At 56.6% G+C, this 114071-nt stretch overlaps 5 protein-coding genes across 13 annotated transcripts; 2 read left to right on the top strand and 3 right to left on the bottom strand.

Moving 5' to 3' along the window:
* Positions 1 to 5548: 5548 nt before the first annotated feature.
* JSRP1 (junctional sarcoplasmic reticulum protein 1) lies at positions 5549 to 8210 on the top strand (the record flags this gene model as incomplete). Its single annotated transcript, XM_081232295.1, has 6 exons — positions 5549 to 5666; positions 6053 to 6090; positions 6236 to 6365; positions 6747 to 6917; positions 7604 to 7695; positions 7803 to 8210. 6 exons carry the CDS (start codon positions 5549 to 5551, stop codon positions 8208 to 8210), a joined length of 957 nt encoding a protein of 318 aa, XP_081088421.1.
* Positions 8211 to 8510: 300 nt separating this feature from the next.
* Positions 8511 to 11999, bottom strand: AMH (anti-Mullerian hormone). The gene is made up of 5 exons (XM_081230754.1): positions 10820 to 11999; positions 10114 to 10256; positions 9793 to 9901; positions 9522 to 9681; positions 8511 to 9436 (listed from the first exon to the last, which is right to left on the bottom strand). The coding sequence occupies exons 1-5, from the start codon at positions 11274 to 11276 to the stop codon at positions 8575 to 8577; spliced, it is 1731 nt and encodes a 576-aa protein (XP_081086880.1). The 5' UTR covers positions 11277 to 11999; the 3' UTR covers positions 8511 to 8574.
* SF3A2 (splicing factor 3a subunit 2) lies at positions 11996 to 22193 on the bottom strand. Of its 2 annotated transcripts, none has more exons than XM_081230755.1 (9): positions 22109 to 22193; positions 17478 to 17642; positions 15853 to 15924; positions 15089 to 15135; positions 14779 to 14888; positions 13732 to 13781; positions 13511 to 13651; positions 12964 to 13032; positions 11996 to 12877 (listed from the first exon to the last, which is right to left on the bottom strand). In XM_081230755.1, the coding sequence occupies exons 2-9, from the start codon at positions 17601 to 17603 to the stop codon at positions 12119 to 12121; spliced, it is 1374 nt and encodes a 457-aa protein (XP_081086881.1). In that variant the 5' UTR covers positions 17604 to 17642; positions 22109 to 22193; the 3' UTR covers positions 11996 to 12118. The 2 variants fall into 2 exon arrangements, with proteins under 2 accessions (XP_081086881.1, XP_081086882.1); XM_081230756.1 differs by lacking the exon at positions 22109 to 22193 and adding an exon at positions 21674 to 22076.
* Positions 22194 to 22302: 109 nt separating this feature from the next.
* Positions 22303 to 25070, top strand: PLEKHJ1 (pleckstrin homology domain containing J1). Its single transcript, XM_081230757.1, has 6 exons — positions 22303 to 22862; positions 22958 to 23025; positions 23200 to 23266; positions 24168 to 24258; positions 24335 to 24398; positions 24489 to 25070. Exons 1-6 carry the CDS (start codon positions 22769 to 22771, stop codon positions 24552 to 24554), a joined length of 450 nt encoding a protein of 149 aa, XP_081086883.1. The 5' UTR covers positions 22303 to 22768; the 3' UTR covers positions 24555 to 25070.
* A 91-nt stretch (positions 25071 to 25161) lies between these two features.
* DOT1L (DOT1 like histone lysine methyltransferase) lies at positions 25162 to 82761 on the bottom strand. 8 transcript variants are annotated; one of them, XM_081230752.1, is made up of 29 exons: positions 82432 to 82761; positions 70156 to 70199; positions 61346 to 61420; positions 58507 to 58570; positions 57695 to 57923; positions 55987 to 56081; positions 55526 to 55588; positions 50168 to 50223; positions 48097 to 48176; positions 44096 to 44164; positions 43478 to 43584; positions 43242 to 43283; positions 42467 to 42577; positions 42122 to 42356; positions 41729 to 41821; positions 40842 to 40933; positions 40347 to 40448; positions 39974 to 40111; positions 39681 to 39806; positions 38334 to 38818; positions 38047 to 38182; positions 37546 to 37692; positions 36276 to 36405; positions 34996 to 35573; positions 34707 to 34912; positions 32136 to 32200; positions 30823 to 31752; positions 29493 to 30108; positions 25162 to 28016 (listed from the first exon to the last, which is right to left on the bottom strand). In XM_081230752.1, the coding sequence occupies exons 1-28, from the start codon at positions 82510 to 82512 to the stop codon at positions 29528 to 29530; spliced, it is 5160 nt and encodes a 1719-aa protein (XP_081086878.1). In that variant the 5' UTR covers positions 82513 to 82761; the 3' UTR covers positions 25162 to 28016; positions 29493 to 29527. The 8 variants fall into 8 exon arrangements, with proteins under 8 accessions (XP_081086878.1, XP_081086876.1, XP_081086873.1 ...); XM_081230747.1 differs by lacking the exon at positions 25162 to 28016 and adding an exon at positions 30583 to 30713 and having other exon boundaries at positions 29940 to 30108; XM_081230746.1 differs by lacking the exon at positions 25162 to 28016 and adding an exon at positions 30583 to 30713 and having other exon boundaries at positions 29940 to 30108; positions 37546 to 37725.
* Positions 82762 to 114071: the final 31310 nt, after the last annotated feature.

Below are 114071 nucleotides of genomic sequence, written 5' to 3' on the forward strand. Positions count from 1 at the left end.
GAATGAGGCTTCCCTGGTGGTGCAGTGCTTAAGAATCCACCTGCCAATGCAGGGGACACGGGTTTGAGCCCTGGTCCAGGCAGATCCCACATGCCATGGAGCAACTAAGCCTGTGCGTCACAACTACTGAGCCTGCACTCTAGAGCCCGCAAGCCACAACTACAGAGCCCATGTGCCACAACTACTGAAGCCCGTGCTCCTAGAGCCTGTGCTCCACAACAGGAGAAGCCACCGCAATGAGAAGTCCATGCACTGAAACAAAGAGTAGCCCCCACTCACCACAACTAGAGAAAGCCCACGCGCAGCAACAAAGACCCAACGCAGACAAAAATAAATAAATAAATAAATAATTTTTTAAAAAAATCAAAGAATGAATGGCCACAAAGTTTCCAAATATAGTAACTATAAAACCAATCTAAGAAGCTCAATGAACTCCAGGGGAGATAAACACAGAGAAAAGCACAACCAAGCACATTATAAATTAAAGTGTTGGAAATCAGAGATAAAGTGGGACTTCCCTGGTGGTGGTTAGGACTCTGAGCTTCCACTGCAGGGGGCCTGGGTTTAATCCCTGGTCGGGGAACTAAGACCCCACAAGCCATGCGCAGTGTGCAGGATCTTAGTTCCCCGACCAGGGATTGAACCCAGGCCCCCTTCAGTGGAAGCGCCGAGTCTTAACCACTGGACCACCAGGGAAGTCCCAGGCAATACCTATTTTCAGATAAATAAAAGCTGAGTGAATGTGTGGCCAGTAGACATACAATAAAAGAAATGTTTTCATTCCTAGGTTTTGGCACCAAAAAAAAAAGAAAGAAAGAAAGAAAAAGAAAATAAAAAAGAAAGGAATGTTAAAGGAAGTTCTTTGGACAGAAGGAAATGTTACCAGAGATTTGGACCTATGCAATGGAATGAAGAACACAAGAAATTTTTTTAATGTGGCTAATGCAATTTTTTAATTTGCATTTTAATTTAATTTGTTTTTTAATTTGGCTATGTCAGGTCTTAGTTACAGCATGCAGGGTCTTCGGTGCAGCATGCGGGATCTATTTCCCCGACCAGGGATCGAACCCAGGCCCCCTGCATTGGGAGTGCAGAGCCTTATCCACTGGACCATCAGGGAAGTCCCAATATAATTATTTCTTTTTCTTTTCTTTTTAAAATAGTCTCTTCCTTGGGCCTCCCTGGTGGCGCAGTGGTTGAGAGTCCGCCTGCCGATGCAGGGGATACGGGTTCGTGCCCCGGTCCGGGAGGATCCCATATGCCACGAAGCGGCTGGGCCCGTGAGCCACGGCCGCTGAGCCTGCACGTCCGGAGCCTGTGCTCCGCAACGGGAGAGGCCACAACAGTGAGAGGCCCGCATACCGCAAAAAATAAATAAATAAATAAAATAAAAATAAAATAAAATAGTCTCTTCCTTACTGCATTCAGGGTTTTTTAAAAATTAATTAATTTTATTTATTTATTTATTTTTGGCTGCGTTGGGTCTTCATTGCTTTGCGCCGCCTTTCTCTAGTTGCGGTGAGCGGGGGCTACTCTTTGTTACCGTGCACTGGCTTCTCATTGCAGTGGCTTCTATTTTGGAACATGGGCTCTAGGCGTGCGGGCTTCAATAGTTGTGGCTCGTGGGCTCTAGAGCTCAGGTTCAGTAGTTGTGGCACACAGGCTCAGTAGTTATGGCTCATGGGCTCAGTAGTTGTGGCTTGTGGGCTCTAGAGCACAGGCTCAGTAGTTGTGGTGCATGGGCTTAGTTGCCCCGCGGCATGTGGGATCTTCCTGGACCAGGGATTGAACCTGTGTCCCCTACAATGGTAGGCAGATTCTTAACCACTGTGCCACCAGAGAAGCCTAAAATTATTTCTTAATGTCTTCAGATGATAATTCCCTTTTATTTTGTTTTTTGTTTGTTTGTTTTCTTTTTGTGGCACGCAGGCCTCCCACTGCCGTGGCCCCTCCCGCCGCGGAGCATAGGCCCCGGACGCACAGGCCCAGCGGCCATGGCCCACGGGCCCAGCCACTCCGCAGCATGCGGGATCCTCCCGGACCGGGGCACGAACCCGTATCCCCTGCATCAGCAGGCGGACTATCAACCACTGAGCCACCAGGGAAACCCGATAATTCCGTTTTAAAGAAAAACTAACAGCAATGTACTATGAGATTTATTTTACAACATATTTGAAGTAAAACAATAGTATATACAGAATGGGAGGTGGAAATGGAAATGTAAGCTTGTAAGGGTCTTACATGATGTGTGAAACAGTATGTTTTAACCCTAGTCATATTCAGAGACAGAAAGTAGAATGGTGGGGGCCAGGGGCTGGGGGAGGGGTGGAGAGTCAGTGTTTCATGGGGACAGAGTTTCAGTTTGGGAAGATGAGAAAGTTTTGGAGATGGATGGTGGGGATGGTTGCCCAAAAATGTGAAGGTACTTAATGCCACTGAGCTGTGCACTTAAAAATGGTTAAGATAGGGCTTCCCTGGTGGCGCAGTGTTTAAGAGTCCGCCTGCCGATGCAGGGGACACGGGTTCGTGCCCTGGTCCAGGAAGGTCCCACATGCCGCGGAGCGGCTGGGCCCGTGAGCCACGGCTGCTGAGCCTGCGCATCCGGAGCCTGTGCTCCGCAATGGGAGAGGCCACAACAGAGAGAGGCCCACGTACTGCAAAAAAAAAAAAAAAAAAAAAAAAATTAATGCATAAAAATCCACTATGAACAGTATATCAACATTTACAGGAAGACAGGATCTGAACCTGCACTTGACCAAATCTCCTCCTCTCCTCCTCCTAATCCCAGCCCTGTCAGGTGCAACTGAAGGGATACACACAATGTGGTCCCTCCACACACGGGAGCATCACTAAGCCACGAAAAGGGGTGAAGCCCCGACACTCGCTACAACGTGGATGGACCCTGAGAACATGATGCTCAGTGAGAGAAGCCAGACGCAGAAGGACACACAGTGTGTGATTCCACTGATAGAAAACGTCCAGAACAGGCAGATCCACAGACACAGAGAGTGGATACCTGGTTGCCAGGGACTGGGGATAGGGGGTGACTCTGATGGGGACAGGCTTCTTTTGGGGTGATGGAATGTTCTGGAGCTGGATAGAGATGATTGTGGCACAACTGTGGGAATGTACTAAATACCACTGGATTGTACACTTTACAGAGTGAATTGAACATGAACTGTATCTCAATAAGGCTGTTATTTAAGAAAATGACAAAGTAATTTCCAGTACAGCTCGGCTGGGCTGAGTGGTGTGTGTTTGATGACTGACTAAACAAAGGTGTGGATGGGTGACTAGGTGGCATGATACAAAAGCAGCCCACAATTGAACGTAAATTGGTGCAGACACTATGGAAAACGGTATGGAGGTTCCTCAAAAAACTAAAAATAGAGTTACCGTATGTTCCAGCAATCCCGCTCCTGGGTGTATATCCAGACAAAACTCTAATCCAAAGAGATACGTGAACCCCTATATTCCTAGCATCACTATTCACAATAGCCAAGACATGGAAACAACCTAAATGTTCATCGACAGAGGAATGGATAAAGAACATGTGGTACATATATACAATAGAATACTACTCAGCCATAAAAAATAATGAAATAATGCCATTTGCAGCAACACAGATACAACTAGAGATTATCATACTAAGTGAAGTAAGTCAGAGAAAGACAAATATATGATATCACTTAAACATGGAATCTAAAATATGACACAAATGAACTTATTTACAAAACAAAAACAGGTTCACAGACATAGAGGACAGACTTGTGGTTGCCAAGGGGAACAGCGGGGTGGGAGAGGGTTGGATTGGGAGTTTGGGGTTAGCAGATGCAAACTATTAAATATAGGATGGATAAACAACAAGGTCCTACTATAAAGCACAGGGAACTATATTCAATATTCTGTAATAAACCACAATGGAAAAGAACATGAAAAAGAATATATATACGTATAACTGAGTCACTTTGCTGTACTGCAAACTAACACAACATCGTAAATCAACTATACTTCAATTAAAAGAAAAAAAACCAAACAGCCCACAGTTGAGCCTCACTGCCCCGCTGGGAGTAAACGACCCCACTTTCCAGATGAGGAAACCAAGGCCTCTGAACTGTGCCTGACCCGGGTCAGCCAGCAGAGCCTGGGTTCTTTTCGATGGCGTCATCCTCCTCCCTGAAGCCCTCCCTGATGGACCCCGGCTCCACAGGGATGTGGTTGTTTAGCTGCTCCTGAGCCCCGCACACAACAGGTGCTCATAAAGGCGAGGTGACCACGCTTTGTGGGTGCTCCCGCCCCCCGGGACCCTCTTTTCTGAGGCTGAGAGAGGAAGCAATGCTCCCAGAGTCACCGCGGCCAGCCTGGCGGTGGCTTTGCGCTCATGGGGGTGGGGCCAGTGCCTGGCCCTGCTCCGAAGTGGGGATGTGCCCCAGCAGGGACCCCAGGCCGGCCCTCCTTCCACCCCCGCAGCGGCTGAGGAGCTGATTGGTCCACCTCGCGGCCTCCAGCCACCTGCTGCTGTCTGTCTTGGGGCCACCCTCCCCATGCTCCATCCCGTCCACCAGGCCCAGCGTGGCAACAGTGGGGTAAGAGGGGCAGAGGGAGGCCTGGGCAGAGGTGGGGGTCCCTGGGATCTGGGAGGGCATCCCTGAGGTCCACAGGGGTCCCCGACTCCTGTGGTTGCCCACACACACCCTTAGGGGCACCCCCTGGCCCACTGGGCCCCTTCCCCACGGCCTGCTCTGGCCCCAGGGATGGGTCACACTAACGCTGGCACCAGAGACCCTGGGACCCCTAAGAGCAGCGCTGTGGAAGCCAACAGACGGGTTTGGCGCCAGCTCTGCACAACCTCTGGCCCACGCTCCACCTCCAGCCTCAGTTTCTTCATCTGCCCTATGGGAGCAGAGATGGCCAGAGGAGGCGGCAACCCCAGCGTTGGGGTTTGGAGGCCTGGGACCCCTGCCCCTGCCTGCCATGGCCAGAACCAGGCTGGTCCGGCTGCTGGGGCTTGAGCTCCTACACCCAGGGTGTCCGGGGGGAGGCTGGGTGCCAGGAATAGGGGGTGAGGATGGTCCAAAGGGAGACCCCAGGGGGGCAAGGGCCTAGGAGGGGCTGGGCCCCACGTTGGCCTGTCCTGCTGGCCTCAGGCACTGGATAAAAATAGTTGCTGGTCTCTGAGAACATGAGCCGACCCTGGAGCCAAGGGTTCCAGTTTGAGCTCTTTGCTCACCTCTGTGTGACCATGGCCAGAACCCAGCCCACTCTGGGCCCCAGCAGCCCAGCAGCCTGTCAGGAGGGGTCCTGAGGCAGGCCTGAGGGGTGCAGGGAGAGTGCCTGCCGGAGGGCTGTGGCCATGCCCTGCGTGTGAAACTACCAAGGAAAGGTGGCTCCAGGCAGAGGGACAAGCAAGGCGGTGTGGGGAGGTAGGGAGCCCCCTTCTCCCCAGGTCAGGCCCAGGCCCTGAGCCCAGGGGCTCAGCAAATGCAGGCTGCCTCTTCCCCCTTCCCCCCAAGCCGGACTCTGGACCTGCGGCTTCTCAGACGTCTCCATGACAACCAGGGCCTTGGAAGAGTTGGATGGAGGCCTGGGCAGTTGCCAAGTGGACGAGGACCTCTCTGCACTGGCTGACCCCTGCCCAGGCCAGCCCCGGGAGGACAGGGCTCAAGGTAGCCAAGAGGGTACCACAGGATGAAGCCCACGCCCCCATCCTCCTGTTGAGCCAGGTGGCTCACCTTCAGGGACCAGGCCTTGGCCTCCCACACTGGACTGACTTAAACCATGCCCCCCATTTCCAACCTGTGTCCATTAGTGTGTCGGGGGTTTGTAAAGAGACCAGAGAACACAGGTGCTGGGCCACACAGGTCAGGGTTTGAATCCCAGCTTGGCAGTGACGTGCTGTGTGCCTTTATGCAAGGCTGCCTCTGAGTCTGTCTGCTTTCTAATTTGCAAAATGGGAGCAGTCATCTGCCCCTTACCCAGCAGAACTGAGCGGAGGGTGGGATCAGCCTGGGGGTTTCCATGACCGTGACTGTCCCTCTTTTCCTGCCAACAGCGACATCCAGGCTGGCCGACTCCAGCAGCTGGCCCCGGGTGAGTAGCCGGGGCCCCGGGGTTTCAGCCCAGGGTGCCCCTAGAGTAGGGGACATGTTGGCCAAGAGGGTACGTTTCTGCAGCCCATGGGAAGGGTTTGGTCTCCCTTAGGGAAACACCCAGGATGACATGTTACTCCCCACAGGATTCTCAGGAGCCGGCCGCTGAGGGCAGTCCCGCAGGCGGTGTGGATGCTTGGCCCAAGAAAACAGAAAAGGAGCCTGTGGCCAAAGTGGCCTGCGGACCTGGTAAGGAGAGGCTGAAAGCAGGAACAAGTGGGTTTCCGGGAGGCAGGGGTGAGGTGGGGGATGGGTGTGGACCAGCATGGGGGTGGGGGATCAGTCCTGGGCTGGGTCCTTGGATCTGGGGGGCAGGGTGATAGCATGCATGGGGCTCCTGACTGGGGGCTGTCTGGGTGTCACAGGCCGTAACTCAGTGGGCTGTGGGAGCCTCTGCTAATTCATGATAACACCAGCTTAGGTGCCACTAAGCTTCAGCTAATTATCTTCTAGAATATTCTGGGCATCCCAGTGAAGCGGCCAATCCAGCAGGGCTTAGTTCCTCGCCCAGGGCCGCACAGCCGGGCAGGGCAGAGCTGAGTTTAGCCGCGGGTCGGCCCCACACGGCCTGCGCCCAGCCCGCACTTGCTCCTGCAGGCCCCCTGAGCCCCGCGCAGAAGAAGGCGCAGGCCGCGCCGCCCTCGCAGCCGCCCCCCACGCCCCCGGTCCTGAGCGAGGAGCTGCTCTGGGGACACCTGACGCTCAACAAGTGCCTGGTGCTCGCCTCGCTCGTGGCGCTGCTGGGCTCCGCCTTCCAGCTGTGCCGTGGTGAGCCTGCGCCGCCGCACGTGGTTACTCCCTCCCGGAAGCGCGGACAGCCCAGGGGACGGGTCTGTGCGCTCCCACTCTAGGCCGTACGCGCCCCCTTCCCCCCAGTATGGACCTTGTGAGTGAGGGGGGTTCCCCCGCCCCGTGCACTTCCTGCTCAGGGACAGACTGACCTTGTGCACCCCGACAGTCACGCCCGAGTCCCTCTATCCAGGACCAGCTTTGACCCCCGCCTCCCACAGACCTTAAGAGGAGCCCTGCCCCCGCCACCCCCAAGGAAGGACCTCGGTGCACCTCCCTTCCCCGGTGACCGACCCTCACCGCCCCCCGACTCCCACCCCAGGCCTTGCAGGCCCAGGATGGGCATGTGCGCCCTCATTCGGTAGCGTGCCGCTTTCTCTGTGCGCCAGGGCGGACGCTCCTGTGGCCCTCAGAGAAACGGGAGCATCCTTTTGTAGCCTGAATGAGGGAGGTTTGAAGGGAAGGTCATCGCAGCAGCGGAGACTGGGAACCCCTTCCCAGGGCTCGGAGGGACCCAGCCCAGCCTCAGCATACCCGGTGGGGTCCGGCTGGGCCCCCTTGCATGTCCCCAGGGAGAGGGGGCTCTGGGGGCAAGGGTGGTGATGGACGGTGTGCAGTGGTTGGTCCCCTGGGCCAGGCTGGCATCCCCTCCCGTCCCCTCCCAGAGGCTGTGGCGGGGGAGGCGGAAGCCCCTGCGCCTGTCCCTGAGCCGTGGGTCCAGCCAAGCTCGTCCCTGAAGGAGCCAGCGTCACCCCTGGTAAGCACTTCCTCAAGTGACCTGTCAGTGGGGCCTTCACTGGGGGAAGGGGCCTGGGCCGTGGAACTCTGCGCCAACCCCACCACCCCACACTGTCCGCGTTGCAGCCAAAGTCCGTGGCCTGGGCCCCCCCACTGGGACCGCCCGAGCCCCCGGCGAAAGTAGAGGAAAGGGCTGCGGTTCCCAGGAGCAGCGGGGCTGCAGAGCGCGTGCCGCTTAACGACCGAGGGCCCAAGGAGAGGCGGAGGAAGGCGGAGAGGCTGAGAAAGGAGAGGCCCCAGAAGGAGGAGAGGCCGAGGAGGGAGAGACCCCGGAAAGAGGAGAGGCCGCGGGCTGCCGGGGAGGCCCTACCGCGACGCTGGGAGGCGCGCGAAGGGGGCCATCGGGCATGGGCGGGAGAGTCTGGACACCCCGAGCATAGGAAGAGGCAGGCCTGGGCCTCCCCGCGGCGCCCCGACGAAGAGGACCAGCCTCCCGGCCGCCAGAAGCACCACGCGGGCAAGGGGCGGGACTGAGCCAGACCTGGGTCCTGCGTGGGGGTCCCTGAACCTCTGCTCGACTGCCCCGCAGTTTCAGCAAATAAAGTGAGTGCTGTGGTCCCCCTCATCGCCTGCTCCTTTGTGCCCGGATCCCAGAACCTGCCCGAGGCCTGAGTGACAGGGATGGGGAGCTTTAGGCGGCTGGTGGGGGGGCGGGGGCAGGGAGGCAGTGGGTGCCAACGGGGAGGACGCGGCCCTGCCCGCCAGAGGAGAAATGGGGGAATGAGGCCTCCTCCTGTCCCCAGACATGCACGGACACCCCAACCGCGTGCTTTTGGTCTTTATTGGGAGCGATGAAGGGGTCCGAATAAATACAGGCCGGCCGGGGCACGGCGCGGGGTCACCGGCAGCCGCACTCGGTGGCCACCATGTTGGGCACGTGGTGCGCGCTGATGCGCTCCTCGGACAGGCTGATGAGGAGCTTGCCGGCGTAGGCCGTGGGCACGCAGCAGGGCGGGCGCTCCAGGGCAGCGCCGCGGGCCTGCATCTTCAGCAGGAGCACCACGTGGTTGCCGTACCGCGGGTTGCGGTCCGATTGCGGCCAGCCGCACGCGCCCTGGCAGTTGTTGGCCTGGTACGTCTCGGGGATAAGCACCGAGCGCTCGGCGCGGAGGTCCACGCTCAGCTCGCGCAGCCCGCACGGCCCGTCAGTGGCCGCGGCGCCGGCGCTGCGCTGCGCCCGTGCCGACCCCATCCGCTCCCGCCCGCGCCACTCGGCGCGCAGGCCCTGTAGCGCTTTCAGCAGCAGCAGCGCGCGCAGCGGGCCACCGGGGCCACCCGGGTCCCCCGGGCACAGCGCCAGTAGGCGTGCCAGCAGCGGGGTGGCGGCGGGCGGCAGCCCCGGGAGGCCGCGCAGTTCCGCGGCCGCCGCCTGAAGCTCGGCGGCCACCCGGCGCGCTAGGCCCGCGGCCCACAGCGCGGACGCCGGAGCCTGCAGTGGCGCGCGGACCCCGGGGGTGGCTGCCGTGGGCGGCAGCAGCAGCAGCAGCAGCGGCTCCTCGCCGTCGAGCAGGCGCTCCAGCGCCGCGGGGTCCGACAGGTTGACCTGGCCCTGCGGGAAACCGGCCAGCGCGCCCGGGTCCAGGGCCAGACGCGGCGGCGAGGCTCGGGACGCGGGTCCCCGCAGCGCGCGCACCAGGCGCGTGAGCGTCTCCAGGAAGGGATCGGCGCTGGGCGGCGCCTCCTCGGGCTCTGGGGACGGCCTGGACGGCAGAGTGGGGGGTCGTGAGGGCGCAAGGCTGCGTCGCTCCCCACTCCCCGCGCCCCCAGGCCCGGGACCGCGCGCACCTGGGCTGCGGGAAGGGCACCGAGTCCAGCCGGCCGTGCGCGGGCATCGGCGCGGGACTCCGCGGCGGCAGCAGGAGCAGCGCCGGGGTCATCCGGGTGAAGCAGCGGGAGTCGGCGCCGAACAGCAGCGCCTGCAGCTGGGCGGTGCTCAGCGGCGCACCTGCGAGGGGAGGCGCGTGCGCGGCGCTGCTTCAGCGCCGGGGGTCTGGGGGTCGAACGCAGCCGTCCCCACGCTCCGCGGCATCTCTGTCCCTGCCTGGGCGAGACCTACCGTTTCCGCGGCGCCGCAGGGTCAGGGCGAGCCCAGGCCCGCGCCAGGCCGCCTCGGGACGTCCCACAACCAAGGGCAGGTAGCTGGAGTCCTGGCTCAGGCAGAGGCTCTGCGGAAATGAGGGCTCAGCCAGGCAGTGGGTGCGCGGGACGCCAGCCCTGCTCTGCCTGCTGCCCTTAACATCCCTTCAAGATTCCAACCTGGGCACTTGCAGCCTTTTTGTTAAACCCAGTTAAAAAAATCAACAAAACCGTAACCCCTTCCTCGCCCTGAGCGAGGGCTCCTGGTGGCCCAGGGGCAGTCCCCTTCACTCCCTGGTACCTGGGCGCCGGGCAGCCCGGCCCCGGTGACGGTGACCTCCGGGCCAGGCCCTGGGTACAGCACCATCAGTGCCAGCTCTTCGGGGTTGGCTCCTCCAGGTGGAGGCTCCTGGAACCTCAGCGAGGGTGTCGGCTCCCACGTCACTGCGGCCAGGACAGTGGGGAAGGCAACGCCTGAGCCCCTCTCCCAAGCCTGTCCCAGTCCTGCACGAGGCAGAGCCCCCCACCCCACCCAGAGCCCCAGGGAACCTAGTGGGAGAGGCTTGACGCCCCTGGACCCCAGGTGTAGGGCTTCCTTGGGACACGGGTAGCCTGGGGAGGAGTGACAGACACTGTGGGCAGTAGGGTGGAGCCCTTGGGGTCTCTTGGTCTGGGGATGCCCTGGGGGGAAGCCCTTCCTCGCAGTGGGTCTGTCTGAGGCCAGCGGTCCCTGGGGACAGGCCCCTTGGGCAGCCTGGTCAGGGAGTGGGGGGAAGGGCCCTCCTCCGCTGGACCTTCAGGCTGTGCTGGCCCTGCCTCCTGTGGCTCCCAGGTCGGCGGAGAGGGGACCCTCCCCAGGCACTGCAGGAGGACTTGCGGCCCCAGACAAGGCAAAGATAGGTCACCCCCCTCTGTGGCCATCAGCCTCCACTTCCCGAGGGTTCTCCCACCCCGGGGCACCAGAGCCGGCCCCCCGCCCAGGCCCCCGGGGTTAGGGCCCCACGTACCTTCCTCCAAGTGTAGGACCACCAGCCGCTGCCCCCCGGGTCCCCCAAGCCATGCCTGCAGCTGCTGCAGATGGGGCAGGGCGGGCTGCCCGTCTCTGGGGGGGCAGACCGCAAAGGTGGCCAGGTCCCGGGGCCCCCAGTGGGCGCGCCGCACGGCCTCCAGGAAGGCCCGCTCGTAGCCGCTCAGGGCCCCCACCACCCGCAGGGGAGCACTGCTCCTGTTGCCACCCCCATTCAGGGTCACCAGGCACAGGGGGTCCCGAGGGCTGCCTGGTGGCCAGACCCCAGGGGGTGGCCAGTCCCAGTCTTGGTGGAAGATGAGCCCTCCGCTGCCTGGGGTTGTCTCCCTGGGCAGGGCCGGGGTGCTGGGGACCTCTCCCCTGAGGGTCCTGGCCCCCAGCAGGGCCCCCATTGCCGACAGCACCAGGGCCAGCTGAGAGAGAGGTGGACCCTGCATCGTGGGAGCTTGGAGGGGCCGGGCTGCCCCAGCTTATATGGGGGAGCAAGAATGTTTGTGCCAGAGGGCGGCCCCTATCTCCTTCAGGGATGTGACCTTGGGGGCCAGTGCCCGCCGTGAGCCCGGGCAGGCCGGCAGCCTTCTCAAAGCCCCTTCTGTTCCGGCCCGGCTGCCTATCTATTTTCTTCTCACCAGTGCTACAAAGTGTGGCCTGTGACCCATTTGTCAGACTGTCCTTGACGAGTTTTCCCCTTTGGAACCAGGAGCAGGAATGTGAGCAGGGAGTGTGTGGCCCAAACAATCAACAATTTGGGGGGGGGGGTGGAGGGTGCTGGAGGAGGGCAGAGGTCTAGGGCCCCTGCCCCACAGGACCACTGGGTAGGTGGGGGGCGCCCCCCCCGCACCCACTGCACACTCGCTCACCGTGCCTTCGGGGCCCACAGAGACCCCCAAGGAGAGCGAGCAGCCTTTGCTCTGCTCTCCTCCCAGAGGACGACCCCAGACCCACTGCTGGCCAGCAGGGTCTGTCCTCACCCAGCAGCCTCCAGGGCACAGCATTGCCAGCGGCCACCCCCTGGGGTCCTGGTGGGGCCCGAACCCTGAGCCACCCCCATAGGTGGCGGAGGGCAGCCATGCGTGTTCACCCACAGCAAGTGGGTGCTTCCCGCCCACCCACCCGCCGGCCGGCTGGCCAGCCCACACAGCAATGCACTCCATGGTTAGCAGAGACTCTTTAATGGGCTCTGGGAACACGGCCCAGCCCTGTACAAAAAACTCAACTTCACTCTGGGGGGCGGGACACAGGAAAACAAGGCCAAACTTGCTGGGACAGGGGTGGCTTTTCAGTTGGTGGGGGGAGGGGGAGGAATGTTCCCAGGGCCTTCGGAGGGCAGCGGGGGCCTCAGCATCGGGGGCATGGGAGTCGGGGGGTGCACCCCAGGATTTGAGGGGTGAACTCCAGGAGGCTGGGGATGGACCCCAGGAGCTGATGGGTGGACCCCAGGAGGTGGGGGGTGGACCCCAGGAGGCTGGGGGTGGATCCCTGGGGCTGGGGGGTGGACCCCGGGAGCTGGTGGATGGACCCCCGGGGCCTGGGGGTGAACTGCAGGAGCTGGTGGGTGCACCCCTGGGGCCTGGGGGTGAACCCCAGCAGATGGGGGAGGATGGACCCCGGGGGCTGGAGGGTGGACTCCTGGCGCTGGAGGGTGGACCCCCGGGGCTGGGGGATGGACCCCTGGAGCAGGGGGGTGGACCCCAGATGCTGGTGGGTGGACCACTGGTGCTGGCGGGTGGACCCCAGGAGCTGGGGGGTGTACCCCAGACGCTGGGGGGTGGACCACTGGTGCTGGGGGGTGGACACCGGGAGCCGGTGGGGGCAGCTGAGGAGGGCCCGGGGGCCCCGAGGATGCAGGCCCACTGGGCGGCATAGGGGGCAGGGGCAGGCCTCCTGGCGGGGGCGGGGGCAACGACTCGGGCAGTGGCGGCCGAGGGGGCAAACCATTCATCAGCGGGGGTGGGGGCCGCTTCACCCCAGGAGGCCCGGCAGGGAGGCTCGGCGGGGCCGGTGGCTTCTCCATCTTAAAGTGGAACTGGAGGAAAAACTGGACAGAAAGGAGAGGCTGAGCGCGGCCCCTGGGCCTTGGGCTGGGAGAAGGTTCGGGAACTGCCTGGACCTGCAGTGACTCACCTGCTTAGTTTCCCGGTTCCAGTGAGTCCAAAACTTGCCTTCAGCCTTGTCAATCTCCCTGCTCGGCACCTGCGTGGGGTGGAACAGGGGGCAGAGACGGGCCCTCAGGACCATGAGATGGCCCGGCTGAGGAGGCCCTTCTGTGAGGAGACAGGGTCTAGCTCAGGGGTGACAGAGTCGACTGATGTCCTTGCTGCACTGCTCAGCAAACCTGCAACCCGGAGAAAGTCGTGATCTACGCTATCCCATTAATGTCCGTCTGGGAACCAGATCCAGTCACGGAATCCACAAACAACCAGCAGCAGTGACACCTTACTGCTGAGGCTACGTCAGGGGTCTCTGCTTCTTGGCGGACACTCACCTCGGACGCCCAGCCCCTGGCCCTCACGCTGCCTTATCCTTTGCCACCCCCTCAAGAGGCAAGGGCCCAGAGGGATACCCCTGGCCCTGGCAGGAAGGGGCATCCTGGAGTGGGCCAGAGGCCAGCTGCCAGGATGGAGCAGACTCCTCAGCCGGCTCCCCACCTCTTGGGGGTCCAGCACGCTACCTTGAAGGCGATGGTCTCGTAGGGCTCGGCGGCCATGAGCAGGTACTGCCAGCGCCGGTCCGGAGGCTCAATCCTCTGCTCGTAGGCGGACATGAAGCGGTGGCGGGGCATGATGCCCTCGGCGATCTCGGGGTAGTCGATCTGTGGGGACACGGCCGGGTGGCAGCACTGCCTCTCAGGGAGCCCCTCCCCTCAGGACTGAGTCCCCAGCCTTTGCTCACCTGGAAGAGGAGGCTCTGCTGACCCATCTCCGTGTCCCTCTGCTTGGTCACTGCAACACAGGAGGTGTCAGGACCAGCTAAGGGGCCCTGGGGCTGGCCTAACACCACCCACAAATGGGAGAGCAGGCCTGGGGGTGGTCACCTGGCTGGGGAAGCACAAGAGCCATCCGCAGCTGGACGGGCACCACCCAGGGCTGGGAGGGCTGCACCCCGGGTGCCATCTGCCCCAGATCACACGGGTAGGGGTGGTGGTGGGAGGGAGGTCTCCCCACTGCCCGCCCCCCCCGACCTGGGGAGCACCGAGTGTGAGGGTCAAGACTGTGCCCCCACTTCTAGGAGAGGATGCCCACTGCCAGAGATCTGTGGCTTTGGGCTGCTTTCCACATGGGTGCTCAGTGTCTCCCCAGTACACCCAGGAAGACACCAGATGGCCTGGACTGGCCAAAAAGCCTGTGGTGGCCTCCCCAGGGGAATAGTACCATCCCTGTGCTGGCTCACCAAGCAGGCCCACCCCAGGGCCTTTGCAGGCCACTCCCCGAAACGCCAGCCACACGCAGGATGTCCCCACCTTACCAAGACACCTATCAGGTGGCCTGCCTTCCCCCCACCCGGCAACACGGTCCCACGTATCCCCTGTACTCCAGCTGGGCCGCTTGACTGGCTTTCCAAACCAGGTAACACAGGTGCTGCTGCACGCGCAGACCCTCACCCCCTCTTCCTTTCTCCTCAGGTGAAGAAGAGCCAGCACCCAGTTCCGAGGTCAGAGGAAAGAGCCACACCAGGGCCCGCGGTCGCGTCCCACAAGCTCACCCACCTTTGCTAGGAGCATAACGAATGGCGACAGGCACCGGACAGGACACCACGCTCCCCGCCCCTCCTCGGCATGTGTGTGAAAGTTCAAGGCAGGAAGGCGGGTCCCGGCCCCCAGGGAAAGCAGCCCTCTGACAGGAAGTGAGTGGAGACACTCCCCAGAGGTGGATAGTGTGGGTGTGGGTGTGGGTGTGGATGGGTGTGAGGCTGCCCGCCAAGGCCACAGAGCATCCTTACCTTTGTAGCCCGGGCGGCCGATCTTCACGAACTTCTTCACCTCCACCTTGACCTTCTCTGGCGCCGGCTGGGCTGGGGCCTCCTTGGCCTCCTTGGCTGCTCGCCGGGCCCTGCAGGTGGGACGGACATGGTGCTGAGGCCCCTCCACACAGGCCGCCAAGGCCACAGGCCCAGGTGCCAGGAGTGCCACACCCCCGCCCTGCCCCAGCCAACCTTGGCGCTTCAAGGTCGGGGGGGGGACGGGGGTCAGTGAGGTGACAGCTCTGGTGGGGGTGAGCGCCGGGCGTGGGAAGGGGCGCGAGGTACTCACAAGTTGGTCTGATGCTTCTTCCCTTGTGTGTGCGCGAGGTAACTCCCCTAGAACGGGAGAGGGACACACAGCTCAAGACAAAGCAAGCAGGGAGGTGCCGGTAGGCACCCGATCGCTGCTGAGTAGACGAGCGCTAGTGGGTCTGCACACAGGGGAACGAGACCCCCAAAAGCCGGAGGTGAGGCAGGCCTCCGGAGGGTGCGACGCGAGCAGTCTCACAGTGTGGGCTGTGGACACTGCGTGGAAGTGGTGGGGAAACCCGGGAGTGATCATGTCCCGTGATGCCATCTCCACGATGCCCCAGGGATGAGACACACGAATCAGTGGTTCTCAAGTGGGGGGCGGTGGGGGGGGGTTCTGACCCCCGAGGACAGCATGCCCAGGACGGCCCTTCCCGGAGGATGAGCAGCCCCAATGCTGCGGGGAGACCCTCCCGTATCAGGCTGTTCAATTCAGTGCTGCCGTCCAGGACAAACAAAGCACGTCCTCCACACGAGAAAAGGGACAAAGGGACCTACTCGTGCCAGGAGAGGGGCCCAGCGCGAGGGAGCATCAGACTCTCGCCTGCTTCAAAGGCGCAAACTAGAGCCACACTGGCTAGACTTCATGACCCCGATCCTGACGTGGAACGTCCCAGGGTGTCCCCACGTTCCCAGATACACATCTGTGGCAGCGGTGCCACCGCTACTGAAGGAAATGGACCGAAGGACTCCGAGTCCACAGCGGCGCAGGTGGGGCGGGGCAGGGGTGGGGCAGGCCCGCACCTCATTGTTGTGCAGCGTCAGGCACAGCTTGCACTCGTAGGAGCCCAGATGGTTCTTCATGAAGTACGGGTCCTGCGGAGGAAGCACGCTTGTTATGCAGTGGAAGGGGCCCTGGGGACCCCGCACGGGCGTGAGAGAAGCACGGCTGCCCCTGGCGGGCGCTGAGACAACACCACTCCCTTCCGGGCAAACGCTCGCGGCAGAAGAGGGCGGGCAGAGGACAAGCAGGAGCCCCCAAGGCAGCACCGCGGCCCCTGGGAACCCTCGACACCGCAGAGTCCACTGAGTGGGGCTGGGGCTGACCATGCGCCCCTGCAGCAAGCTCCGGGGAGGGGTCCTCGGCAGCCTGGGGTCCAGGAGGCAGAGCCGAAACAGCACCGCCGCTCATTCATCTCCACAGCGCCGACCAGGCCCGCACTCCTCGTGCCGCAGCACAGCTGGACGCGGGCAGAGGAGAAGCAAGCGGGCCAACCTGAGGCCCTAGGGGACCCCATCTCTGCACATCCCGTGAGTGGGGCAGGGGCTCCAGGGCCAACTGGTGACCACCCAAGAGGCGCAGAGCAGACGGCAGGGGTTCAGGTCTCAACTCCACCGCCAGGGACCGTGTTGTCATTGGCGATGACAATCCCACCCTCAACTCTGTTTCCTCATCTGGAAAATGGGGAGAGAAACAGAACTGACCTCCCAGGCCAGGCCTGCGAGGGGCTTTGGGGTTGCCCGGCACACGGTGAGGGCTCGACACACCTCAGGGCGTTTCAAAGTCTAAGAGGACCCATACACTGAACACCAAGGGGCACATCGAGGACAACTCTGCCTCCAGGGTCCACTGGGCAATGTCTGGGGACGTCAGTGGTTGTCACGAGTTGGGGGGCTCCTGGCATCAAGTGTGGAGGTGAGGGTGCTGCTCCACACCCCACAGCGCCCGTGATGGCCCCCACGCCCCAGGGAATGACCCGGCCGCACATCCAAGCTGAGAAACCCTTAGTCAGTTATTCGCGAAAATCTTGAGTCTGCTCCCTGCTCACACTGGACACCAGGATAAATCCCCGATAGTCAGCTGGTGTAAACCAGGGGGGCCCCCAGCATCTGTATCACCTCCTCTCCCTCCCACTCAGGTGTGGACTGAAATGTGTGCAGCATCCCAGGACCGCAGAGGTCACGTGGTCATGGAACCCAGTCTCCTGGGGTCAGTGGAATCCCTATCCCTGGTGTCTCACCGGAGGTGATTCCGCCCCCCAGGGGACACTGAGCGACATATGGGGACATCTGTGGCCACTGTGACTGGGGAGCTTCTGGCATCTGGCACGGGGGCAGGGCAGGGATGCTGCTGCACACCCCACAACGCCCAGGGAGACCCACATACGTGTCCCCAGGGCCGAGGCGGAGGTCTGTCTCCCTACAGCTCTGTACGGATAAGCTGCTGTCCTTCGCTGCCCGTGGTGCCATCAGGGCCCCCACCACTGGCGACTCCCCACACCTCTGGTTAAGTATAGCTTCCTGCGGTAACAGACCCTTCAAACGTGGGCTACGAACAGCAGCCGGCCTCTGGTGGACACTGAGAGCTGCCACTCCAGGTGAAGCTCCCTGGTGCAGGGTGGGCCCAGGCGGTGGGAGGGCACGGGTACCTTGTTGATGTCGATGGTCTCCAGGGCCAGCTGCCGGAGGCGCTCCCTACGGTCCCGGTTGCTCTCAGAGGAGGAGGCCACGCCCCCGCTCCCGGTCTTGCCTCCGGGGCGATGCTGGAAGTCCATGGTGAGGATCCTGGGGCTCTACCAGACCAGAGAGGAAACCTGTGGAGGCCAAGGGGCGGCTGTGAGGCTGAGCAGGAGGCCTCACCCTCCTGGTTCAGCCTCATCCCCCACCCCACTCTCGCCGCCCTCAGCCCCACGCCCAGGCTTCACCAAGTCTCTTTCAGTGGCCGAGGGTCCACGATGGGCCAGGCACATGGAAATGAGAAAGAAGAAGAAACAGGGCATCTCCAGGTGACCTTGTGGGTGGACTGAGGAAGTCCCCCCAGCCTGAGGAGTGCAAAGGCCCAAGGACCCGAAATGGCAAAGGGCAAAATGAGACCAAGCTCTCACTAATTAGTCTCACCTCCTCCAGGAAGCCTCCCCAGACCGCCCAAGCCCGTGCTGTTCACTCCCTCCTCTGAATTCCCTTTCTGATCGTCTTACACTTACTTCTCGCAGCCTAAATTCTGCTTCTCTGGCTCAGCTGTACATTTGCTGGAAACAAGGAACACATCTACCAACCTATCCCCCACCCCCCACTGCCTAACGCACAAGATGTTCATGGCTCGTTCGCGGCCGAGGAAGGCTCTCCCGAGCCCTTGATGTCTCTTCCAGCCCAGCCACTGTTTCCCACCCTCCTTCAGGCTCAGTTCAGACCCAACCTCCAGGAACCTCTCTCTCATCTTACACTCCCTTTCCCACTGGTCAATGTTGGCCCCAGGCTCCTGGTATCTTGTCTCTGTTGGGGTAAATTCACAGGGATGGGGCCCAGGAGTGAATATGACCCCTGCCAAAGATGGCCCTATTGCAGGGGTTCCTGGACGTGTCACCTCACAGGGCAGAGGAGATTTTGCAGGTGGGGTTAAGTTAAGGCCCCTGAGATGGGGAGGACCCTGGATTCCCCAAGGGGCCTAGTGTCATCACAGGGTCCTTATAAGAGGGAGGCGGGGGGGGGTCAGAGGCAGAGAGAGACGGGAGATGCTGCGCTGCCAGCTGTGAGGATGGAGGACGGGCCGCGAGCCAGGGATGCGGCGCCTCGAGAAGCTGGAAAAGGCGGGAACCGATGCTCCCCTGGAGCCTCCGGAAGGAATAAAGCTCAGTGAGACTCACGTTGAACTTCTGACCTCCAGAGCTGCATCATGAACTTAGGTCGTTTAAGCCACTAGGTTTGTGGTGGTTTGCTGCACCGACCACAGGAAACAAACAGTCCAGGCCAGCTGTGCCACTGACCCGCAGTGTGACTTGATGAGTTTACAAAAACCTCACATATGGTGACCAGCGGGGTGACCTAGTTGGCTGCAGAATCCCAGGACTAGACTTTTTATTTCACGCCAAGTCCACCCAGAGCCGCCAACTGGTAAAGGCAAAACACTAACAGAGCCAAGAGTTCCAGTCAGTTTGGGGGGAGCCCAGTTTCTTCTTAAGCAGCCAGAACAAGCTCTTGTTCTAGTCGGGAGTACGTGCCACAGGTATTGTGAAAGCACCTGTGGAGAGGATCTGACTGGCTCAGGAAACCCAAACGCAAACAAATACTTGATCACTCACCACATTACAGTGAATGCCAGTACCTATCAGAGACTGAGATGAGGCCAGGTTGAAAAGGGGGCAGGTCCATCAAAACCCACTCGCTGGGGCTTCCCTGGTGACGCAGTGGTTAAGAATCCGCCGGCCAGTGCAGGGGACATGGGTTCGAGCCCTGGTCTGGGAAGATCCCACATGCCGCAGAGCAACTAAGCCCATGCGCCACGACTACTGAGCCTGCGCTCTAGAACCTGTGAGCCACAACTACTGAAGCCCGCGCACCCAGAGCCCCTGCTCCACGAGAGGAGAAGCCACCGCAATGAGAAGCCCACGCGCCACAACAAAGAGTAGCCCCCGCTCGCTGCAACTAGAGAAAGCCCGCGCAGCAACGAAGACCTGATGCAGCCAAAAAAAAAAAAAAAAAAAAACAAACAGAAAAATAAACAAAAAACCCACCCGCTAAGCAGCAGGCAACACCCCTTCCCTTGGTCTGTGTCCAGCAGGCAGGAGACCCAGCTGGTGCTCCCAGCCCAGGGGAGATCAGGAGTCTTTTCTGGGAAGAGAGTACCAGAGACAGTATTCTCAGACACTGACGGTTGGGGCCCCCCGCACTCCCCAAACCCCAGCACCCTGCCAGGCCCACTGAGCTCACTAGTATGAGAAACACTGCTCTCCACAAAGACTGGTAACTTCACATAAACACATGCAAAGAAACGTGTGTATCAGAGAAAAAAGAAACCTGGTGGAAACGTCAATAAAAGATGCTAACGTCCTCCCGGATGACAGGAGACGTTACCACATCGTGAAACTAGAACAGGTGCCAAAGGTGAGCACGGTGAATTAAAACCAGACGAACCCTGGGACTTCCCTGGTGGTCCAGTGGGTAAGACTCCACGCTCCCAATGCAGGGGGCCTGGGTTTCATCCCTGGTCGGGGAACTAGATCCCACATGCTGCAACTAAGAGTCCGCATGCCACAACTAAGACCCGGTGCAGCCTAAATAAATAAACAAATAAAGTTAAAAAAAAAGACAAACCCTTTAAAAGCAAATACGTGATGAACCTGACAAAACAATGAATACGAGCGCTTGAAGGTAAGAGTCAAACAAGGCTTTCATAATGAAGAACAGGAAAATGAACAACAATAACAACAATAATAGCAAAATAATAAGAGGCAAAGCAAGAACCTAGAAATCCCGGACTGAAAACAGAACGAAACGGAGACACACTACTATATTTAAAATAGATAACCAGGGCTTCCCTGGTGGCGCAGTGGTTAAGAATCTGCCTGCCATGCAGGGGACACGGGTTCGAGCCCTGGACCAGGAAGATCCCACATGCCGCGGAGCAGCTAAGCCCATGCGCCACAACTACTAAGCCTGCGCTCCAGAGCCCGCAAGCCACAACTACTGAGTCCGTGAGCCACAACTACTGAAGCCTGTGCACCTAGAGCCCGTGCTCCGCAACAACAGAAGCCACCACGACGAGAAGCCCGCGCACTGCAACGAAGAGTAGCCCCTGCTCGCCACAACTTGAGAAAGCCCGCGCGCAGCAACAAAGACCCGACGCGGCCAAAAATAAATAAATAAAATAAATAACTTTATTCAAAAAAAAAAAAAAGATAATCAATACGGACCTCCTGCATACACAGGGAACTCTGCTCAATGCTCTGCAATGACCTATATGCGAAAAGAACCTGAAAAAGAGCGGACACATGTATGTGTATAAATCACTTTGCTGTACACCCGAAACTAACACGATGTTGTAAATCAACTATAGACCCACATGAAATAACAACTAAAAAGAACAAACGTGGAGAATATCATCAAAGGAATGACCTATGAAATAAAAGAAAATACCCCAGGACTGAAAGGACCTAATCTTCAGAAAAAACAGAAAAACACTCTCAAACGAAGAAACCATGAAATTTCACAACACTAACGAAAACCTAGAGTTTCTACTAGACAGAAAGAAAATCAGAAACAAGAGGTCGGAAACCAGAACGGGACGAGACCCTTCGGGACAGCACGGAACTCCTATGACGGGCAATGCTTTCACAATTCCCACCGGGGGCTTTTGATCTGGAACTTTACACCCACACTTCTGACTGTGAGGGTAAATAAAGCCGTTTTCAGCTAACCGAGAGCTCAATATAAAAAAACAGTCGACTTCTTCAAAAGCTACCTGCTACCTGATGAGCTCTGAGGGAAGAAAGGAAGGGGAGTAGATGGTCACACTGAAAACAAGCCAGACCAGGGGAGCCCGGACAGCAGGTTCTAGGACAGCTACTCAGCTGCAAGGTGGGGCTCCAGTCCCGACCGGAGCAGGAGGATGCCAGCTTTGAGAGGGAAGTTTCCACGGGGGAAAGGAAAAAAAGGCATCCATTTGTTTCAAACTGTGGGAAAGTACAACCGCTAGGCGTGTGGGGTGAAAACGCTTTGAGTACAAAGGTTTAACAACAAGCAAACAAAATCAGGCGAATAGGAAAAGTGAAGAAGTTAATAAGCTTTCGGGGACAGGAGGAAGAATGGTATAAGAAACCTAGACTGACAAGCGGGGAAGTCACTTAACCTCAGGGCTTCGCTTGCGAAACGGGCCCAGCTAACGGGCTCTGGTGGTCTCGGGCGCGGTGCCGGGCGCTCCGCCTCCGGACCTTTCTTTCTACTCGGTGGGCCTGGAACTGGGGCCGCCGTCACCCCTATCCAGGTGAGTCCCGGACCACAGAGCCAGCAAACCAACGGACGAGTTCCCGGGCGCAGAGAAGGCGCCCCGGACCACGGGAGCCGCCACCCGACCCGACCTGACCCAACCCGACCCAACGGGCCTTTGCAGCCGGAGCTCCTAGCGGGCGGGGGTGGGGGGGTCGGGCCTGCCCAGCGCCGGGCGGGGACTGGGAGCCAGCGCCCGCCCCCAGCCCACGCCCCTGCCGAGGCGCCCCTCGCCCACTCCCCTCCAGGGAGCCCCTCGCGGTCGCCGCCCTAGCCCCGCGCGGCTCTTAACTCTCACCCGCGGCCGAACTGCCGTCGGCTGTTAGGCCACCACCTCTGCGGCCGCGCCGACTTCGTTCTGCACATGCGCACCGCGGGCTAAGGAAGCACTTCCGAGGGCAGGTGGGGCGGGGTCTTCCGTGTGCGCATGCCCGCCCCGCCCAGCGGCGCGGGCTAGACGCTTCGGAGGCTGGAAGAAAGCGGGCAGCAGAGAGTGCAGGCCGGAAGCCGAAGCGCGCGTGCGCATCGGCTCTCAATGTCCTTTCGGTCGGCCAAACTCGCGCGGAGTCAGTTCTCGCGGGATAGCGAGTTGCTTCTTGTTTCCCACTCCCGTCCGCCTGTTCCCTTGAGTACTGGGCGCTATCGGTCGTGGGGGTGCTTTATTGTTTCCACCCCGGGTCCACCTTGTTGCCTGGTTACATGACAACCGTCCATCTTGCCTACTGCCCTGCCCTGTGCGCCCCACGAGGGTTCTACTCGGCCCCGGCGGCCCCCGGGACGCTTCTGCCACTCGCCGGTGTAGGACAGGCTGAGCGGTCCGGAAGCGCGCAGGCGTGGTAGCTTCGGCCGCGCTTCCGGGACGACGCCGTGGGACTCTTGACGCCGGCAGCGGCGCGAGCGGGGACGGCGGCCCGGAGGGCGCGGCCCAGCGCTCCGCTTTCTGGGTCCCAGCGGCGCCATGCGCTATAACGAGAAGGAGCTGCAGGCACTGTCCCGGCAGCCGGCCGAGATGGCAGCCGAGCTGGGCATGCGGGGCCCCAAGAAGGGCAGCGGTGAGCGGCCCGGGGCGCCGGAGCGGGCGGCCGGGCGGCAGGGGGGCGGGGGTGGGCAGCCGCGGAACCCGTGCGAGCCCGCGTTGTTCCCGCAGTGGTGAAACGGCGGCTGGTGAAGCTGGTGGTCAACTTCCTCTTCTACTTCCGGACGGACGAGGCGGAGGTAGGGCGGCGGGGAGGGCCGGGAAGGGGGCGGGGGTTGGGGTCGGGCTCCGGGTCCGGGTCCGGAGTTGGGGGGGGGGCGGCCGCAGTTGGAGGGCGGGGGTTTGGAGTCGGGGGCAGGGCGGGGGGCGGGCAGGTTCCCGGTGCCCGCCCCCATGCCCCTGTCTGCCCCTAGCCCGTCGGAGCCCTGCTGCTGGAGCATTGCAGAGTCGCTCAGGAAGAGCCCAGCGGCTTCTCCATCAGTGAGTGCGGCCTGGGGCGAGGCTACTTGACCCCGTCGCTCCCCGCTCCACCCCGGCGCGGCCCCGCCTGAGTCCCCAGAGGCTGAGTCGAGTGTCCCGGGCAGCCCCACTCGCGCTGGCTCCTCCGGGTGGGGGCCCAGGCCGAGCGCACTACCCGAGAGGCCGCCCTTGTCTTGTTGGGGAGCGCTGCCCTCTCGGGGTGCCTCGCTGTAACTGTTTCATTTCTCCTGGGATCAGGGCCCTGTGCTGGGGGACTGGGAGGATTCTCCTGGGTCGTCTTGAGAGGGTGGGGTCTGCAGGCGAAGACGGAGCTTGTAACTAGTCTCGTGGAGAGGCTGCAAGAAGAGTGCCACAGACTAGGGGGCTTAAACAGCAGAAACTTATTTCTCCTAGTTCTGGGGGGCAAGAAGTGTGACATCAAGAGTGTTGGCATGGCTGGTTCCTTCTGAAGGAGAATCTGTCCCTATGATCTCTCTCCTGGCTTCTGGGGGGGTCGCTGGCGACCGTTTTCACTCCATCTCTGCCTTCCTTTTCGTGGGATCTTCTCCCTTGTGTGGTCGTGTCCAGGTTTCACTTTTCTTAAGAACAGCAGTTCGGTTGGATTAGAGGCTCACTCTAGTGCAGCGTGACCTCAGCTTAACTGCTTGTAACTACTTAGACCTGCAGTGACTCCACATCCAGATAGATTCATAGTCTTGGGAAATGTCTCATGTTTTAAGACTCGAACATACATCTTTTGGGGGACACAGTTCAGCCGACACCCAGCTGGTGGGAAGCAGTGGGCCCAGGCGGGCCGGGGCTAGAAAGGGGCCAGTCATGGACAATGGCAAGAGGAAGTTGAGGGCTGGGTGGGGGGGAGGTGGGAGGGAGCGGGGACAGATGGGGGCTACTCCTTCCGCAGGCTTCCTAGAGGACCCAGAGAGGAAGTATCACTTTGAATGCTGCAGTGAGGAGCAGTGTCAGGAGTGGATGGCTGCTCTGCGTCGAGCCAGGTGGGGTGCGGCCACCTTGGGGGCCTGGGGCAGGGGCGGGGCAGGCCCTGTGGACTCACACCACCCTCCTCCCCAGTTATGAGTTCATGCGGAGGAGCCTCATCTTCTACCGGAACGAGATCCAGAAGATGACCGGCAAGGTGTGCGTGGGTGCAGGGGTGGGAGGTGGGGGTCTTCTGGGCCCAGGCTCATGCCGTCCCCCCCACCCCTGCCATCGTCCACCCACACAGGATCCCCTGGAGCAGTTCGGCATATCGGAGGAGGCCAGGTTTCAGCTGAGCGGCCTGAAGGCATGAGTCCGGGTGTGGGGCTCCTCAGCTTTCCTGCTGGGGGCTGGATGAACCCTCCCTGGGTCCCGGGTTTCTTGGCCAAGCCTGGATTTGCCGTGGGAGGTGTCTTGGTTTAAAGATTTTAAAAGCCGCAGGACCCACAGGGGCTGTCTTTTTGAAGAAACAACCCAGCAAGCCCCTTCTGGATGCACTGGGACCCACTGGACTGGTTTGGCACCTCACTGCCACATGCTGCTGCCAGGGGACAGGTGTCCCCTCCCAGGAGCTGTGTCCAGCCCCTTGGGTGCGTCCATCCAGCCCTGGCAGGTGCCTGAGGCTGGTGCAACTCTCCTGCCCCGTGCAGGCTGAATGTACAACATTAGGTGATGCTGTGAAGGGCGTGGGCCCGTGCTGGGGCTGCTGTGAATTCTCCTGCTGAAGGGGCAGGCCCCGGCCGGACGCCTCTGGGCAGAGCTGGAAGGTGCGCCTTTGGGGTGGCCGGTTTGTTCTGTTCAAATAAAGGTACCTCTTTTTCACACGGGACGGCGGTGCAGTGAATGCAGAGAGGGACCTCTGTCCTCCACAGGCTGCTGGTCCCGCAGAGTCACAGCGGGGTCCTGAGGGAAGTGAGGCCCTGCCCAGGTTCAAGGTTTAAGTGCCCAGTAGGAACAGAGGAGAGGAGGCTTAGAACCCAGAGCCAGGAAAGGTAGGGAGGCTGGGGCCCAGCCCACAGGGCCTCTGGGGCTCACAGGCCTCCCTCTGAGTGCAGGCGGGACTTCGGGAAGGGTTTTGTTGGTGGTGTGAAAAGTACCCAAGCAGTCGGTTTCAGTTAGTCAAGAAGGAGGCCCACCCTGGGTGGGCCTGACCTAGTCAGGTGTCGGCCCTGAAGGAGGGGCTGGGCCTCCCTGAGGTGGGGCTCACTGTCTGCTGTGGTCACAGGGCCTGCCGGCAGGTGGGGCTTCTGCTGGGAGTGACCGTCCTCCCCAACTGGGGATGGTGATCACAGCCCGGGACCCTCTTTGCGCTCCAGGACCTTGCCGTGTCACGGTCGGGAAGAAACACTGCCACCAGACCAGGTTCAAGTGAAAACAGGTATTTTATTACAGCGTCTAGAGGTGGAAACGCAGTGCAGTGGGGTTCCCTTGGGAAGAGGGGGTGGAGCCAGCGCCCCAGCTGAAACACAGGCTACCAGAACAAGAAAGCAAAGCCCGTCTGCGTTACAAACCAAGGCAGGGATGCGAGAGCCAGCGTGGATGGATGTGTAAATGAGAACAAACAGTCCTAACTTTAGACGGGCCGGCTGGCAGGATAAATAAGGGCGGCGGGGGGGTGGTGGTTCTTAAATAGGTCACAATTCATAGCTGAACAGAGAACGCATCCCCTGACCGAAGGCTGTCCTAGTTGTTAGGTTTTCCTGAGCAAAGCGACGGCAGCCGTCAGACCTGGAGCACCCGCGTCGGCAGCAGCAGTGGGGCTCCCGCAGGGCCGCTCCCCACGCACACCAGCCGGCGCCCTACTCCCGTGGCTGGCGTCAGCGGCGGCGCTCAAGCTGGGACCGGAGAGTGGGTGTGGAGAGGCCAAGCTGGGCCCCGCAGTGGGGCAGGCCCCACGCGGGTCGTCTGTCCCCTGGTGCCTGCGTGTGCGTGCAGAGGACGGACGCGGCGCGGTTGTCCTCCCGGAAGTGACGCAGTGTTTGTGTACAGTGTCCTTTGTTCAGATGGGGGCTCCGCTGGCAGCGCCGCAGCTTTCTCGGGAGCCCTGTGTTCCTGACACGGGGAGGGGAGCCTCTTGGAGAGGCCGGGGGCCGGGGGTCAGGACAGCACCGTTGTGCACTGGGAGCACCGACCTGGGGGGAAGGGGGCAGGGCGGGCGGTCACAGGAGGAAGGCTCCGTCTCTAGCCTGATTGCTGCCCCGCACGGTGTAGAGGTGGCTGCAGGCAGCGCACTGGCCCGCTCTGACCCTTGTGGCCTGCGTCCCGGGGGTCAGGAAGCGGGGCTGGGCCTCGGCCACCACACTGACCCCGCTTGCGGGCAGGCAGAGGGCCCGTGGCGTCCACCTCTGAAGGGTGTGTGGAGTTGACCAGGCCAGGGAAGGCTCACGTTAGGCCGCCACACAGAGGTCCCCCTCCCGCGCTCCTTGACGGGTGCTGCCTGGGGGGCAAGCACCTGAGGATGGGGCTCCGACTGCCCACGCTCAGCCCTCGCTGGGGCGCCCACCTTGGGTCCGGGCCCCCTGTCAGCACCTTTGGCCGATGTCGGCCCTTTCCGGGGACCAAGAGCTTCTCGGGAGGCACACAGACAACATTGCTCCACCCAGGGACCCAGGACTGGTCACAGGTGCTGTGCTCGAGGGACCAAGAGCCCTACCGGCCACCTCGGAGCCTCAGGGAGCAGCCCTCCTGCCCAGCCACCCCCAGCACATCCCTTCCCAAGCACCACCGTGGCCGCTCGGGTGGAGCAGGTGTCACCCCAGCAAGGCGGGCCCTGGACCAGCGCCGCTGTGCACTTGAACAGGCGTGAGGGTTTCCCCTCACTTTCCTTCCTTCTTTTTCTCTTTAGTTTACTGTGTATTCGTCATACAGTCTAAAAATAAATGAAGTCCGTCTATGAAATTTATAAATTTTCATCACCTCTCTATAAAATACTGTCACCTGTCAGTGTGACTCCCCTGTAGACACAGCAGGCACCCACGACTAACCCGCCTGCGTCCCCGGCCACCACAGGAGCCGACCCTGCAGCGGGGGGGCTGCGGCGTGAGCCCAGGGCGAGCGGAGACGTACAAAAGTAAATGCACCTGTCACACGAGCGAGCCAGCCAGGCAGGCAGCAGAGTCGGGTACCAGACCCTCCTCACAAGCACCACTGAGAACAGGTCCCCTCCTCGAGGCTCCGCCACCGCAGCCTTGCCGCGCAGGACCGCCGTTCCGATGCCAAAGGCGCCATCCCGAGGGCTGAGCCGAGGCCGTTCACAGTGATGGCGGGGCGGGCCTCCACTGGAGACGCCGCCTTTGGTATGGGAAGAGCGGCGGGAATGAACACGCCAGGCGCTAGGGCCTGGCGTCGGCGTGGTCAACCTGGAGAGTCAGCACCAAGAGCACGTGGAGGCGCGAGCCTGGCGACGAGATAGCACCGGGCCGGCTGGTGGCGTCTCCGCGGCGGGCCGGTCCTTCGGCGACGTCCTTACATATATTCTCTCATATATATAGTATCTACATCTCTCGATAGGTTGCCTTCACGACTTCGGTGGAATAAAATAAGTCAAAATTGTTTATACTTTTTAAAAAACGATAAATACTTTATCTAAAACTATCGACAGTACAGGCTGGAGCCAGGCCCCAGCGCGCCGTCTCCGCAGCTCTGCGCGGCGCTGATTCACAGTAGAGCCTGTCCTCTGGCCTCCGTCCATCCTCGCCGTCCTGCGGGGGGCCCCGCGCCGCCAGCCCGCCCCATCCTTGCATAGTCTCGCGGTTGAGGTAGAAATCCTAGTTACCTGCGGACACGGCGTGGGAGGAAAGGCAGCGTAGCGTTAGCCCCGCGCCCAGACGAGCCTGTCGCACCCCCAGGCCAGGGCGCCAGAGCCACCTACGGACGGACGGACGGACGACAGATGGCAGATGTGGTGGTGGCAGCACCCTGAGCCACGCCTCTGGGCCCCGTCAGAGGCAGGAGGTCCTGTCCCCAGGCCCTTCCAGTGCGTGTGGGGCGCTGGCTGGGTCCTGGCCTCCCCTCCTCCCCAGGAGACCCTCCCCGGTCCCCACGCCGGGCAGCGCTCCAGGACAAGCCTGCACGCCCCAGGAGTGAGGCCGGCGCGGCCAGGATGGCAGGCAGGCAGCGTCCACTGTGGGCCTGGCCCCCGACCTCCCAGTGCATGTCTGCCCTCTCCAAGCTCCTCTGACGGCGCGAGGCCACTGCAGGCTGAGCTGCCCTACCTTCTGGGCTTTTCCAACAACCGAGGCACAGCCCATCCCCAGGCCTCGGGTAGGGCTGTCCGATGACCTGCACCCTGACCAGGAGGCCGTCAGACTCCAGCGGCCTCCCATCTGTTTCCACTTAAAAACACGACAGACAGCCAAGGACAGCAGGCGGAACCCCTGCTCCAGTCCTGGCCCCAGGGGGATGTGGACGCGGCACCAGCAGTGGCCGGGCCAGCTGCACCGGGGCCCAGGACCCTCCCTGGAGGCCTCGCAGACACCTGCCCCGTCCAGCTCCCGAAAGCAGGCACTTCCTACGCTTGTCTCCGCTGACCCCACACGGACGGTCTGAAAGGCACAGGCCAGGCCGTGCGCATTGGAGGCCGGAGGAGCCAGGCCTCGGCCACAACTACAGAGCCCCCCACCGGCCCGGCATTCCTGCCTGTGGGGCTGGCACCACACTCACCCTGCTGCCCATCGGCCCCTGCAGGGAGGCCCTCTAGCTAAGGAGCCCAACAGACGTCGCACGACCCCCACGTCCTGAAGGCCTGCCGTGTACCTGGGGCCTTAAACGTGTTGAGCTCCCCCCAAACCCTACATAAGGCGCGTTTATGGAAACGGGCTGAGGGGCCCAAGAGCGCACACAAGGCAAAGCTGGGATCCTGAGCTGCCCCCATGACCCCAGGTCCTGGGCTGCCCAGGTCCTGGGCTGCTGCAGACGCCAAGCCTAGGGTGGCGGCAAGCTCGAGCTGGGCTCCACCCGGCCAGGACGCCAGCCCTGACTGACTCCTCCTGGCCCCCTCCCTGGGCGACCTGGGGGGAGGGTCCACCGGCAGCGGCCGGAGGGGGCGGGGCCAGCCACACCCTCCCTCTCTCTGCTCTCGCTGCCCGGGTTCCCTTGCCTCCCTGGCTCTTCGCCTTCGCACCTCCCGGCCGCAGGAGAGCAGCCTTGGCCCCCGGGCGCCTCCACGGAGCCCCGCGGGCCCGCCTGCTCTCTGCAAAGCAAGGTCAGTTCAGGTTCTCGTATGGGCCGCCTGGTCGAGCTCTAGCCTTACCTTACAGAATACGAACTGCTAGCTAAGCAAGGTCTTTATCGCGGCTTAACCCCCGCAAGGCGCGCGGCATATGGAGGTGGCATGCCAAGGGAAACCCACACGGCGGGCGGCCCCGTGGAGCTGGCCTGCGGGATCACGGGCGCGGCCTGGGCCAGGGCCAGCCCGGGCAGGGGCGGGTGGTGCACCGTGAAGGAGGGGCGGGACACCTTGTGCGGAAGTGAGGCGAGCTTGATGGACAGAGAGGCGTTAGCAGGCGGCACAGAGGCAGCAGAGGAGGCAGGTAAGAAAGCTTGGTTAGCTGGGAGGGACGCGAGGTTCTGCAGGAGCACGGGCTCAGAGTTAGCCGGGAGCAGCGCGGGGGGCGGAGGCAAGGCGGCGTTAGGAGGGGGGGGGGCGTGGAGGGCGGGCTGCCCCGGAGGGGGCCGGCCCAGGTGCGGAGGGGGCGGGGGCGGCCTCGGCTCCGCAGGGGACGGGGCCTGAAAGGAAGAGGCCGGGGTGCTGGCCACCGCCTGCAGCGGGGTTAGGCTCAGCGTGGCGCTGCGACATGCAGCCCCACTGCCGAAACTGGCTCCAAACGGATGAGCGGAGGCGGGAGGCACCGCGTGGTTAAAGGCACCTGCAAACAGGAGAGAAAAACCCAGCTTCAACAGGCGGGTATCGCCAGCCAAGCCAAGGAAGGCGCGCGGAGAAGGGGAAGCCGATGGCGGCTGCAGCTCCAGCTCCGCGTGCGAGCGGCACAGGTGAGGGCAAAGCGCAGGCAGCGGGAGCACAGGCGCTGGGATTACCTGCAGGACGGCTCCCCTCCCCTCCCCTCCCCAGCCCAGCCCTGGCGCCCGTGCCCAGTGAGGGGCCGGCTGTGGCTCCCTGCGCTCCTCTCCACCCCGCACGCACGCGCCACGGTGCATGTGGCGGGCGCCGCGGCCCTTGGCTCTTCCCCAGCGCCGGCCCCAAGGCTGCCCAGAGCCCGGGCTGCGTCAGGCCTGACAGGTGACCTCTGGAGGGAGGAAGGAGAGAGCTCCGTCTGGCGCCAGCTCCCCTGAGAGCGAGAGGGACGCCGTCAGACCAGAGAGCCTGGCACAGGCCGACTCACGCCTGAGCGCTCTGCCCACACGACAGTCACGTCCGCGTTTCGCGAAAAGGAACGAGGTGACGGGTGCAAAGTGGACCCAAGGGGATACGCGGGCACAGCCTCTCCCCCCTCAGGGGGCCCTGGAAGGGAACCTGCAAACAGCGGTGGTTAAACCCAGCGGTCCCGGAGGGCACCGGTGACAGCATGCGGCCCGCGGCCCGTCCCCCAGCGGGTCCCGCACGGCCAGAGGGCGCTGCCTACCTCCGACTGCACCGCCGGCCACCCCGGAGGAGAAGCTGCCCATGGCGTGCGAGTTGGTCAGTCTGGTGGCGGCGGTTGAGACGTGCACCAGGCCGGCGGTGGGCACGGAGCTGAACAGGGACTGCAGCACGGACGGGCCCAGGTTGGCCTGCAGGGACATGGGGCCCAGTGCGAACTGCGGGCCGGGGGCAAAGGTGCCCAGGAAGGGGCGGTGGGTCTGGGCGGATGGGGCTGTGCCCCCTGCCGAGGACGCTGCCGGGGCAAGGCCCGGGCCGCTGAGGAGGCCCCCGGGGGGTGCGGCGGCGGCGGCGGCAGCAGCAGCAGCGGCGGCCATGAAGAGGTTGTGGCCGTTCTTGACGTCGGGCTCGCGGTCACGGCCCTTGCCCGCCTTGCCGTGCGTTGCTGAGGCCTTGTCCGCGGGCCCGCACACAGGTGGGCCCCCCTCGCCCTTCGGGGCCAGTCCATCCAGCTGCCTCTTGTTCACGAAGGGGCCGGGCTCTGCAGCGCCACCCTCCTTGCCCCGCGGGCCGGGAAAGCTCAGGGGGGTGCCCAGGCCGGCCGCCTCGGGGGCCTTGTGGGAGAGAGAAGCACCATCGCTGAAGCTGTGTAAACTGAGGTCGGCTGCCAGGCCCCCGCCCAGGGTGAAGCCGCTGGCGGGATGGCTGCTGGGGCTCAGCCCGCCCGCCCCCGGCAGCGCGCCTGGGAAGCTCTTCCTGGGGTGGGCAGCCAGCTTGGCATCAGCCGCGCCAGGTTCCTCCAGGCCGGGCCGGAAAGCGAACAGGGAGTTGTGGCTCAGAGCGGAGGCGGCCTGCAGCGGGCTGTCGGCTGCCTTGGCCAGGCCGAGGTCGGAGATGGGCGAGAAGGTGGACTTCCACTTGCTGCTGTTGACCGGCTCGCTGGCCGGCACCTTCCTTCCCGCCAGGCCGCCCCCTGCCAGGAGAGGCAGCGGCTGTGAGGCCTGGGCTGGGTGGCGCAGAGCGTAAGCTGCGGGGACCAGACCCCCGCCAGCTCGGAATGACCCCCACCCCCAAGACAAGCCCCTTGGCGGAGGACGGGGCTGACCTGGCGAGGGTGGGGCCGTGGGAGAAACTCAGGGAGCAGGGCTGCTTGTGCAGGAGGGCCGGCGTGTCGGCACAGAGCACCACACGTGCCCGATCTACCCAGGCAGCACCCAGAGTGCCTGCCATGTCCACAGGGAAAGGGGCCAGGAGGCTGGGCGGCACCCACACCGCCCAGGGACCACTCTGGAAGCCCCATGTGGCTCCTCAGAGGCCGGGCACCAAGAACTCAGGCATCGGGAACACCAAACTCACCATTTTCCAAGGTTTTCGGAGGAGATTTGCTTTCTAAGGAGATTGTTGCAATTTTTCTCTCAATTCTATCAGGAAAAAAAAAGAGATAATGAATGTTTGCAGTCCACGGGCACACCGGAGCGCTATACGTTTACACCGAATTGCCCAGCAGGGTCGGTAAGCCGGCAATGCACGACACGCCGTCAGGGCCCCTGGGCGCCCCCATGCCCGTGCGGTGGCGCCTGTGCCAGCACGATGACGGCTGTGGTGGGGGACACAGCTGAGAGCCGGGCCCCGGCGGAGGAGCAGGGATGCCGTTTCCCAACACGCAGAGACAGCCGTGAGTCCCAGACAGAACCGTCTCCGTGCTTAACATGCTCTCAAGCTCTAGGAGACTGCGTCGTCCACAGAGGCAGATGTGCAGCACCTAGCACGTTAACTCCCCAGCAAGCTGTACCCATAGCTGCACCAAAGTACACAGCAGTGTGTGCTTCGCGTGTCAGGATTTTTGTGGACCATCCCGAAGAACTACGACCTCCAGAGACACAGAACTCGCCAAAGAATCCAGGACTTGTACAACGTACTTTTCGTACGTGGAAGAGTAACTCAACAAGACACTGAAAACACAGGCAACTAAAGAAAACACAGGGACGTCCCCAGCGGTCCAGCAGGTAAGACTCCGCGTCCCCAGTGCAGGGGGCCCGGGTTCGATCCCTGGTGGGGGAACTCGATCCCACATGCGTGTCGCAACTAAGAGTCTGCATGCCGCAACTAAAGATCCCACATGCCGCAGCTAACATGCCACAACTAAGACCCGGAGCGACCAAAATAAATAAATTAAGCATTAAACAAAATTAAAGAAAGGGACTTCCCTGGTGGCGCAGTGGATAAGAATCCGCCTGCCAATGCAGGGGACACGGGTTCGAGCCTGGTCCGGCAAGATCCCACAGGCCGCGGAGCAACTAAGCCCGTGCGCCACAACTACTGAGCCTGCATGTCACAACTACTGAAGCCCGCGCGCCTAGAGACCCTGCTCCGCAACAAGAGAAGCCACTGCAATGAGAAACCCACGCACCTCAACGAAGGGTAGCCTCCGCTCGCCGCAACTAGAGAAAGCCCTTACGCAGCAACAGAGACCCAACGCAGCCAAAAAAAAATAAATTTTAAAAAATAATAATAATAGTAAAGGATACACGACACACGGGGCCTCGTCAACACTGAACACTCCTATGCCTCAAAGGACACCAGCAATGGAGTGAACACACCACCCACAGGACGGGAGAACACAGCTGCAGATCCCGTACCTGACGAGGGATCCGGTACATAGACGTCTAAAGAACCCTCACGACATAACAACAGCAGCACAAGATAACCCGACTCAAGAGTGGGGCCGGGACCTGAACAGGCATCTGTCTGAGGAACAGATGATGCTGAATATCGTCAGCCACGAGGGAGATGAGGTCAAAACCACGACACCACCACACCCTCACAGAAATAGCTACCGTACTAAAAACAAACCCAGAAAATAACAAGTGCCGGTGAGGCTGTGGAGAAACTGGCACCCTAGTGCATGGTTGGCAGCAATGTGAGATGGGGCAGCTGCCGTGGAAAAGTCTGGTGGTTCCTCAAAACGTTAAACCCAGACTCGCCACAGGAGATCCAGCAATTCCACGCCTAAGTACTGGGTAAATTGAAAACACATTTGCAAGTAGAAACACATGTAGTATAGGAACGTTCATAGCACGATTCACGACAGCTGAAAACAAAGCAACCCAAGCATCCACGGACACACGGTGGATAAACAAAATGTGATATATACACACAGAAAAATACTAGTCTTAAAAAGGAAGGAGGTTCTGACACCTGCTACACCACGGATGAACCTGAGGACAGGACGCTCAGTGAAATAAACCAGACACAGAAGGACACACGCTGCCTGATCCCACTCACGGGGTCCCTAGAGGAGTCACATCCACAGAGACAGGAAGTAGATTGTGGGGGCCAGGGGCTTGGGGAGGGGCTGGGGAATCAGTGTTTAAGGGTACAGGGATTCTTTCTGTGGCGATGAAAATGTTCTAAAACCGACAGCGGTGATGCCTCACAACCCCACGAATACGTCAAAAACCACTGGGTCGCACCTTTCAAGCGGGCAGTGTGGTATGTGAATTATACCTAATAAAGCTCTTATCAAAAAAAAAAAACCCGAGGAAGAAAGCACTCTTCACCGTCAGCTGAGTGGACACCAGGCGCTGATGGGAGCCTGCACGCCTGCCTCTTGGCTCTCCGCCGTGGTGGCTGCCCTCCCCTTCTCTCTGCCACCAAGAAACACCCGCCTCGCGCCGCTGCCCCGGGAGCTGCAGACTCCGGGGTCAGCCCTGCCCCACATGCACGTGGCGAGAGGCTCTCAGATGCCCTGGGCCCTTCACGGGCTGTTTCTTACACAGTTAAAGTGAATAATCCGGGAAGGGGCCTGTCTGCTCCAGGACGTACCCCAAGCGAGGTCAGGACCCTGCGCCCACCACCCAGCGGCAGGTGGGAAGCTGCCTGCCCTGCGTCCTGGCCACAAGGACCTGCCCCATTGGCCCCACTCGCCTGGCACTGCCGGGCTCATCCTCAGAGCCCTGCTCCTCATCCGAGGTCAGTGGGGAATAGTGGGCCCCGTTGGTCTGGCTCAGGGGCTTCTCCTTCTTGAGCACGGGTGGCTGGTCGTTGTCCTGGTAAGGGACAGGCGAGCTCTTCAGGGAGCTCTCGGGGGACGAGATGGCCGTGATTTCCAAGGGCTGGTTGATGTTGCTGACCTGAGGGGTCAGACGCACAAGCCCGTCAGCAGGCCCCTGGAGCGCCCTGGACCTACCGCCCCCGACGCCACTCCCAGCCTCACCATGGAGTTGAGGTTCAGGGGGGACCCTGAAGACTGGGTGAAGAGGCCAGCGACGGACGGCAGGGCCCGGCGCTTGGGGGACACGCCCGAGCTGAGGCCGGGGGTCCCCGCCGCCGCCCGCTTCCTCCTGCCCCTCTTGCGGCTGTCCTGCCCGTGGCTCTGGCCGCTGTCACCACGGGCGCCCGAGGACAGAGGGCTGTGCTTGCTGGAAGGCGACTGCTTGGCGCTGCTAGAGCCGGCCGAGATGGTGAAGACGATCCTTCTCTTGGCTTCACTCTCGGGATCCGAGAAGCCGGCCTCAGAGGGCAGGTCTCCTTTGCTGGCATCGGGGAGCGGGCCCTGGGCGCCGAGCCGGGGACTGGCACAGAGCTGTGGAGCAGGGGAGGCCGAGCCGCAGTTGCGGGGCTGCGCCAGCAGGGGGGGGTGCTGAGGGGTGGAGCTACGGGACCCCACAGTGGCAAAGAGGCTTCCGGAGCTGGAGGACTCGTCCAGGGCCGGGGGCTCGGCTCCAGAGACGAGCGGTGCCGGGCTGCCTGCCAGGGCCCCGCTGATGGCCACCGAGCCGGCGTAGGCAAAGCCTGTGGGAAGGACACGCTTTCTCAGGGGAGCTCGTCCGGGAAAGGATGCCCACCTGGCCAAACCCGGCGGAGTGCAAGGAAGCTCAGCTCTCTGCACGCTCAGTGCCCAGCACCTTGAGACGGCACCACGGAACCAGGTTCAGGTGAGGACAAGTGGGGGCCCCTGGGCCATCACTTGTGTGCTCTTCCCACTTCTGGGCCTGGGACGGTTGGGCCCTGGAGCTCATGCACAAGCCAGTGGACCCCGGGCACCGCCAGCGGTGACGCCCTCCCCACGCGAGAGCAGCAGCGCCCGAGGCGGGACGCCCGTCCCAGCATCAGCCTCCTGGCTGCACTCTTTTCCCCCAGAACAGGCGTGGATCAGGCCGTGCGGACACAGGCAAGCAACCCGACCACACATGCCCGCCGCCCCCGATGGGCTCCATGGCTGGGCAGTGGCGACAGGCACCCTCTAGGTCGCAGGGCCCCGCCCGGAAGCCTCACTCGGAGCTCTCTGAGGAGGAGCAGAACTGGCTGGAACGCGGATGGACGAGGACGCCACCGCCCAGAGGACCGGCATGGGCCCAGGCCGAGCACAGCCCGCTGAGATGAGCAGAGCGGGACAGCCTAGCTCGGAGCCCCCGAGCCCCGGGCTGCGCTGTGCAGCTGACGTGCTGAGCCCACCCGGCATCTCTGGGTCCTCGCATGGGAGGGAGCCCTTACCTGCGGGGGCCAGGGCGAGGCTTCTGCTCCCAGCAGCGCTGCCCCCGGAGCCGTGGGCGCCAGCACCCATCTGCTTCTCCAGCATGGACGAGGACTCTCGGGCCTGCGGCACGGGGCTGGGGGTGCTTCTCTGCGGAGAAAAAGTGCAGGTTGTCAGCTGATCCGGCCACATGCCGCAGGATGTGCCAAGGGCCCAAGGCCGCGAGCACGGAAGGGCAAGTGGCCGCTCAGGGTGTGAGCCTGGTGAGCAGCCACGGGAAGGTTCTCACAAGGTGAGGCACAGGTGTCTGACCTCGGTTCTAAGGGATGGCCCTGGCTAATGGGCAAGCATTGGGCCAGGGATAAATGGGCAGGGAGAGCAGTGAGGGCAGCTGTTATGATCTGACCCAGCAACTCCACTCCTACATGGAGCCAGACAACAGCAAGTACCCACACAAAACCCGCACACGCACGTCCTCAGCAGCACGATTCACAACAGCCCCAAAGTGGAAACACCCCAGATGACTGCCAACAGGTGATGGATGAACACAATGTGGTCCGTCTATATGGTGGAGCATCACTCAGCCATGAAAAGGGGTGAAGCCCTGACACTCGCTACACCGTGGATGGACCCTGAGAACACGATGCTCAGTGAGAGAAGCCAGACACAGAAGGACCCACGGTGTGTGATTCCATTGATGGGAAACGTCCAGAACAGGCAGATCCACAGAGACAGAGAGTGGGTTTGTGGTTGTCAGGGGCTGGGGAGGGGATGTGGGTGACTGCTGGTGGGGATGGGCTTCCTTTTGGGGGGATGGAATGTTCTGGAACTAGAGATGGCTGCATGACTGGTGAATGTACTAAACCCCACTGCACCGAACACCTTAGGTGGGTGAGCTGTGTGTGAGTGACATCTCCATAGACAGGAACAGCCCACTCCACAGGAGAGTGTCATTTCCAAGTCCATGCGTGTGAGGCTGAATGCACATGTCAACTAGAAGGAAAGGGAGAAGTTTCTATAGAATCTGGAAGCTTTAGTCCCTCTCCGTTTGCACACGTCACCTTTTACGAAAAGGATCTAAGATAAAAGTGGCAAAATGTTACTGGAATTAAATGTGGACATGAGACATTCTGTTTTTCTTGGGCCTCACGATAAGCTCAAAACTCAACCACGTGCAATTGAACAAGAATGCTCTGGGCCTCGAGGGGAAAGAACAAGAGCAATGGCTCTCTTGGTGCCTACACACAGTGCCTGGGGACGTCAGGCTTCCAGGCCGAGGGCCTCACTCACCACCTTCTCGGCGCGGCTGGGCAGCACCACGCTGGCCAGAGGAATGCTGACTGGCAGCTTGCTAGGCTGCACGGTGCTGAGCGGGATGCTGACGGGCAGGCTGGTGATGGCCTCCCCACTGCTGGCGTAGGTGCGCTCCTTCAAACCCTGCAGACACACCACCGGGCCGGCCTGCTCCCGCTGACCAGGAAACTGGACCTTGAGCACCGCCCCGAGGGACACAGCAGTCCTCCAACCAGTGACAAGTCACCCCCACCCCAAAGCGATCCTCCCAACCTGCCAGGGCCCCCGCCCATCACCCCAGCATGCACCCCATCACAGGAGCGCAGCAGGCTTTTCCCCTCCCCTGCTGCTCAACCCGGCCTCTCCTTTCCCCAGAGTCAATCCCACTCTTCCAGCCTCACCCAAGGGCTAGGGCGCGGCCAGGCAGCCTCCCACCTGCCTTCTCAGCCCTACACCACCCCGCGCGCATGGGCACTTTCACAAGAGCGGTGGCCTCACCTTCTCACTGCCCTTCTCTCCCGTCATCTGCAAGGCCGCAGGGGACGAGGGCCGAGGGTCCTGTGGGCTCAGTTTGATGCTGTTGGCGATGCCGGGGCTCTGGTACGGGAGGCCGTTCTCCTTGGTGTGCTCAGCTCTGGAAACCAGACGTGTCCTCGGTCATTTTCTGGGGAGCCCTCAGAGCCGCGATTTTGCGTTCAGAGCTGGCCGCCTGGGCCTAACAACCCCCGAGATTCTCTTCCAAACTGACGATCCCCCGCTCAGAAGGACCCCCACCACGAGCTCACCGTGGGTGCAGATCGCTGGCGGTCGCCCTGCTGTTGGCTGTGTGGTCCTGGCTCAGGTGGCGCCGCAGCACCAGCTTGGCAGGGGAGAGCCTGGTGTAGTCGGGCAGGGCCAGGCCAGACAACTTCTCGAGCCTCGGCCGGCCACTGTGGTTCGGGGTGCAGGGCACGACCTCCTGGTCCAGGGGGGAGGCCAGGTACTGGGGGGTGTTCTGCTTGGGCGAGGGCCGGCTCAGCGCGCTGCAGAGCTCATAGCCGGCCGCGTGGCCGTTCATGGACAGCTCCGGGCTCATGTTGCTCAAGTGGTGCAGGGAGAACCTGGCACAGTCCAGCTCCAGGTGTGGCCGGCCAGGCTCGGCCTCCGGCTCTCGGCCCAGGCCACCCTTCCCGCGCAGGTGCAGGGACAGGGAGTCGTCGGGCGGCACGCAGGACTTGAGCTGAAGGAGCTCCTGCTGCCGCTGGCTCTTCTCCAGCTCCACGATGCTGATCTGGGGGACGAGAGGAGGCGTCAGGCCTGAGAGGCCCCACGCCCAGCACCTCACTGGCAGGGACGGTCCTGAGAGAGCGAGAGGGATGTGGGCCGGCTAGTGTGACGGGCAGATGCGCCGGCCTGAGGAAGCGAGGGGCCCAGGCTCCGTGGCTGTCACCACGACCGTGAGGGTAAGGTATCGGCCCCGCCCCGGGGGCGGGGGCCCCAGGGGCGGGGGCCCCGGGGGCGGGGGCCCGAGGCATCGTTGGGCTCTCCCCACAATGAATCAAGGGCCCACAGCTTCGGGCCGCCTCTCGGTGACACAGGAGTGTCAGGACCCAGCGCGCAGCCTCCCGAGACGACTCCTGCACACAGGCTGGCAGCAGGGCCGGGCCACCACAGGAGGCAGTGCGACACCGTATCCCGGGACCTATAGCCACTCCGACGGCTACTTGGGGGAAGCGTGTCTTTAAGGACGTAGCCTCCAGAGCAGCCTCCGGTGCAGAGGAATTCACTGCAGTGCCATTCTGCAGTAACCCATCCCTGAAAGAGCCCCCAGAGCCAGGCAACGGCAAAAGCTTCATGTAAATCACGAAACCTCGCTGGGGAGACGCAAACGTGGTGGGAGGCCTCGGCCTGCAGACGGGCTTCCGGGAAGCCCGCACCCGCGCGCTGATCTGTCCGTCCTTCCTTCCCGCACCATCCTCTGCTCAGCTTGTCAGCACGAGCTGTTCTCACGGTGCAAGCGAGGGCCACCAGCGGCAGCCTCAGAAACAAGGCGCTCGCAAGCCCAGGCGGTGTGGCGGGGACTGGGCCTAGGACGCTGGTTCTGGCGCCCCAGCTGAAGCCCGGAGCCCCCCCGCCTCCGACAGGCTTCCTACCTGCAGCTCCAGGCAGTGCCTCTGCTTCTCCGAGATCTGGCTCTTCAGGGCCTGCTTCTCCTTCAGCAGGCCCTCCAGGGACAGCGTGGACCAGTCCAGCTTCAGCTCCTCGCACCGTGCCTTGAGCTGTGGGGACGGGCAGGTGGCCGTGAGGGGTCGGAAGCCCCCGGACACCCCACGAGGATCCTGAGGGGGGACGGGGGGCTGCCAGGACCCACTGCCGCAGACTCGGGGCTGCCCTCGGGCATCTCTCCATCCCAGGACCCGGGGCCTGGGGGCCCCCGCCGGCGCACCAGCCGCAGGCTCTGGCTCCTAAGCTCCCGGTTGCCCTTCTCCAGCTGCTCCGTCTGCTCCCTCAGCTGCTGGTTGTGAGCCGAGATCTCCTTCTGCGCTTGGATCAGGTCGTTGTAGGTCAGCGCCTTCACTCCCAGCTGAGGACAAACGACGGCACAGGGGGGCTCTCACGGGGGGCCCGGGGGCATCACGAGGCAGGAAGCCTCCCTCTGACCACCTCCAGGGAGACTTTCAATGTGAAGAGCACCAGGAGGGCACCAGTCCTTCTGGATCTTAGTCAGACGTCCGGGCTGGGCCCTGGGCCCCGCCTGCCCCCCATCCCACGCCAGGGCCGTCTGCGTGGCCTCAGGGTGGCCAGGGCAGGGCGTCTACCTCATCCAGTTTCTGCTGGAAAAGCCTCTTGATCTCCTCCTTCTGAGCTTGGCAGTGGCCGAACAGCTGCTGCACGGCGCCCAGCAACCGGGCATTCTTCTCCTGCGGGGCAGGGCCGTGAGCATGAGGCCCCCGGGACGGGCGCCCCGTCTGACTCGCAGCCCGCCTGGCAGACACGTTGGTGGACACGCACCCGTGAGGAGATTGGCCAGACCCCCCATCAGGGCCTCACCCAGGAACGTGGCACCACGTGACCAGGAGCCACAGAGACTGACGCTTCCTGCCCCCAGGAAAGCCGGGGTGCCCGCACCGGGCCCGAGGGCGGCCGCACCTCACAGCCCCCCACCCCAGCTCCGCCACCGAGGCTGCAGGGCACACTGTCCCCAGACGAGGACGCCTCAAATGGGGCAGCAGGGCCCGGCCAGCCGCGGCCCGGGGGCCATCAGGCCCCGCAGGTGAGGGGAGCTGGGCCTGGCAGCACCAGGTGCGGCTCACCTTCTCCTGGTCCAGCAGCTGCTGCAGGTTGGCCTTGTACTGAGGGGTCTTTGTGTACGCCAGGAACTGTAGGTACTGAATCTTGAAGGATTCTACGAGCGGAGCCAAGACAAGGTTTTAACTCAGAAACCCTCCAGCTGAGGCTCAAGGCAGGGGCGGGTGGGGTTCGGGAACGACGCGCAGGCTCCCCAGGGCCCAAGTGGTGCTGGGGTTGCACGGTGCCGTTGTCGTGCCGCGGCCCGTGTCCCCACACTGCCTCAGCATGTCCCGCCACGTGGGGCTCGCACCCACGTGGGGACCCTCGCAGCTCCTGCCATCCCCAGCCCGTTTTCGTTCTCCCCAAGGACACATGGGTTGCGATCAGCCAGTCTGCCGGTCTTCTCGGTAAATATATGCTACTGATGTTGAATTGAGAAAACTGTACCAGAGTTTCCTTCATCCACTTTCTGAAGGGACGAGGCATCTCAAGGCAGCCCAGCCACGTGAGCACGAGCTCGACTTGGCAGGACAGGGCCCTGCTCCCTCGGGGCACCGGGCTTATCCCGGACACGTCTCCCTGACACTGCAGACACGGGGCTGGGTACTTCCCTGTGGGGCACCCTGGGCACCGTGGGTGGTGGAACAGCATCCCTGGCCTCCACCTTCTCGACACCAGGAGCCCCCCCTCCAGTTGTGACGATGCCCCAGACGTGGCCTCACTTCCCCTGGGGCAGGACCGCAGCCTCAGACCGCCGTAGGGGCCCCGCTGACCCCGAAGCCCAGGCGCGCCCTGGCAGGACTGAGCCTGAGCCCTGGGGGTGGTGCACTTGGCCATGCAGCGTGGGTTTCCCAGGGGGTCTGCGAACAAGCCGCCCCGCCCACCCCCCCCCGCCCCCCCGGCGGCTCACCTAGCAGCCTGTGCAGGGCGGGCGGGGCGGGCGCCAGCAGCAGCTGCTCTGGGGGGCGTCGCTGCGTGCTGGGAGGTAGCTGGTAGGGGGCGCCTGCAGGGAGACAGCGGGTCACGCTCCCTAGACACCAGGCCCTGCGTGACGCCCCAGCTGCCCAGCCAAGCTGCCACCAGACCCCAAACCACGGCACTTCGCCCTGCCTGAGCGGGGCTTCTGCACGGGACCCCCGGAGAGCCCTCGGGAGGCTTTGGAGCTGGAGCACCACGCCCCCCACCGAATACTCAGTGCAGACGCTGTCGCAGTGGCTTCTGCCCAGGCCGGTAGGAAAAGGGATAACAGTGAGGTTCCCCGGGATCCCAGAGCACAGCGGGGCGGGGGCGAGGAGGCACTCACCCTGCGGCGAGGGTGACGCCGCCCGCGACACAGTCTGGGCGTGCAGCAGGTCCAGTGCGCTCTGGGTCTTCTTGGGCTTGCGCTCGGGGTTGGTGGTGCTCATCTTCTTGGGACGTCCGCGCTTCCGGCCGGCCATCTTCCGGCCCTTCTTGTTCAGCTTCTTCTTCCGGGCCTTGGAGGGAGACGGCTTCTTGACAGCAGTCGCCCCGGCTTTCTCTTCCTCAGCACCAGAGTCCTAGTGGAAGACCACGTGAGGGACCAGCCGGCGACGTGGGCTCCCGGGGGCAGCCTGGCTCCCTCCCCCGAGACCGGGGCACCCCATCTGGCTGGGGGCAGGGTGCTCACCATGGGGGTGTCGGCGGGCATGGCTGCCTTGCTCTCGGGCACCTTGGTGGGGGTGGTCGTGTTGCTCTTGTTATCCCGCTGCTGCCGGCGCCGAGCTGCCTCTTGTTCCTCCTGGGGAGCAAGCGGGGGGCTCATCCTCTGAACCGCGGGCACCATGGAGACCCTCCTGCCTGCAGGGGCCCTGCAGCCCTGGCCCCGGGGGAAAGCGAGGTACACACACCCCACACCCAGTCTCTGCTGGGAACCCGGTGGCCCCCCGGACGGCCAGGCCTGGCCCCACCCGCGGCGGGCGGTCCCAAGGTCCCCACAACCATTTCCCCACCAAGGGGCGCGCTGTCCACAGGCGAGGGCTGAGGGACACCCACGGCAAGAGGAGGGAGGACAGGGCCACCCGCAAGGCCGCCCTCTGTCTCCAGGTGGGGGTGGCCGTCACCATGCCCTGACCCAGAGGCCCTAGTGCGGCAGGAAGGGCCCGGGCAGGGGGTTCCTCCAAGGCTCACGTGCTTGTCTGAGCCTCCAAAGAGGAAGACACTGGGACAGACGTCCCACGAGATTCAGAGACAAAGTGATGACCACAAGGCCGTGGGACATTTTGAAAGGTTGTAATTCCAACCTATCTTCCCCCAAAATCTCTCAAGAAATGTGGCCAGGGTGAAGCTGCTCAAGACGCGGCCGCCACAGCCAGGGGGCCCCAGCGCCCAGGCCCACGCCCGGCCACTCGGGATGCCTCGGGCCCTGGTCAGCTTAGAGATCAAGGGCAAATACACAAACTTACCCTGAGTTTTGGATTTTTCAGACTAGAAAAATAGTTTTCAAGCTAAAAACGGAAAAGGAAAAGAAAATGTCTCATTAGCGATGGAAAACCCTGTCAGGACAAGAGCCACACCCCAGACCCACCGACGTCAGGCAGTGACGGGCGCGGTGAGCGCTCGGGACCCCGGGTTGGGAGCAGGACCTCTGCCCACCCACGTTAGCTGAGAGGCGGGTCGGGGAGGAAGGGATGCCACTCACTATGGTGCGGTCGATGGTGTGCAGGTAGTAAGACACCGGCTTCCCCGTCCACGACACCGAGCCTTTTAGCGGCGACAGCTCCACGACGCGCATGATGGTGCCGATGTCTGTGCACAACGGGGCACAGGGGTCAGGGGTCGCCAGGGCACCAGGGGGAGGGGTATGGCGGGGCTCAGGTCCCAGGCGCGTCCCAACCGCCGGCTGGGGAGGTGCCCACGGCCCTCCCCACACCCAGGCGCCTGGCCAAGGTCAAGGGCGACAAGCCCACAGGGCGGGCTCCAAAGGCCTGCGGGGGCCGATGTGGCAACCAAGCAGCCACGAGGATGCCCAGCGCCTGAGGGTCCTGCCACCCCGTGGGCCCGCACACACTGCTGCTCATCCTTGTCACTGCTCCCTTGGGTCCCGGCACCACGGTCCTGCCCAGGGCCACGTCTGGGGACGTCTGGGGTTGTCACAACTGGGGGCCTCCTGCATGGAGTGAGTGCGGCCGCCGCTCCACATCCCACAGTGCCCAGGACGCCCCCCGCCGTCACCACTGCTGGCAGGCGACCCCGCTTTAACCCATGGCAGTGCTCATAATTGCACGTGTTAAGAACTCGGCAATAGGAGAGCTCTTACCACTCAAGTTTCTACTGTTTATTCTGAAGTTCAGAGGTGCAAAGGGCTTTGAGGACACAATTCTGCCACCTAAAACACAGAGAGGGATCAGTGCCGGCCGTGGGGACAGCAGCACGCGATGCGAGCAAGAGCCTGATGAAGGTTAGAGCACCAGGACGCAAAAGCACCCAGAGAAACCAGGCCCCTGAACACAGAAAAGCCGAGGGACTGGTAGGCCTGAGTTAATCTCACAGATGAAAGCAAACAAAGTGGCGCCTTAGAGCTCTGACCCGTCTCACGATTTGCTTTCCTTCAAGACGCGCTCAGGGCCTCACAGTCCCCTGGGTCTCACCGTGGGGCCCGCTGGGCACCCCCTCTACAACTTCTGCACTGTCTAGATGTGCCACACCCACACCAGATCCGGACCAGAACCAGCCCTGACCCCAGAGACAGACAGAACCTGAGGGAGAACCGGGTCCGGACACACAGATGGAACCTAAGGCTGGACCAGGCCCTAACACAGAACCAACAGAACCTGAGGGAGAACCGGGTCCTGATCCACACACACAGACAGAACCCGAGGCAGGACGAGGCCCGACTCCAGGGAAACAGGACCTCAGAGAGAACGGGGCCCAGACTCCACACAAACAGAACTTGAGGGAGAACCGGGTCCTGATCCACAGGAACAGACAGAACCTAAGGCAGAACTGGGCCCTGACCCCACACAGACAGAACTTGAAAGGGTCAGGTCAGCAACAGCTGCACAGAAAACAGTTTTTCCAATTAACTCCGGGCACGTGTGCAGTCATTGTAGGGAAAAGAAGAACCACAAGGACCCGCAGCCTCCTGCAGAGAGGTCACCATGATTGATGATGTCACCCTCAGGTTACAGACGTTTCCCCCATCCTGTATGAAACACTGTCAGGAAACGTAATACACCAGAACGTTCCAGCGTAGGAAATACAGAACCAAATATAAAAGTCAAAGAAGACGCGTTACGAGTAAACTGAAGCAGTCAGGATGAGCCCACTGCTCGCGCACGCGCTCACGGCTCCCTGAGCCCCAGCCTGGCCTCTGGGCGCTCCCCACCCCGAGGAGGCGGCGATGCCAGGTCCCGGGCTGGCTAGGGGAGAGTTTGGGCAGTCGGCTGGTTGTGCCAGCAGTCACAGCAGCCAGAGGCTGAGGGGGTCCCCTGGGCGCACCTGAAGAGTGTCGAAGGGAGGATGCTCGAATTAGGAATGTGTCCCCTGCAAGGCTTCTGGGACAACAGGTGCCCTGAGGGGACTTCTGTGGGCATGTCAGCAGGGGCCCCGAACCGGCTGCATGCAACACCCGGGCGCTCAGGTGGGACATGGGGTGTGGAGGGCAAGGTCAAGATGACCACGAGGGACGAGTGAAGAACGGGTGACATCCCACGAGACAACGAGGCCCGATGCCCAGCGGGCCACATCCAAAAAGATGGAGGGGCCACAACCCGAGGCCCTAAGGCTAGAGAGTCGGGACCGCACAGCCCAAGAGGCGCCTGTGACAGCTGGCAGAGCAGGAACCCACGCTCCTCTCCTGGGTGGGGTGCGGGGATGGGCGCCGAGTGCTCAGGAGAGGGGCCCGGGCAGGGCGCTTGTTCCCACAAAACCATCAGGAGCGACCCTGCCGCATGCTCAGGCTCACGCTCACCTGCACACGCAGACACGCAAACACACACGCAGCCGGTGGTGCTGAGGGCAGCTGGAAACTCTCTGCGTCTATGCTGGGTGACTCTTTCCCCTCTCCTGTTTGCTTGAAATGTTTCATAACAAAACGTGGGGGACACACCCCGTTTCTCTCTCCCGGCCACAGAGGACATGAGGACGGCATGGGGGCCTCCCCGCAGCTGTGGGGACAGGGAGCAGTGGGGGGTGGGCAGGACAGAGCGCAGCACGTCTGCCCTGCCGGGGCTCCTGCGGCACGTCAGGGAAGACCTGACATGGGAATCGGAGCAGCAGCAGCAGCCAGAGAAGCCGCCCTCATGAGCCCAATGATGAAGACGCTTTCTGGAGACCTCCCTGCAGGACAGGTGACTCCTGCCATCTCATGTCACGACTGGAGAAGCATGGGGACACACTGTCAGGGCCTCATCCCCGGCCAGGCCCCAGGAAGGGGAGCGGGCAGAGCCCAGCGAGGCCGTGGGCACGCGGGGCAACAGCATATCCGGCCTCACACTGAGGTCACAGCCCACGGCGGGCCCGGGAGACCGGTCCCGTCCTGCCAGGAGGACCCCGAGAAGGATGGGCACCTGAGGCTGGAGCTCTCACATGGATGGCGACAGCCCCTGGCCGAGGACCAGAGCCTGGCCGTGTGCGACTGGGCATCCAGGGAAAGAAGCCCGCGACTCCACGAGGGGTGGGATGACCCCCACGCTCCCGGAGCAGAGTGCGTCACAGGGCACAGACGGAGCCACCGTCATCCTGAGTGTTCACCACACATGGGAAGCTACCGGCTTCCCCACGGGGAAGAAACAAAGCAGCAGGTGAGGAGCAGGCGCAAGGGCACAGGACAAGGGGAAACGCGGGCCCTCCCTGGGTCCCCCAGCTGCTGCCCTGCTTGTCAGGACCATCGATGGGGCTGGGACAGAAAGCGCCCAGCTTTCTGAGGGAGGCAGACTGGGGAGGATGGCCTGAAGAAGCAGCCGCTCCTCCGTCCCCTCTTCCTGGAACACACCGGACCTGCTCTCCCACTCTGAGCCTAAGCCCAACTCACCATGGGACCCAGGGGCATGCACAAGAACACAAACTAGGTTCAAAGAAGCTGGTCAGCTCCCAGCTGTTTAGAAGGCTCCCGCCCAGGTGTCTGCATTGGTCTGATGCTCCATGTGCACAAGGACGCCCCAGGCACAGCTAAGGGACACCTCATGTGTGCTGCTGGGCCTGGGCGGGCGCGACCCACCCTGGCGGCTAAGCCAAGACCTCGAAGCAGCTCCCTCCCTGCACCTTCAGTGGCCTGGAGGGATCTCACTCGGGGACCACCCTGCTCAGGCTCACCATGCCAGAGGGAGGAGCTCGGGACACAGGAAAACTGAACAACCCCCGCCTGCGTTCCTGAGGAGGGGAGAGTCCGCTCAGACACCAGGAGCTCCCGTCGTCCCAAGCGCTGGGCCTTGGCACTTCCCTCCCGGTCTCTTCGTGGCCTGTCGAGACCTCCCCCATACAAAGTTCTGGCCAGATGCCAACAGCACTCGCTCCACAAAAGCACCAAGGTGACCCGTGAGTCTACACACTTTCATAAGTCCGGGGAGAACGCGCCCTCCTACATGCTGAACGGATCCTGACTTGAGAACAGACCCAGCCTTCAGCTCCGCCCCATGACCTCTCCCTCCAGAGCTGTGCCCAGCAGTTCTGGCAGCGCTTCCAAGACTTGGACACGAGAAAGGTGAGGTCCCCTCCAGCGTCCGGGTCTCGACTGGCCCGGGGACCAAGGGTGAGGGGGAAGGGGAAGCAGGGGGGGTGGCGCTGGCCAGGCAGCCCGGGTCCAAGTACGGGAAAGGCCCGGCCGGCAAAGGCCGTGGGGCCGGCCAGGGGAACCCCCGTGCCCTCAGCGCCCCCAGGTTAGGGTTTCAGATCACGTGGGGACACCCAATCAAGTTTCAGTTTCCCATACACAGTGAAGTATCCTTCAGGAGAAGGCAGGATGTCCTTGAACTAAGAAGTCACTCCCTGTCTCCGGGAAATCCAAATGAACCAGCCAGCCTGCAGCTCCCTTGCTAATCTGGCCCCCCGCCCCAGTCCTTCAGGCCGGCTGCAAGCTGGGGCCTGAGCGGGGGAGGCGTCGGGTCTATTCCACCACACGCGCTGAGCTGCGAGGCCCCCGCCCACAGCCTAGGTGACAGTAAGAGCCACGGTGGACGGGACCCCCTGCCTGAGGCCTTTGCACCAGGGCTGAACCCGATGCCAGTCAGGACTCCACCACCCGTGACCAGGGCCAGAGCTACACAGCCCCGAGCAGGTGCAGACGCGGGATGCACAGGGGCGGGAAGGGGAGTTCGTTACCTTCCTTCATGTTTGCGAACCGCTCCTTCAGCTGGTGATCCACCTCAGGACCAAAGGCAAAGTTATTCACAAATATAACACTGCAAAATAATATTCCAGTTGAGTGAAAGGAGGTTCTACTTGCACACACACGCAGAGCCGCAGCGCCTACAACGCCTACCGCCTCTGCCGCCAGCTCTGCCCGCACCACCTCCGCCCTGCCTGGGGACGGGTGCCAGGGCCCAGAGGCTGTGACTGCCACCCTGGGTGCTGTGAACACGGACACCGCGACAAGCAGACTGCTGGCTTCCTTGGGAAGGCGCGCACGGACACGGGCCCAGGGCAACGGGCTGCTCCCCCTGCCCCTCCGGTGCCCCGGGGTTGGAAAGCGGGCAGCTCAAGTGCCACCTGGGCAGAGTGGTGCGAGAACACCCAGGCAGGAAAGCAGCACAGACGCATCAAGCTGCACCACCACCCAAGGGCCCAGCGCCAAGTTCTTCCGAGGCAGGGCCTGGCCCATCCTCTCCAGTTTCTCAAACGTTCTCTGGCACCTGACGGCCCGAGGAAGCGCTGCCTGAAGACGCCCACCAGGTGGTGGGAGGCTGCTGCCCGCACAGGCCCCCAACCTGTCCCCTCCTCTGCCCGCCGGCTCCTGCCCCCATGGAGGACCCCCACCAGGAATCCCTTCCCCATCTGAACGTGACGGAGAGCAGCGAGCTGTCTGCCATTCCATGCCACTTGTCTGGAATCTCGGTACTAGGACAGTAACGGAGGATCTGACCGGGGCGAGGATGGACACGGGCAGTAGGAGAAGCACTGAAGGTGTAAGCCAAGCTCTCTCGCTGCCGACCGCTTGGAAAGAAACCCAGATGCGGTGCGGTTCAGGTTGGGGCCGACGGGCAGAGCCCTGATGAGAGCGGCGAGCTGGGGAGGCTCCGACAGGGAGTGGGGCCGGCCTGGAGGGGTCCCTGCTCTGGGACAGAGCCTGGGAAGGCTGCACGCCAGGGCCTCAAGGTGGCCAAGGTGGGGAGAGGGGGTAAGCCAGGACAGACCCTGGGCTGCCTGAACTAGAGTCACCCAAGAGAAAACAAGGAAGCTCCCTGAGGCCCGCGGAAGCCAGGATGAAGACCCCTGAGCGCAGAGGAGCTGGTCAGGGCGGGGACACTCCCAACAGGAAGCAGAGCGCCTAGGGCGCTTGCCGTCTGGGGGGCACCGTCTGGGGGCCCAGCAGAGCCCGGCCTCGGGGCCTCGCGGTGCTCTGGGCGAGCTCTTCCTTGCCGGGCCACAGCTGCTGGGTGCCTCCTACGGGAGAGGCCCCCATGGCAGCTGCTCCAGAGCCCCCCGACCCCGTCTGATGGGGACACCCACGGAGTCAGCACGGTCCCCTCAAGGAAAGGGGGACAGCGTGTCCAAATCAGGTGAGACATTCTCACGGGAGAGCGAGACAAGGACAGGCCTTTGTGAACGAGGGACGCCTGTTTCCTACCTGCCCGCACGGAACCCAGTGGTGGGGCCTCGGGGCGCCATGCAGCAAGCACATGCAGAGGGAATGAGGGAGGCCAGACCACGAGGTCGAAGGGAAATGGTGTGACCCGCCCCCCGCCAGAGAGCTGAGAGAGTGACACGCCCGCCCCGCAGTCACCGAGGCCCGGCCACCCCCACTGAGCCACACGAGTGCCTCGCGCTCCACAGGTGCTGCCACTGCTGCCTCCAGGTACGCAAGTGCGGGGTCCAGCCCGCTCCCCAGCCCCAGGCCTGGGCAGGACAAGGGAAGGAGCCACGGAGGCAGAGCTGCCGGCAAGCTCAGGACACGCGGCGGTGTCAGCCTGGAGACTGCTTGCCACGGTGCCACCATCCATCCCGGGGAGGCCCGACAGCAGGAACCTGCACTGAGCTCGGGCCCTCCCCGCACTCTCTGGCCCCCCGCCAGCTGGGGTGACCCCCGGGGAGGGGGAGAGACCCGGGGAGGGGGAGAGACCCAGGGAGAGGGAGCGACCCAGGGAGGGGGAGCTGCGCCACCCAGCACCATCCTGCCCTGCCCTGCCCGGCAGGCCCCCGTGGCCCTCGCAGCCTCACTTTGGCCCGGCCGTACCTCGTGTTGGCGATCCGCTCTCTCCACTCCTCCGAGAGGAAATCTCCTCTCTCCAGCTGAAAGGAGAAAAGAGGGACAGCCCATCACTCAGGGGTCTCGCTCGCCTCTGCACCCCACCCCTGCCTGCCCCCCAAAGAAGAGATGGAATGAGCAGAGGCCCTGAGTGGGGAGGCCGCGGCAGGGCAGTGGCGTTGGGGCCAGGCTCCCACAAGGGGACGGCAGGGAGAGGCCGAGACCACGCCATGCCCATGCAGGGCCAGCAGGGGGCGCCCCGAGGCGGCCGTGCTGGACAGAGCACACGCGGCGAGGGCTCAGCTCTCCTGCACCACCTCGCCTGTCTCCCGCGCAGCAGGGCTGTCCTTATGCCCTCCGCACTGCTCTGACCACTATCTTTGTTAGCCGACTAATCTTACTGTGCCTCAAGGCCAGAGTCTGCCTGAGACAACTCAGACCTTATTAACCTAACTGCCCAGAACTGTACCATTTAACAAACCAAGAAATCTGGCTTTATATTTCTTCAAAAACAGGCTATCATCCCACTCCTCGGTGTCCACCCCAGAGATGTGAAAACAGACCTCCACAGGAAAACCTACACACCCTTGTCCGCAGCAGCAAAGGTGGGAACCCACGTGTCCATCATGAACGTGAACAGATAAATACCCTGTGATTCCTCCACACACGGGAGCATCACCCAGCTATAAAAAGGGATGAAGCCCGACACTCGCTGCACCGTGGACGGACCCTGAGAACACGATGCTCAGTGAGGGAAGCCAGACACAGAAGGACGCACAGGGTGTGATTCCAGTGATGGAAAACATCCAGGACAGGCGGACCCACAGACAGAGCGTCTCTGGGAGGGGGTGGAGGTGGTTGCTGGCGGCCCCCGTCTGCACCCCACAAGCCACCAGGTGACTGGAGGCCCTCCAGGCAGCGATGGGGCAGCGCCGCCCAGCAGGGCTGGCCCCTGAGCCTGTCTCGGGACGGGCAGGAGGGAAGACCCCAAGCGGAGGAGCCTGTGAGTGCCACGGCGCCCAGGCAGAGCAGCTGCAAGTCCGGCGCCCTCCAGCACATAGGAGTCACCCAGGGACACGAGGGGCCGAGCCCCACAGGGCAGAAGGGAGATGGCCATCCTAAAACACCCAGGTGCTGTGGGAGGTCTATGTCCCGGACGTCCGCGTCTGCTTGCTGGGTCCTCTCCCCTCTCGAGGCTGCCACGGTTCCCTGCGCACAGCCCAGCAGGCTCGGGGCACTGACCCAAGTCCAAAGTCCTTACGATGCTGCACAGGAAAAAGCTCAAGCTGCAGGCCTGCGGCCGTGTCCTGGGAAGGGCGCTCGGTGTCTGGAACCGGACCTCGGGGGCTCTCTGTTCGCACACTCTCTGGAAAAACACGGGGTCCACACAGGCACCTGCTCTCCTCCCGGAGTCTGGGGTCTCGGCTGACCAGCCGCCAGTGAGAACCCTGGGCTGGGTCTCTGTGGCCAAGAGAGCAGACCACAGCCCCTGGGCACTGGGTCTTGTGAGCCTCCCTGGGGCCCACACCTCGCTCGTGCTGTCACGTCTCGTTTGGGGGAGTGAGGTGCGTCCTGTGGAGTCTGGAAGCTTGTGCCTGGTCCCCTGGACCCACCCTACACCTCTTCCCTCTGCTGGTTTTGCTCCATCCTGTCTTTGAATAAACCGCAATGTGAGGACGACGTCTGCCGCGTTCTGGGGTCCCGCAGGCTCGTCCTGATGTGGCTTCTCTCTCCATGGGGGCTCACCCATCCAAGCCACACCGTTTCAAGCCACAGCACCACTGCTCTGTTGTGGCCTCACATTCAAGGCAAGAAAACAGCCACTGTCCCGGCCCCGCTGCCATTCGCCTCTTGACACAGACTGGCCAAGTCGGCTCTGTGTTGCTGGGGCCAGTGTGCCCGCGTTAACCGTGGCAGGAAGATGTCACCCCCAGCAAGGACCCGTGACTGGCCCCAAGATAACCAAGACCTCCAGTGTGGAGAAATGCACACGGGCATAAGAGAGAAGAACGGACCCCAGCCTGCACAGGCACAGGGACTGCCACCGCCTGCCCGGGGACCTGGCCGGGGGCACCACCCCACACGGCACTTCTGTGAGGCCGCCACCGCCCCAGGCAAGGGAAACCTGTGTGCCAGGCCCACTGCCGGAGGCCGACAGCACGGGGTCACTCGGCTGTTGCCAGGCGGAGGGGGCGCCCTGAGGTGTGACAGACGCAGGCAGAAGCCAGGCGCAGGGAGGGCCCAGGGCCTCCGACGGGAGGAGAGCTGTGGGCTGCAGGGCCGGGCAGGGACCAAAGAGGCGGCTCAGACGCCAGGAAACACACTGGGCTCGGAGGCTCCTGCTGGCTTCGTTCCCCCCTCAGTCACTAAGTGACAGAGGCAGGACCCTGCCCGCCAACCAGGTCACCTGCTCCCAGCCCGCAGTGGGGGCACCTTTCCAGACCCAGCCGGCAAGCTCCTGCCAAATCCAGGCGTTGGGCAGGGACTGTCGCCACACCCTCCTGGAGCAGGGCCACATGGACGCCAGAGGCACAGCTGGCTGCCGCTCCAGACACGGCCGCCAAGCCCACGACCAAGAGTCCTCTGAGCCGAGCTCTGCTCGCAGTCACCTCGCGAGGCCACAGAGCAAGGGCAACTGACAAGCACCCTGGACCTCATGAGGCCAAAGAGCGAGAAGGTTTACACACAGGGAGCCCCGCCAATGAGCCAGCTGACGCCAAACACCCACCAGGCCAGGCACTGCCGCCCAAAGGTGACGAGGGGAGGAAGGAAGGAGAGGTGACCCGCCGGGGCGGGCAGCCCACCAGCCTCACCCCCACCTCTCCCTCCAGCCGCGGGGATTGTACCAACAGCTAGAACCACACTCTGAATAAAGCAGCAAAGGCTGCCTGCGGATCCATCGGGGCATCCCTGGGACCTGCGTCAATGCAGACTTCTACACTAGGGGATTGAACTGCTTGGCCCTCTCACCAGAAGCAGGAGGCACTTCTTAAATTTAAAAACCTATGTTTTATGAGGTCATGAGGTCTTAGGAAAATGGTAAACCATCCAGGAACTCTTAGCAGCATGCCGGTGGATCTAGGGACTGGGCAGAAAGAAGTTTCCTGGATGAAACCAACTGGACTGACTGCCCTCAGCCTGAGCAACGAACACCAGAGGACGTCAGATGCAGAAGGGACACAGGAGGCCAGAGGATACACCCCTCGCTTTTCACTGAGGGGAGAGAATCGTGCAAGAAATCCCACCAGGAAAAAGGGGAGGGGAGCTGGGCCCAGTCTGTAGATGTGCAAGTCCTGGTCCAGGAACAGCAGAGCAGAAGCAGAGAGGGTGCAGCCGAGCTCACGCCACGAGGCCACACCACCCTGATGCCAAAGCCAAGCGTCACGAGAAAGGAAAACTACAGACCAGCATCCCTCTTGGCTGCAAATACCCTCAACAAAATAGGAGCTATACCCCAGGGCCAGGTGGGATTTACGCCGGGCATGGAAGTACATCAACCTTTGTACTCTGTCCCCTCAACAGGCCAAAGAAGAAAATCACACAGTGCAAAAGCAGCTTTAACAAAACCCAATACCCATTCACAATAAAGATTTTCAGAACAAAAATAAGAACAGAGGTGAACTTCGTCAACTTTAAAAAGAACATCCACAAAAAAACCCTAAAGCTAACATCACACCCATGGTGAGAAGCTCGAGGCTTTCCTGCTAAGATCAGGGGCAAGAAAAGGATGTGCCCTCTCATCCCTGCTCTTCAACACCATACTAGAAGCCCCGGCTAACGCAATAAGACAAGAAAAGGAAAGGGTACAGATTGGGAAGGAAGATGTAAAACTGCCTTTGTTCAAAGGTGATGTTATCGTCCATGTAGAAAATCCAAAAGAATCAACGACAACGACGACAACCCTGGAACTAATACAGCAACTACAGGAAGGTTGCAGGATGAGGGTATGGCTGTACGTCAGCACAGCGCAGACAGAAGTCAAGTCCAAACCCCCCAGAGTGGCCAGCACATCACTGAAGGAGGAGAACGAGGCTGGAGGCCCGATGCCATGCGGTTCAGGACTGACTCTCATGAAGACACAGCTGTCAAGACACTGCGGTGCCACTGAGAGAGCACACGGGGAGAGCGTGGGATGGAGCAGAGCGGCCGCTGGCCTCGGACGAATCAACAAGGACGGCTCAACAGAGAGAGGCAGCCCTGCAGCAGACGGGGCGGGGCAGCTGCATGTCTGCACACGGAGAAGTGAATGTAGATGCAGACCTCACGCCCTCCACAAGAAGTAACCAGAAAGAAACCACGAACCTACAGGCAAAAGGCACAGCCACAGAACTCCTACACGATACCATGAGGGTAAACCTAGGTGAGCTGAGGCTTGGCTTTTAAACACGACACCGAAAGCATGACCCATGAAAGGAGAAATGGCTAGGCTGTTCTAAGAGCCTGGAGCCCCCTCTCCTGCGCCCCCATCCGCCTCCCACCTACAATTATGTGACCCACTCTGGGTCCCTGAGGCGACGGGGACGCCGACTCTGGCCCCACAACCCTGCCCGCAGGACGGCGCAGGGAGAGCAGCAAGCATGGCAAGGAACTCCAGGAGGGGGCGTCAGGACCACGTGACCTGGGGCGCGTGAGATGGGAAGTGGTGGGTGTGGTGAAGATCCGGTTGCGGACCCCGCCCCCTGCGATGCCCCAGCAGCGGCCCAGGGGATGGTGGCTGCATGGCGGCTGTGCGTCCACAGGCAACCGAAACCTGGCAGAAAGACTGATGAAGCCTTGAGCACAGAAACGCACTCGAGCCGAGGATGTGGACGCGGACACCCTGGGTAGGAGGAGCAGAGAGAGAGGCCAGAGCATCCAGGATCCAGGAGCGAGACCCGAGGAACCTCGGCGTCGAAAGGCCGGGCTGAGCGATGCTGAGTGAGGGGCAGAGGGGCAGGCGGCACCGGTACAGCCGGGGGACTCATCCGCTGGGCCCCACGCTGCTGCGGGGGGCAAGCAGGAGAAACATGCCCTCAGCCGGCCCGTGGACGGGGAAGAGGCCGCCTCGCCCACACCCTGCCGCCCCCACGTGCCGACCCGGGAGGGGCGCTGCCTCGGAAAGAGCCGGTGCTCTGAGCCCTTGCCAGTGCCTGGGGGGCTGAGGAAGAGAAACGCCACATGGGCCACCTCTGTTCTCTGAGCGCCCGCAAGGGCCCCCAGGAGGGAGGATGAGAGTGGCCGGCCAGCAGAGGGTGGAAAGCGGTGGGGAGGGGGCTCCAGGTGGGAGAGCTGTCCCCGCCCCCGGGGGCGGAGGCTCAGGGCAGGCACTGCACCAGCAGCCACAGGGCATGGAGCGGTGGCACTCACTGTGTATTCTGCATGCTTTTTTCCATACCATTTCATCCACTTCCTGAACTCTCGGTCCATGGTCTGCAAGGGAACCGAACCAGACAGCCCATCAGCAACCAGGCAGCCGGGATGGCACCCACGGCTCCCCAAGCCCCCTTCCTCCCCTTGCCCGCCCGCTCCGGGGTTCCTGGCAAAGGCTCCCGACCGCAGGGAACCCGAGTCAGCGGGCGTGCGAACCACAACTCTAAACACGTTCCCGTGGGGATGACACCGCTCAGACGTGTGCTCTCCCCAGACCCTGCCACCCCCCAGGCAGACGCTGGCACAAGGGTGATGCCAGCTGACCCCATGGTGCTGGGGGAACTCCCCTCCCCTTGACCCCTGGCACAGGCCACGCCCTCGCCCCATAGGCCACCACAAACCAAGGTTAGAAAGAAAAGCGACAGATGCAACCATGCCAGGAGCCCAGAAGCGCTTACCTCCGCGTACTTGGCCGGGATGTCAGCTTTCTCGACACCATAGTGATGTTTGCAGTTGGTAGCAGCGGCGACCTGCAGCACAACCTGGCCCACTCCTTCAGAGAGAGAGACAGAGAGAGAGAGAGAGACAGACAGACAGCAGGTGTCAGATGTGCATTGTGACAGAGGCCACACCCCAGCCACTGGGGCGATGGCCACGGGCTCTCGGCAAAGGTGCCCGAGTGCTCTCCGAGGTCACAGAATGTGTTCAAATGCCCCAGGCCGTGGGCTGAGCCGCCACCAGGGGACAGCCATCTGGGTTCCACTTCATCATCCAAGGACAACACTCCACAGCCCCCCAACCAGAATCCGTCCTTGGTCCACGGCCACACATGGCATTAACTGTCCAGGCACAGACCCAGCTATGCAAGACCCAGGAACCCCTTGGGAAGGCTCCCGCCCGCCCTGGACACACCACGGTTCCATTACATGGCCAGCTTGCATCCTCAGCTGAGTCTGAAGCGGGCTCAGAGAGGGGGCGGGAGAGCCCCGCACCGCACACGCCAGCAGGACGCAGGCAGAGTCTGCGGGCATTTAGCCTTCACGACAAAAGGAAGCTTTTTAAATGGTCTCTCCTGAACTTAGATCAGTTGCACTTTAAATAAAGTGTCAGGAGCCCCTTGACTTCCCATTTTGAATAGAATGTACTCCAATGATGAAAACAAACCTCTATTCAGAAACAGGGTAAACAGGGAAGAGGACGAGCGGTCCCTCCCAGGGGACAGGGGGATGGCGTGGAGGGGGATGGCGTGGAGAGCTCGGCCTGAGGAGGCTTGGCGCTTCTCAGAAATCGTAAGCCTTTTGACACTAGGGGAGTTTTACAGGCTTTTAGAGAAATGACCTTCGAAGTACGTGCATTCTTATCAAAATATGAATCGTACACCTAAAAAGGACTTAAACCGACGATGACACCACGAAAGAAGCCATCTTCATCCCCATCTGCACGGCCCCTGCCCGGCTGAGACGGGACTTTCGGGTCTGTGAGCAGGTCACATGGGATGGCAGAGATGCCCCAGCGGGCTGTGCTGGGGGTTCCTGATGGAGCCGCCCAACAACATGCCAGACAGCACCCACGTCAGCCTGTGACCTCATGGGTCCCACCAGGAACCAGTCAGCCCAATGCTTACTCAGGCAGCACGGTGTGCCACGTGTGTGCCTGCCAGGCCCTACCCCCAGAACTCTGTGCAGAAGGACACCCCGTGAGCAAGCAGGGGGGCCGCTTGGGCTGGTGAGTGCGGAAAGTGGGGAGGGACTGCCAGCAAGGTGGGGGCTGGTCCGCCTCAGTGGTCCCTGGGGCCACCTGTGGGCCAAGAGCCAGGAGCAGCCCCAGGCCTGGGAGGGAGCAGGAGGGAGTGCAGCCACAAGGCCTGGGGGCACAGGGAGCAGGGCTCTCCTCTCAGCAGGAGCAGGCTGGGGGCGGGGGCGGGGGCAGGAAGCAGAGCCACAGCTCAGCACTGGCGGCTGGGGGGAGCCCAAGGACCTTCTCAGGCTGGCTTAGCAGGAGTGAAGGGGCAGCTTTCTGGGCACAGGAAAGGCGGGCTTGGTTTGCGGCCTGCTGGGTGGGGAGAGGGGTGTGCTGACTCAGGACTGCAGGGTCAGGGCCCCCCCCACTGCCTAGCACTTGCCCCGGACCCCTCCCGGCGGGCACATGGGCGTGGCCCACACTCACCACTACCCAGGTCCACAAACAGGTCGTCCTCGGTCATCTTTATCTCGTCGATCATCTGGGCAACCAGGTCGAAGGAGGTCTCCCCGTACACCTCCGGGGAGAAGGGCTCGTAGTTGTTGAGTTTCTCGGGGTCGGTCACCGAGTGGTTGTAGACCTGCTGCAGGATGTGGCGCAGGAGCCCCGTGGACGGCCGCGTGTTCAGCTTCATGGGCTGCGTGGTGCCCTTCCACTGCGGCACAGGGGGCGCCAGTCGGTCCACCTGGGCCCCGCCCCGCCGGCTGTGCCACTGCCCCCAATGGTGACGCGTGTGCACGGGAGCATGTGTGTGAGCCTGTGTGTGGATGTGTGTAGTATGAACCTGCGTGCATGCATGTACCCGTGCAGGGGTACGTGTGCACACGTGTGCACCCCTGGACCCAAGCAGTGTGAGCTCCCCAGCATAGCTCCCCTCTCCTAGCTGGTCTGTCCCAGCGCCCAGAGCGCCCGAGGGGTGGGTGAAGGACGGAGAAGCCCCAAGAAGGCTCCCTGTCACCCGCCCACCTGCCATGGCCCCCGGGGGCACACCAGGGCCCGGGACCCCTTCGGAAGTAACGAGGCCGCTCAGTCCCGACCGTCTGTGTCACAGCGGCTGCGGTTCCCCACCCCTTTCCCACTACATGGTCCAACACCCTGGGGTGCTGCAGGCTCTGCACTCCCAGGGCCTCAGGGGCCGGGTTGAAGCACCCAAGCGACTCGACAGGCAACGGGGTCCTGAAGCACAGCGTGGGCCCGGAGGAGGAGGCGGGCCCGAGGGGTGGGTGAAGGCCACATACCAGCTGGTGGATGCTGTCGATGGCCCGGTTGTACTTGTCACAGAGCCTCTGCATGCTTTCGAAGCTGAAAGAGGCAGGGGATAGCCGCTGGCCACTGCCGAGTTCGGAACAAGCCACTGGGCCTCATGGGAGGGGGCAGAGGTCCCAGGGGCATCATGGGGGTCTCCGCGGAGGGGTCGGCTCACGTGTCAAAGCCTTGGGCAGCGGTGCCCTGCAGGCCTTGGGTGAGGAAAGGGCTACGCACAGCCATCCGCAGAGAGAGGTGGGCGGGACCAAGGCCGCCTCACCCCCAACCCATGGATGCAATGAAGTCCCACCGCCCCAGGGCTGGGCCGCCCCTTCCCTGTCCTAGCCGGGGGCGGGGGGGCCTCCATGTTCACCCCTCGGCCTAACTTGAGTGGGCGGGGGGACAGCCGGGGCGCCGAGGGCCACGCTCAGGCAGAAAGGGCTCCCACTCTGCTGGTCGGGTGGAAGGGGATGACGGCCGACACCCCGGCTCTGCAGAGAGTAGGGTCAGCACCTCCCCCCTCACGCCGACATCACTTCTGTTTACTACACCTGTTTAAGTTTCTGACACTTTCACAGATATAAGCAGCCTGTGTTAGACACCTAACAAGGGAGTGGTCGGGAGTTTTTAACAAGACTAGGTTCTCCCAAACACCAAGGGAATGAGTTTTCAACAGAATCCCCTAAACCAGAGGTACCCCCGGAGCGGTATCTGGGGCCATTCGTGGTTGTCACCACTGGCATTGAGAGATGGGGCGGGGGCTGCCTGGGATGGCCCCGTGGAGGATGACCTGCCCGACGCCTGCAGTGAGGGGCTGTGCCTGGTGCCTGCGCTGCACAGGGGAGGGGCTGTCACTCGGGGGCTCGTCCAACGCCCCCTACAGGCAGGGCAGCAAGACGGCTGCTCCCCGGTGAGACACCAGGACTCCGGGGAACCCAAGGATGCACGCGGGGGTGCAGGGAGCACCCCCCGCAGCCCTCCCCACCTGCGTGTTCGAGATCCCCCAGCCCTTGACCCTGGCCCTGGAAGGGCTCTGGGAATCTAAGTGCGCCTTCCTTCCTCCTTAACAGAAGTAAAAGAATTCAACTGGGACCTGTAACCATATGGCAAGTTCAGTTTCCTAGCATGGCAGCTGCAGCTGAAAAGCCAGAGATCTCAAGCGGGAAAGAGCAGGCGCGGCTGAAGCCTGTGAAACTCACACACAGACACACAGAGAGCGATACGCGGCTCCAACACGCCGGGAGCAGGCTGACACGCCGCAACAAGGCAGGAAACCCACATTCCAGGGGAGCTGACCACGTGCACAGGCGCGAGGGGTCCAGCCCAGCACTGGGCCGCGGGGTCCCAGAGAGCACGGCCCAGCAGCCACCCGAGTGCAGTGTCTGTGAGTGACACGCCCATCCCTGGCCCCAGGCACCCACTCTTCGAAATGGAAGGGTGGACGCGATGGCCAGTCCATCTCCAACTCCTGTCTTCCTACGCGGGCCTCAGGGAGAAAACAACGCACTAGTTCACAACCTCACTTCCTTGTGTTCTGACTTCTACACCTCTTTCAAAACCTCTGGCTACACCCTGGAAGAGACCTTTTCCTGGGAGGATGAGCAACACGGAAGCTCAGGGGACCCTGGGCACCCTGATCCCTGCCGGGATCCACCCGACAGAGGAGCTCGGCCCTCTGCGCCAGCCCTGCTGTCACAGACCGAGGTCGCACGGGTCCCTGGGGTGGGCGCCGTCAGACCGCCCCCCCTCTCCCAGCCCCACGTCCTTCCAGTCTTTCCTCAATCGGCTGAACACGGAGGGAAGAACACCAAACCCCCACCTGCAAGCACCTTGCACCAAAAGCGCCTTTAAGCACCCCAGCTGCTCTAGGCCAGGCCCACAGCACTCAACCATCATGAGACGTGAGCTGCACGGACCTCGAGACCATCATTCAAGGTCAGCGGCCACAGGCGCCCTCACCCCAGGGGCAGGAGGCGTCATCAGGGGTCAGGACCCACAGATGCGCTGGCTGCCCGAGACCGTGCGGCCACCTGTGCCAACGCTGCGGGGGTCTGGCTGCTCTGGATGAGGGGCCAGCACGGGTGGCCTCTTGTCACAACACAAGTGCTGATGACTGAACGCAGAGGAGGGGGAGGCAAGGGGGTGGGACCAGGGGCTGACTGAGGCTGGGAAGGCCGGCCAGGACCACAAGTCCTCCAAACGCGGAAGTGAGCCCACGTGAGCAGGCTTGGCAGCAGGGCCTATGTGGGGCTCGAGGGCGCCTTGGGGCCGCGTTCTCTGCCACGAGCAGCTACCTAAGCCCGAGCCTGCATGCCACCTCAAGCCTGCCAAGGACGGAGACAGGCAGGAGCATTTCTCAAAGAAAAACAAAAAAAATTCCAGGCAGGCATTCCAGACACGGCCTCGCCCTTCCCCACCCACAGGACTCTCCTTGGAGACCCAGGATGTGGCTGTAGGAAACTGCTAGACGTGGCCAAAGCCAAGTGAGACCTTGACCAGAGCTGGGCAGGGACCAAGGCTCCCCAGGCCAGGCCGCTGGCGCTGGCAGCTGCCCGCCGTGAAGAGTGACTCCTAACTTGGGGTAGTTTCACACACACACCAATCCCAGTTGCTGCAACGTGCAGTTTCCAATTATGTCCTCACTCTGACAGCCTCTGCCAATATTGGATAAACATTTCCTACCAAAATAACTCAATGCTGGCTCTGAAAGGAAACTCTAAAAGGAACTTTCCCATCAGCCTGCAGCATCGAGGAAGATCTAATTATAGGCTGTGTCCACACACGCTGAGCCCGTCCCAAGTGGAGACGCAGTCCAGGCAGAACCCGGCTTACCTTTTGGTGTCGTAGTCGATTAAAACATAATTCTCCATAGCGAGCTTGAGATCTGGGATTTCTTCACAGACCCACCTGAAACACAAAGAAAACTAGTATTAGTGCTCTATTTTTTACTCTCAACACTGTTCTTAAACACTGTTTACTCTACAAATACAAAAACAAAACTTCCTGGTTACCCAACTCAAAATGTGGAAGAGTGAAGGGAGGTGTTACTTCAAAACAAAGGCTGTGAAGTTGACAATGCCGTCATTACAATGATGCTGTCCTTATGAATTACACAAGTATTAGGTTGCTTCAAGTTCCAACAATGTTGTCCACTGGGAGCTAAATGGACTTCATGTGTTACAGGGTCTAGGAAATCAAATCAGCTCAAATCAGGGAGTCTGAAAAGCAATGTATGGACCAGAAATGAAAGGGAACTATTATTTGAAGAATTAACTAATCCCAAGACAAAAAACGGGGCTTCTTCAACAAACACACTGAGGGAATTCCCTGGTGGGCCAGGCCAGTGGTTAGCACTCAGAGCTTTCACTTCCAAGGGCCTGGGTTCAATGCCTGGTTGGGGAACTAAGATCCCAAAAAAACAAAAACAAAAAAACACTGCAAGGGAAAAAAAGAGAGAGAGGGGGAACCTGCGGACTGAAAGACAAAAATATATCCACCAATCCCAAGGTGTAACCCTGACTGGATCCTGATACAACCTTGAGAAAAATTGTGAAAGAGGAGTCATCACTACAGAACTTACAGAGAATGAAAGGAAAATAAGGGATATTATGAAAAATGGCATGTCAATAAACACAACAACTTGGGAAAGATGAACAAATTCCCTGAAAGACACAAATTACCAAAACTGACAGAAGAAGAAACAGAACATCTGAATAGCCCTATACCTATTACAGAATGTGATTTCCTAATCAAATACCTCCCACAAAGAAACTCCAAGCCCAGGTAGCTTTGCTGGTGAATTCTATGAATCACTGGAGAAGTAACACTAATCCTTTTCAGCTTTATGAGGCCAACCATTACCCTGACAGCAAAACCAGAGAAAGACAAAGCCTTGTAAAGATAAAGTCATCTCCAGGAAGGAAATCTACAGATTGGTATCCCTCACAAACACAGACACAAAAACCCTTTAGAAATATCAGTAAACTGAAGTCAGCAATACATCTTATTCAAGTAGAGTTTATCCCAGGAATGAAAAGTTGTTTAACATTCTAAAACTAATCACGGTAGGGACTTCCCGGGTGGTCCAGGGGTTAAGACTCTGCGGCTCCACTGCAGGGGGCACGGGTTCCATCCTGGGTTGAGAAACTAAGATCCCACGTGTGGTGTGGCACGGCCAAAACAAAAACAAAGACAAAAACAAACTAGTCACTGTAATTTACCTCATTAAGAGAATAAAAGAGAAAAAGGTCATATGATCGCCTCAACAGATGCAGAAAAGGCACACTACGAAATTCAATTCCTATTCACATAAAAACTTTCAGGAAAAGAGAAATGGAAAGAGCCACCCTCCACCTGATGAAGGGCATGGGGTCGTGGTGGAGCTGCTGTCTCTCAGCAACAAGCCCGCTGCTGCCTGGGGCTCTGCCAGGAAGGGCACAAGGAGACCACAGGTCTGGAGAGGAAGGAGAGCCGGCTCTCTTGTGCCCGCCTGGGTCCCTGTGTCATCCAGCGAGACTGCCTCACCCAGCAGCAGGTAGTTTTCTCCATCGTACAGACCCCAGGCCCCTCCAAACACACACACCGGCCCTAGCCACTGGTGGCCGGTGCTCCCACGTCAGGGGTCTGGCTCCCCTCCCTGCGAGACCCACCCAAGCTAGGTCACCACGGCAGCTGAGCAGTGCTGGCTTCCATGTGTCATCCCCCCCAGCCCCCGGCTCCCTCAGACCCAAGGGCCCCTGGAGTCACTGCCCCCATGGTCATCAGAGCCTCTCCACCTGGGCCTTCAGGGTGAGCGCCTTCACCGCTGGCGAGCTCTTGTCCAGCACACCTGCTTTCCCTTGGGAGGCCCCTAGCACAGAAGCCAAGGGCCCCCGCAGCCAGCACCAAGCTGGCAGTGCGAACCTGCGCTCCCCAAGGACGCGATGGGCGGGGACCTTCAGCCTTCTACCACAGGTCCTGGACAGCACCACAAGGCAGGAAAAAGGAATGCACAGCATAAAGGCCAGGAAGGAAGACGCAAAACTGTCCCTACTCACACACACGACTCAATACACAGACCATCCTAAGGAATTTACAGAGGACCTACCAGAACTCATGTGAATTCAGCAAGGTCACAGGACAAAGGTCAACTATATTTATAAATGCCAGCAACAAAGAATTTTAAAAAGGAACAATTTTTCTTTTTCTTAAACAAATTTATTTATTTTTGGCTGTGTTGGGTCTTCGTTGCTGCACGCAGGCTTTCTCCTAGTTGCAGTGAGCAGGGGCTACTCTTTGTTGTGGTGTGCAGGCTTCTCATTGCAGTGGCTTCTCTTGTTGTGGAGCAAGAGCTCTAGGCATGTGGGCTTCAGTAGTTGTGGCAGGTGGGCTCCGTAGTTGTGGCTCACAGGCTCTAGAGCGCAGGCTCGGTAGTTGCGGCGCACGGGCTTAGTTGCTCCGCGGCATGGGGGATCTTCCCGGACCAGGGCTCGAACCCGTGTCCCCTGCATTGGCAGGCGGATTCTAACCACTGTGCCACCAGGGAAGCCCAAGTGAACAATTTTATATGTTACTTAAAATAACATTAAAACGTGGACTTCCCTGGTGTCCCAGTGGTTAAGAATCCGCCTGCCAATGCAGGGGACACGGGTTCGAGCCCTGGTCCGGGAAGATCCCCCATGCCGCGGAGCAACTAAGCCCGTGCGCCGCAACTACTGAAGATCCCACATGCTACAGAGCAACTAAGCCTGTGCACCACAACTACTGAAGCTCACGTGCCCTAGAGCCTGCGTTCCGCAACTACTGAGCCTGCAAGCCACAACTACTGAAGCCCGTGCACCTAGAGCCCATGCTCCGCAACAAGAGAAGCCACCGCAAATGAGAAGCCCCCGCACCGCAGTGAAGAGTAGCCCCTGCTCACCACAACTAACGATAGCCTGCGTGCAGCAACGTAGACCCAACGAAGCCATAAATAAATAAATAAATAAATGTAAAAAAAAAACCAAATTTAAACGTAAATACTTAGGGATTATCTTAAGGAAAAATTTGCAAGACCTCTACATTGAAAACAACAAAACATCACTGAGAAAAATTAAAGACAACATAATAGTAAATATGTAAACAAACAAACAATGCTCATGGAATACAAGACTAAATCTTGTTAAATCTCCTCCTCAAACTGAACTGCAAAGTAATTCCTATAAAAATGTCCAGTAGGTTTTTTTCTGAGTAACAGACAAGCTGATTCTCAAACTGACATAAAAAGGCAGAGAATCCAGAATAGCCAAAATAGTCTTCAAAAATAACAGCACTGTTGCAAGACTCACACTGCCTTAATTTGAGACTTAATGTAAAGCTAAAGTAACCAAGAGTGTAGTATTGGCAGAGAGGTGAACAAACAGATCAATGGTACAGGACATGGAATCCACAGATAGACTAAATTTTAACAGCTGATTTTTGACAAAAGCACCAAGGCAATTTGATGGGGAAAGGAACATCTTTTCAACAAATGAGACCAGAACAATCGAATACTGAATGGAAAAAAAAAATCTTGACCCCCCCCATAAACACAAACCCTCATCAGACATAAACGAAGATTAATTCACAATCGATCTTAAACCTGGATGTAAAAGCTAAAACCACAAAGCTTCCTGAAGAAAACAAGGAGAATAACTGCATGACTTTGCAGGCAAAGATTTCCTGGATATGACCCAGACGACCCACCATCAAAGAATAAATTGATCAGTTAAAAACTTCCACTCATCAAGATGCCATTAAAGCTGCAATCAGCCACACTATGCATAATACGCTATCTTACTAGGCACTCAGTCAGAATATGTTAAGAATTCCTATAACTCAGTAAGAAGACAAACAACCCATTCTCAAAAAAACAGCACAGTGCTTCCCTGGTGGCGCAGCGGTTAAGAATCTGCCTGCCAATGTAGGGGACACAGGTTTGAGCCCTGGTCTGGGAAGATCCCACATGCCGCGGAGCAACTAAGCCTGTGAGCCACAACTACTCAGCCTGTGCTCTAGAGCCCGCGAGCCACAACTACTGAAGCCCGCACGCCTAGAACCCATGCTCCACAACGAGAGAAGCCACTGCAATGAGAAGTCCGCGCACCACAACGAAGAGTAGCCCCCACTAGCCGCAACTAGAGAAAGCCTGCGTGCAGCAACGAAGACCTAACACAGCCAAAAATAAAAATTAACTAATTAATTAATTAAAAACAAAAACAGAAAACAGCACAAACTCTTCTCCAGAGGAAAACCCAGAGCTCTCTGGAGCAGTGGCCGACTCTTGGGCTGGGACACAGCAAAGTCAAGATGACTCTGGAGCATCTGGCGGCTCCAGAAAGTGAGGATGTGCTCAGAGTGGGCAGGGCCAAGTCAAAGGAACTGGGTACAAACCCAAAGAGCCCCCCAGGCCAGCACAGGAACAGCCTGAGGAGCAAAACAAGTAATGCAGCAGCAGGGTATGACCCACAGAATGAAGTCAATGCCTGCGGAGGAACACCCCTTCCTCACAGAAGAGTTCCAATTAATAAATGGGGAGAGTGACGGAAACAGAAAAGCACCTTTTGGGACTTCCCTGGCGGTCCAGTGGTTAAGACTCTGCGCTTCCCCTGCAGGGGGCATGGGTTCAGACTACGATCCCGCATGCCGTGCAGCACGGCCAAAAAAAAAAAAAAAAGCATCTTTCAAATGCCCCAGTAACTAGTCCTTGCAGGTGAGACCCACCTCTGGATGCTAAAATCACAAGCAAAAGTCCAAGAAGAAACAGGATATCTGCACAGCCTCCAAGTATTGGGCTGGCCACAAGGTTTGTTCAGAAACCCGAATGAACCTTTTGGTCAACCCAATATTTCCCCCACAATTTTTATTAATTAAAAAGGGGAAAACAGTAACTTTACACTGGAGAAATCTGGAAGATACCACCTCAACCACATGATCCAAGTTAATGTCATCATGGCAAGACATGTGGATGCCACGTGCCTCTTGCTGTACTCAGAGCTCTAATGAGGAACACTTTTTTGTCAAATGCTTTTTCTGCACCCATTCCATACTATTTGGAAGCAAGACCACACGTGACGTTTTCATCCATAAATATTTCAGTATTTAACTGTAAAAGTTATGGCTTCTTTTTTTTTTTAAACACAAGTGGATGCCACTGTCACACCTAGCTAGGGAAAATAACACCAGGAATAGTAGAGAATTCCTCAAACTCATAGTGGGCATCTGTGAAGAACCTACAGTTAACATCACCTCAGTGGTGGAAGACTAAATCTTTCCCACCAGGATGAGGGAAAAGGCAAGAATACCAGATTTCACCACTTCATTGCAAAACAGTCTTGAAGGTCCCAGGCAATTCAATAAGGTCCAGAAAAAGAAATGAAATAATGAAGCCTGTAAAGGAAGAAGTAACGCTGTCCCCACTTACAGGTGATACAATTATTTCCAGAGCAAGTCCCAGGAAATCTATAAAACTACCACTAGGATTGATGAATTAAGCACAAGGTCATGGTTAATACACAAAAATCAACAGTATTTTTACCCACTACCAGAAGGCAAATAGAACATAAAATTTAACACACAATCCCACTTATGGTAGTGCCAAAAGCATGAATGAGCTAGGAATAAACCTAACAAAAGGTTGTCGAAGACCTCCACACTGCAATGCCAGAGCTGCCAAGAGAAATGTTGAAAGGCTTAAGTAAGTGCAAAGGTATACCATGTTCATGGATTGGAAGACTCAACAGTGATGGTAAATCTCTCCAAGATTACCTACAGATTCAATTCCTAACTAAACTGTGCAAAAATCAGCAAGCTGATTCTAATATTTACATGGAAATGCAAAGGAGATGGAATAACCAAAGCAACATTTCAAAAGAACAAAGATGGAGGACTGACTGTCTGATTCCAAAGCTTACCATAAAGCTGTGGTAACCAAGGTTTTGTACTGCCCAAAGGAGAGAGCCATGGATCAGCGGCACAGAACAGAGTCTAGAAATAAACCACCTGGTACACTTTCAACTGATCTTTCACAAGGGTGACAAGGAAATTCCACAGAGAAAGGACAGTTTCATCAACAAATGCTGCTGGAACTACTGGACGTCTGGCATGCAAAACAATACATTTGAGCCCATACTTTGCACCACATGTAAAAATTTATTCAAAATGGATGAAAAGATGTAAATGTAAAACCCAAACTACAAAACTTCCAGAAAACATAGGAGAAAATCTTTGTGACCTTGAGTTAGGCAAACACGTCTTAGCATGCAAAAAACCCACAAACTATAAAAAAAAAAAAGGTGATAAACTGGACTTCTATCAAAATTTAAGATATCTGCTCTTTAAAAGACAATGTCATGAGCATGAAGAGACAAGCCACAGACCAGAAGAAAACATACCTGATAAGGATAAATCACAATGATAAAGAATGCTCAAAATTCAATAATTAAAAAACAACCAGTTTTTAAAGCCAGGCAAATGACGAAGGTCATCAATTATTAGGAAAACTCTCATTAGAACCACAACGATACCACCACACGACTCAAACAGGACCAGCAGAAACAACCCAGTGAACATCACCCACCAACAACGGGAGCCGCGGGAGCGGTCCTGCACCGCCACCTGCAGCGCCAAGTGGGGTGGCCCCTTTGGAAAACACCTTGGCAGCCTGTCTTCAAGCACAACCCAGCAGTCCCACTCCTGGGTATTTACACAGGAGGAAGGGAGATGTGTCCACACAAAAACCTCTGCGGGATGTTTACAACAGCTTCATTTACAATTGCCGAAAATCGAGATCCACCCAAACATGTCTGTCATCTGGTAAACGAATGAGCAAACTGTGGTACATCCTGCAATGATGCACTCCTCACGAATAAAAAGGAAAAACTATTGTTACATTTTTTAAAAATGTAAAATTCTAGAAGATGCAAAGTAATCCACAGCGGCAGAAAGCAGGTTGGGCTGCCTGGGACAGAAGGGAGGGAGAGGTGGCCGAGAGAGGGCACAAGGAAACACAGGGGTGACTCCTCTGTACACTGGTACATGGGGACACCCACGCATCCACGTCGGCCACTGTACACTTTCCACACATGCAGTCTCCTGCACTTCAACCACACCTCAAATGTGTCATAATAAACCCTAACATGGAAAAGAGGATGGAGGTACAGGTGAAACAAAAGCAGCTGAGAGTCGGCGAGTGCTGGGCTGGGTGGCTCATCACACCCACTGCCTACCTCTGGGCATGTCGTAAATCCTCCAGGATAAAAAGTAAAATAAGAGGAAAAACAAAATAGGTAACTACTGTCTTTGCCAGTGAACAGAACCCGCCTTCGGGGACATGAGGGAAGGAGGTGAAGTCGCCTGTGAGATGAGGAGCAGGCCTGCGGCTGGGCAGGCACCGCCAACCCGGGAGAGGACCAGGCCTGGCTGGACAGCTGCAAACCCAGTCCTGACACCCCGCACGGCAGGGACACCCGCTCCCTGCAGAAAGGAAGCAGGTGGGGAGGCAGACCCGCCCCCAGAGCTCGCTCGGCTCCGGGGAGTGGGTGAGAACCCAGGCTGGCCAACTCAGCGCCCCCTGCCTAATCACACAGCCCCACTTCCTAACCAGCAGTCTTCTTCAAAAATAAACCATTATTTTTATGATATATTACACCATTAACAAAAAAAAAGTAGATCCCAAATTCTCAGCACCACCCCTGGACAGGCCCACCCTGCAGGACTCACACCCATGATTTCACTCAGTCTTCCAGACAATCCTGCAGGAGGCCCTGCTCAGCCCCGAGAGCAGAGAAAACAATCTCAGGGAGTCTGAGGCCACTCAGCCACCAGGGGCAGGACGGGGCCTCACATCACAGCCCAGACCCCAATCCTGACTCCTTCTTGGGACCCTGCCAGCCCGTCCGCCCCAGGTTCAAGTGGATATAATGGCGTGTGGCCCAGGCAGTGGCTACACAGCTAAGGATTTTAAGGAACAATGCAGCGAGATGCCAGGGCCATGGTCACACATGTGGAATATCTAAAGCCAAGAGCGGTCGCAGGATTCCGCGCATGCGCCCCCGAGGGCACTCTGGAGGGAGAGGTGGCCGAGAGAGGGCACAAGGAAACACAGGGGTGACTCCTCTGTACACTGGTACATGGGGACACCCACGCATCCACGTCGGCACACCCCCAGGTCCCACGTGAGGAGACAGCCCACTAGAAACACCGCAGGCGGCCCTCCTCCCAGATCTCGCCCGGGTCAGCCTCCCAGGCACCCGGCCTCCTCTGCACAGCACGGGGCAGGCTCACAGAGGGAAGAGCAGCCCAAACCCAAAGGTCACACCAAACTCCACGGGAGAAGAGTAAAGCAAGGTGATGAGGCGAGAGGGGAGGGGGTCCCTCGGGAAGCTGGCCACTCAGGATTTCCAGCCTCTTCCACAGGAAGCCAGCTCACGAAGCACCAAGACCTGTCCTGGGTCACACTCAGAGGATTTGACCCCCTGACCCCACAGTCCCACTTCCCAAGCCTCCTCGATGCTGACGATGCTGACGATGCTGACGCTGCTGACGCCGATCAGCATGGAGGAATGGGGGAGCGCACAGCTGGGGGGCTGCTGGGAACTCAGGACTGGCCCACCCCGAGGCCCCACCCCAGCAGGTGCCACACTCACCGGATGGTCTCGATGATTTCATGAGCAGCATCGTGGTGTTTGTCCTGAAAGACAATGGGACAGGGTTTAGAGCCGTCCCTCCACCCTCCGGTGATGGTGGCGACCAGAGGAGGCGGGTGCTGCAGCCCCCAGGACTCCCCGCCTCATTTCCCGACCCGCGGGACCTACCAGAGAGCCCTACCCACAGCGCTGGGGCCATGTCCTGCCACGTGGGACACGCTGGCTTCGGGAGCGCCTGTTCCTGCAGCGCCCTGCCGCCCAGTGGGCTGCGGGGAAGGGACCGGGACGGAGTCTAAGCCCCCGACCCTCCTTCCCCAGGATTTCCCCCGGATGCTCCTGCAGCCTGGAAGCCACAGGCCTGGCTCTGAGTCCCTGAACCGCTGCAGGCCTCGGTTTCCATCTGTAAAATGGGGAAACACCAGTCGTGCAACCACCAGGAGCGGGCGAGCAGCGGTCCTCCCTCCCGGCCACAGCGGCGCTCTCCTGGCCCCACTGCGCCCGGCGGGCTGGCCTCGCCACTTTCCCCAAGGAGCATGTCGGGGGTCGCTCTGGCCTTTCGCCGGGGTCTTGGCGGCCAGCTAACCCAAGACCCCGCAGAAACCAAGTGAGGATGACGCATCGTGTGGACGGTCTGTAACTCTAGACTGCACCTCTGCCCCGCCGGTGAAGGTTTCTATCGCGGTGAGGAGGGGCCTCGAAAAGGATGCACAGCGAGAAGAGGGGCTGCGAAGAGCACGGGCTGAAGCCGGAGGTGAGATGGTCAGGCCCAGAGCTGCCAGCCCTGCCCCGGGACAGCGACTGCCCCTCTCAGCCCAGGCCACCATTTCCACGCTTCACAGTGGAGGACGGCAACGCGGGCAGAGTCCCTACGGGCCAGGGCACCGATGCCCGGAAGGTCCCAGGACAGGGCCCCCCACAGTGCAGCGGTCCTAACAGGTCAAACAACTCTGGAAACACCCTTTGTGTCCTAAGCCTCATCTTTGCAACAGCAGCCCTACTGAGATATAATTCACACAAAATGGGCCTCCGCTTCAAGTATACAGTTCAGTGGGTTTTAATACATTCAGAGCTGTGCAACCATCCCCTCTATCTAGTTCCAGAACATCCCATCACCCCATTAGCAGACGTACCCCAATCCCCTCCCAAGCCCCTGACAACAGTAATCCACTCTGTTTCTGTGGATTTGCCAGTTCTGGGCATTTGTAAATAGAATTACGATATGTGACCTTTTGCCCAGAGTCTTATTTTTTAAGGCAAAGGAAAAAAACCAATCTTTTATCATTCTTAATAACATCCTCCAACCTACCAAGGACGGAGCAGTAAATATCCATTGAACTCATATTACTTAGACAAGGCCGGGGGCGGGAGATGGAGCATGTGCGGTCCAGCACAGGACAGCCCTGCAGACCAGTGTTTCCCGACACAGGGGAACCAACCTGCAGCATCAGCGCCACTGCTGACCCAGAAACCCTTGGGAAGAACGACTGATCGGCCCCAAGGCCTCCTGGCAAACATCAGAGAACAGTGAGGACAACTGGGTTTGGAAAACAGTCTGGCAGCTCCTCAAAGGTTAAACAGCTAGCAAATGACCCAGCAATTCCTCTCCCGGTGTCTGCCCAAGAGAAATGAGATTATTTGTCCACACAAAACCCTGAACATTGGGCTTCCCTGGTGGCTGGTGGCACAGTGGTTAAGAATCCACCTGCCAATGCAAGGGACACAGGTTCGAGCCCTGTCTGGGAAGATCCCACATGCCGCAGAGCAACGAAGCCCGTGCACCACAGCTACTGAGCCTGCGTGCTGCAACTACTGAAGCCCGCGTGCCTAGAGCCTGTGCTCCGCAACAAGAGAAGCCACTGCAATGAGAAGCCCGGGCACTGTAAGAAAGAGTAGACCCCACTCACCACAACTAGAGAAAGCCCGTGCATAGCAACGAAGACCCAACGCGGCCAAAAAAAATTTAAAAAAAAAGACCACACACAAAAAACCCTGAACATTAATGTTCACAGAGGCGTGATTCACAACCTCCAAAAGGTGGAAACCACCCAAATGTCCATCAACAGATGAACGAATGAACAAATGTGTCCCACGAAAAAGAGTGAAGCCCTGACACTCGCTACAACGTGGATGGACCCTGAGAACACTATGCTCAGTGAGAGAAGCCAGACACAGAAGGACACACAGGGTGTGATTCCATTGATGGGAAACGTCCAGAACAGGCCAGTGCACAGAGACAGAGAGTGGGTTCCTGGCTGTCAGGGGCTGGGGAAGGGGATGGGAGGGATGCTAATGGGGATGGGGTTTCCTCTCGGGGTGACGGAATGTTCTAAAATTGGTAGTACTGATGACTGCACTCAATGAATACACTACAAAGCAGGGAATGGCACGTTTTAGGTGGATGAGGTGAAGGGTGTGGGAATTACACCTCAGAACAACTATCAACAACAACGACAAGAACAACAGGGGCTTCCCCGGCGGCCCAGTGGTCAGGACTCTGCGCCTTCACTGCCGAGGGCCCGGGTTCAATCCCTGGTTGCGGAACTAAGATCCGCAACCCATTTCGCTGCGTGGCGTGGCGAAAACAAACAAACAAAAAAACACAACAAAATCTACAGGAGGAAACGCACGGTATCGTCAGAAGCACCCCCGCCTCAGTAGGAAGATACTGAGCATCTCAGACACTCACACGGCCAACAGACTCTGTTGCTGGTCCACAACATTCAGTGAGTCCACACACACAGTCCTGGCAGCCCGGAATTCCCTGGGCTCCTGGACCCACTGAAAGCAGAGAAGACGCCACACTGTCCCGCAGGGTCTGCTCAGAGACAAACACACACAGCACAGTGTACAAGGCACTGAGGTAGTCACAGGATGAGGAGGAGGGTCTAGAACTTTCCACCAACGCTCACCTGCGTCACACTCCTCCTGAGGGGAGCCGGCCCCCGTGCACTGAGGAGCCTCAGCAGCCCTGCAGGGCCCACGGGAGGGGCCTCCTGGAAGCCAGGCATCCCACCCGGTCCGGCCTTCGGTTGGGGCAGCCCCGGCTGAAGCCCCTACTGCAGCCTTCTGAGGGACCCTTGGCCGGAATCCCCTGGCCCGCCTGCTCTGAATCCCTGCCCTCAGAAACCACGGGAGGTCATCAGTGTGCGTCATCTCAAGCTGCTAAATTCATGTCTGCGTTTAGGCCGATACACTACCCTGCGAGCGCGGCCCGTAAGAACAAGTCTTAGAGCCATGGGAGGACGTGACGGTACCCAGGAGAGTCTGATTCCGGTCACCACTGTGGAGTTACAAAACAGCGTGGGCGCTCTGAAAGGACCCCGTGAGCACGCACGTGTGCCTGAGCGTGCGCCGCGTGGCAGCCCCGTGCCGGCTCGGACTACGCTCCCTCCCTCGGTGCCCCCCAGGAGGCTGGACGCACCCCAGAGACGCTCCTCCTGCAGGGGTGGCAGGGGCCCTCACGGCAAGCGGGCCGCAGCCCTGGCTGAGCCACCGCGTCTCAGAACGAATCACGCAGACCTGGGAAGACAGGGGCCTGGAATGTGGTCTCACGTTGATGAGATGATCTCAAGCTTTCCCAGGCTTTCAACTTTCAAACCAGAACGAAAGGAAGAAAACAGTTTATGACGTGCCTCCTATGATCTCAGGATGCTGCTTTAGGGACTGGCCAGCTTCCAGCGACCGTCCTGAGTCGTATGATTTAAGATGCTCTGATCACCATCGATGATTCAGAAGCTCTCACAGCTTCTCAGCTGTGGCCTCTTCTTCTGCTTCACAGGCCTTCAGAACAGAGCGACGCCAGAAGCCAACCCAGAAAGATCCGACTGAGAACAGTCCTGAGGAAGCCCACGCTTAGGAGCACCCACACCTCCTCCCCCGGGGGAACCCTGGAACTCCGGGGTTTGAAGCCAACCGTGGTCTCGCTGCACGGGACGCCCGGCCTCCCCGGCCCAGCCACAGCCCCGGCCCGCTGCTGGCTGCTTGCTGAGTCAGTGACTAACCCAAGCTCTTCTCACTGACGGTGTCAAAGCCTCCGCAGGAAGCCGCGCAGAGGCTTAGCACAATACTGCTCACCACAGAGCCGGCGGCCTCACTCCGGGGTCCTGGGAAAACAGCCGCAATAAGCACAACCGTTCCCACCTGAAAAAGCACCCTGTGCGGAAGCCGGAGGCTATCATCAGGCCTGAGCCGCCACCAAGCCCGTCCCGTCCACTCCCCTCCCCTGCCCAGCTCAGGTGAGGGCGGGGGCCGCCCACGGGGCTGGGGAGTCTGGCTGTCCCACTCGGCAGGCCCCCTGCCTCCTCCTTGACCATGAAGACAGGTGTGGGAACAGGAACTCCACCCAGACGCCCGCAGGTCTGGCTCTGGCCCCGCTCGTCCCCGAAGGCCCTGCGCCTGGCGTGAGGAGCCTGGACAGGAGGCCTCCTGGGTGCTCGCTGCCAGGGCACAGCCCACCCCTGAGCATGCAGGCTGGTTCACGGTGACAGGGGCACGACATCTGGAGACATCATCCCTGGAGGGCCCGGCGAGAGGCAGGGGGCAGAGACTAGGGAGGAGACAAGACGTGGACTCCGTCCTCCTCTTTCCACTTGCAGCAGGAAGACGCCGGGACCCAGGGGACCTCCGAGGCAGGGCCATCACACCGAGACGAGCATCAGAATCCCTAATCAGAGCAGAGTTCTGAGGCCCACCCGCAAAGTTTCAGAGTCAGCAGGTCTGGGCCCCAGGAACCCGCATTCTTAACCAGTTCCAGCTGGTGGGGAAGCTGCTGGCCCAGGGGCCCTGCTCAGAGAACAACCGGCCTGAAGCAAGCAGGGACACACTCTGTATCACCGTCTGCTGGGGGGCAGAAGTGCCCAGGAGGTGCCGAGGGGGAGCACCCTGGGCCTCTGCCCGCGGTCCCCACTCCCCAGCAGGCTGCAGGGGGCACTGCCTGCAGGCTGGGGGTTGCTGCCTTCTTCGCTGAGGCTCTGTACACCTCCGGAGACCTGGGGTGGAGGCCAAGGCAAGTGGGACAGAGCGGCCAGGATGTGATGCACGCACTGTTCCCCAAAGTGGAGAAGCACAGCGGGAAGAGTCAAAGGCAGGGGAGATGGAACACAGCGGGAGGTCTGCTGGCTGGCTGTCTGCCTCTCTCAGTGGCAGGGCTTTGAGAGCAGAGGTCTGGCTAGAGGAGTGGAAAATCCACAGAAGGCTCTCACTCTGGGAGGAAAGCCAGGCGGGTGAGCAGAGGGCCCCGAGGCCCAGCGAAGGCGCTTAGCCTCATCTCTCAGCCTGCAGCCCCGCTGGGGAGCACCCACTCGCCAGGGAGAGGGAGCAGGGGGTGAAGGGGGAGGCGGTGGGCCTGAGTATTCAAGAAGTGAGCAGGTTTTCACTTGAAAATGAGTGCATTTCACACAGGGGCGGGGGTGCCAGAGAGACTGGCTGTGGAGCATCACATGGGTTTCGTCCACAGTCAGCCCCGGATGTCCGCAGGCCCCCAGCAAGGGGGTGCTGCCTGGCCCCAGGACCGTACCTGAGGACAAGCCAGGCCAAGGATGGGAACCGCCTGGTAAAGCGATGCAAAGGAGAGAGCCAGGAAGGAGGATCTCCTCCCACCGCCCACCCGGCCCTCTCCCCGCAGGGCCAAGCGACAAACCAGGCTGGTCTTGGGACCGAGCCGCATCGCAAAACCCTGCCCGCGAGACTGGCACTGCAAGGAACAGTCAACGTGGGAAAACAGGAAGGGGCTGCCGGGACCCCATGAGGCCAAAGTCCAGCTGGAGGAGGAAGAGAGAAGAGGGAGCGGGCCCGTGGGGGCACAGTGGGCCCGTGGCCCTGACCCGGGCGGGTGGCACCCGCTGTGCACACAGGGGCCCCAATGACCAGGGTCCAAGGAAGGAGCCGCCACGAGGGAAAGGGGTCTGGCGCCTCACTGTGTCCACAGCGGCCGCAGGCCACCTGAACGAGGGGCAGTGGTGCGCGCTGGCCCACTCCAGTGATATGTGCTGTGAGCACAAGATGCACGCGGATTTCTAAGACATAGCGCGCGCGCACACACACAAAGTAAAATTGCCCTTTACTAATTTATTAAACGATACGTTGAAAATGTAGTATTTGGGCTATACTTGGTTATGTACAACACTATGAAAACGTACCTCGCCTCCTCCTTTTGACTCGTCATGTGGCTCCCAGGAGGGCACGTGCGTAGCTCCTGTGCCCCCTCACCTACCGCCACACCTGTGGGCGCGTTTCCAGACCTGACCCTGAGCCTGAGCTCCACGCCTGGGTCCGCAGCTCACAGAAGCCAGTCTGCGCAGAGCCAGGACCAGCCAGGACGCCCTGCTGTCCGGGCAGCTGTCCTTCTGCAGGACGGGCATGGGTGTGTCCATAGGAGGACGTGGCGCCACGGTGGCTCCAGGCGTGACAAGACCATTTCAGTTGTTTCAATCCAAACTAGCCCACCTGTAACAGCCCAGGCCGCCCAGCCGCCCAAGGAGCCCCTGCAAGTGCTGAGCGCCTGACGCCGGGGGTCCGTCCTGCAGTGACTCCGGTGGGACGGGGGAATGCAACGACCAAAAGTTCACCACCAGAACTTTTCTCGCCCTCACCAAAGAAAATGCTTTACTGCCACAGAGGCCGAGGCCGAGGCCGTGACAGGAAGGGAGGGAAAGCCCAGGGACAGAGGAGGCCCTTCCGAGGGGGTACAGCTGGAGAAGGACTCGCCCGGAGCTCCCCAAGCGACAAGCGGCAGCACGGCCTCCACCCCGCGGTCTCAAAGGCCAAGGCGAGCCGCACCCCCAGCCTTCAACTGTCTCCCACTCCAGCAAGGGGTCCTGTTAGCACCGTATCAGAGCAACTGACATCGCCCCACCCCAGGACCAAGCCAAACGAACGCCTCTCCAGGGGCCTCGAGACCCCACGACCTGGGACACACACACGGGAGCATCACTCAGCCACGCAAAGGGGTGAAACCCTGACACTCACAACAACGTGGACAGACCCTGAGAACACGATGCTCAGTGAGAGAAGCCAGACACAGAAGGACACACAGTGTGTGATTCCACTGATGGGAAACGTCCAGAACAGGCAGATTCACAGACAGAGAGAGTGGGTTCCTAGTGTCAGGGGCTGGGGCAGGGGACTGCGGGCCCTTTGCGCTGATGGAACGTTCTGGAATTAGAGGTGATGGTTGAACTGCTCTGTGAATATAGTAAAAGCCACTAAATTGTACACTTCATATGGGTGAGTTCTGTGGTGTGTGAATGCTATCTTGACAAAGCTGTTATTTAAAAAGACACAAAACCCACAAGACCCAGCGCAGCTCCTCTTCCCCTCGTCCCGCCCCTTCACCTGGTGTCTGTCCCAGACCAGGTGTGGGCCCAGCGTGTCCTGCGGTCCCAGCACCTGCTCCCCGGTGGGAGCCTCACCCAGCCTGCAGGGTGAGCACAGAGCAAACGCCAGGGAGCCACCTGCAGACCATGGGAAACGTGAGCCACCACCACCACGCGATGTGCAAATCCTTCCCGAGAGCTCCCCACCCCGAGCCCCATGACTCCCGCCGTCCCCGTGGGCACCACCCCGTGGCAGCCCCCCGGCCCCCAGCACACAGCCTGCAAAACCCCTTCCCCACCCGGGAAAAGACGCATCACGTTTTTAAGGGACAAGCGTTCTCAGAGGTAACCTCTCTCACACACCGGCTGCCTGTGCACCTGGGGTGAGTCTGACGCACTTTCTGGACATCGGCCACGCACCCCATGACTAACTGAGGGCATTCAAACGGAAGCCCCTCAGAGATGAGGAGGCATCGTCATCCAAGGTCAATACTCAGTGAAGCACACAGCCTCCGACCTCCCAACTGCAGCTCATGGGAACCTGTGTCGGCAGCCCTGCCAGGCGCCCTGGACTGGAAGAGGGCCCAGTCCGACACAGGGGCGCCGAGGAACAGAGCCCCAGGCCAGGCACCGCGACAGCGGCCATGGGTGGGGAGAGAGAGTCTGGGAAGGAACGACAAAGGCGGGCGGTGAGGGAGGCACTACAGAGCCACGCGTGAGCTGCGGAGGACCGCGGACAGACACCCGTCGGCACGTCCTCTGTGAGCACCCTTGGGACCGCTCAACGCCACGGGCACGGCAGGAGACCCGGCTGGTGGGAACGGCAGGGACAGCTTGAAGGGACAGAGAAGATGCCAAAGAGGCCTCCAGGCAGCGCCCTGAGTGGGAGGAAGGAAACAGGACTGTCATCCCACAGCCTGGGAGAGAAGGCGCACGCACTGGGGAAGAGCGCCAGGACCACGAGAGGAGGACACGGCAGAAAGAAAGAGGGAGGAGAGGGGGTTTCCTGGGAGACGTGCGCCGGGCCTGGGACCCAGGGATGCGCAGACACAGCCAGTCGCACCCTACAGGTCCCCGAATCCAAAATGGACACCAAACACTCTGCATCTTGATTGTACCAATGCCAACGAAATCATTACATCGGTGCGTAGCTTTGTAAGATGCCACCATCGGGAGAAACTAAGTAAAGAGAACGTGGGATGTCTCCGTCTTATTTCTGACGGCTGTGCAAGAACCTACGATAATCTCAAAATAAAAAGTTTAATTAAGGAAAAAAGGATGCAGTTCCTAGAGGTAGACTGGGGGCGGGTCCCCTGCAGCTCCGCCACCTCCTGCCTAGTGAATAGCCAAAGGGCCGGCCACCTCTGGCTCCTCCCACCAGGAACAGAGTACACAGGCGGCATTTGGATGTTAGGGTACAAAAGTACAAAAGCTAACAGCCACGTACATACGGAATATCAGGCTTTTCTGGTGATCCCTTCCTCCTTAAAGAGGCTACTTCACCCACAGAAAGTCGTCAAAGGGTTAACCTGCCTTCCACCTGAGCTCAGATTAGGCAGGACTCACACCAGCAGAGGTCAGATCAGAAAATATTCTCTGAGTCACAGGGAGGGATGGCTCACTCAGCCGCCCACTTCAGCTACTACTCACAGTCGAGTGAAGGGCATGACTGCTCAGCGGGCATTCATCAGAGACTCGTGGGCTCTCAGGAGGAAGCCAGAAGCAGGCGGGGACAGTCACGCTGGGGCCACTCCACGCCCACAGCCTCAGTGAGTCATGGAGGGGAAGGACCACTGCACGCCCTCGCTGGCTCCTGCCCTGCCATCAGGCAGCCGAAGATACCACCTGCTCCCTCCTGAGCTGAGACCCGGTTTTCCCACCAAAAGAAGGGCCATCCTGCTTTAGAAATGCCACCGTGAGCTACAAGTGGATATCCGGGAACTCTCAGTCACAGAAGGAACAAAACTCGCCCTGCACTCTGCCCTCCCATTTGTCAATTGCAAAAGCCCATTTTCGAGGCTGGACACTTCCGTGTGCAGACGGCTGTGGCTGTTTGCACTTCCTCCTGCGGGTGCCCCCTCCTCAGAGAAGCCACCCACACCTCCCTCAGGGCAAACCTGGCAGCCCCACCCTCTGGGACCTCAGCTGGTCCCATATACGGGGCACTACACCTCAGCTGACCTTCTGTGTTTATAGATCACCTACTGTCCTTCGGTCATAAGTTTCTTGAGAATAAGAATACTGTCTACTGTCCTCAGCACCTCCTGGAACACTCAGTGTAAATATCCAGGAGGTAATTGCAGAATGAATGAATCAATGAACAAACAAGCTCAGTCATTTCAAACGTGCTGTCACACGAGTAATCTGACCTTCTGAAAAGTTAAGCTTCTGGAAGGAGCCCATTTTCTTAATGTATTCAGCATCGAGTCATCACAAAATATGAACTCTTATAAAGTACCGCCCCCTCACTTCCCATGAGAAAGCAAAATTCCTCAGCGGGGAAATGGGAGGGTAGCAGACGTTACCCGCAAAGCTTAAGGCTGCGGCTCGCTGAGCACTTCACTAGGGCCCCTGACTGCTTGCCCGGTAGTAGGACAAACACACCAGGAACGGCTGCTGACCAGCAGGAGGAGCGCCCGGCCAGGCAGGCAGCACACCCCGCACCCTACCAAGCGAGGTCCGGCCAGCAAGGGAAAGACGCTCTCCACTTCAGAACCGCCCACCGACCGCTAGAAAGCCAGGTCCTGCCAGGGCCTGGACACACGAGGCCTTCCTTACAAGGGTTACAAATCTGTGGCCTCGCTCTGCCTCGAATAAAAGACAGTGACGGGGACAACGTGACCATCTCCAGATGAACTTTCAACTTCGTTTCAAGTGCCTGGGTGCTGGGTCACAGTGGATTTCTAAACTCTTCCAATATTCAAAAATACCAATTTCTAAGATGCAGAAGGGTTGTTAAACATACACTTAGCACCGACCCCAGTCCCACTCCTGAGTATTTTCTCAAGTGAGGTAAAAACCCAAGTTCACATGGAAACCTGCCCTGGGATGTTTACAGCAGCTTTATTCCTGATCCCCTCAAAACTGGAAACATCCCACAAGTCCTGCCACCCGCAGGCGAATGGACAAACGGAAAATGGAATACAACACAGCCAGAAAAAGGAGTGGCTCCTCATACCCGCAACAACAGGGATGGCGGACTTCCCTGGTGGTCCAGTGGCTAAGACTCCGCGCTCCCAATGCAGGGGGCCCGGGGTCCATCCCTGCTCAGGGAACTAGATCCCGCACGCTGCAACTAAAAGATCCTGCACAGGGCAATGAAGATCCCATGTGCCGCAACTAAGACCCACCACAGCCAAGTAAATAACTAAATAAATAAATATTAAAAAAAAAAACCAGGGATGAATCTCTGATAGGTTTTGCTGAGCCAAAGCAGCCAGAATCAAAAAGCTACATACTGTTGTTCCGTTTATCTGACTTTCTGGAAAAGCCAAAACCTTAGGGACAGAGAGGAGATTAGTGGCCAAGAGGCTAGAGGCACGCTGGCGCCAAAGGGCAGCAAATGGGATGACGGGATTGCTCTGCCGCCTGATGGCGATCATCTGTCAAAACTCCTAGAACTGTGCACTACAAGTGAACTATGCTTCACGGCTACTAAGGATAAACAAATTATTACATTTTGAAAAATGCGCCGGCCAGCCAACCGGTACATGACAAGTGCAGTAAGAGGGGCGGGGGAGGCGAGGCAAGTGGATCAGCTGGAGTTCTGAAGGTTCTCCCCACTTTCAGTTTCCGTGCCCTGGGATGTCTCCCCGCCCTGCCCACTGCTCAGGCCGCCCACCGGGCCACCCGGAGCTACCCAACCGGAAAAGCCAGAGCCCGGGCTCAGCCGCACCTCCGGGCGCAGGAAGAGCAAAAATAGAAAGTGCCGGTGCGCAGTGGCGGGCTGGAAACCCTCCGATCTCGGAGAACCGGGAAGAACCGCGGCCCGGAGCCAACATCGGCTCCCGGGCGGTCCCAGCGTCCCGACCCCGCCCCCTGCCGCGACACAGTTTCCACAAACTGACACACACGGAGCCCGCGCGAGGGGCGGGGCGCGCGGGCTTCCCCGCCGGGTCCCTGGAGGCCGGTCCCCCGCAAGCCGAGCGCGCGAAAGAGCGCCCCAAAGGCGCCGGCCCACGGCGCCCGCTGCGCTTTCCCTCCCGAAGGCGGGCTGCAGGGCCCAAGCGTGGACCCTGGGTCACGAACACGCGCACCACGCCGCCACCGGGGACGAGAGGCCGGGCGCCCACCCGGCCGGGCACCCTGCATTTCTGGAATCACCGGGACGCCTGTGTAAATTTCCATTTGGCCTGTCATTTTCCAAAGGCCACTCGAATTAGGGGACAGAACGTCTCCTCTCCAAGGGTCCTGCCAGCCCACCCACTCATGATCAGGGAACAGAATGTCTCCTTTCCAAAGGTCCAGCCAGTCCTGCCACTCAAGATCAGAGGGACAAAATGCCTAACTAAAACAAAACAAAAACACAAAAAACTGGAAAGAGGGAGAAAAGGGTGTCCTCAAAAATAAAAAAGCTAAGCATGTTGACAGCGCCAAGAATAAACTACCAGGAAGAAAAAACCCTACATGTCAGATCATAAAGTACGGAAGGGCAAGCCCGCCGGCAGTCCAGGCCCGGGGGACCGGGGTCCCCAGCCCGGCAGAGCCAACGGCAGCCCGGCTCGGGCGCCCCTCGGAAGCGCGGGGTCCCCGCGGCCGAGTCTGCGCCCCCGGCCGGCTCCGGCTCCCCTCTGCCCACCCTGCGCGCGGGGGCTGGAAACGGCCGCGGAGAACCACGGCGGGGCGGGAAGGAGGGTCCAAAGAGGGTCTGGGGACTCGAGTCGCTCCGTTTCTCGGTGGGCCCAGCGCGCGCCGTGGGAGAAGAGGGGCAGGGGTCCTGGGGGAGGGGACGGGCGGCACTCACGTAGACCGGCAGCGGCCACGGGTAGACGGCGGGCTCAGCCCCCACGGGCGACTTGAGCCTCAGCTCCAGCTTCTCCCCCATGTCTGCGCGCGCGGCCGCCGCACCATGCTAGTCGGGCGGTTGGGGGAGGGGCGGGGCGCCGCCGGCGGGGGCGGGGCAGGCGGGCGGGCGTAGGAGGGCGGGCGGGCGGGCTGAGGGGAGGGGGCCTGGCCTGGGCCTCAGCCGCCGCCGCCGCGCTCCCGTCCGGCCCCCGGCTCCCTCTTTGTGGTCACAGGCCCGGAGCCTCCAGCGCCGCCGCCATCTTGGGCCGGCGTGAAGCGAGCACAATGAGCCGGGGGCCGGGCTGAACCACTCACGGCGCGCGCGCGGGGGGGCCCGGCGCGAAGAGGCGGCGCGCTCCCGCTGCCCCGCCCGCCGCTCCGCGCGCGCCCCCCCTCAGCCCCGCCCCGTGGGCTCGCCCGCTCTCACGCACGCACGAACGCACGCACGCACGTCCTCGGCTGCCCCCGGCCAACCCCACCGGCCCGACGTGGGGACCCGGGGAGACCCCTCGGGGCTTGCGGTGGCGGGTTCGAGTCCGCCTCTTGGCGTACCGTGACACCCCCCCACACACACACACCTCAATAATGACTATAATTCCTCATTAAATGTGACAGCCGGAATCCCGGCTTCTGTTCGCAAGAATGCCGTGTATTTAGCCTATGCTAGGCACCAGACCCTGGACGCTCAGTACTGGCAAAAAAGGAAATGCCCTGCCCTCTTGGCGCTGCCATTTTAATTGGAATAGTAGTGACAATGCTCAGGCGAGAAAATAAAGTGTCATCAACGCCACGGGGATGGTTAATCTCATGTGCGCACTGCGCGGGGCCCCGGCAACCACAAACATTCCAGGTATGGCCAGGAAGGTATTTTTCAGATGAGATTAACTCTGAAATCGGTCCACTTTGCGTAAAGGAGATTGTCAATGCCATGGCGTGGGTGGGCCTCGTCAATCAGTTGAAGGACGAGAGAAAAATGAGGTTCCGTAGAAAGAGGGAACTGTTCCTCCAATGGCCTTCGGACATCAGCTCTTCCCTGTTTCTCCAGCCCAGAGTCCTGCCCTGACTTGCCTGCCGCACGGTCACGTGAGTCAACTCCTTAAAACAAAACTATATATCCAAAAATACTGAATATATACACGCCTATTAATTTGTATATGTGTGTATCCATATTATATATATATGTATGTACGCATGCATATATATTGAATATAAGGTATGTACATACACATATATGTATATACACATATGTTTATATGTGCGTGCGTATGTAGTATATGTGTGAGTACTATATATAGTATACATAGAAACCTATATATTTGTGTGTATATATTGTATATATGTATGTATGTGTATATATATAGCATACGTATTATACATGTGAACATTGAACATGCTGTATATATACACTGTATGTATGTATGTATACAGTGTATATTTATATATAGGTGTGTATATATGTTGTATACCTGTACGTGTATATGTTGTATAGGCATTATATGTATATATGTATATACTGTATATATACATACTTGCGTATGTATTTATATGTGTATATACATGCGCATATTTACATATAGGTGTGTATGTATGTATATATGTGTATATATTTTATATATATGATATATGTATGTATATATACTGGGTATTTATATATACAGTACATATATTTTTTATGCTATATGGTTTTATATGTAGGTGTATATGTGTGTCTATATGTATTATTGCATATATTATATGTGTATGTATAGTATATGTGTATGTATGTATACTGTGTATATACACACCTAATATATCTTTGTATGTGTGTATATATATATGATATATATGTACCTAGGTGTGTATATTGTATATGTTATATGTATGTGTACGTACTGTATATATACAAACTATGCATTTTATATGTGTGTATGTATAGTGTATATGTATGTGTGTATTGTATGTATTGTATGTATTATGTGTATATGTGTGTATACATACTGTATATATACAAACTATGCATTTTATATATGTGTGTATATATGTATGTGTGTATTGTATATACTATATGTGTATATGTCTGTATGCATACTGCATATATAAACAGCTGTATATTTTTGGATGCGTGTACATATGTACATGTGTGTATATACACACACCCCCTGTGGATTCTGTTTGTCTGGAGAACCCTCACTGATATGGACACTTATGACAATTGAGCACCTGCTCTTTGCCAGCCAGGGAGCCAAACGCTTATCCCTTTGGTGTCTCCCTTAAGTGTCACAAGTCCCAGGAGGGAAGGTGATGCCGCTCCTACCAGTTGAGGTGCCTCAGGGTCAGAGGGGTGCACAGGGTGGGGGGCTGGAGCCTGGTGGAGCCCAGATGGAGTTCTAGCAGCAGTACAGCCTAGCAGTCCCACTTCCCCTGGTGCTTCTCACAAAGACGCCGAGGGAGAGACGGGGTCTGAAGGAGGGGATGAGGAAGCTTCCATGGATCCGCAAGCCCAGACCAAGGCTGACTCATCAAGGTTGTTAGAGGTCAGGACTGTGGTTACCCTGGGGGTGGGTTTACACAGAGCCATTTCCATTCTGAAAAAGTATCCATTCTGCTCTTGTTTGTTTGTTTACCCCCCTCCCCCAAATCTTTTAAAAACAGATTCTCTTGGTTGCTGGGAGCACACACGGGGAAGTTGTGTGTGAGGGGGTGTGATCCAGGGGACAGGGAAGATAAGCCCCCCACTCATAGGGCCAGGAGTGGCTCAGCTTTGTGAGCTGAGGTTGGCCCTCGAGGTCCTAGGGAGAAGGGTCCCTGCTCCGTCCCTGCTCTGTGCACCCTATTCCCAGCCTGAGAAGCCCAGAGCCACCCCCCAACACACACACACCAGGGAAGAGAGCCAGTCACCCTGGCTCCCAGGCTCCGGCTCCAAGGCTCCCGGTACTAGGATCTATTTTCAGCTTTCATGCCCTAGGACACGGCCAGAGCTATTGTCTCCGGAAACTCTCTGTCTGTCTCTCCCCCGCCCTCCCTCCCTCCCTCCTCCGCCTCTTCCCCCCCCTTCCCGCTCGATCTGTCCTGCCCTCCACCCTGCATTTCTACACAGGATGCCTCGCTTCTCCCCTTGCCGACCCCCACCATTCGATGGATGTCAAAGCAAGCACTGGGGACTTCCCTGGAGGTCCAGCGATTAAGACGCCGAGCTTCCACAGCAGAGGGTGCAGGTTCGATCCCTGGTCAGGGAAATAAGATCCCACATGCCGCAAGGCACGGCCAAAAAAATAAATCAATAAAAAAAGTGATAGTGATGAAACAGCCCTAGTGGTGCAAGGATGGGACGTATAGCTCTATGGTATAGAATAAAGGTCCAGAAACAGATATATGAGAACTTGATATGACAGAAAGTGGGGAAATTAAGGAGTTTTCAATAAATGACATTAGGACAATTGCATATCCATGTGGGAAAAAGTAAACTAAAAAAAAAAAAAGCAAGCCCTGGTCAGGTGTGACCTTGGGCCCAGGGCCATTGGCACTCGTTGTCCTGTGGGACGTTCTTCCTTAGACTCCTCCCTCCCTCCTGTGTCACTGTCACTTCCTCCAGAACCTTCCTGGACTCCCCTACACAAGCCCGGGGTGTGCCCTCACCCACCCTGGATCACCAGAATTCCAATCCCGGCCCACCCTTCCCCGCCAGGTAAAGAACTGTGCCTGGTCAATAAGACCGTAGAGGTCATTGACCATTGCTATTGCCGTTGGAATTGTTACTGTGTTTACATAGGGTGACCAACACCCGCCCCCAGTTTGCCCAGGACCGCTCAGGTTTGAGCGCTGGAACTCTGGGGAAACCCTCAGTCCCAGGGAACTCCAGAAGGCTGGTCAGCCTATTTAGGACGGATCTTTCACTCGATCTCCCAACCCCGGAGAGCCAGAAAGGGAATCTCCCCCTTCCTTCCATTGTAACCTTCATTCATTCATCCACTCATCCCTTTATTCAACTCCTTTATTCAGCAAGTATTTATGAAGCACCTACTACACAGCAGACACTCTTCTAGGTGCTGGGGGCGTAACAACATCCCTCTCCTCAAAGAGCTCACGTTCTAGCGAGGGCAGCAAACAGTAAACTGAGAAGATGTGATTTATTACATGGGGATGATGTCTCAGAGACCACTGAAGGGCAGAGGAGGTGGGAGAGGAAAGGGGCAGTTCTAAATGTAGGCGCTGACAGGATTGGAGCAGACCTTGCCCTGGGCCAGGCTGGTTGCTTCAACACAGCTGTCCTTGCCCAGGGCCATCCTGCCCCTACCTCACCCAGTTCTTCCGTGGTGTCCTGGGAAAATCTGTGGTTGTCACACCTGGGAGGGAGGGGCCCCTGGAATCAAATGGGTGAGACCAGGGATGCTGCTCAACCCCACACAGTACCCAGGAGGGGCCCCCAGCAGAGGATGACCCGTCCCAAATAACCCCAGTGCCGCGGGGGAGACCCTGCACTAACATTATTCAGACCTGCTGGTGCCCCCAGATTCCTGCACAGGCAGGGACTCTATCTGGGTCACCTCTGTATCCCGAGGTGACCTAGAGTGGGGCAGCCAGGAAGGCTGAGATGAGTATCGGGGGTGAAATGACAAATCTCTGTGCCCACCCTCCCCGCCTCACCCCAGGGTCGACGGCCTCTATCTCTTCCCTGTGCAGGTAGCTTTTCCCTGAGCCATTTCTTCTTGTCAAGGTCCCTGTCGCAGGTTAGGTTCCCAGAATATGACGTTGAGAGCAAGGATTGGAATGAAGGTTGTTGATATGAGACGTGCAGAGAACAGATAGAGCTGCCATAGGGTCCTGCAATTCCACTCCTGGGCATAGATCTGGAGAAAACTCTTAATTCGAAAAAAATGCATGCACCCCTGGGATTTCCCTGGTGGTCCAGTGGTTAAGACTCCGCGCTTCCAGTGCAGGGGGCATGGGTTCCATCTCTGGTTGGGGAACTAAGATCCCACATGCTGTGTGACAAAAAAAAGAAAGAAAGAAAAGACACATGCACCCCAGTGTTCACTGCAGCACTGTTTACAATAGCCAAGACATGGAAGCTACCTAAATGTCCACTGATGGATGAATGGATAAAGAAGATGTGGTACATATATACAATGGAATATTATTCAGGCATAAAAAGAAGGAAATAATGCTATTTGCAGCAAAGTGGATGGACCTAGAGATTATCATACTAAGTGAAGTAAGTCAGACAGAGAAAGACAAATATCATATGATCTCACTTATATGTGAAATCTAAAATATGACACAAATGAACTTGTCTACGAAACAAAAACAGACTCACAGACATAGAGAACAGACTTGTGGTTGCCAAGGGGGAGAAAGAGTGAGGGAGGGTTGGATTGGGAGTTTGGGGGGGTTGGATTGGGAGTTTGGGGTTAGCAGATGCAAACTATTAAATATAGGACGGATAAACTGCAAGGTCCTACTGTCTAGCACAGGGAACTATATTCAATATCCTGTGATAAGCCATAATGGAAAAGAAAAAAACTCTTATTTATAGGTTCCATCCCTAACTGAGCTGGCCCGTCCCCTCCCATGGTTCTAAGTGCAGCCCAAGGCTGCAGACTTCCCACCGTAGTCTTCAGCTCCAGAGCAAGCCACCTGCAAACCAACCACATCTTCCCAGGGGCTGGCAAATCTCCTTTGCTACTGATTCCAAGACACATCCAGATAGCAAAAATGTGACCATGAAAAGAAACTCAGGCATGTTCAAATCAAGAAAATAACATTCTTATCTCTGTTTAGCACTTGCTTAATTTGAGAATAGCTTAGAGTTACAAAAAAGTTGCAAAGATCTGTACAGAGTGTACAGAGTGCCAGTGGACCCCGACCCAGTACCCCGATTTCCAACACGTTAGTACGACATGTTTATCCAACTAAGGAACCAAGATGTATACGTTACGATTAACTAAAGTCCACACTTTATTAGAATTTCCCTAGTTTTCCCCTAAGGTCCTTTTTCTGTCCCAGTTTCCTCTGGGCTGTGACATGTCTCAGACATCCCTGGGTTTTGATACCTTGAAAGTTTTGAGGAGGACTGGTCAGGTATTTTTTTCCCTCTGTTTGTTTGTTTTCTGATGTTTTTCTTATGGTTGGTCTGGAGTTATGGGGCGGAAGATCCAGACAGAGTTAAAAATGCCATTCTCCTCAGGTCACATCAAGGATACACACCATCAATGGGACTTATGACAAATGAACTTACCCTTGATCACCTGGCCAGTATCGTCTTTTTTTTTTTTTCCTGCGTTTGGTCTTCGTTGCTGTGTGCGGGCTTTCTCTAGTTGCCGTGAGCGGGGGCTACTCTTCGTTGTGGTGCGCGGGCTTCTCATTGCAGTGGCTTCTCTTGTTCTGGAGCACGGGCTCTAGGCATGCGGCCTTCAGTAGTTGTGGCTCGCAGGCTCAGTAGTTGTGGCTCGCGGGCTCTAGAGCGCAGGCTCAGTAGTTGTTGGCGCGAGCTTAGGTCTCCACGGCATGTGGGATCTTCCCGGCCCAGAGCTCGAACCCATGTCCCCTGCATTGGCAGGCGGATTCTTAACCACTGCGCCACCAAGGAAGTCCCTAGTATTGTCTTTTAACCCTCGGGTGGACATTCCTCTTCCTCAAAGAGCCAAAATTAAAGAGACAGACAACGCGGAGTGCTGGTTCAGGTGGGAGCCACTGGAACACCCGTATCTTCCTGGTGGGAGTGCAGATTGGAGCAGCCACTTTGGAAAACTGTCCATCAGGATCCACCAGAGCTGACATTACTACTCCAGGTCTCAGCAGTTTCCCTCCAAAGGGCACACCCAAGAGGAACATGTCTACTCCCTTCTAAAGGACATGCACCAGAACGTCCATGGTGGTTCTATTCACAGTAGCCAACAACTGGAAATAATGTAAATGTCCTTTCAGAAGACAACGGGTGAGGGACTTCCCTGGTGGTCCAGTGGTTAAGACTCCGTGCTCCCAATGCAGGGGGCCCAGGTTGGATCTAGATCCTGCGTGCCACAACTAAGACCTGACACAGCCTAAATAAATAAATAAATAAATAAATAAATAAATAAATAAATGAAAAAAAGAAGACAGCGGGTGAATAAACTGTGGTACATTCATATCTGGCATCGCAAAGGAGAGGACTGCCACTACACACAGCAGCCTGGATGAACCTCAAAGTACGAAGGTTGGGTGAAGGCTGTCACACAGCAAAGAGGACATACTTTAGAACTCCATTTACATGAAGTTCCAAAACAGGAGAAACTGATGAAATTAGAAGTCAGACAGAGGTTTTCTCTGGGGGATTTTACCACTGTTTTTCTTTTAACTGTGATAAAATATACATAAACATAAAATGTACCATCTTAGCCTTTTTTTTTTTTTTTTTTTTGCTCCGCGGCATGTGGGATCTTCCCGGACCGGGGCACGAACCCGTGTCCCCTGCATCGGCAGGCGGACTCCCAACCACTGCACCACAAGGGAAGCCCTCTCTGGGGGATATTGACTGAGAATGGGCATATAGACTTCTTGGGGGCTGGTTACTTAGAGAAAGAGATGGATAGTTAGATTATAGATAGGTAGATAGAAATTTATTGAACTGGTCACTTGGTAATCTGTGTCCTTTTTGTATGTATATCATACCTCAAATAAAAATGAAAGAGAAGAATAAAATAAAACTAGGTCTGCGATGGTAGAAGTGTAACATGGTACAGCCACTGTGGAAAACAGTTTGGTGGGTCCTCACAAAGTTAAACATAGAATTGCCATATGATTCACTAAACTCTATTCCTAGGCAGAGAGCCAAAAGAATGGAAAACAGGGACTCAAAGAGATATTTGTACACCCATGTTCATAGCAGCACCATTCACAATATGCAAAAAGCAGAAACACCTCAAATTTCCATCAACAGATGAGTGGGCAAACCAAATGCGGTCCCACCATACAATGGAATATTATTTAGCCTTACAAAGGAAGGAGGAGATTCTGACACTCATTACAACATGGATGAGCCCTGAGGACTCAGGTGATGCTCAGTGAAATAAGCCAGGCACAAAAGGATAAATACTGTCTGATTGCACTCACACGAGGTCCTAGAGAGTCAGAGACAGGAAGTAGCTGGGGGGGGCCAGGGGCTGGGGAGTCAGTGTTTCATGGGGACAGAGTTTCAGTTTGGGAAGATGAGAAAGTTCTGGAGATGGATGGTGGGGATGGCTGCCCAACAATGGGAATGTACTTAATACCAGTGAGCTGTGCACTTAAAAATGGTTAAGATGGGGCTTCCCTGGTGGCGCAGTGGTTGAGAGTACGCCTGCCGATGCAGGGGACACGGGTTCATGCCCCGGTCTGGGAAAATCCCACATGCCGCGGAGGGGCTGCGCCTGTGAGCCATGGCCGCTGAGCCTGCGCATCCGGAGCCTGTGCTCCGCAATGGGAGAGGCCACAGCAGTGAGAGGCCCGCGTACCGCAAAAAAAAAAAGGTTAAGATGGTACATTTTATGTTTATGTATATTTTATCACAGTTAAAAGAAAAACAGTGGTAGCAAATACAATCATAATAACCAGCTTTGCAGGCAAAGCTTCTGCCCCAGAAATCTGGACCCCTCTCAGCGTCCTCTTGATGCATTCCCGATGCCTCCTTTCCTTTGTCCTGGGGTCAGTGAGCTCATTCTTGGCAAGACTGGAAGCACGGATGCATCTGTCTCAGCAGGGAAGGAGGATGAGAAATCTGTATGTCAAGGTGAAGGTCATCCAGCAGATGTAACTTTGGACAGATGTCCTCATGGAGAAAGATGGACACAATACGTTCTAAGAAAAAAGCAAGGTGCTGAGGGGTGTGCAGAAGACACATATTTGCACACACACACGTACATACAGAGGACTGTGCACATCCCCACGCTCTGCCGCGTGTGTTTACAGGGTCTCCCTCTAGAGTGCTCAAAACATACACCCCTGCCCCACTGACCCCAGGCTTGATTATGCAGAGCAGTTATCTGCTGCTGCATACAAACCAGCACACAACTTAGAACATCCACCATGTAATACGCTCCTTTGCTCTGTAGATCAGCAATTTTTCAAAAAATTTTTATTGGAATATACTTGCTTTACAATGTTGTGTTAGTTTCTGCTACAGCAAAGTGAATTAGTTATACACATACATATATCCTCCCTCTCTTTTTTGGATTTCCTTCCCATTTAAGTCACCACAGAGCACTGAGTAGAGTTCCCTGTACTCTACAGTAGGTTCTCATTAGTTATCTATTTTATACATAGTATCAATAGTGTATATATGTCCATCTCAATCTCCCAATTCATCCCACCCCCCTCTTCCCCCTTGGTGTCCATATTTTTGTTCTCTACATCAGTGTCTCTATTTCTGCTTTGTAAATAAGACCGTCTATACCAATTTTTTCAGATTCCACATATATGCATTAATATACTATATTTGTTTTTCTCTTTCATTCTAACCAGTATGAGCTGATACCTCACTGTAGTTTTTGTTTGTTTGTTTGTTTTTGGGTTTTTTTGCAGTACGCGGGCCTCTCACTGTTGTGGCCTCTCCCGTTGCGGAGCACGGGCTCCAGACGTGCAGGCTCAGCGGCCATGGCTCACGGGCCCAGCCTCTCTGCGGCATGTGGGATCTTCCCAGACCGGGGCACGAACCTGCGTCACCTGCATCGGCAGACGGACTCTCAACCACTGCGCCACCAGGGAAGCCCCCTCACTGTAGTTTTGATTTGCATTTCTCTAATGATTAGTGATGTTGAGCATCTTTTCATGTGTTTCTTGGCCATCTGTATATCTTCTTGGGAGAAATGTCTATTTAGGTCTTCTGCCCATTTTTGGATTGGGTTGTTTTTTTGATATTGAGCTGCATGAGCTGCTTGTATATTTTGGAGATTAATCCTTTGTCAGTTGCTTCCTTTGCAAATATTTTCTCCCATTCTGAGGGTTGTCTTTTCATTTTTTTGGGTTTTTCTGCCATGGTTTTCTGTTCTGTGTAGCAGAAACTAATACAACATTGTAAAGCAACTCTACTCCAATCAAAAAATTTTTAAAATTGCTGATCTACAGGGCAAGGAGCGTATTACATGGTGGATGTTCTAAGTTGTGTGCTGGTTTGTATGCAGCAGCAGATAACTGCTATGCATCATCAAGCCTGGGGTCAGTGGGGCACGGGTGTATGTTTTCAGAACTCTAGACCCTGTCTTTAATCAATCCTCCTTAGGGGAGAAAGCATGGGCCCTTAAAGGCTCTCCAAATGGCCTCAAGAGGTCTGGAAACTTCCATCCTTGTCCTCTTACAGGAACATCAGGATATAGTGTACTGAAGTCTGGTTTGCCTCCTGGAGGACAGGATCAGAGATGAGCCAGCCCAGCTGAAGCCCTCTAGAGCAACCAGCCTGCTGCCCACCAGCTAAATGAGCATATATATGTGAGTGACTCCTGGCAAGACCAGCAGGGGAACTGCTCAGCTAGGCCCAGTCCAAATTGCTGATCTACACACTAATTATTAGCCAGGGCAATTTTTTACAATAACCAGTACCATTTTTTTTTAGAGTCCATATATATGGGTTAGCATATGGCATTTGTTTTTCTCTTTCTGACTTACTTCACTCTGTATGACCGACTCTAGGTCCATCCACCTCACTACAAATGACTCAATTTCATTTCTTTTTATGGCTGAGTAATATTCCATTGTATATATGAGCCACGTCTTCTTTATCCATTCCTCTGTCCATGGACACTTAGGTTGCTTCCATGTCCTGGCTATTGTAAATAGTGCTGCAATGAACATTGTGGTACATGACTCTTTTTGAATTATGGTTTTCTCAGGGTATATGCCCAGTAGTGGGATTGCTGGGTCACATGGTAGTTCTTTTCTTAGTTTGTTTGTTTGTTTGTTTTTGCGGTACACGGGCCTCTCACTGTTGTGGCCTCTCCTGTTGCAGAGCACAGGCTCCGGACACGCAGGCTCAGCGGCCATGGCTCACGGGCCCAGTCGCTCCGTGGCATGTGGGATCTTCCCGGACCGGGGCACGAACCCGTGTCCCCTGCATCGGCAGGTGGACTCTCAACCACTGCACCACCAGGGAAGCCCATAAATAAATATTTAGAAAAAAAATCAATGATTGGCCAGAGATAACCCGGAAATTAACCCCATTATCATAAAACCCGAGACTGTGAGCCCCGTAGCAGAGCAGTTCTCCTAGGTTCCCTTACCCTGCTGCTTTCTGCCTGGGCGCCCCTTCCCAATAAAGTCTCTTGCTTTGTCAGCATATGTGTCTCCTCGGACAATTCACTGCTGAGTCTTAGGCAAGAGCCCACTCTCGGGCCCTGGAAGGGGTCCCCCTTCCTGCAACAGAGGGACAGCAAGGGCTGCAGAGAACAGAAGAATCACATTGGCTCTGCTGGGCCAAAGTCCAGCCTGCCGACCCCTCTGGAGCCCAGAGTCTCTGAGTTCCCTGCTACTGGGGACTTAGGCAACTAAAACACCTCCAATTACTGAGCGACTACTGCATGCTTGGGCTGCACCACACACTTTACACACAATCCTCATTCGATCCTTCAAGGACCCCCGTGGGAGACATTCTTTTCATATCTGTTTCCTACAGCTGCTGCAACAAAGGGCCACAAAGTTAGTGGCTTAAAACAACACAAATTCATTATCATACATACATTGTTTCCCTGGAGAACATTGACTAGTACACTGGGCTAAAATCGAGGTGTCATCAGGGCTGCATTCCTCTCTAAAGGGTCTGGGGTGGGATCCATTCCCTTCCTCTTTTCAGCTCCTGGGAACTGCCTGCAACCCTTGGCTCATGGCCCTTTCCTCCATGTTCAAGGTCAGCAACATCAGGCTGAGTCCTTATTCTGCCATCCCTCTGGCCTTTTTCCATTTTTCAAGAGACTTGGGATTACCTTGTGTCTACCAGCATAAACCAGGATAAACTCCCCGTTTAAGATAAAATCCCCAGTTGGTCTCTCAACAAGGTCAGCTAAATCACAATGTGAATTCCACCTCTGATGTTAATTCTTTTTTAAAAAATTTTATTGAAGTATAGTTGATTTTTTTTAAATTTATTTTTGGCTGCGTTGGGTCTTCATTGCTGCGTGCAGGCTTTCTCTAATTGCAGTGAGAGGGGGCTACTCTTCGTTGCAGTGCGTGGGCTTCTCATTACGGTGGCTTCTATTGTTGCGGAGCACGGGCTCTAGGTGCACGGGCTTCAGTAGTTGTGGCACGTGGGCTCAGTAGTTGTGGCTCGTGGGCTTAGTTGCTCCGCGGCATGTGGGATCTTCCCGGACCAGGGCTCGAACCCATGTCTCCTGCATTGGCAGGTGGATTCTTAAGCACTGCGCCACCAGGGAAGTCCCTTAAGTATAGTTGATTTACAATGTTGTGTTAATTTCTGCTGTACAGGGACTTCCCTGGTGGTCCAGTGGTAAAACTCCGAGCTCCCAATGCAGGGGGCCAGGTTCAATCTGGTCAGGGAACTAGCTCCCACATGCCACAACTAAGAGATCCCGCATGCCGCACTGAAGATCCCATGTGCCACAGTTAGGACACGGCGCAGCCAAAACAAACAAACAAACACATACATATATACATATATACATACATAAATATTTTTAAAAATTTCTCCTAGGGCTACCCTGGTGGTTGAGTGGTTGAGAGTCCGCCTGCCGATGCAGGGGATATGGGTTCGTGCCCCGGTCCGGGAGGATCCCACATGCCGCGGAGCAGCTGGGCGCGTGAGCCATGGCTGCTGAGCCTGCACGTCCGGAGGCTGTGCCCCGCAACGGGAGAGGCCACAACAGTGAGAGGACCACGTACGGCAAAAAAAAAAAAAAAAAAATTCTCCTGTATAGAAAAGTATATACATTTTTTTCATATTCTTTTCTGTTATGATTTGACACAGGATATTGAATATAGTTCCCTGTGCTATACAGTAGGACCTTGTTGTTTATTTAATTCCTTTTTATCCTAACATATTCACAGCTTCTGGGGACTAGGATGTGGACATCTTTTGCGGGGAGGCCCTTTTACCTGCCTACCATATTTTATAAAACATTCCATGAGTTCAGTGACTTGCTTGGGTCACAAGGGACTAGTCAGTGGTTGGTCTGGGTGGTCTAACTCCAGAGCCCAGGCTATTCACCAGAGCTGTGATTGTCAGGGCCCCAAGTGCCTGTGGACAGGAGGAAGGCAGTGGAGGGCTGAATGCAGGGTTTAGAAAAGTGGAAACCCGGTCTTTCACTAAGTAAAGTAGGCGGAGCTATTTTAGGGCACTCCACGTTCCCCATAAAGTCCCTGGGGTCTGAGGTTGCATCTCCTCTGCCCCCTTAGTCCAGGCTGTTGTGTCCTCCCCACTTCAGCAGGATCTGAGCTCTTGTCTCTTTCTGGGCAGCTTGGCGCTCTCCGTGGTACTGAAATCCCCCCCCCCCAGTTTGTCTCTAGAGAGAGTTGAGGGTCTCTGAAGTTCTAGCTCCTGCTTTGTCTTGCTTACTACACCCCAGGCCTCCTTATGTCCAGATCCTTACTTGGTCTCAAGCTGGGGGTCATCCTCAAGTTCTAGGGCAGCCCATATCTTGGATCTTTCCTGGAGCCTCTAAATATTTTTGCACTTAGAGACTCTCAATGGATGTGCAGTAGGGGAGGTCTGTAACGGAAGGAAGCGCTCCCTTTACTGACACGTCTCTTAGGAATTAGGCAAGGTCAAGTGTCCAGGTTTGGGCTTCAAATTATACCAGTTGGTTTGAGCATGCTGATTAAAAACAAAGGGAAAATAAACAAAAAACAAATTCTGTTCTGCTATTTTGACCTCATGGCAGCCTCCAGAAGCCATCTGGTCAGCCACATAGGATCCCTGGAATCTCCAGATGTGCTTTTTAAAAAAATTATGGGAGGGACTTCCCTGGCAGTCCAGTGGTTAAGACTCTGGGCTTCCACTGTAGGGGGCACGGGTTCGACGCCTGGTCAGGGAACTAAGATCCCATTTGCCACGTGGTGCAGCCAAAAATAAATTAATTAAATAAAATAAAAAAAATTTAAATTTGGTAAAATACACGTAACATAAAATTTACAATTTTAATCATTTTAAAGTGACAATTCAATGGCATTAAGCACATTCACATTGTTGGGCAACCATCTCCACCATCATGTCCAGAACTTTCTCATCTTCCCAAACTGAAACTCTGTCCCCATGAAACACTGATTCCCCACCCCTCCCCCAGCCCCTGGCCCCCACCATTCTATGTTCTACTCTCTGTCTCTATGGATTTGCCAATTCTATGTCCTTTTTCTGTTCCAGGATCCCATCCAGGGCACCACATGACACTTAGATGTCACGTCCATTCTCTTAAGTGCCTCTTGGCTAACACAGTTTCTCAGAAATTCTTGTTTTGATGACCTTGACAGTTTTGAGGAGTGCTAGTTGGAAATTTTCTGGAATATCCCTCAAATGCAGCTTGTCTGGTGTTTTTCTGATGATTAGGCTGCGGTGATGGGTTTTCAGGAAGGAAGACACTGCAGAGGTGAAGGGCACTTCTTGTCATGTCGTATCAAGGGTCTGTGCCATCCACATGACTTATCCCTGTGGATGCTGGTCTTGATCACCTGGCTGAGGTGTGTTTGTCAGTTTTCTCCACCGTAAATTTACTCTTCCCCACAGTGTTTCCAGCCCACACTCTTTTGAAAGAAGTCAAAATGCACAGCACATACTTTTTAAAAAAAAATATATTTTATTGGGACTTTCCTGGTGGTGCAGTGGTTAAGAATCCTCCCGCCAGTGCGGGGGACACGGGTTTGATCCCTGGTCTGGGAGGATCCCACATGCTGCGGAGCAAGTAAGCCCGTGTGCCACAACTACTGAGCCTGTACTCTAGAGCCCGCAAGCCACAACTACTGAGCCTGTGTGCCACAACTACAGAAGCCCACATGCCTAGAGCCTGTGCTCCGCAACAAGGGAAGCCACCACAAAGGGAAGCATGTACATCACAATGAAAGAGTAGCCCCTGCTCGCTGCAATGAGAGAAAGCCCTCGCGCAGTAACGAAGACCCAATGCAGCCAAAAAAATTAAATAAATAAATAAATAAATTTTAAAAATTTATTTTATTGTTGTATAGTTGATTTACAATGTTGTGTTAATTTCTACTGTACAACAGAGTGATTCAGTTTATCCATTCTGATGGGAATTCAGTTTATCCATTCTTGCTGTTTATCCATTCTCTATATAATATTTTACATCCACTAACCCCAAACTTCCGATCCTTCCCTTCCTCACCCCCACGCCTTGGTAACCACAAGTCTGTTCTCTATGTCTGTGAGCCTATTTCTGTTTCATAGATAGGTTCATTTGTGCCATACTTTAGATTCCACATATAAGTGATATCGTATGGTATTTGTCTTTCTCTTTCTGACTTACTTCACTTAGTGTGATAATCTGTAGGTCCACCCATGTAGCTGCAAATAGCATTATTTCACTCCTTTTGATGGCTGAGTAGTATTCCATTGTATACATACCATATCTTCTTTATCCATTCATCTGTCAATGGACATTTAGGTTGTTTCCATGTCTTGGCTATTGTAAACAGTGCACAGCCCATACTTAAGAAGTGGGGAATTATGCTCCCTTTCCTTGATGACTATTTACGCAAATTATTTTGAATTCTGCTGCCTAGGAGGTCTGTCTAATCTCCTATTTATTTAATCATTTATTTATAACAGTATGGAGTCATGGATATTTATGTTATTTTGGGGGTTATAATCCCGTATTGCTTTATCTTGCAGCAAAAGTTGTTCTAGCTTTGGGCATTGGGAACTCCTTCATTTGGTTTCTGTGTTTCTACAACATACTCCCATCACAGTGGTAGTGGTTTTTTTTTGGCTGCACCAGGTCTTAGTTTTGGCATGTGGGCTCTTAGTTGCAGCATGCAGGATCTAGTTCTCTGACCAGGGATGAACCTGGGCCCCCTGCATTGGGAGCTCGGAGTCTTACCACTATGCCACCAGGGAAGTCCCAATTGTGGTAGATTTCTTTTTTTGTGTGTGATATGCAGGCCTCTCACTGTTGTGGCCTCTCCCGTTGTGGAGCACAGGCTCTGGACGCGCAGGCTCAGTGGCCATGGCTCACGGGCCCAGCCGCTCCACAGCATGTGGGATCTTCCTGGACCGGGGCACGAGCCCACGTCCCCTGCATCGGCAGGCGGACTCTCAACCACTGCGCCACCAGGGAAGCCCTGTGGTAGATTTCTTAACACTTACTTTCTGTAGCACAAGATGCTCCAGGCTCATCTTCTATATTTCCTGCCCCAGCCTAGAATCAGCCATTTCTCCACAAGGCTCTGGTTCCTTTTATTGGAGAATGGTATTAGAAATCAAGATCTGGGTGCTGGGTGTCATGAACTTTTAAGTGTTCCATGTGATGGGGCAGGGATATGTGATGTGAGTCTGTATAAATGGCTTTTGTTAATCCCATTGAGGATATAATGCTGGACCACACTGTACTCTAAAATGATAGGCTGCCATTGCTGTTTTGAGTCCCGTTAGTGAGAATGCAACATCTTGCTCTTGCCTGGAGGGTGTGAACCCTGTAGGTCACTTTGACCCAGAGAAGCAGCCTGGTTTTCCAGCCCAGGTGTGGAGCTTCAAGTAAAGGTTGTCTAGTCACAACATTCCGTTTGGTAGTTTCCAAGGAAACAGGACCCTGCATCCTCATCTCAGCCATATATAGATAGATAGATAGATAGATAGACAGATAGATAGATAATTTTTTTTTCTGGCCACACTGTGCAGCTTAGTTCACTGACTGGGGATTGAACCCGGTCCACTGGCAGTGAAATTTGAGTCCTAACCACTGGACTGTCAGGGAGTTCCCATCAGCCCAAGCTTAATGCCAACCTCTTTACTCATAGCTCTGCCTAGCTTTGAGCCTAACAAACTCCACTTTATGTAAATATTACCTAAACTCTACATTTCACCCAAATCCTATAATATGTCTCCATCTTTTTGGTTTTTTGTTTGGGGAGACACCCCATACTTTCTCTACTAGGTGGTGTCTCTTGCTGCAGCAAGTTATTAAGCCTAACTTTCAGAGACCAAAATTGTGTCCCGGGAGGTCTTTATCAGATGGGCTTTACCAGTGAAGGGGATGGGGGTGATGAAGGGCCATTTCTGCAACACAGAGAAGGAAGTGGGGATTAGCCCTTGCTAAGTCCAGGTCTTCAGACTCATTTTTTTCTGAGTAATGTTTCACAAGACATTCAGTTGTTCTGAGACACAGTTTTTTTTGTTTTTTGTTTTTGCAGTACGAGGGCCCCTCACTGTTGTGGCCTCTCCCATTGCGGAGCACAGGCTCCGGACACACAGGTTCAGCAGCCGTGGCTCACGGGCCCAGCTGCTCCGCTGCATGTGGGATCTTCCCGGACCAGGGCACGAACCCGTGTCCCCTGCATCGGCAGGCAGACCCTCAACCACTGCGTCACCAGGGAAGCCCGACACAGTTTTTTCATTAGCATAAAGGGGTCAGTAAATTTGTTCCAGTGAACTTCCATGGATGTTGTGAGAACGGAAGAGAGAGAAATGAGACATATTTCAACTGTCCTCTTCGCGGGAGGAAAGAAAGGAAGGGCCTTGGGGAAAGGTGAGGCTGCAATGTGGGTGGGAGGAGGGAGAGACAGAATCAACAATCCAGATATTTAGTCCCTTTCCCCTTCCCTCCCTGTGAACCGTCTGCAGTAGAGAGTTTCCAGAATTAGGATTGCCAGATTTATCAAATAAATATACAGGATTCCCAGTTAAGTTGAATTTCAGATAAACCATAATTTTTGTAGTATATGGCCCAAATATTGAATGGGACATGGTTATACTAAACAAAATTCACTATTTATCTGAAATTCAAATTTAACTGGGCAGTCCTGTATTTTAGGTGGCATTCCAACCCAGAAATATACTGGCAGCCTTTTTGGAAAAATGGTCCCAGGTAATTCCTGAGGACTGGGTAGCCATATTTGTTATCACGTGACCCTGTCACGTGACCATAGTTCCTTGACAGGTATTGGATCTCCCAAAGCTGCCAGCCATATGTTTGGAGAAGCAGCCTATCAGGTAGCCTGGAGCTCTAGCCAATAGGGGCATTGGGCGGTGACATACTGGACCAATGAGAGCCTTCCTCTGTAGGAATATGGAAGGTAGAAATAGAAGTGGGTTCAAATCCTGCCTCTGACCCTTAGTGGCTGTGTTTTGGAGGGTCCTCATCCTCAGATTTTTTTTTTAATTGGGGTATAGTTGTTTTACAATGTTGTGTTAGTTTCTACTGTACAGCAAACTGAACTAGAGTTCCCTGTGTTATACAGCAGTTCTCATTAGTTATCTATTTTTAAGCCTCAGATTTTTATATGAACTTCATAAAGGGAATTAATTGAGGCACCATAGGCAAAGCTTATACTAAGTGCTCAATAAATCTGCCCATTGTTATTATTATTATTATTATTATTTGGCCGTGCCATACGGCTTGTGGAATCTTAGTTTCCCGACCAAGAATCAGACCCCTGGGGCTTCCCTGGTGGCGCAGTGGTTAAGAATCCGCCTGCCAATGCAGGGGACATGGGTTCGAGCCCTGATCCGGGAAGATCCCACATTCCGCGGAGCAACTAAGCCCATGCGCCACAACTACTGAGCCTGTGCTCTAGAGCCTGCGAGCCACAACTACTGAGCCTGAGTGCCACAACTACTGAAGCCTGCGCGCCTAGAGCCCATGCTCCGCAACAGAGAAGCCACCACAATGAGAATCCCGCGCACCGCAACTAGAGAAAGCCCATGAACAGTAACGAAGACCCAACGCAGCCAAAAATAAATAAATAAATAAATAAATATTTTTTTAAAAAAAGGATCAGACCCCTGCCCCCTGCAGTGGAAACGCAGAGTCTTAACCACTAGACCACTAGGAAAGTCCTATTGTCATTATAAATGTCCATATAATTAACACCTTTACCCTTCCTTCTTTTCATTTTCCTGTCAGCGCTGCCTTTCCTTCTTCCCATGAAATTAGGCAAGCAGGGAATACAATAACCCCACTTTACAGCTGATGAAACCAAGGCCCAGGATCACATTGTTGAGTTGAGTTCCTGGTGGAGCCTTGGCTATGACCCCTCCAGGCTCCTGAACCAACTCCCTGGCAGCCCAGCTCACACCGAAGCCGTGACAGGAGTTACCAGCCCTCCCAGCGGACCTGGTGCATGTGGTTATCAGTATCGCAGGTGATGCAAGATGATGGGTACTTTGCTGGGATCTCCTCCCTGGCCACCAGGGGCCTGAGGCAGCCTAACTGGTGTGTCTGGGGGCTGGAGGTGCCTAATCACTCACCCAGACACCAGCCAGACACAACCCTCGGGACTCCACCTTTCAAAGGCAGAAGCAGAGGTGTCTTCTGGTTCTGAGCCAGATGGCTGTTCCTCTGCCATTGACCTTCTGAGTGACCCAGGCAAGCTTCCTCACCTGCCATATGGGCACCAGAACTATCGCCTTATGTGCATGTATTAATTGAACAAACTTTTTGACAAAACCAGGAGTTGGTGAGAATAGATAGCGCCAGAACTCCCATCCATTGCTGCTGGGATTGTAAATTTGTACAATGCTTTGGAAAACTGTTTGGCATCAATGACTAAATCTAACAATCACTTACCCCATGACCCAGTGATTCCATTCCCGCATACATAGCCAAGAGAAATGAGAGCACTTGTCCACCAAAAAACATGCACAAGAATGTACATCTTTTTTTTTTTTTTTTTTTTTGGCTGCTCCATGAAGCTTGTGGGATCTCAGTTCCCTGGCCAGGGATTGAACCTGGGCCACAGCAGTGAAAGTGCCAACTTGTAACCACTAGGCCACCAGGGAACTCCCAAGAATGTACACCATTTAGATAAATGTCACATCATCAGAAGGAAAGCCTTTTGTGCTTCCAAGCACACCACTGAGAAAATGAAAGGACAACCCACAGAATAGGAGAAAATATTTGCATCTAGATATCTGAAAAGGGACTTCTATCTAGACTACATAAAGAACTCTTACAATTCAAAAAATTTTTTTAAACTCAGTAAAAAAAATAGGCAAAGTTGGGGCTTCCCTGGTGGAGCAGTGGTTGAGAGTCCGCCTGCCGATGCAGAGGACACGGGTTCGTGCCCCGGTCCGGGAAGATCCCACATGACACGGAGCGGCTGGGCCCGTGAGCCGTGGCCGCTGAACCTGGGTGTCCGGAGCCTGTGCTCCGCAACGGGAGAGGCCACAACAGTGAGAGGCTCTCGTACCGCAAAAAAAAAAAAAAAAGACAAAGTAGCTGAATAGACATTTCTCTAAAGCAAATATACAAATAGTCAATGCGCTCCTAAAAGTTGCTTAATGTCATTAGCCACCAGGGAAATGCAAATCAAAATCACAATGAGGTATCGCTTCATATCCACTAGGATGGCTAGAATCAAAAAGACAGATAATATCAAGTGTTGTAGAGGAGGTGCAGAAATTGGAACACTTATACATTGCTGATGAGGATGTAAAATGGTGCAGCTGCTTTGGAAAACAGTCTGGAAATTCCGTAAAAGGTTGAACAGAGTTACCATATGACTCAGCAATTCCACTCCTGTGTATATGCCCAAGGGAAATAAAATATGTGTCTACACAAAAACCTGTATATGAATGTTCACAGCAGCATTATTCCAAATTGCCAAAAAGTGGAAACAACCCAAATATTCATCAACAGATAAATGGATAAACAAAATGTGGTCCTTCCACACACGGGAACATCACTCAGCCATGAAAAAGGGTGAAGCACTCACAGTCACTACAACGTGGATGGACCCTGAGACCACGATGCTCAGTGAGAGAAGCCAGACACAGAAGGACACACAGTGCATGATTCCATTGATGGGAGACGTCCAGAGCATGCAAATCTACAGAGACAGAAAATGGATTCCTGATTGCAGAGGCTGGAGAAGGGGGTGGGGAGCGACAGTAGTGGACACAGATTTTGTTTTTGTTTTTCGGTGATGAAACTATTCTAGAATTAGATGGAGTGATGGTTGCACAACTTTGTGAATGTACTAAAAACCACTGATTTGTACATTTAAAAGTGTAAATTTCATGGTATATAAATAATATTTGTGGGACTTCCCTGGTGGCGCAGTGGTGAAGAATCCACCTGCCAATGCAGGGAACACGGGTTCCATCCCTGTTCCGGGAAAATCCCACATGCCGCGGAGCAACTGAGCCCATGTGCCACAACTACTGAGCCTGCGCTCTAGAGCCCGCGAGCCACAACTACTGAGCCCACGTGCCACAGCTACTGAAGCCCATGCACTCTAGGGCCTGCATGCCACAACAAGAGAAGCCACCGCGATGAGAAGCCTGCGCACCGCAATAAAGAGTAGCCCCCGCTCGCACAGCTAGAGAAAGCCCACGTGCAGCAGCAAAGACCCAATGCAGCCAAGATAATAATAATAATGATAATAATATTTGAGAAAGAATAGAAAAAAAAAATATATATATATATATTGGTCTCTGCCCCCTGGTTTCTGGTGGCCAAAGCTCCTAAATCTCTTTTAGTTTTCTGGTTGATTGGAGTGTTTTTTGGTGTAATGAGACAGCTCTGGGTGGGCTCCTGGCTGGGACTGGTCACCAGAAAGACCAGGCCATGATTAGAAACTTGGAACTTTCAGCTTCACTGCCACCCTCCAGGGAGGGCAGAAGGGCCAGAGATGGAGTTAATGATGGATCATGCCCATATGATGAAGCCTCCATAAAAATCTCTAAACTGGGGCTTCCCTGGTGGCGCAGTGGTTGAGAGTCCACCTGCCGATGCAGGGGACACAGGTTCGTGCCCCGGTCCGGGAAGATCCCACATGCCGCAGAGTGGCTGGACCCGTGAGCCATGGCCGCTGAGCCTGCACATCCGGAGCCTGTGCTCCGCAGCGGGAGAGGCCACAACAGTGAGAAGCCCGTGTACCGCAAAAAGAAAAAAAAATCTCTAAACTATGGGGCTCAGGGAGATTCTTGGTCGATGAACATGGGGAGGGGCTTGGAGAGAGAGCATGGAAGCTCTGTACCCCTTCCCACATACCTCGCCCTATGCATCTTTTCATCTGGAGGTTCATCTGTATCCTTTATCACACCCTTTATCATAAACCAATAAGCAGTAAGGAAACAGTTTCCCTGAGTTCTGTGAGCTGTTCTAACAAATTAATCGAACCCAAGGAAGGGGTCATGGGACCTCCGATCTATAGCCAGTGGGTCAGAAGCACAGGTGACAACCTCGACTTGAGTTTGGTGTCTGTGGGGAGGGGCAGTCTTGTGGGACCGAGCCTTTAACCTGTGGGGTCTGATGCCATCTTCAGGTAGAGCGTGTCAGAACTTAGCTGAATGGTAGGACTCCCAGCTGATGTCACAGAGAATTGCTTGCTTTGGGGGAAAAAAAGCCATGTATCTGGTGTCAGAAATGTGAGTGGGCAGCAGTGTGCGAGTAAAAGAGAAACGCAAGAGGACAGAGGACTCAGGGGGTGATATCAGGAGGTGAGCTATTGGGATGAGGTCATAAAGGCGGAGCCCCCATGAATGGGATGAGTGCCTTGTAAAAGGGACCCCAATGAGCTCCCACACCCCTTCCACCATGTGAGGACCCAGCCAGGAGATGGCCACCTAGGAGCCAGGAATCGGGCTCTCACCAGAGGCCTAATCTGCCCACACCCTGCTCTTGGACTTCCAGCCTCCAGAACTATGAGAAATAAAAGTCTGCTGTGCTATTCTGTGACAGCAGCTCAAACAGACCGAGACAGTGTGGAACGGCCCACGCCTCCGTCTTTCTTCCTAATTCTGCACTCGGTGATGTCACAACGGTAGCTTGAAATCAGTGAGAGTATTTACATGGCAGAAATTGGCAAAGGTGACAAATCAATGCCCCCCCCACCCCACCCCTGCCAAGGAGCCCGTGGTTAAACATTTGCCAGCTCACCTTGCATGGAACATAGTTGGGCCAATTTAAACTTTGGAATCAAGACCAGCTGAGCCAAGGTTAGACCTACTGAAGCCTGGCTGACCATGGGTGACCATGATCTAAGCCACTGAGCTTTAGTGTAGTTTGTTACATGGCGTTATCACAACACTTGCTGACTGATACATCAGGTGTCCACCATGTTGGACCAAGAGAGCGTCAGAGCAGTGAAGCCAAGTGCAGATGAGAGAGTCTGTTAAGGGTGATGGGTGGGGTCCAAAGGTAGCTGGGAGCACAGGCGAACATGAGACCTGGCTTCAAATCTGGCAACTTAATAATAGCTGTGGGGTTTTGGTTAACTGTCCTCAATTCTCTGAGCCTCTGGCTGTCAAGAGCAAATGGATTCCTTGGAAAACTAAAAAGAGAATTACTGTATGATCCAGCAATCCCATTCCTGGGCATGTATCCTGACATCACTATAATTAAAAAGATACGTGTACTCCTATGTTCATAGCAGCACTATTTACAATAGCCAAAACGTGGAAACAACCTAAATGTCCATGGACAGATGAATGGATAAAGAAGATGTGGTACATATATACAATGAAATACTACTCAGTCATGAAAAAAATGAAATAATGACACTTGCAGCAACATGGATGCAACTAGAGACTATCATACTAAGTAAAGTAAGTCAGAAAGAGGAAGACAAATATCATATGATATCACTTATATGTGAAATCTAAAATATGGCTCAAATGAACCTATCTACAAAACAGAAACAGACTCACAGACATAGAGAACAGACTTGTGGTTGCCAAGAGGGAAGGGGGTGGGGGAGGGATGAATTGGGAGTTTGGGATTAGCAGATGTAAACCATTATATATAGAACAGATAAACAACAAGGTCCTACTGTATAACACAGGGAACTATATCCAATCTCCTGGGATAAACCATAATGGAAAGGAATATGAAAAGAAGGATTATATATATACATATATATGTATGTATATATATACTCACACACATATATGTGTGTAACTGAGTCACTTTGCTGTACAGCAGAGACAGGCACAACATTGTAAATCAACTATACTTCAATTTAAAAAAAAAAGAGCAGGGGCTTCCCTGGTGGCGCAGTGGTTGAGAGTCTGCCTGCCAATGCAGGGGGCACGGGTTCGAGCCCTGGTCTGGGAGGATCCCGCGTGCCGCGGAGCAGCTGGGCCGCCCGTGAGCCACAACTGCTGAGCCTGCGCGTCTGGAGCCTGTGCTCCGCAACGGGAGAGGCCGCGACGGTGAGAGGCCCGCGCACCATGATGAAGAGTGGCTCCCGCTTGCCACAACTGGAGAGAGTCCTTGCACAGAGGCGAAGACCCAACACAGCCAAAAATAAAAATAAATAAATTTAAAAAAAAAAAAAAAAAAAAAAAAAAAAAAAGAGCAAATGGAGATAACCCCCACCCATTGTCTCGAGGATCAAAATAGAAGAACATGTGTGCAGTCTGCCATAGGCACTCAATAAATTCTCCCATAAGGTGATGCCTGATCTGGTCCTTGATGACCTTGCCAAACTCACCCTCCTTCACTCCCTTCCTTGCTCACTCTGTTCCAACCACACTCGCCTCCTCTCTGTCCCCGCATCATACCAAGCAACACAAGTTCATTCTAACCCTTCACTTTGTCCTGACATCTGCCTGGACCATTTCCCCAAAAACTTCTCTTGGCTATGACTTTGTTTTCCACCTCTGCTCACTGCCAAAGTCAGCACACAATAGACACTCAGTATACTGTTACTGAATGAATGAATGAATAAATGGGTGGGTGGATGGGAGGATGGATGGATGGATGGGTGAATGGATGGATGGATGGATGGATGGATAGACAAATTGGTGGGTGGGTGGATAGATGGATGGATGGGTCATTTTTGGATGAGGGAACTGATTCAGGGCTGGAAAAGGGACTGATCATACATGTCCCAACCTCTGGCCAGATCCTCATGCTCAGGGCTCCAGGCCAAGATCATTTCAGAGAAAAGCCATCCCTTCTCTGAGCCTGACTAGCACTGCCCTCTGCTGGCTGTCCTGGAGTTTGCATGCAGCCCACCAGTTCTCAGTAATGTAAAAATAGGCTCTTGTCAAAATCCTGCTTTAGTCTTCATCGTCTTCTTTTTTTTTTTTTTCCAACATGCGGGATATTTTTTAGTTGTGGCATGAAAGATCTAGTTCCCTGAACAGGGATCAAACACAGGGCCCCTGCATTGGGAACACGAATTCTTAACCACTGGACCACCAGGGAAGCCCCCAGTCTTCATCATCTTAATAAACATTTATTAAGCACCTATCCATACAGCAAACAAAAAGACAAAGATCCATAGATCATAGAATTTGAGTTCAGGGTGGGAGAAGTGGTGGATACTGATTATAAGCCTAGTGGTCAAAAATATGGTGCTAGGGACTTCCCTTATGGCGCAGTGGTTGGGAATCTGCCTGCCAATGCAGGGGACATGGGTTTGATCCCTGGTCTGGGAAGATCCTACATGCCACAGAGCAACTAAGCCCGTGCGCCACAGCTACTGAGCCTGCGAGCCACAACTACTGAGCTGGCGTGCCACAACTACTGAAGTCCCTCTGCCTAGAGCCGTGCTCCACAACAAGAGAAGCCACCACAACGAAGAGTAGCCCCCGCTCACCGCAACTAGGGGGAGCCCATGCACAGCAACAAAGACCCAACGGAGCCAAAAATTAAAAGATAAATAAATAAATTTATTTTTTAAAAATATGGAGTTAGAAGATAATAAAGTTTATGGAGAAAAATTCAACAGGAAAGGGAGCAGATATCACGGGGTTTCATTTTATGTTTTTAATTTATTTATTTTTTAAAATATTTATTTATTTATTTGGTTGAGCCAGGCCTTAGCTGCGACAGGTGGGCTCCTTAGTTATGGCATGTGAACTCTTAGTTGCGGCATGCATGTGGGATCTAGTTCCCTGACCAGGGATCGAATCCAGGCCCCCTGCATTGGGAGCTCGGAGTCTTAACCACTGCTCCACCAGGGAAGTCTGGGGGGGCTTCGTTTAAAAAAAAAATAACAGCTTTATTGAGGTATAACTGACATACAGTAAAATGCACATATGTAAATTACAGAATCTGGTAAACTTTGACATTAGTATACCCTGTGAAACTATCAGCACAATCAAGATAATGAACACCCCCATTATCCTCAAAAGTTTCTTCATGCCCTTCTGTGATCCCTCCTTCCTTCCCTCCCCACCCCTTGTTCCCAAGCAACCACTGATCTGCTTTCTGTCACTATAGGTTACCTTGCATTTTCTAGGGCACAGTTTCTCTATTTCATCACGGCTGACATGGGGCCTGAAAAGGTGAATCTGACTTAAGAAGCTGGATTCTGGGAAACAGATGATTACTCCTACAGCTTCTTAGCCCTCCCCCCAGTCGTGACAACCACAGATATCCCAGACATGGCCCAGTGTCCCCTGGGGAGCGGGATCACCCCCAGGTGAGAAATTCTGTATTAATCCTAGTTCAGCCTCATGAATCAAGGGCTTTTGTTCAGTTTTCGTCTCAAAACAGATGAGAAAACTGAGGCTCCAATAATGAGCTGGCTGAGTCCCCGACAGAGTCGTGGGCATAACCACGGTGTGCAGGCCACTCCTCACGCCACCTCACCGCCCCCCATTCAACCTTTCTCTAAATTTGTGGTCTGCAACACAGCAGTCACTTGCCACCATATCCAATTTTTTATTGCAGTAAGATACATGTAACACCAAATCTATCATTTTAACCATTTGTAAGTGCACAGCTCGGTGGCATTAAGCACATTCACGTTGTGCAACCATCCCCACCATCATCTCCAGAACTTTCTCATCTTCCCAAACTGAAGCTCTGTCCCCAAGAAACACTGACTCCCCACCCCTCCCCCAGCCCCTGGCCCCCACCATCTACTTCCCGTCTCTGTGGATCTGACTCTCTAGGGATCTCCTGTGAGTGGGGTCACACAGTATTTATCCTTCTGTGTCTGGCTTCTCTCACTGAGCAATCACGTCCTTAAGGTTCATCCCTGTTGTAGCAGGTGTCAGAATTTCCTTCCATTTTAGGGCTGAGTAATATTCCACTATAGGGATGGACCACATTGTGTTTATCCATCATCCATCAATGGACACTTGGGTTGCTTCTACCTTTGTCCATTGTGAATACACTGCTTTGAACATGGGTGAAACCCTGTTTTCTTTGTTTATACCAGCTTTATGAGATATAATTTACATACTGTACTCTTCACCCTTAAAAAGCATACAGTTACTAATATTGAAATGTGTGAAGACAACCCAAGAGTTACTTATCGATGGATTCCATTTCCTATGGTCGAATGAACAGTACCGGCCCTGTGAGCTTCTGTAGAATCTTAAAACACCACTTCACCTGATAATTACTAAAACATCCATTGGTCGTTACCAAAATGGCATACAAAGTGACCGAAAATAATTTAACCCCCTTCCACAAGGGCTGTCTGTACAAACCTCATCCTGACAAAGTAGCTAACGTGCACTGGCAGAGTTACAAGTCACAGGCTTATCTCGAAAGCACCGAGGAACTTTGGAATACTCTCCCTGAGCTATATATCTTGAAATTTGTTAAAGGACGTAATGTCTGTGATGGTAAGTCTGTGGTTCTCAACCGGCGTTGATCCTGCCTGCAGGGGACACCGGGCCCCATCTTTGGTTGTCACCACTTAGTGGGGGCTCCTGGCATCAAACGGGCGGGGCTAGGGAGGCCGCTCCACACCCCATGGCGCTCAGGATGGACCCTGACAGAGGAATGTTGGGGGCCCTAATCCAGTATGACTGTGTCCTTATAAGAAGAGAGAAATTTAGAAACAGAATATCCATGTGAAGACGGAGACAGATTGGGGTGATGTGTCCAGAACCCAAAGGACTCCTGGAGCCCCAGGAGCTGGAGGGGGCAGGAAGGACCCTCCCCTGGAGCCTCTGGAGGGAGCTCGGCCCTGCCACCCCTGGGTTCAGACTCTGGCCTCCTGAACATTCGAGAACAAATTATTGTTGACTGAAGCCCGCCAGTATGCAGTCACCTGTTACAGCAGCTGCAGGAAACTCAAACACCCTGAATATTCACCACCACCCCCATTTGGTGGTGCAGAGAAACCCAGCTCCCCTGCTCTGGGGGGACCTCAGCCTTCAAAGGGACATCCTAAGACCTGCAGCCAGGTGTTTGTAGCTGGAAAGCGTGGGCCACTTTGGGACCCCTAAGAAGAAAGGGAAGTGGATTTCGTTAATGAGTCACCACCAGTAAAAATCCTGAACACATAACCTCACTGCCCTCCCCACACCCGGAGGCACCCGGAGGCCAGACGCACCTGCCCACCTTCGGGGCCAAGGCCGGCTTCGTGCCCCCTCCCACCTCGCTCAGAAACAGCTCTTACTCTCTGCCTTATGACACAGACAAAACCTGAACATTAGAAACGTACCCAAGTTCAAAGAGGACAGTTTTTTTTTTTTTGTTTTGTTTTGTTTTGTTTTCTTGTGGTACACGGGCCTCTCACTGTTGTGGCCTCTCCCGTTGCGGAGAACAGGCTCCGGACGCAGGTCCAGCCGCTCTGCGGCATGTGGGATCCTCGCGGACCGGGACACGAACCCGTGTCCCCTGCATCGGCAGGCGGACTCCCAACCACTGCACCACCAGGGAAGCCCGAAAGAGGACAGTTTTTAAAACACCCGCCTGCTCCCATCCAAAAACAGATGCTGTTAAATATTTGAGGGTTCTCTCCTCACATGTTTTTGTAACCTTGTGTTTCAATATTATTTACATATTTATTTTTACAAGACTGGCATCATTAGTGAAGGTCTGAACATCTTATTTTGGAACCTACTTTTTTTTTTCCTCTTAAGAGTATATTACGGTTTGGCAGTTCCTCAAAACGCTAAACATAGAATCACCATATGACAGCAATTCCACTCCTACGTATACACCCAAAGGAGGAGAAAGTGGGGACTGGAATTGATATTTCTACACGCACGTCCATGGCAGCATGTTTCACAAAAGCCAAAAGGTGCGAATGAGTCAAATGTTCTTTGACAGATTAGTGAGTGGATAAACACACGTGTCCATCCACACACGGGAGCATCACTCAGCCACGCAAAGGGGTGAAGCCCTGACACTCGCTACAACGTGGACGGACCCTGAGAACACGATGCTCAGTGAGAGAAGCCAGACGCAGAAGGACACACAGTGTGTGATTCCCTTGATGGGAGACGTCCAGAACAGGCAGATCCACAGACACAGGGAGTGGGTTCGTTTTTAACTTCTTTTTTTTTTTTGCGGTACGCGGGCCTCTCACTGCTGTGGCCTCTCCCGTTGCGGAGCACAGGCTCCGGACACGCAGGCTCAGCGGCCATGGCTCACGGGCCCAGCCGCTCCGCGGCATGTGAGATCCTCCCGGACCGGGGCACGAACCCGTGTCCCCTGCATCGGCAGACGGATTCTCAACCGCTGTGCCACCAGGGAAGCCCCTAACTTCTTATTTTGAAATAATTTTAGGCTCACAGAAGAAACTTACCATTGTACCCATTGGTGGGATGAGGTCCAGGCTGGGGTATTGAGCTGCTGGCATGATTCCTTCCAGGGCCACAGTGAAGTCCAAGAGGGTAGGGTGCCCGGGCCAGTCTGGGAAGCAGCACCCTGTGTGGGCCCCAGGAGGCCACCAGGCAAGAGGAAGAAATACCCCTGGATTGTGGGTGTGGGGTGCCGTTTTTTTTTGTGTGTGTGGTAAAATACACATAACAAATTCACCATCTGAACCATCTTTATGCACACAGCTCAGTGGCATTGAGCACCTTCACACCGTGGTGCAACCATCCCCACCATCATCTCCAGAACTTTCTCATCTTCCCAAACTGAAACTCTGTTCCCATGAAACCCTGACTCCCCAGCCCCTCCCCCAGCCCCAGGCCCCCACCATGTACTTCCTGTCTCTGTGGATGTGACTCCTCTGGGGACCCCCTGTGAGTGGAATCAGACAGTATTTGTCCTTCTGTGTCTGGTTCTCTCACTGAGCATCATGTCCTTGAGTTTCATCCATGATGTAGCAGGTATCATAACCTCCTTCCTTTTTAAGGTTGCATAATATTCCAGTGTGTGGATGGACCACATTGTGTTTATCCATCATCTGTCAAATGGACATTTGGGGTGTTTGCACCTTTTGGCTGGTGTGACTCAAGCTGCTCTGAACATGGGTGTGCAAATATCTCTTCAAGACCCTGCTGGACTTCTCTGGTGGTCCAGTGGTTAAGACTCCACGCTCCTACTGCAGAGGGCGTGGGTTCGATTCCTGGTTGGGGAACTAAGATTGCACATGCTGCAGTACGGAAAAAAATAAAATAAAATAAAGACCCGGCTTTCAGTTCTTTTGGGGATGCAGCCAGGAGTGGAATTGCTGGGTCATATGGTGATTCTATGTTTAAACTTTCGAGGACCCTCTAGACTTTTACACAGCAACTGCACCATTTTATATCCTTCGGAGAAGCCGTGCACAAGGGTTCCAATTTCTCCACATCCTTGCCAACACTTGTCATTTTCCATCTTTTTGATAATAGCCACCTTACTGGGTGTGAGGTGGCGTCTCACTGTGGCGAGCCCTTCGTGCTTTAAGCCAGTGAGCTGGGGGCTTTTGTTCCTGCAGCAGACCGCAGTCCCCAGCCTTCCTGACTAACAGAAACACAGCAGAAAAAACTCTCACCACGTGGAAACTCTCCAACCCCACAAGTGACCATTAACATGCAGATCAAGGCAAAAAGAGTTCCAAAACATTTTTTTTTATGATAATACCTCCTTTTGGTGAGTCCATGGCAAAACAGGCCTTCGCCTCTGCTGCCTGTGGGAAAGTAAATTCTTGTAACATTTCTAGAAGCTCTTAGGTAATGGCTATTTCTTTGACCTAGAGATTCCACTTCTAGGAATTGATCCTAAGAAAGTTATCTAGAATGCCACAAATATGTATACACCAAGAGAGTCAGCACAGCCTTTGTGTAATAACCACAAAAGCAGAAACTCCAAAATACACAGCAAGGACCTACTGTATAGCATAGGGAACTCTACTCAGTACCTTGTAATTACCTATAATGGAAAAGAATCTGAAAAAGAATATAAATATATATGTATAACTGAATCACTTCGCTGTATACTTGAAACTAACACAATATTATAAATTAACTATACTTCAAAAAAATGTATATGAACAACATAAAAAGTAGCCCAGAGTTTGAGATAAGCCTGCTCATTTCTCCCGTCACCCCCTCTAGTCCTTGGTGATGGTGTTTTTACGGGGCTGTCAAAACGCCAGGAGCATGTTGGGGTGTCCTGTGCTTTATCACTCAGCAACAGACGTGTGTGCGGATTTGTGGCCAAATCCGGCCATTTGAGGCTGTTGTCCTTTGGCCCGGTTCTCACTGTGGGCTGTGCAGGCATAGGAAAAGGGGTCGTTTTTTGTTTACTTCCCTCTTCTGGCTGCTTCCTCAAGAGGCCTCTGGCCTCTTGACTTTCTGTTTGGAGAATAAGGTTAGGAGAGAGGGCCAGGCTTGAAAAGGATGCTGAATGTGGTGAAAGGACTTTA

This window comes from Mesoplodon bidens (genome assembly GCF_964165515.1).
Source record: "Mesoplodon bidens genome assembly, chromosome: 4".
Taxonomy (NCBI): Eukaryota; Metazoa; Chordata; class Mammalia; order Artiodactyla; family Ziphiidae; genus Mesoplodon; species Mesoplodon bidens.

Excerpts from the sequence above, each read along its gene's own strand:
- SF3A2 (XM_081230755.1), bottom strand. The coding sequence starts at position 17,603 with ATGGACTTCCAGCATCGCCCCGGAGGCAAGACCGGGAGCGGGGGCGTG. Across the intron at positions 15,925-17,477 it reads AGACCATCGACATCAACAAG|GACCCGTACTTCATGAAGAA; the intron begins GTACCCGTGCCC and ends CTTCCTCCGCAG. Across the intron at positions 13,033-13,510 it reads ACGAGACCATCGCCTTCAAG|GTGCCGAGCAGGGAGATTGA; the intron begins GTAGCGTGCTGG and ends CACCCCACGCAG.
- DOT1L (XM_081230752.1), bottom strand. The coding sequence starts at position 82,512 with ATGGGGGAGAAGCTGGAGCTGAGGCTCAAGTCGCCCGTGGGGGCTGAG. Across the intron at positions 61,421-70,155 it reads GAAATCATCGAGACCATCCG|GTGGGTCTGTGAAGAAATCC; the intron begins GTGAGTGTGGCA and ends TTTGTGTTTCAG. Across the intron at positions 38,183-38,333 it reads GCCAGCGATCTGCACCCACG|AGCTGAGCACACCAAGGAGA; the intron begins GTGAGCTCGTGG and ends TCTGGTTTCCAG.
- PLEKHJ1 (XM_081230757.1), top strand. The coding sequence starts at position 22,769 with ATGCGCTATAACGAGAAGGAGCTGCAGGCACTGTCCCGGCAGCCGGCC. Across the intron at positions 22,863-22,957 it reads GGGCCCCAAGAAGGGCAGCG|TGGTGAAACGGCGGCTGGTG; the intron begins GTGAGCGGCCCG and ends TTGTTCCCGCAG. Across the intron at positions 24,259-24,334 it reads GCTGCTCTGCGTCGAGCCAG|TTATGAGTTCATGCGGAGGA; the intron begins GTGGGGTGCGGC and ends CCTCCTCCCCAG.
- AMH (XM_081230754.1), bottom strand. The coding sequence starts at position 11,276 with ATGCAGGGTCCACCTCTCTCTCAGCTGGCCCTGGTGCTGTCGGCAATG. Across the intron at positions 10,257-10,819 it reads GGTCCTACACTTGGAGGAAG|TGACGTGGGAGCCGACACCC; the intron begins GTACGTGGGGCC and ends TCCTGGCCGCAG. Across the intron at positions 9,682-9,792 it reads CCTGCGGCGCCGCGGAAACG|GTGCGCCGCTGAGCACCGCC; the intron begins GTAGGTCTCGCC and ends CTCCCCTCGCAG.